The sequence below is a fragment of the Vipera ursinii genome (genome assembly GCF_947247035.1).
Source record: "Vipera ursinii genome assembly, chromosome: Z".
Classification (NCBI taxonomy): domain Eukaryota; kingdom Metazoa; phylum Chordata; class Lepidosauria; order Squamata; family Viperidae; genus Vipera; species Vipera ursinii.
In genome coordinates, this window is record NC_139517.1 from 28,128,806 (window position 1) to 28,272,984 (window position 144,179).

Here is a 144,179-nt window from a genome sequence, read left to right on the forward strand (position 1 = left end):
TGGATAGGCTTCAGCTCATGTTACAGATTCTCTTGCTTGAGCAGGGGGCTGGACTAGGTTAGAAGACCTCCAAAGTCCTTTCCAGCTCTATTCTGTTCTGTTCTGTTCTGTTCCGTTCCGTTCCATTCCATTCCATTCATAAAAAGTGGAGAATTCTAGGAATTGAGGTCCATACAGCATAAAATTGTCAAGCTTGAGATGACTGCAGTAATACAAAGGTAGTCATGCTCAGACACCCCTCATTTAAGTTACATTATTTGGAGCACCCAGGACTACTTTTTCACTGTGCCTGCCCTCTTACACAGCACTCTTCCCAAAATTCAGGTGGCCCTGAGACCTGGCTTTTCAAAGGCCTGAGACCTGGCTTTTCCGTAGACACTGGGTATGGAGGTTTTCTCCCAGTTGACCATTTCTGGATTTATTTTGGTTGATAAAGTTAATTTTATTGTATTTTAATGTTGTAGGGTTTATTACTTGTTCTCTATTGGTGTAAACTACTCTGGTTCATATTTCAACTGGAAAGCTATTAAATTGATTTAATCAGTCGGTCGATCATGCTAAGCCATAATATGGCAAGTTTGGTTTTATCTTAGCTTTTGTCACCCTTGGGGATTACAAAGCATAAGTTATATCAAGTTCAGCACCTCATCTGCTTTGCCCAAAACATCACAGAATGTCACAATTTAAAGGCAGAATATTAAATTTCTATGTTTTTGAGTAAAAAACAGCAAATATGATGGGAATGGAAGTCTTAGCCCAGAAGATGAAATACATTTATATTTTTAACAATTTCTTCTGTCAGAAAACCTCTCTAGAACATCCCTTCTTGGATAAGCAAGTCATTGGAAGAGTTCCTGCAGCCCACCAGCAGGCTGGAATTTAAACAGTAATCCAGGCCTACCTTTGATTTATGGCTTAACATGTGTGAATATAGCCAGTGCAAATAGTCATCATTAATGATATATCACTCATATTTATGAATGCTTGCAGATGATTTCCTGAGATTTTCTTTTTGCAGATTTCTGGCATTTACTTCTGGTTTCTGGTAAAATGCCCATTGAGTAAAATTGGTTCACTTAACAACTGTGGTGTTTGCTTAAGAATTGTGGTGTTCGCTTAATAGCCTCCACAAAAAATGTTGCAAAATCAGGTGCCGTCAGATGGTGACCTGCTTAATGACTGTCATGACTATAATTCCAGGCTCAATTAGTCATACAGTATGTCAAGAATTATGCTTTGTTTAATAAATTATGATTAAGAAAACCATTGTTTAGAGGCTTTACGTCACTGGCCTCCATGAAATCAGGGAAATCAAACTTAACATTGCCTTAATCTACACATCCTTCCTTGGTCTAGCCTTCTGATTTTCATTATCAAGTTGGCATATATTCTTCAATTCTGACCCTGAAGTTTGAACTAGGTACCTGGAACATCTAGCACAAGTAGAAGGAGGCCAATTGAGTGTTTCTATGTTCTTGAGTGTTCCAAGATATTGGGATACATCTTCCAGGAGTGGATTCACCTGCCAGAGCCCATCCAGATCTACACGGAGCTGAGTCAGAGATACTGATGCTCGCTTTGCCCTGGCATGAGAAGAAAAGAAAACGGTGACAGTGTCAACAAGTAGAATGACAAACATTCACAGATTACAAATTCAAAGCCCTATAACAGCTCAGAGAGATGCAAGTTTGCCAGCCAAATAGATCGTAGCTGTAGGGAACAGCAAACAGTGGATTATTCTTGACTCCATCATCTCTTAAATCTGATACTTCTTTCACTGGGATTAAGAGGCCACAACTCAATAGGACTTAGGAGGACTGGAGACAGGAGGAGAGATATGGCCATCCAGCTTCAAGAAAAGGGAGCCTCTTTGCTCAAGAGAGGCACATACGTGGCAGAAACTTCATCCAGTTCCTCCCGCAGCATCCTGAGTGCTTGGCCTTGTTCCACTTGTGTCCTTTCCCGCTGGGGAAGCACTCCCTCCAAGCGTACCCCCAGATGAGCCAATAGCAGCAACACCTCCTTCTGGGCCAGCTCCAGCATCCATTTCCTAAAGTGAGATGTGATAGAAAAAGATCAGGTTGGAGGACATCTTGTTGCCTCTAGCAAAATCAAGGCTCCACCCCTCCAATCTCATCTCAGAGAGATATGAAGAGGAGCAGTGCACTATTGAAGTTCACTCTCCCCCAAAATGGGCAACCTTGGGGATGTTGCCTCCAAGCTACTTATCAAGTACAAAAGTTTAGTTTAGTTTAGTTTAGTTTTATTAAATTTTTATACCGCCCTTCTCCCGAAGGACTCAGGGCGGTGAACAGGGCATATAATAAAAATACAAAAGTACAAAAGTTAAAAAAGAATTAAATTATTGCCCAAAATAAAACAGTAAGAATATACAAATATTAAAACCCTAAGTTAACTCCCCATCAGGCCAGGCCAGCTTGTTCGAATAAATGGGTCTTTAACCCGCGCCGGAAGGCGCGGAGATCCGGTGCCATCCGGAGCTCAACCGGCAGTTGATTCCACAGAGCCGGGGCGCCCACAGAGAAGGCCCTCCCCCTGGGGGCCACCAGCCGGCATTCTCTGACCGGAGGCACCCTGAGGAGGCCCTCTCTGTGGGAACGCACAGGGCGGAGGGGAGTCGACGCCGGCAGCAGGTGGTCCCCGAGGTATTCCGGACCCATGCCATGTAAGGACTTAAAAACCATCACTAAGACCTTGAACCTCACCCGGAAGACAACTGGTAACCAATGCAGCTCGTGGAGCAAAGGTGTAACATGGGAGTACCGGGAAACTCCCAAGACAACTCTTGCGGCCGCATTCTGTACCAGTTGGAGCCTCCGAGTGGTCTTCAAGGGAAGCCCCATGTAGAGAGCATTGCAATAGTCAAGACGAGAGGTCACGAGCGCATGAGTGACCGTACACAGGGCATCCCAGTCTAGATAGGGCCGCAACTGACGCACCAGGCGAACCTGAGCGAAAGCTCCCCTAGTCACGGCTACTATATGAGCTTCTAAGGTAAGCCGTGAATCTAGGAGGACTCCCAAGTTGCAAGCCCTATCCACGGGGGGTAAAGACTCACCCCCCATAGAAAGCGATGGAACATTTTTAATGTCCCAGGATGCCGGAATGTACAGCCACTCAATCTTGTCAGGGTTGAGTTGAAGTCTGTTCCTCCCCATCCAGACCCGAACAGCCTCCAGGCAACGGGACATCACAGCGAGGGCATCACTGGGGTGGTTTGCGGTCGAAATAAAAAGTTGGGTATCATCGGCATATTGATGATACCCAACTCCAAAACCACGAATGATCTCACCCAGCGGTTTCATGTAGATGTTGAACAGGAGAGGCGAGAGAACCGATCCCTGAGGAACTCCACAAACGAGAGACCTAGGGGCCGATCTCTGCCCCCCTGCCAACACCGACTGCGAACGTCCCAGGAGATAGGAGGAGAACCACCGAAGAACCGTGCCTCCCACTCCCAATCCCCTGAGACGCCGCAGCAGGATGTTGTTTGGAGTTGTTTGGAGACCCCAATCGCCATCCCCTGTTCCAGCAATTAACATGAGGTCTTACCAACGAAGGTCTTCTACTTGAACCTGTTGCTGCAAGTTATGCAGTTTCTCCTAAGCAAAGTAGGGGAAGCGACAGGGAAAGAATAAGATTAATTTGGGGGTATTCAGGCTATTTGTGCGCTGTTTTCTTTTCCAATTAGCAATCTGATACAGTAAAACTCTATAGAGTTCAAGTCCACAAAGAAAATAAAATGGAGCACCAGAGGCAACAAAATACCTTTCTCTAACCTAGCATCCTCAAGATGTCATAAACTACAATGGTCTCAATTCCCAACCATATAACTTGGCTAGTTAGGAACTCCAATTGAAGTATTCCAATACACCTGGAAAATGCTAACCTGAGAAAACCTAAAAGTTATCTTTGATGGCAGTTGTGGGCATGTGTGTGTGTCAATTACTTTAATTTCCCTTGGGGTCATGGATCAAATAAGTCAACGTGGCAGCTGTGATCACTTGATTAAATCCTGTCCATTTTGTTATGCGTATTGCAACAAGCTTAAAACTGGGCCAGGACTCCAATTATGTGATTCCAACTATCTTATTTAACAGGCTGGTCTTCAGTGTTCTGTTTCTTCATTTCCTTTCCTTCCTGCCGAATGGGCTGGCTGGAACAATTGGTCACCTTGGCTTGGCTGCAGATGTGGTACACAACTGGGCTAAAGCAAGAGGAGGAACATATTGTTCATCTAAGACATCCTTCACCTCAAAGTGAACCTTTAGAAAATACAACTCAGAAAATCCTCACAAGAATGCGGTTTTGTGTTCCTTTCTTTGTGATGAAATCCAAATTTAATATAAAGGTAAACGAAAGGGACAAACTGCAGAAACACTTACAGCATTTTTAAAAAGGGACAGTCCTCCTCCTCCTCCTCCATTTCCCACTTTTTATTTAGAAGTCTACAGAGGATAGCAACTAACTGAATGTAGCTATCTTGACAGTCAATCATATACTACTCATGATAACCCACTAAGAAGTGCCCAGAAACAAAGGAAAAGTTGTTCCTTTGAATTGCAAATAACCTTGAAGACAGCTGGGAACAAAGGAAGAGCCAGCTATAAGATTAAAAAGTGTTTGAAAGAAAAATAAACAAACACATGGACTGTTGCTTAAACCTAAGAACTGTTTATGGAAAAGAAAAACCTTGGCTTTTTGGCTAATCTTTTAGAGGAGAATTTGCAGGAACGATTTAAAGTGGCTTAATATACTGAATCTGTAATTCTGACTGACTGATAAATTTGACTTTTGAATTAAAATATTGATGAATGATTATTTGAAGGGGGGAGAGAACATGGATATCACATACATATCAAAAAATGACAGGAAGCCACATTCAATATTTTCTCCTGAAAAATCAAGGGGCTCCAGAAGCAATACTTCAAGGTAAGATAAATACTTTCCTGGAGGAAATATATGTAATGTTAGGAGAAATGCAAATGACAATAGATTCAAACCCTGTCGAAATTCAAAACAACTTTGAGGATTTAAATGAGTATATCTCCAATCTACAATTAAAAAATACCCAGGAAATAACGACAAAGGAACAAACAAATCAGACAGCAGATTACAAACTAGAAGTGTATGATCAAATTGATGAAATAACAAAGGAAAAAAATTACAATTTGACACAAACAGGAAAAAATCTACAAGGTTCTGATACAACAAAAAAAATGGAGAACCATTAAAGTTTGGGGGACAGAAAGAATTTATCTTACTTACTTCATCTTTTGTATTCCCAACCTTTGTAAAAATACAGGAACTGTTGGGTAAGTGGATTACATCAATTTGGAAAATTACTTGGCAAAAGAAGAAGATCACAGACAGATACAAGAGATTTGACTCGCCCCACCAGATGGACTATTACATGAATAAACATTTGTTTGAATATGGCTAAAAGGACAGAGAATTTTGAACATAAAGGGGCCTTATAACAAGAATAATAATGAGATTTAAGTAATATAGTATGTTTTATAATATATTAAATGTTAAAATAATAGGTTGATGTAACTTTTATTAATATATAAGTATAATATAAACTGATTAAAAGGGATGGTATATCTAGATACTATAAGTAGATAAAAAGTATAGTATTTTTATAATGCATGACATAAAATATTGGGATGATGTACCTAAATGGGAAAATTTAGACAATGAGATGACTTAATATGAAGAAATTATGACTGATAAGAATTGGATTGAATATCAGGGAATCTAATCGAACAAAAATTATAAAAATAGATGTATGCTGAACTAATGAGATGATGATTATGAGAATAATATAAGCTGAAAAGAATGTTATATAGGGAGATTATTATTATTTGTATAAATATAAAAAATGCCTATACCTAACCATTTATATATTGAAAATATTAAAAATTATATTTTGGCTAAGGTTGAAGAAGGAAAATAAAAATGGGAGAAGGGAAGATCAAAGAAATGTATTATTAATTTATTAATTATGGAATTATCAAAATTAATCATTATTGACTGTTAATTAATTAATAATGTCCTTTTTTCTTGTTAAAATATAAACCAAGACAACATGCTGTACACCAGCATGTTTGCAAGAGAAATTTGCAAGAGAACCTGTTAATCTACTGCAGCGGTGGCTCAGTGGGTTAGGACGCTGAGCTTGTCGATCAGATGGTCGGCAGTTTGGCGGGTCAAATCCCAAGTGCCGCGTAGCAGAGTGAGCGCCTGTTACTCGTCCCAGCTTCTGCCAACCTAGCAGTTCGAAAGCACGTAAAAAATGCAAGTAGAAAAATAGGGACCACTCCGGTGGGAAGGTAACAGCGTTCCGTGCGCCTTTGGCGTCTAGTCATGCCGGCCACATGACCACGGAGACGTCCTCAGACAAGCGCTGGCTCTTCGGCTCTTCGGCTTTGAAACGGAGATGAGCACCGGCCCCTAGAGTCGGAAACGACTAGTACGCATGTGCGGGGGAACCTTTACCTTACCTTTACCTAGCACTAAAGAGACTAGTGTTTTATGCACTTAAACAAATAGCTATCATGGCATACAGTAGCTTATTGGCATAATCACCTTATTATTTAAAGAGCCATAAGAGTTATTTTTGGGGGTAAGGGGAAAAGAAGCATTTTTTACTTGTTTATTATTAGAACAATGCTAATTCAGAACAATATAATGATATAGTAAAGCAGCAACAGGTATGTGGGCTTGTGACTCATTTCCTCACCTGTTGGCTAGAAGCATTGTCTTCATCTTCTGACCAAGCTGGCTTGATGGGAAGCAGAGGATCCCATCTTTCGTCCCCTGCTCCCCACGGCAGGCCCTCATCATCTGTGGACTCATTCTCCGTGGTGGAATCATCACGTTCCCCATCAGTAAGATTCAGGAGAGAAACATTAGTACAAGCAGAAGAACGCTTCAAGTTCAGATTAGGGCTTTCGCTGGTAAAATGGGGCTCAACTCTGGGTTGCGAAAAAGTACATTCATTATCCTTAGATAATAGTAATGGACTACATTTTTCTTACATAATATATTACATAATATATTTATGGTAGTTTTGATAATTTACTACAATAAAGACATTGTGATGCCTCAATGGCTAACATATCTCTTGGCAACCTAAACTTTTGGGGACCAAATACAATCCTTGGCTGGTAGCAATTTTACCATTTTTCTGCCATGTTTTCTAAACTCCCTTGATGAGCAAACAAGTGTCAATACATGGAGATATGAAAAAAAATGACAGACAAAATCCTAGTTCACCTCTCCCAAACATGATGCTTTCTAAGTTTGTGTTTGTTGTTAACACCCCCAATTTATGGGATTACTATATGGAAATTCTGGAATATTGTCCTGGAAATTTTGAGAATTGAAATCCAATGCATTGTTAGAGCATCTGGTTTTATTTATGTATTGCATCATTTATATATTGCAGCCAAGTTAACACATTTTGGGTGACCCACATACTATCTGTTAAATATTGGGTTCAGGAACGCAGGAAGGACGCAGGCAGCAGAGTTCGGCATAGCAGCTCTTTATTGGTGTGAAAATTGAGTTGGTGAATAGGGGTTACCTGTACCCTTTATATACCTGTCCAGGTACACACCCAACCAATCAGTTTAAACCTCCGTTTCCCGCAGAAAGCTTATCCCAGCCACAACAGTTTCGGTATAGCGCCACCTGGTGGTATTGGCTATGCCGCTGCTTAAGGTGCTTCTTTAAACCCATACATAACACTATCGTATCCCTCCACCAATAAATTTAAGCAACAGACTATTCCAAAGAGATAGGGCAACTATAAAAAAGGCTCTCATCTCCATCACTTCTTAAAGTGGTGGGGGGGAGTGGATTCCAAAGAAGCCCCTCCCAGATAGGACCCACAATATCTATGTGAAGAAGATGGTTCCTAAAGTATCATAACCCAACAGGGGGAAGGTTTTATAGAATAAAATAAGGATTTTATATAGGAAAATTTATTAACCAATACATAGTTCCCAGGCCAATGCTACCCTGCTGAAGCAGGTCTCAGCTCACAGCCTATGAGCACCAACTTGAGTTTTAAATAATCTTCAAAGGCAGCCCATGCAAAGTATATTGGAATAAACAATGTTGAGGCAATGAGGATAAGAGTGTCTGTCAATGTCTTCCAGTCCCAAAGGACACAACGGGAACACTAGACAACACTTGGGAAAGGCTTTCTTGGTAATAGAATCCATCTGCTAATGATCCCTATTTTTATTCTAACTCTGTCAAGGAATGCGAACCTGTCTAAAGCCAACACTGGGGCACAAAATAAGACCAATTCTTTCTGAACAAGCAATAACATCCTCATGCTATGATTCAGTTTAATATAGTTTCTTGCCATCCCATCCAATCTCTCACTTCACACCCCACGTGAAGATCACCTCTGCATTTCCTGCTATGTTCAGCCATAAAGTTTGGTGTCGTTATATATAATGTAGTACATACTGTTGAACTCTCCTTTCAAACCAACAAATGACCTTTCCCAGTGGTTTCTTTAAATAACAAAAAGGGGAGAGATAAGAGGAGAGAGAATCAAATCCTAGAGCATTGCACATTCAAGTGCCCTATGGTGTCACTTTTGTTGTCTTCTCTTGACATTACAAATATAACGAAAAAATGGAACCCCTGCAGAATAATGCCACCCACCCACCATCACATCTATCCATCTCTTAGATAGTCCAAAAAACTTTCATGGTCAGTGCTACAAAACAGAGAAGTTTAATTGGACGAGGAATTCAAGCCGCTCGTGGCAAAATTAATGTCACAGAGGACCCTGTCTGCTACCTCAGAGTTCACAAGATCAAACCAGGCGCAAATGACTGTGTAAGATACTGTTTCAGCCACTCTGTAGGATTCTACCCATAAGTTAGCTCAAAGTCTATAGAAAAGGCTACATTTAGAAAAAGTCACCAGGGAAAATAAATCAAGCACATACAAAGCCAGGATTTCTGAGATATCAGTGACAACCATCTTAAGGTGCAATTTCTTATCTAGCTGAGTGAACAAATATCTCACTTAAGAAAGCAGTATTTAACAGCCTTATATATGGAAAACCTGGATTTTCTTCAGAACTATAATTGGGACCAGAAAATGAAGAAAATAATGGGAAGGCTTTTTTTCTCCTGCTTGCCTGGGCAGAAATCAGAAATGAGTTTTTTAAAAGGAGCAATGATTCATATGCTTTGCTAGAAAGGGTAAACTAAAGTGTAAGTTCCTGAGCCTGAATCAGCACCATGTATGAAGAAGGGCTGACTGGCTTTTAAGTTACATGTTATTGGAACCAAAAACCAATTTGATTTAATAGAATCACTTTTAAACACTGATGTCAAACTTGCCACGTCACGTGATGTGTCGTGACGTATCGCGACTCTTTTTGCATTGCTGGCAATGGGGTGGGCACGGGTTCAGTATGATGAAACCAGCCTGCGGGCTGGCAATTTGACACCCCTGCTCTAGAAGATAAAATCAATCCGGAAGATAGGCTTAAGATAATGAAGGATCTTAACAGACTTGAACAAAATGAATTTCAATGGTGAAAAAAGTAAAGTTCTACATTTAGGCAAGAAAAACCAAATGCACAGGTATAGCATAGGTGGTACCTTGCTCAATAGTAGTAATTGTGAGACGGATCTCGGAATCCTAGTGGACAATCACTTAAATATGAGCCAGCAGTGTGCTGCAGCTTCCAAAAAAGCCAACACAATGCTAGGCTGCATTAACAGAGGGATAGAATCAAGACCACACTTGGAATACTGCATCCAGTTTTGGTCACCAAGATGTAAAAAAGATGTTGAGACTCTGGAAAGAGTACAAAGAGCAACAAAGATGATTAGGGGACTGGAGGTTAAAACCAGGGCTTTTTTTGTCATAGAATGCCCACAATGGAGTTCCGGCACCTTTTTTGAATGAACCTTGTAGGGTAGGCAAGGCAGGTTGTATAATGTCAGTTCCAGCACTTTTTTTTTCAAAAAAAGCACTGATTAAAATATTTAAGGAACGGTTGCTGGAATTAGGTATGTCTAGTTCCATGTGCCTTTGGCATCTAGTCATGCCGGCCACATGACCACGGAGACGTTCTCGGACAAGCGCTGGCTCTTCGGCTTTGAAACAGAGATGAGCACCGGCCCCTAGAGTCGGAAACAACTAGCACGCATGTGCGGGGGAACCTTTACCTTTACCTAGTTCAGGGGTCAGCAACCTGAAACAGTGAAAGAGCCACTCGGAACCGGTTCCCTCACAAAAGGAAAAACTGGGAGCCGCAAAAAATGTGTCCGCATGTGCAGAACAGGGTTTGACTGAAGAGTGGAGCCAAGGCAAGATATGCACCTACCCTGCATATTTGAATTGATTGAACTTTTTTAGTCCCATTTTTTTTTTTGGACTGCACATGGCAGAGGACTGGGAGCCGCAGGAGACGGCTGAAAGAGCCACATCCGGAGCCGCAGGTTGCACACCTGTGACCTAGTTTAATGAAGAGAAGGACGAGGGGGAACATAGCAGTGTTCCAATATCTCAGGGGTTGCCACAAAGTAGAGGGAGTCAAGCTATTGTCCAAAGTGCCCGAAGGCAAGAAAAGAAGCAAAGGATGGAAACTAATCAAGGAGAGAAGCAACCTAGAACTAAGGAGAAACTTCCTGACAGTTAGAACAATTAACCAGTGGAACAACCTGCCTCCAGAAGTGGTAAATGCTCCAACACTGAAAGTTTTTAAGAAGAGACTGGACAGCCATTTGTTTGAAATGGTATAGGGTTTCCTGCCTGAGCAGGGGGTTGGACTAGATGACCTCCAAGGTCCCTTCCAACATCATCATCATCATCATCACCACTACCACCACCACTACCATCATCATTATTATTACTATTACTATTATTTAATAATAATAATAGTGACAATATCTATAATACCATCAAACATCCACATCTGCCTATCCCAGGTCCTTGGTAAGGACTCGATAGGTAGACAAAAATGGCAAATCCAGTCTGAACATCTGGCTGACTGTGCAATTAATAATAATAATAATAATAATAATAATAATAATAATAATAATAATAATAATAATAATAATAATAGCAGCAGCAAATTAGTGCTGGTGTGAAATACCTCCCCTGAGGCTTAGATGAATTCTCACAATACCTAGCCAGTATTGTTAGTAATAACTATTGTTATCACACCTGCTCTAGATCAGATGCAATTGATTATCTACTTAGCCTAATGCTGAACTAGAAATTCATTATTCTCAGACTGACCATGAGGCCACAAATTCTGGAAGCTATAGTCCAGCAAAGCTGGGATCTGAGGGCAGCAATTCTCCAAATTCCGGAGAAGATTTTTTTGCATCATCTGCTTTGGTCTTTCAACCTGAAGAACCCTGGGACTGAATCTGAAAACATTTGTAGGCAAATAGATGTGCAACTGGCATACTCACATCCCTGTACAAAATTTGCTGCAACAAATACACTGAACTCCACCTCCATTCTTTCCCTTCCCAGATCACTCACCCATGGAAAGCGATACCTTTCTTCTTTTGGGAGATACTAGCAGTCTTTCCAAACTCCTCCTTGCTGCCCTGAGTCTGACTCTCAATTCCTGTTGGTGTGTCTCCTGCCTCATTTATTTCTTTGAATTGCCAGATGGTTTTCACCATGTTGGCCATTACTGGTTCGGGGGCCAATACCTGGTATGAGCACAAATTTTCTTGCCTGCACCTAGGAACATCTATCACTTATAATCCAGCGTGCCTCCAAGTAGGGCAAGGATCTACCAGCTGCTCCAATGACCTCACAACAGTTGCCATGGAGCTGACAATTATGTGACCCCATTTTTCCATCAACCATTTATTTCACCAACATTCTATGATGTCAGTATAGATGATGTCATTATGGAAAGAAAATTAATCCAAGGCTGTAATGCTGACATCAAAAGTATTGCATAAATATAACTGAATCATGTTGAGCTATGGCTTAGCTATATTTGAATCTCAAAGATTATTAAAAATTTCAAACCAATGTATTTAAATGAAATTGTCTTTTTTTTTGAAACAAGATTCATTGGGCTCTGCCTGCCTGTCTTCCTCTTAGCTACAATCACTTACAGTTTCAGATATCAGAGATAAATACGGCCAGGCCTCGCATCCCATCTTCCTTGGAAATGGCTGGCAGAGTGATGATAGTGGATTGGGACCTCAGAAATGCTCTGTTCCATGCCTGGACCTTGTCTAGTTGGACCAAACTGACCTAAACATATTTGATTGGCCCCTCATTCTATCTGTCACAAAACATTTTTTTATTGAAAAGTTTTACAGTACATTTTGAATACAAAACCCCTCCCCTCCCCCCAATCCTCCCCAACTCTCCCCTCCCCTCCCCGACTTCCCAGAGCTAAATACAGGGTATAAAAATACAAACAAACATAATCTAAAATATGCAAACAACAATAAGATATTAAATTCTATCGCACTTTGACTCTTAATAAAATAACTACAAGCTAATTGTACATCATATAAATCCGTTACTTATACAAATGCTAAGTGAAACTTTTTAGTCCCATATTTATTCTGAATATAATCTATCCATCTCTTCCACTCCACAGTATATCTCTGTTGCGATTGATCTTTCAAATACGCTGAAATCTTTGCCATCTCCGCCAAGTTAGAAACTTTTAAAGTCCATTCTTCTATAGTCGGCAGTTCTTCCTTCTTCCAATATTGTGCTACTAAAAGTCTCGCTGCCGTAATTAAATTCAACATCAATTTAATATCTACAACGGTGGTATCTGTGATAATACCCAATAAAAACAATTGCGGAGAAAACTTTATCATTTTCTTGAATATCTTTTGCATATTCCACCAAATTTTAATCCAAAAAGCTTTAACCTTTTTACAAGTCCACCATATATGAAAATACGTTGCATCCTCACAACCACACCTCCAACATTTGGACTGACAGTTCGGATACATACTTGCTAATTTTTTAGGATCTAAATGCCACCTATAAAACATTTTGTAAAAGTTCTCTCTTAAATTTTGGGCCTGTGTAAATTTTACATTTCTCACCCAAATCTTTTCCCAAGTATCCATTGTAATAACTTCTTGAATTCTGAGCCCACTTTATCATACAATCTTTAACAAGTTCCGTTTCTGAATCAATTTCTATCAATGCAAGATATATCCTTTTTATATGTGCTTGACCTTGATCTCTAATTTGCTTTACCAAATTTTCATCAATCATTGAAAAACCAGTTTTCTGGTCCTCTTTCCACCTAGCCTGTAATTGCCCATACTGAAACCAGGTTTGTACAATCTTTTCTTCTTTTAAAATGTTATATGACTTTAATTGCCATACATTCCTTTCCAAACTTAAAATTTCCTTATATGTAGTCACATCATGTTTAAATCCCACATTTATATTTTCTATTGCGTGTTTAGGTATTGCCCAAATAGGTATCTTATAATTTAACTTATGTCTGTACTTTTTCCAAACTCACAACAGAGCAAACCTTAAAATATGTATCTTAAACACATTATCCACCTTCTTATCATACAATAAATATGCATGCCATCTAAATAACAAATCATGACCCTCAAGATTTAATAATCTCGCTTGTGTTAAATTAAACCAGTCACTTATCGCTGACAAAGCAGCAGCTTCATAATATAATTTGAAATTAGGCATTTTAAGACCACCTCTTTCACGCGTATCTTGCATTATCTTAAATTTAACTCGTGGCTTTTCCCTGCCCAAACAAATTTATTAACTCCTTTTTGCCATTCCTCCAAATTTGAATCCTTTTTAAGTATAGGTATCATTTGAAATAAAAATAAAAATTTTGGCAAAACATTCATTTTCACTGCTGCAATTCTTCCCAATAAGGATAATTGTAATTTTTTCCAACTATCTAATTCTTTTTGTACTTTTCCACATAACTTTTCATAATTATTTTTATATAACTTTACATTTGAGGGTGACAAATATATCCCCAAATATTTAACCCTTTTAACTATTTCAAATCCTGTTAGCTCTTCTAAAACAGCCTTTTGTGATACTATCATGTTTTTAGACAACATTTTAGTTTTTTGTATATTGATCTTAAATCCAGAAACTTTCCCATATTGCGTTATTATCTCCATCAATTCTACAACTGAATAATCAGGCTGAGTCACTGTAACAACCAGATCATCTGCAAACGCCCTCAATCTATAATCCTGGTCTTTAATTTGAATTCCCTTGATTTTATCCGAATCACGTATTTTAATCAGTAATATTTCCAATGTTAAAACAAATAATAGAGGTGACAACGGGCACCCCTGCCTTGTGCCTTTTTCAATATTACATAATTCAGTCAGACTATTATTAACTATTATGCGGGCTGTTTGCTTTTAATTTAATTTAATATTTGCATTTGTATACCGCCCTTTCCCTGAGGACTCAGGGCGGTTTACAGGGAATTAAAATCGAAACATACAAAAGTTAAAACCAATTAAAAAAGCATTAAATTCACCCTGTAGATTAAAACCCCAGTTAAAATTTTCTCCTCAGCCTGGGCCCGAGAGCTCAAAGAGCCAGGTCTTCAGGCCCCGGCGGAATGATCGGAGGTCGGGAGCAGTCCTCAGCTCTACCGGCAGCTGGTTCCAGAGGGCAGGCGCTCCCACCGAGAAGGCCCTATCCCTGGGTGTCACCCGCCGGCAATCTCTCACCGGCGGAACCCTGAGCAGACCCTCCCTGTGGGAGCGCACTGGGCGAAGGGCTTTTGATATATTGCCCTGATTGGTTGTAAAAATTTACCCCCAAATTCCATTTTCTCTAATACTTTCATCAGAAATTGCCAATCCAATTGATCAAAGACTTTTTCAGCATCCAAAAAGATCAGCGCTGCAAGGATCTGATTGTTTCTTTCCAAAAATTCCAACAAATCCACAATATGTCTCACATTGTTCTTCATTTGTCTACCACTTATAAACCCAGTTTGATCACCATGAATTACTTGTTGTATTACCCTCATTAATCTGTTAGCTAAAACTTTGGCAAATATCTTGTAGTACGTATTCAAAAGTGATATTGGCCTATAATTTTTTGCTTGGGTGACATCCTGATCTTCCTTCGGGATCAAGGAAATAAAAGCAGTCTTCCAAGACGGAGGTACCCCTCTTCCCATTTGAATTGTCTGGAACAGTTCCCTTAGAGCAGGGGTCGGCAACCTAAAAAAGAAAAAGAGCCACTGGGAACCGGTTCCATCACAAATTAAAAAAAGAGGGAGCCGCGTGCGTGTGTCCATGCACGCGCATGCGCAAAAAGGTTTTTTGCGCATGCGCGGGCGCACGCGGCTGCCATTTTTTAAAAAATGAGATGGAACCGGTTCCCGGTTGCCCAACGGCGACGGCCCGTCTGCAAAGCTGCCGCTTTCGGCAGCTTTGCAGACGGGCCGTGGCAGCTTCCTCAAAGAGCGGCGCCCCTGCCCATTCCGAGAGGTGCGCGCGCACCTCTCCGAACGACCGGAGGTGCGCGCGTACCTCCGCGCGAATGGGCAGCGGTGCCGCTCTTTGAGGAAGCTGCTGCGGCCCGTCTGCGAAGCTGCCGCTTTCGGCAGCTTCGCAGACGGGCCGTGGCAGCTTCCTCAAAAAGAGAGGTGCCCCTGCCCATTCCGAGAGGTGCGCGCGCACCTCTCCGAACGACCGGAGTTGCGCGCGCACCTCCCCAAACCTTTGGGGAGGTGCGTGCGTACCTCCGTGCGAAGGGGCAAAAAAGTAAAGTTCCTCCGTGCGAAGGGGCAAAAAAGTAAAGCGGCAGCTTCGCAGACGGGCCGCAGCAGCTTCCTCAAAGAGCGGCACCGCTGCCCATTCGCGCGGAGGTATGCGCGCACCTCTCCAAAGGTTTGGGGAGGTGCACGCGCACCTCCGCCCATTCGGGGAGGTTCGCGTGCACCTCTCCAAACGGGCGGTGCCACTCTCCATTTGGAGAGGTGCGCGCGCACCACTGCCCGTTGGAAGAGGTGCGCGCGCACCGGGCGGCTGGGAGCCGCAAGAGACGGCTCAAAGAGCCGCATGCGGCTCCGGAGCCGCAGGTTGTCGACCTGTGCCTTAGAGGCTTCACCATTTCTAACTGCAAATTTTTATAATACACAGCAGTCAATCCGTCAGTACCCGGCACTTTACCCACTTTTAATTGTTTGATTGCTAAAAAAATTTCTTCATCAGTTATCAATTGATTCATCCCTTCCTTTTGTTCTTGCGTAAGAACAGGAATATTAGCTTTTGCCAAATAAACATCTATATCTTCATCTCTAATCTTATCTCTAGCATACAGCTTAGAATAAAAATCAACAAAAGTCTTTTTAATAAGACTCTGCTGGTACACTACTTTACCCTTATGTTCTATTCTATCTATATTAGAAGCCCTTTGCTTCTTCCTTAACAAATAAGCTAACCATCTACCTGGTTTATTACCATTACAAAAAGTATTATGTCTAGCATATCGTAAATTAGTTGCCACTTGATCTGCCATTAACTGTCACAAAACATTTTCACACCCTATTGAGCAGAGGTGCTGCTTTTCAAACCTGCGGTGCTTTCTATTGACAGAAATAAGTCACCCTTCCCTAGCTTGTTTATTTATTTATTTATTTATAGAGCTGATGCAAGCACTACCCAATGTGAATTAGTGGAGAACCTAGACCTGAAACAGAACAGCAGAGAAGCTTGAAAACTCCTGAAAAATCTAGGTGGAGATAGAACTCAACCACAATAAAATCATATCGACATAACAGCAGACCAAGTAGCTGAAGAATGGAAGAATGAGATAAAGTGTGGAAACAAGCCATCTGAACAAGAGTTTAAATACCCCTTTTGTGGTATTTGAAGGAAGTCATAAAGACTATGAAAATGAATAAAGCAGCAGGTTTGATGTCATAAGAACAAAACGTATAAAACAGCTTGGTCCCCATACTCTGGAGTGGCTCCTGCAATTGATGAACAACTGTATAGCCATATTTAAGGTCCTGAAATTGTGAAGGCAGGCTAGAATTGCTGCCTTACTGAAACCTGAAAAAGACTCAGACGATCCAAAAAATTGCCAACCTGTATCACTCCTCTGCCACCTCTACAAGGCACTCAAAATTCATTGATGCAAAGATCATAAGGGAACAAGCAGGGTTTAGGCCAAGGAGGTCACGTTGTGGCCAAATTATAAACCTTATGCAGCATATTGAGGATGGTTTGAAACAAAGCTAATAACTGGAGTGGCTTTCCGGTAACATTACTAGAGATAATAAGCTTACAAGGATCATTGGCAGCTCCCTCCAAAATCGGAGATTTTATGTGATTGAATGGTAAAACAGTAGAGGGAGGATACAGAAGAATGGGCTGCCATAAGGAAGTGTATTATCTCCAACACTGTATAATATATATACAAAGAAATAACCAGTCCCCAACAACACACATCTATTCTTCTATACGGACAATATAGCAGTGGCTGCACAAGGATCAATTTTTGATCATGTAGCTGGGAAACGTATGGTAGCGTTAGGCAGTTATGACACCAACTACTCAAAGCCCATCCCCAAGAAGACTCAAGTGTGTTTTTTCCTTCTCCATGTCCTCCAAAACTGAGATACAAGGGAAGAGTTGGATATTATGTGACAAGGGAACCAACTATAGCACTGTTAAACACCAAAGTATCTCAGTGTAACACTCGACACTTGCCTGACCACTAAGCCAAGGTCAGCTTGAGGAACAATATCAGGAAACTGATAAACTACACATGGGGAGCGCAACCATCTACACTGTGTACATCAGCTTTTGCCTTGAGCATTTCTGCAGCGGAGTACAGTATGCTGTTCCAGTAAGGGGTGCATCTGCACACATGAAGCAAGTTGATATTGTCATCCGTATGCTTACTTACAGGTTGTCTCACCCCTATACCAATTGAGAAAATATATCCTCTTGCTGGCCTTGCCCCGTCTAAGATCAGGAGAGAAGTAGCAGAGAATCCTCGAACATCCTCTGAAGGGACATATGCCCCAGGCCCGCTGAGACGAAGGAACAGCTTTATGGTAAGAAAAAGCATTCTTGAAGGTACAAAGAACAAAATCGAATTAAAAACGCTAAAAATAGAGGAAGGAGACCATTAAGCAAGGAATAACATTAAAGGAGGATAAAGCTGAAGTATCTGACCTCTCTTATACTACTTGGAGGAACCTGAATAAGTTGAGAGTGTATGTGTAAAAGTGGAGGTTCTTGAATGACAACAACACAGAGAGCTTTGTCCATTGGCTGGCATGTTAGCTACTACCAGAAACAAATACCAAGAATGATGTAGTTTTAGACAACAAAGCCAAGAAGGCGGCTTCACTCTGGCAGTTTAAAGTTTGATCTAGACACAAAAGAAGGGGGAGGGGAAGGAACAGCAGCAGCTGCCAGCCTTCTTCTGGTAAATAGGTTTAGATCCCGCCTGCTCTTCTCCCTATTGGATCTGGTGAACCTTAATGTCAAGTAAGTCCCCTCTACAGCTCTGCATTTTCCATCGGGGATAGGTTCACAAGAAGCCCGCCTGAGCATGCCTCCCCCTGCGCCCCTTCGCTTTGAATCTCTTGATAGATTTTAAGAAATGTCATTCAAAGGCCGCCCCGCCCATTTCCTCCTCGACTTGAGGGATGCTTCTTGCGAAATCAGCAAGCGGAACCTCCGCTCGGGGCTGGGCGGGGGACAGTTCTTGGGAGCTCTTATTGGGCAAGAAATCCACGTCCCCCAAGCCCATCCGTGGCTCATTGGCTGAAAAGGCTGACGGCGGAACGGCGGCAAAAGAAAGGCTGTGGAGAAGAGGCTTGGAGACCGAGCTGCCTTCCTGGGAAAGAGCGACGGGCACCGTCAACAAATTCCAGCCAATTGGCTTTGAGGCACAACGAGCAAGGGCGTGTGGGGGTTCTCTCTTCTTGTCAACGTTGCCGGTTGGGCGATCAACTTTAGTTTTTCGGGTTACTCTGGGGCTATTTTGGGTGCTTTTATGGCCTTTAGACATGGGATGATATAGCAAACTGGCATGAAAAATTGCAAAATGTATCTCAGGGGCATAGATGATGCCCGCACACCGAATCGGTCAACTGGCCTCCTTCTCTCTCCCTGCATCACCTCAATCTCCAAATCCAGCGTATTCTTTCTCTTTCCCCACTTTACACCTCCTCTCCCAATGACTCTTTTGCAAAACTAGAGCGGGGTTCACACTTGCAACCTCCAACATCCCTCCCCTTAATATTCGGACTCCTCAAACTTTCCTGAATTCCTGGCATCCGGATGCCAAAGTTTCCATCCCCCCCCCTTTTTTTCCCCCTTCTTCCCTCCCCCACCTTTGTGGGCAGGTTTGCTGCCACTGCTGTTTATCCGGCTCAGCTCAGTCCCATATCTCCTCCTGAGACGGTGCCTACCCCTGCATGCAATAAACCAGTCACGGAGCAGCAAAGAAAATCCCGACGCTGCTGATGGGCACGAACCAGCTCCCATTTCAGGTTATCGTTCGCATGCCTTCCCTTGGTACGTTGGAGGGTGGAGGTCAGTTGAGGGAAATTTTTGGCCTTTGTGGGTTGGGTCATTTTAAGGTTTTTAGTCTGCAAAAAATTTGGGCATTTGGCAATGCTGCTTCCAGTTCTTCAAAGGACCTACAGTATTTGACTATTGTTTCATGAGAACTAAAAAGCATATGTGTATTCCTTTTTTTTAAGGATCGGGCACAATGCTATATATTCCCCAGTGTTTTAGAATTCTAAAAATCCGACTTGGGGGTGTCTTTCCCCCATTCATTTCATTTTTTTCCTGGGCACAATGCTATATATTCCCCAGTGTTTTAGAATTCTAAAAATCCGACTTGGGGGTGTCTTTCCCCCATTCATTTCATATTTTTCCTGGGCACAATGCTATATATTCCCCAGTGTTTTAGAATTCTAAAAATCCGACTTTCCCTCATTCATTTCATTTTTTTCCTGGTGGAGGATGTTTTTTCAGCAATATGTTTAATAAATCATTAATCCTGCCTTTCCATGTAAGTAGTAATGTAGAGACTAAGGAAACTGAAGGCATGAGTATTGTTTTTATAGTTTTATTTCGTTTGGATCCTGCCTTTTTATTATTTTTATAGACAACTGAAGGCAGACATATATTCCTTCCTCCTATTTTCCCCACAACAACCACCTTGTGAAATGAGTTGGACTGAGAGAGTGACTGGCCCAAGGTCACCTAGCTCAGGGGTCCCCACCCCCTGGTCCATGGACCAGCACTGGTCCATGGCATTCCAGAAACCGGGCCGCGCAAATAAGCAAAGCCCCATCCCCTGGATGCAGACAGCACATAATGTTGTGATTCAGGGTCAGCCTGTGGGTTTGGCAGTTGGGTCGGACGACTCAGAGGAGGAGGAGGGGGGTGTTGAAGAGCTTGCTGATGATGGCCTTGAGGCTCCGCAGAGCCCTCAGCCAGGCCCCTCCCACCTGGTCACAACGGAGACCCAGCTGTGAGCCTGACAGCGTGGATGAAGATGACCCACAGCTGGCCCTGTTCAAGGACGCCTGACGCAGGAGGCAGTCAATCAGGAGTAAACAGAGGAAGGCAATGGGGCACCTCGGAAGGAGGCAGAGAGAAGCCACGCCCTGAACTGTATAAAAGGGGAATGCGTGGGAGGGCTGGTTTGCTGAAGGCAACCGCTTGAAAAGCTCCTGTTTCTTGGTTCCTGTCTTGTTCTGTTTGTTTTTGTATTCATAAATTTGGCAGGCTTAATTCCAGCCTCTTGCCTTCTTGTAAAAGGGGTTGTCCCTGCCTTTTCCGCAGGGCCGGTAGCAGGCTGGTACAGAATACATAAAACCACGCCCCCTCCAGTCCACAGCAAAACCTCTCTCCACAGAACTGGTCCCTGGTGTGCAAAAAGTTGGGGGCCACTGACCTAGCTGATTTTCATGGCTAAAGCAGGACTAAAACTCAGGGTCTTCTGATTTCTAGCCTGGTAGTTAAACAATACACCAAACTGGATCTTATCTGTTCTCTTATGATAGCACTTTGCTTATTTATTTACCTACAGCTTTGCTCATTTATTTAAATATATTCATCTCCCTATATAGATCTAAATTGCTTGAATACAGTTTCAAAAAGTGAAGCAGTCTGATTTTGCATAATTCTAATGGGAAAGTTTAAAGCTTTGTTTAATTCATAATGGCTTGGTATGCATTTATGTTAAGGTATAGCCAGATTTTTATTTACTCAGATAAAACCAACATATTAGTGTATGGTTTAGTCTTATTGGAAACTAACTAATGGATATAGTTATTGCATTCATATCCTGACTTTTCTTTGGGAATTCAAGTTGACATGTATGGAGCTGTTTTCTCAAGTTATATCCAACACAACAATCCTGTCAAGTAGGTTGAGCTGAGAAAGGGCAACTTGATAAAATCAGGTCCAAATATATTGTGAAATATGTATCAATTCAGCTGTGGTTGACTCAGCAACCAATACTTAAGCATAGCATATCAGCTCAATTGTTGTGGTTAGTTGACACCTCATGTTGATCAAAAATAAATACAAAATTATGAATGTTTCCTTTGATTTACTATAGACAATACTAGCCTTTGGTTTAGCATTGCATTTGAACCAGTCCATTGCCAAAGCAATCATCTAAATGTTTTGGATAGTTTGCGAGTTATGTGTTTTGCTTAACAATAGCAATAGCACGTAGACCTATATACCGCTTCACAGTGCTTCACAGCCCTCTCTAAGCGATTTACAGTCAGCATATTGCCCCTAACAATCTGGGTCCTCTTTTTACCAACCTCGGAAAAACAGAAGGCTGAGTCAACCTTCAGCCGGTGAGAATTGAACTGCCAGCAGCTGGCAGTCAGCAGAAGTTAGCATGCAGTACTGCATTCTAATCACTACACCACCACAGCTCATAATAAATAGCTAGATATTTCAGAGAATGTTTTGGCTAATACCTTTTGATAGCATCCAATACTGTGATTTCATTTTTAGCCCAACCTAGAATCTCTGCTGTGACTTTTAAGCTCATGATTCTTTACTGACAAATGCTGACACCAGCTGGATGCAAAAAAAAAGGGAGGATAAGGATAAGGAGGAGATTATAATGTTTATTGTATTCCAGCTGTAAGTAATGAGATCATGTATAATCTTAAACGTTTATTTCCCAAATTCCCTTTGAGATTACCTATAAGTTTATGGCCAGAAGATTGAGAGATAAAATCAAGTAGACATGGAAAATATACAGCAAGTGAATACTTTATCTTTGTAGATTTGTATAGATGTTATTTCCTTGAAGCTTGTGGAAGAGATAGTGAGCAGCAAACAGCACAAAAGTCATATAGACAGATTATTTGTAAAGCATAAAAAGACAATTTCATTTAAATACATTGATTTGGAATTTTATATAATATTTCAGTCTACATATAGCTAACCATAATCTATATTTGGTTTAGTTTCATTGTGCAGTGTGAACCTCACTTTATGTGATATGTAAGTCTCACTGATTACTTAACTGTGATTCATAGAACACTTGCAAACTATACAGCCTAGTCAGTGTAGCGGTTGAATCTAGACATTGCCTTCCTGGACAAGGTATAAAAGAGCAGTTAATTGTACAGTATTTGTTCAATTCAATCAATGTAATTTCTTCAGTGTCAGCATTACATCTTTGGATTAGTTTTCTTTCAGTTGAAGGCTATACTGATGCCATAGAATGTTGATGGTGCAAATTGTGGATGGAAGAGTGGGGTTACATGATTGGCAGCCCCGTGGCAACCATTGTGAGGTCATGAGAGCAGCTAGAAGATCCTTGCCCTGCCTGGAGAGCCAGTTGGCTTATAGATAGTAGATATTTCCTGGTGTGGTACAGGCAAGAAAATCTGTGCTCATACCAGATATCGAACCCCAACCTATAATGGCCAACATTGTGGTGAAGACTATCTGGCAATCCAAGGAAATAAATGAGGCTGGAGACACACCAACAAGCATTGAGAGTCGAGTCCAGAGCAACAAGGATCAGCTTGGAAAGACTACTAGCATCAAGGGCTTTCCCAAAAAAAAGAAAGCTGTCTCTTTCCATGGGTGAGTGACCAGGGGAGGGAAAGAGTAGAAATGAAATTCAGTGCACTACTTATAGCAAGGGACGCGGTGGCTCAGTGGGTTCGGAAACTGAGCTTGTCGATCAGATGGTCAGCAGTTTGGCAGGTCGAATCCCGAGTGCCGCGTAACAGTGAGCACCTGTTACTTGTCCCAGCTTCTGCCAACCTAGCAGTTCGAAAGCACGTAAAAATGCAAGTAGAAAAATAGGGACCACTCCAGTGGGAAGGTAACAGCGTTTGTTCCGTGCGCCTTTGGCATCTAGTCATGCTGGCCACATGACCATGGAGACGTCCTCGAACAAGCGCTGGCTCTTCGGCTTTGAAACGGAGATGAGCACCGGCCCCTAGAGTCGGAAATGACTAGCACGCATGTGCAGGGGAACCTTTACCTTTACTTATAGCAAGTAAGAATCTACAGGAAAGGGGATGCAGAGTGGCATTTCTGCTTTGCTTATAAATGGTTTTAGATTCAGTTCCATGCATCTGGAAAGGCCTCTGAGAAGAGATTATGCAAAACACCTTTTTCTCCTTCAGTTCATCAGATCCCAGCTTTGTTGAACTTGTAGTCTGCATAAAACTGGCCAAAAATAATGAATGTTTGTAGTCCAACACTGAGCTAAGTGGATAATGAATCTTCATCTGATCTAAGCAGGTACTACAACAGTGGTTATTGCTGACAACTTTGGCTAGGCATTGTGAGAAACCATTTAGATATCTTTTGGACTATCGGTGAGATGGGTCTCTGTGTGAGTGGATGGATGGGTAGCACTAATCTGCAGTCTTCACTTATTCATTAAGTGAGTGATTTTAGTTGGTAGTGCCAAAAGAAGAAATGAAAACTTTGGGCACTTTTATGTGCAGTGCCCCAGGACTTCATTCTCTTCCCTATCCTATTTAATATTTAAATGAAAACATTGAAAAAGGTCATTTCTTGGTTTGGAGTTCAATAATATCTTCCTGATATCTAGCTTTGAACTGAGCAGGAGATGCATTTTCTTCCAGTGTGTGAGGGATTGAATGGAATGGAATGAAACAATGTAAAATTGATTCAAAGCAAGAGGATGTTTACTGCTTGTTCAGAAATAACTGGGCTTCTTTTGTGGTCCTGTATTGGCTTTAGAGAGGATCACATTCCTTGATGGAGCTAGTGTGAAAATGGATATCCTGCTATTTGATTAGCAGGTAGAATCTTTTACTAGAGAAAACTTTGCACAATGTTGTCTAGTGTTTCTTTTACATTTCTTGTGGAATGGGAGACCTTGGCAATAGTCCCTCTTATCCTCGTAACATTGATTGTTCCAATATGTTCTGAGTTGGGCTGCCTTTGAAGATGTCTTAAAACTGTAGTTGGTATTCATTGGTGCTCATTGGCTGGGAGCACAATGCGTTTCAATAGGATAACATTGGGCTGTGGTTCTTCCTTGATTAACAATTAATTTTCTTGTATAAAATGCTGATTTTGATAATGAAGCCTTTATGTTGCTTTACTGAACCATCTTCTTCAAATAGGTACAGTGCATCCTATTTGGGAGGAGCTTCTTTGGATTTCAAGAAATGATGGGGATGAGAGCCTTTTTGATAGTTACCCTATCTTTTTGGAACAGTCTGCCCCTCTCTCATTCTGTTTGAACTTATTGGATAAATAAATATGACCTCATTGAGTCACCCAAAGAGTGTTGACTTGGCAGGCTCTAAGTGATGGAATAAATAAGACTGGATACCCTATCAATGTGTTGGATTTCAATTCTCAAAATTTCCAGAAGAATATTCCAGGATTTCAATATAGGAATCCCTTAAATCGCAGATGTTGAAGGCCAACACATACATACAAACATCATATTTGAGACAGGTGAGCTAGGATTTCATATTGTTTTCATATCTTCATATATTGATATTTGTTTTCTCATAAAAGGAGTTTAGAAAGCAGTAGAAGTTAATAAAACTGATACCAGCCAAGGGTTGCTCTTAGTTTTCAAAAGCTTAGGTATCAAGCTTTGCGAGCCACTGAGGCATCAAAAGGCTCTTTCTATAGATTGCTATATGCTATAGATTGCTATATGCAATCTCTCTGCAGTATATTTTGTAGGTAAGAAAGCAGTCAACAGCTGGATCTAAGGATAATGTATGCCCTTTTTTCCAAAGCAGAGTTGAGCCCCATTTTACCAGTGAAAGCCCTAATCTGAATTTGAAGCGTTCTTCTGCTTGCACTAATGTTTCTCTCCTGAATCTAACTGATGGGGAACGTGATGATTCCACCACGGAGAATGAATCCACAGATGATGGAGGCCTACCAGGAGGAGCAGGAGGCGAAAGACGGGATCCTCTGTTTCCCATCAAGCCAGCATGGTCAGAAGATGAAGATGAAAGTTTTAGCCAGCAAGTGAGGAAATGAATCACATACCTGTTGCTGCTTTCCTAGATAATTAATTTGCCCTGAGTTAGTATTGTTCTAATAATAGAGAAGAAGAAAACATTTATGCCACTCCCATAAAAAAGTGTCCTATTGCACTTTAAACAATATATTGATTAGCTCACTGGTTACCTGATACCATGATACAGTTATATATTTTTAAGATGCCATAAGATTCTTGACTCTTTAGTGCTATAATAGACTTACAGATTCTCCTTCTGCAAGTTTTAAAAAAAAAAGTTTATACGCTTGATGCGTTTTAGGTCTGTTTTCAGTCCATATTCCACTTTGAGGATGCTGCTTCCAAGTCTTCCACATTTCCTTGGTGATTGGAAAGGATGAATACTGTTTGAACTTCTATTTTTTTAATTAGTTTATAATATATAAAAATACAAAAGCAAATAATGGGAAAAACAGGGAAAAGGGAAGGGGAAAGCATAGAAAAGAAGGGAAAAAGAAAGAAAAGGCATTGACTTCCGATTCCCTTTAGTGCTGTTAAATAATAACATCAAACTTCAACTTTTTTACTTTATAAACTAGATATTTCTATAACAACAAATCTATCTAATCGGTAAAATGCAAAATCAAAGTTTAGTCTTTTTCCCACATCAAGCACAAAGTCCACAAGCAGTTTCCAAGTATAAACAAGAGTAATTCTTTTTTTTTTAAATCAAAGCAGTCAATTTAGCCATCTCTAACTCCACCAACTTTTACAGCCATTTGTCCAAGACAATTTTTCCCTCCCCCCCCTCAATTACCCTGAATTTTAGTGTTGTAATTTGGATATTATGATTACTGAATGCACCATTTCTATTTTCCATGGTTAAAAATAGGCAGTCAATCTACTTTGCAAATTCCACCAATTAAGTCTTTTAAAAGAAAGCATTTCCGCACAAGTCTGAGACAGTTGCTTGCATCAATTACAATTTTATGATGCACTTTTGTAGAAAAATTAATATTTTAAAAATTCTCATTATCCGTGTTAGACTTTCTTAGTTCATCCCTTGTCAAACTTTTCATCCCTTTATCCCTTGTCAAGCTTTTTTGCAAAGTATTTTTTAAAAGTAAAATATTTAAATCTTTTATGAATTTGTAATCCAAAAATGTGCTTTTCTGTGGTAAAACAAAACCTCTGAGGCTGTAAAATAAATTTTAAATGTGGTTCAAAAATAGGGTGGCAGTCAGTGGTTCAAAGGGTGGCAGTCAGAATTAAACAATGTATTTCCCGTGGTAGAATCATTTAGAGTAAAGAAAATCTAAATGAAACACATGATTTAAAAATAAAATTCTGAGTTTATTTTTAATTCACTCTTTTCTGTATCTAATGATATTGCAGGAGGCAAAAATTAAAGAGAATCAAGTTTTATTTTATAGAAAGGAGTATTTTCGCCATTGTTTGTTACAAGAAAACTATTCCTTAAAAAAATATTCATATGACCTGGTTGTTTAGACAGTAGACTAGGAAAGAATTTGCCAATATAAAATCTCTTCAAACATAGCCCACAAGATTAGCTTTTCTAGAAGATTTCACTCTCTTGAGATCCTCCTTCTACAGTGATCTATTTCTGTCATTCTTCCTTCCACATTTGTTTTCTGCGCTTAGGCATGGCCTTTTATATTGTTCCAAATATTTCTTTGTTCCCTGTCCATGACCCTCAGCTGCAAAAGATACATTGTAACAAGCAAGTTTCTACTTTATGGCCTCCTGAGTCACTTAAAAATGTCACTAATTTATTCTGTTACTTTCAGTAACAAATTTCTTAGGTCCCTAAGAAGACCTTTCAGCTGACATTGAGCTTGAAATAAATGATTGGGAAGTGTGAAGAAGTCAGGAGTAAGTGGATTATGATTTGCTTGATCTGGTCCCTTCTTATGCTCTCTCCCAGCAGGAAGTCAGCAACAGTGGCCTTTTGCGAGCCAAGGACTCCATTACCAGTCTCAAGGAGAGGACATCTAAGGTCAACCACCATCTTCAGAATCTGCAGGTCTGGGGTTTTTGTGTGTGTGTGTACAGACTACATAGCTGAAGAGTTAGATTTCCACACTGACCATGTCTGTTTCTGCTTTTATAGCCAGGAATGTAGAATGAATTTGTCTTTTTTTTTTGAAGGCTACCAATGCAAGAGTTCTTCAGTCTGACTCACTGGGCCATTTTGAGAAAGGAGAGGCTGAATTCTGTCCATCTTGCTGTATAATCAGATCTGACTTTGCCTTCATTTTGATTGGCTTTATTGCTATTGTTTAATTTTTTAAAAACAATACTGTTGGCAAAAAATAGTTAAAAATTAAAAAGCAAGAGTAAATATGTTGATCTTTAAGAAAATAAATTCATAATTAGGCAATATTTTGCCTAGAACCACTTAAAATTGACATAACCCTTAATCAGAGAAAATCATACCAAGAAAAAGCAGAACAAAGGGTGTTGGTGGGGAAAGGTAGGATTGGAATGAGGGAAAATGTTTAAAAGTAGACTATGCACATTATCCATAAGATTAACATTTTTAATTTCCTTATAGCCCTAGTAGTTAAGATTAGGCAGAAGTACAGGATAACAAAATAGCAGAGTTGGAAGGAACTTGAAGGTTTTCTAGTCCAGCTCATGCTCAAGAAAGAGACTCTATATAATTTTCAGACAAATGGCTGTCCAGTCTCTTCTTAAAATACTCCAGTCATGGAGCACTCACAAGGCAAGCTTAAGGCAAACTGTTCCAGTAGTTTATTGTTCTTACTGTCATGAATTTTCTCCTTAGTTCTAGGTTGATTTTCTCCTTGATTAGTTTCCATCCATTGCTTCTTGTCTTGCCTTCTGGTGCTTTGGTAAAATCTTCTTTGTGACAATCCCTCAAATATTGGAACACTGCTATCATGTCCTTCCTTTCACTAGATTACATATACCCAATTCCTACAACTGTTCTTCATATGTTTTAGTCTCCAGCCCCCCTAATCATCTTTGTTGCTCTTCTCTGTACTCTTTCCAGAATCTCAACATCTTTTTTATATTGTGGTGACCAAAACTGGATGCAGTGTTCCAAGTGCAGTCTTACCAAGGCCATATAAAGTGGTACTGACTCTTCATGTGATCTTGATTCTATCCCTCTGTTAATGCAGTGTAGGATTGCATTGGCTCTTTTGGCAGCTGCCGCACACAGTTGGCTCATATTTAAGTGATTGTACAACAGGACTCCCCAGATCCCTGGAGTTAATTCCAGGTCTAGGCAGAGAGATAACAGAATTGTTTGAAAACATCCAGTATTATTGCATACAAAATACATGAGCCTCTGCTTGTTTGGTTAGCATCAGTTTGTCTCTTTTCTCAACGTTTTCTAGAATGAAGTAATTGTGCTTTCCCATTTTTGAAATTCAATATATTTTTTCCATAAGCAAAGTATACTGGTTCCTATTTAGAAAATCAATTTTCCTGCTATATTGTCAATTGCCAGCAGGAACTATATTTATTTTTATGTGAAAGGAAAGAGATTGAATTACTTCCTAGGAGAAGCAAGTCTCTTTTCTTACTTGGCCAAGGAAAGTGAGGCTTTGAGAGCCAAATTAATTCAGTAGCGAATTTTGTCAAGATGAAGAATATGGCTCACTGATAAGTAGATCACAACCTACTACTTGATAAAATAGAAAAATGTGGGTTAGACGGCATCACCACCAGATGGATTCGTAGCTGGCTGACCGGCTATACTCAGCATGTGGTCCTCGATGGAACTGCATCTACATGGAGGGAAGTGTGTAGTGGGATGCCCCGGGGCTCTGTTCTGGGCCCAGTGCTCTTCAAAATCTTCATCAATGATCTGGATGAGGGGATAGATGGGGAACTCATCAAATTTGCAGACGACACCAACCTGGCAGGAATAGCCAAGACTCCAGTAGATAGGCTTAAGATACAGAAGGATCTTGACAGACTTGAACACTGGGTGCTATCTAACAAAATGAAATTCAATGGTGAAAAAAGTAAGATTTTACATTTAGGCAAGAAAAACCAAATGCACAGATATAGCATAGGTGGTACCTTGCTCAATAGTAGTAATTGTGAACGGGATCTTTGTGTCCTAGTGCATAATCACTTAAATATGGGCCAGCAGTGTGCTGCAGCTGCCAAAAAAGCCAACATAGTGTTGGCTGCATTAACAGAGGAACAGAATCAAGATCACACTTTACAATGCCTTGGTAAGGTCACACTTGGAATACTGCATCCCGTTTTGGTCACCATGATGTAAAAAAGATGTTGAGATTCTAGAAAGAGTACAGAGAAGAGCCACAAAGATGATGAGGGGGCTGAAGGTTAAAAAAATATAAGGAACGGTTGCTGGAATTGGGTATGTCTAGTTTAATGAAGAGAAGGACGAGGGGTGACATGATAGCAGTGTTCCAATATCTCAGGGGCTGCCACAAAGAAGAGGGAGTCAAGCTATTCTCAAAAGCACCTGAAGGCAGGACAAGAAGCAACGGATGGAAACTGACCAAAGAGAGAAGCAACCTAGAACTAAGGAGAAATTTCCTGACAGTTAGAACAACTAACCAGTGGAACAACCTGCCTCCAGAAGCTATGAATGCTCCAACACTGGAAGTTTTTAACAAGATTGGACGGCCATTTGTCTGAAATGGTATAGGATTTCCTGCCTGAGCAGGGGTTGGATTAGATGACCTCCAAGGTCCCTTCCAACATTATTATTATTATTGTTATTATAATGCCTTTCATGTAGTAGCTTGGCATGAAGCAAGGAGCTGATAGGACCACAAGAGCTACCTATTTTCTGCTACACCTTTTCTTTCTTTTCATCATTTTCTCTTTTTCAAGCATCAGGTAGCAAAGATGGGACAGATAATTCTTACCAGTCAGTTGTTGAGAGTTTTGAAGAAGGCTGAGGGCCACATGCTGTCAAGTCTGACATACTTGAGGAGATGTGGGTTTCCAATTCTTTCTCATTCTTGAAGTTTATAATTCCTTCTCACTTCTTGAGGTTTATTTATCTGAAGGGTGGCCCCAAATATTTTTATATCTGTGAGGAAGATCAAATGGCCCTTCTCCTGCCCCTCTGTAAACATAAAAATGATACCACTTATTAATGCCCTAGTTATAACAAAACTAGGTTCATGCTTTGTAATAAACCATGTTTGTTTGACCTTGGTTTATTGAATAACCCACAGTGTGAACTGCTGTCAGAATTTCTTACAGGTGTTCTTATGCAAGATAGCTACTAGCTTATCCAGTCAGAATGGAAGCAAATATTACCAGAAATCTAGCTTGTTGAGGCTCTTGGAAAAGCAACATGCTGCTGGCATAGCATAAGCCACAGCTCTTTTTTTTGTGCAACAGGACATCCATGGAAGGGATGAGACTTATGGCTCAATGGTATAATTCTGTTTACTCTGTTTTGATAACTAAAAACTAAAATGAGAATTGATGAGCAATTTTCATAAGCAAGAACTTATGGGTCTTGTGCTTAATAAAAGTATGACTCCAGAGATGTGTCATTGAACTTTGAACATATACAGTGTCTCCAAAATGAGATGTTTGTGCATGGCATTCTTATATAATTATGCCTATAAACCAGTGAGCTTCAGCCAGATTATGTACAATTCCCATTTTAGTTTTTAGTGACACTGCTATCACTTAGGCTTGCTGGTTGGGGATTTTATATGCATCTCTCTGCCCAAATAGTGTGACAGTGCATGTAGTTGTCGGAAATGAGGCAGAGCATTATCTAGAATCATCCAACCAGCTCATATAACAGAAATGAACATAGGGTCTATGTAACTTAGTGGCGCTGGACAATGCTGTGAAAATGCTAGATGAATGGGGCAGAGCTTTTCTAAGCAGATTGGAAAAGAAAGCTAACAGTTTTCATTTGCTGTATCTGATCCATGCCAAAGACAATGATGCAGCAGCGTGCAAGTGAGATGCTTCTGTATCAAAACAGCCCCTACAGGTATGGAAGGGCACTCGGCCATCTTGACTCAGCCGTTTTTATTTGGCTGAACCTTCCTTATAAAGGAGGGGAAAGAAGAGCCTTGTTGATTGTTTTGAACCTGCTAGAGAAGTAACAGAAGAGGCATGTAGATCAAGGGTGAAAGCCAGCTGGTGTAGTTGTTAAGGCATCAGGCTAGAAACCAGGATAGTGGATTCTAATCCTGACCTATGCATTAAGAGAGCTGGGTGACTTGAGCCAGTCACTTTCTCTCAGCCTTAGGAATTAGGCAAACCACATCATCATTGTAGTTAAAATCAGCTTTAAAGTATCAAGCTTTTTTTTTTAAAAAAAGAAGAAGATATTTTTCCTTCCTCCCAGCTTCCACTTCTTGAAAAGACTTCTAAAGAAAAGAAACACAATGTTAATTGCAAATCCATATTAGTTCATTCCACTTGTTTGCTTACTTGGCCTTTTAAGTTTTTTCCTATTCCCTAAAATTTCGTATAGGAAAGCTGTCGAAAGGTGACAAAATCTCTAGAGGATGCTGAAATTAAGACCAGTGTGCTGGAAGAAAATTCAGCCCTCCTGGAGGTGAGACAGAAGATTTAAGACTTGCAGAAATATGGGGTGGTATCAACAGTACAAGTAATTCACAGCATGTGGAAAGGTAACGAAGCTGCTACAGAGCTATTAGTTGATGGAGAACAGCTGCCAAAAAGTAAGATTATAAAATTTGTGATCTGTGATTGCACTTAAGGAACCAAGACTAGTTTCCTCTAGCATAAACAGAGGCTGCAATTAAGGTTTCTAGATCTTTTGGAAGAAAAACAGAAACAAAAGCAATTTTCTGTGGAGCTTTTCAAAATCAGGAGTATTGGGCTGGGTTGGTCATCTGACCAGCTCTCTGTCACTTATCACAAGATGTCCATTTTTGCCTCTCCATCTGTCTCTTTTAAATCTTTCTCTTATCATCTTTGTCAAGGGATTCTTTTCAGATATTAAAAAACCCCAAAAACCAAAATATGGACCTTTTTAGCAAAAGACAGCTACTGTCACATAGGGATTAAGGAGAGATTGTAGTTCAGGTCCACTGGCAACTATAAGATTGCCAGCTTATTTTTGTCACACACAGTTCTTTCTCCAGGTTTCCCAAAAACAATTACCTTATGTTGTAAGCTGGCCTACAGCACAGTATAATTGGTTTGGGGAAAATTTGGAGAAAGAGCTGTGTATGACAGAAATAAGCACCTTCAATCATGATTCCTTGTGGCATAATGTTTTTGGAACAATGTGAAAGTGTTTTGTTGTCAACTTTTCTGGCATTTTTTTTTAAAATTCTCAGTCTCACCAGCATTGCATAATGGTTAAGCTTTAGATTGGCATTGAAGGGAAAGGCACAAATCCCACTCCACTGTCACCTGTAGAAGCTCATTTTGTCAGTTCCTCCCTCTCAGCCCACGCTAATTCCCAGGGGTGTTGCCAGAAATCAGGATTAGTGCTAAATTTGCTACTTTGAGCTTCTGAATAAAAGTTGGAGTGGAAATTTAATAAATGGTATCATTATTTATTGTCATAAGACTCCCTGATGGGCTGAGTACTACAGGTCTGACTCTCTGTATCTGTCAGAATTAGCCAAGTTGCTACGCTCCGTAGATGAAAGGTGCAGTGATGATAGAACAATATTGAAAACTCAATATTGTCTCCTTGCTAGGTTTCTGGTATAGGATAATTATTTTTAAATGCTGCAACTGATTCAGCTGTTCGCCCCTTTTATTCACCATCTTATTAAATTGAAAAGGATGGAATCACTCCCAAAGAAAATCACACCAAACTGTTTTCTTCTGTGGATGCCCTGTTTTTTTTCCTCCAAATCTTTTGGATTACAACAACTAAAGTTTCTAGCTAACCCAGCTAGACTGATTGGGAACTATGAGCACTGTAATAATTACACTCCGCCCCAAATTAATGTTTCCCTGTCATTTCCCCCACTCTGTTTAGGAGAAGCTATGTAACTTGCAGCAAGTTCAAGTAGAAGACTTCCTTTGGTAAGAACTCATCGCACTGGCTGGAACAGGGGTGGCAAGTGGGGTCTCCAAACAACTTTTGGACTTACTAGGCAGAATGGTAGCAACACTCTCAAATTCAGCCATCTATGAAGAGAGTAATGCTGTACAGTCATCAGCAGCCTATGAGGTGTGCTGGAAGCTAGGCAGTTGCGAAGTCTTGGGGATGAGGAGGGCATAGATGAAAAGCCAAGCATGGCTTGCACCTTTGGCTTGCTTTCCTCTGCTGGGAGAGATCAGGTACTGTGAAGTGGGAGTGGAAGAGCCTTGGTTTTGCTAGAGGCACCAACTCATCAACCTGGTCTCTTTCCATCACTCCTCGTTTTAGGAAATGCATGCTGGAGCTGGCCCAGAAGGAGGAGGCATTGAGGCTGCTGGCCCAGCTAGGGGTGCGCTTGGAGGGGGTTCTTCCCCAGCGGGAAAGGACACAGGTGGAACAAGGCCAGGAGCTCCGGGTGCTGCGGGAGGAACTGGATGAAGTCTCTACCACGTATGTGCCTCTCGTGAGCAAACAGGCATCCATTTCTCTCCTCCAAAGAGCCCTCTTTTTCCCAGCAAAGACAAGACCAGATTTCAGAGATGAAGTCAAGCACAACCCATTATTTACTGTATCCTAGAGCTAAAATACAACCAGAAATCTAGTTAGCTAGCTTTTGCTATTGTTCCTAGTTGGGGGTTTGTTCCCCACCTACTTATAGTAGAACCTTTTCCTCCTAGAGATTTGGTTTTAGAAAAGTTGACTGCAACTTCTATGATCATCACTTTGTATTAAGAGTTATAATTATTTGTAGCTCTAATCCTGTAGGGATGGTTAGTATGTTGCTTGTTATAGTTTTGTTGACTTGGAATCAAGAAATCCTGATCACTGTAATTTTTCTTTTAAAAAGTGAAGTTTTTTTTTAGCATTTATGAGAATTCCAAGAGCAGGCTTCATGAATCTGCCTATGGTCTCTTGGCCTTTTTTCTTCAGTAGGTTTTCTTCCACATTAATGTAACCTAATTCTACCAAATTCTTCTCTTTGCTTAAAAAGTACCAGGTGGTGCAAAAGTTCAGACATCAGATTCAGAATAAAAGAGGGTGGGTCCTATAATGTATTTTTAATAAAGATCTACAATTGTAGATGAAACTCGATATTGAGCCCTCCACATCTCATAGTAACGAAGAGTAAGGGAGAATAAAATGTAGCAGGACAGAGAGTCTGCAGCATCTCCTGAAACACAAATGCCCCAAACCAGAAAGTCACTATTCTTCTGCCAACTTTTCATGTGAAAGGGCTGTAAAATGAGGTTGTTCCAATCTCAAGACCAGCTCCAGAGATAAGAAGGTCTATCCGTCTACGTGGTAGGCAAATTTACATCTCTCTGAGCTGTTACAGGGCTGTGAATTTGGAAATTGTGGAAGTTTGCCCTTTTACTTACAACTGCTTTCTTCTCTGGTAGGGCAAAACGGACTTCAGTGTCTCTCACTCAGCTTCGGGCAGACCTGGATGGGCTCCTGGAAGACCTATCCCGACATCTTGCAACACTGAAGACTATGGAAGCATCTGACCGGCCTCCTTCTAATTGTGCTAGATGTTCCAGGTACCTAGTTAAACCTCTGGGTCAGAACTGAAGAATACAGGCCAACCTGATAGCGAGAATCAGAAAGCTGGACTAAGGAAGGATGTGGAGATCAGGGCAAAGTTAGGTTTGATTCCCCTGATTTCACACAGATCAGTATCAGAAAGCCTCTAAGTAATGTTTTGCTTAATCACAATTTATTAAACAAAGCATTACAAATAGCCCTTAACTTATGACCATAACTTAATCTGGAATTATGGTTGCAAGTCATGGTGGTTGTTAAATTGATTATTGTGTGACTGCACCCAATTTTATCTTTTTTTGCAGAGGTCCTTAAGGAAATGTTTTTTTTAGTTTTTTTTATTTTAATCCCATTTATATCCCGCCCTTCTCTGAAGACTCAGGGCGGCTTACAATTTAAAGCACAATGTGCTTAGCAATAGCCTTCATTCTACGTATATACCTGCTTATTAGGGCTTTCGCCCCCCCCCCCCCCAGTGGCATTTTTACAAAGTCAGCTTATTGCCCCCAACAATCTGGGTCCTCATTTTACCTACCTCAGAAGGATGGAAGGCTGAGTCAACCTTGAGCCTGGTGGGATGCGAACCTGCACTAATTGCAGGCAGCTGGTGTTACTTAAGGAGGCATTAGCCCACTGCTCCACCAAGGCTCTTGGTGCCATGTTAATTAAGCAAAAGCATAGTCATTAAGTGAACCCATTTTACTCAGTAGGTTTTTTGCTAGTAACCAGATACAAACACTAGAAATCAGAAAAAAAAACACCTTGAAAAAGTTAGAGCAAACATCTCTAAATGTGAGTGATGCAGTTATTAAGTGAAGACTCCCTATATTAGCTACATTCGCACATTAAACCATAAATCATAGTTGAGCCTGGACTGCTGCTTGAATTCCCAGCCTGCTGGGAGACTGTTGGAGGTCTTCCAATGACTTTCTTATCCAAAAAGGGATATGTCAGAAAGATTGTTGCTGACAGAAGAAATTATTAAAAAGTAGAAATATATTTTATCTCTAGGACTCAAGCTCCAATGTTATTTGGCTTTTTTTTGACTCAAAAATATACAGTACATACTGGATTGTTTTTAGCATGTGGGATTTGGCATAACCTATGGTTTGTAATTTCAAGGCCCACAAAAGCTAAGATAAAACCAAATGTAGCATATTATGGCTTAGCATGGTTGACTGATTAAATCAATTTAATAGCTTCCCAATTAACACATGAATCAGGGCAGTATACATCAATAGAAAACAATATGTAATAAATCCCCAACATTAAAATAGGGTAAAATATATTCCTAAAGTAACTTCATCTAACTAAAACTAATCCACAAAGAGTCCAATGGCACAAAATCTCCCACCCCGTGTTTTGGGGAAAAGGCTAAATCTTGGCAACTTTTAAGCTGTATGGATTTCAGAATCCTGAGCCAATTCCTGATTCTCAAGCCTAGCACGAGCTGAAATCCACCCAGCTTAAAGTCGCCAAGGTTGAGAAATGCTTTCTTACTGGATGGCCATGATGTATCAGAATAGCTACAAATTCTAAAGTTTCTTTATCAAGGACTATCCAAATTTTTTTTGCTCAAGCAGTCCATGAACAGTATGTCACCTAGAAATACTGACTTGAAGTTATAGATTTTCTTTCATAGACCAGCAGGTAATTGCAGTTTTCCAGAGAAGGTTCAATATTACAGAAACAAGTAAATTGACTTCCCATATGAACAATTAATTTGCTGCTGAAAAATGCAGTTTTCTACAAAATCCAGTATCTGGCATTGGCTTTAGATTCCTGAGAACATCTGTTTTCATTTATTTAAAAAAAGTTCAAGTTGCTACAACTCATGTTATTGGCATGCATGTTTAGAAGAATCAAGGAGAGCTGGCTGCTTTTTAAAACACTTTCTAGCTTAGATGTTTCATACCTATTGCCTACCTCCTCTCTTTCTTCTAATGATATTTTGAGACACCACCACCCTCTTCGCCAGTTCTGGAAAAAGGGGAAATTGTCCTAAACCAGTATTAAGTTTGACAGTGCTTCTTTGTTCTTTATGTTAAATAAGCTCACTTCCAGAGAGATCTTATATTATTTTCAATGCAGTAAATTGCACTTTTCTGGCATTGCACGGAGGCAGTTTCCTTGACATTGTACTTGGCTGTTTCTCTCTCTTTCAAGTCTTTAAACAGTCATTTTTTCTACATTTACTGACTGTGTAAATGACATTCCTTTTCCTTTTTATTTCACCTCCTGATTCCCACCTACAGCTACAGCATTGTGAATACAGAGGTGCTGCGAAAGATGTTTGAGCATGCGATGGCACCCATTTTGGAGGAGCTGAAGCAGCGGGCCCAATCAGAAGGCATATGCCCCAGCTGCCAGCGTTTGCAGAAGACGATGACACAGTGAGGCACAGAGTAGACTAAGCCCAGACCCTCCTGCCCCTAATAAAATGTTTCCAGAGTGAAGCCTTTCTGGAGCATTTTTATGACCCTAAGTGAATGCAGGCCAGATTGAGACGGCCTTGTACTGGGAAGTCTGGAGGCAGATTCACCTTGGCTATGGAAGTACCATCTGCAAAGCTGCCTCATCCTGAATCTTGTTCCCATTCTACTCTGACATCAGTTCACCAAAACCTCTTGCAGAAGTTTGTCTAAACACTACTAAAATAGTTTGAGAGATTGGAAGATGAACCTGTGATCTTCAGCGGGCAAGGCACAATTGCTTTGTCACTTAAGCTTTTCTTCCTCTCACCTTGGCTCATACAGGGAATTCAGTCCATAGTCCAAGAGTTAAATGCAGCCTCTGAAAATCCTGCATGTGCTTTCTTGAGCAATTCTGTTAGTGCTGAATGGTAGATTAAATGTGACTGAAAGTCATTACATTGACAGGGAACAATCAGTGATATTACCGTAATTGTAATGATAAATGGAAATTAAATTGTTTTGTCCTGGCCCTGTTGATTTTGACGAGTGCAGCCTCCATGTACTTTTCCAAGTCCAAATGTGACTCAAGGGTGAATAATGCTACAAATTGCTCAGCTATAGTTCTGCACTACCTTCTGGTTGAATGATCTTCCTATCTACCTCCATGTTGCTCTTTTTCTCATTTGCATCTATTTTCCTATAAACAACTCTTTGTACTTTCTAGGAAGGATAATAGCACTGAGATTGGTGTAGGACATGAAATAACTTTGGGGAGTCAAACCACCTTTCTATATCCAGTTGAATAAATCTATAGGCATTCACAAAAAAATAGTGTATTGGTGATATAACATATTGCCTGTTCAAGCTTCAGGTTTTGGGATATGTGAGCTCAGAAGCACAGTCGTGGTTTTTTTCAATAATAAGCAAATTAGCATATGTCTGTTTCAAGTTTTCTCTTCTTGCAAAGTTCACTGAAAGTTTAGAGTGTCAGTTTTGTTCTATTTTATTTATAAACACATCTTTTGCATATATAGAAATCCATCACTTTTGCATTGTTATTTATTCCCCGGACATAGTCTCTTGGTGGTTATATGAAAGACAATTTCCAGCTAGTATCCTAATTTTAAAAATACTCTGTAATTGATCTGTCACTTCCCAGGTATTCCTGTAAGGGGAAATAAGGCGGGGAGCCTGAGAAACAATAGGGTGGAAGAGAAGGAAAAAGAATCACTAAGGAGTTTCTAAATAAAATTGTGTGCAAAGATAAATTTAGTTTTGCTCTTTCTTTCCCTTCCAGCTTTTTTGTGTCATGGAGCTGAAATTGTCAAGAGAACACCAGCATTTGGCTGGGGCAGGCATTATTTGTTTAATCATTTTATATCCTTGTGCAGCCTTGTAACTAAGCTAGCAGTCTTCAGCAAATTGTTCTTCTATCTTGAAAAAGTTTTACTGGGTAAAAAGCTGAGCATAAAGCTATTGCAAATCAAACTGAGCTATAATGAGTCTCTTGATAGCCCACAAGTTAAGACCAGTAAAGCAAAGACACCAAAATGGTGGTTCCAGGTATTTCCCTTCCTGAGAGATAAATATGTACTAGGAATGTTACTTGTTGATGTTGACTATAATTAACTGCCAAATGTCAGAAATATGTAAGTTACAGGTACTTGGGTTCATTCAGCTACCATTCAGTTATGATAGTGCTAAAAAAAAGTGATTTACTATCATCTTTGCACTTACAACCATTGTGCGTCCCTGTGGTTGTGTGATCAAAACTGGGTGCTTTGCAAACAGCATGTATTTAGGACAGTTGCAGTATCCTGGAGAATGGAAATCATGTGAAGGCATAAAATATAATATCAGGTGCACCTCACTTAATGACTGCCTCACTTTGTGATGGACAGTCCAGTCCCAATTGTGGCTGTCAGCTGAGGTCTACCTGTATCTGCTGTTCTGGGGACAGAGAGTGAAGCTAAAAGGTGTGAGTCATTTTAAAAATAAACTCAGTTCTCACACCCTATTTGATATCCACTGCCATTTCTCTGTCTATGGTAGCTCATAAATCATCCAAAATATAAATTAAAAGTGCATCTTTCTCAATCTTTCATCTGCTTAATAGTTGCTCAACCGTGCACTAAGTTCTAAACTGTACTAGAGTGTTTTTTTTTAAAACTTACTTTCTTGTAGTTGATTATATTGTAAATGAAAGCTTCCTGCTCTTAGTTTCTATGTAATTCACAGTATAACCTTCAAATTTCCAGAAACACAGCAACTGGGCTTTACACATATGCACAATCAACGTTGCTTTAGGTTCTCATTGGCAAATGGTTATCTTTTTTTTTTACACAGCATCTACTGGGATAGTGGGGTGGGAGAAGACCTGATGTTTTTGCTATCTATTATTAGCCAGCCCTTGTAAGGACTGTCAGATCTATAGGATCCAATGACTCTCAGCTTCAAGCGTTATCGCTAATTAGATCTGAGCCATCAGATCCAAATCTATCCTTTAGTATTTTTTCTATGACTTTGCTTGCTACATCACTTGCTACAGTCACAGGCGATAGCTAGACCGTGTCTTGTGACCCAGTGCACTCAAGCCATCAGGGGACGATAGAATCCCACAGAGGAAACCCCAGGAGAATGCAGGATGCTTTTCTCTGTGGTACTTTGTTCTCTTAGGACAAACTGCTGACCTTGTTTGCTTTGTGACCCACAGCATCATGATGACAAGTATTGCACATATTATTTCCTTTTCTCTCTTTTCCCCAATGTCCAATTGCTCTGATCAATGGAAACAAGATCTGGAACAGCATTGGAGGCTCATGCACAAAGAGAAACACTGCTGTAAGATTACCCACCTTAAACAAGTATGCCCTGCAGCATGCCATCCAAATTCCAAGCACTGCCCCAATCTAAACATTTTGCATTCCACACACCAAAGATCTGAAAAACTCCATCTTGCTACGAGCTTTCAGAAGATTGAAGTGCAAAAGCTATTTTTTGGAAGTTGCATGAAATAGTGAGTCTGAATACGTGGGCCTAACACCATCTACTTTTCTAACTGCAGTAGGGCAGTGCCCCATTTTTTCCACACACTTTCCCTAATATTTTTTCTTGAATGTTCCATAATTAAGCCATTATATTTACAAAAAATAGCCTTTAGTTAAGATTCCAAATGACGGTTGCAGAAATTATACAAAAGGAAGCCAAAACTGCTTGCTAAATGTCTGATAAAAGGATATTTAAAAGAGGCAGTATTAAATACTCTTGCAGCTGAGGGCTCCCTTGAAAACCTCTTGGTTTTCAGACATGCTCCTTGTCACTTTCCAACCTTTCAGTTAACCAAAAGCAAACATTTTTGGTAAGAACTCTATAGAGCTTTATTAGCATTTATAATGCTAAGAAATAGTAAGATTCCTTTCCCCTACATTGAATTTATTTGATTTTCTATTACCTTAGGCATTAAAGGGTGGGAATGAGGAACTCAGTTCTCAAAAATATTACCCATCATCCTATCTGAAGCATTTTATAAGGACAGAATAATCCATCACAGCCACAGGGACTGAGTCCTTCATATGTGAAGCATGGAATTGGCAGGCAACTAACCACTGAAATGGCTGGAGCACAGGGAGAAGCTGACTGAGGAGGCACAGCTTCAGACTATCCATGTGGGAGCTTGAAACAGAAACCTCAATCAGCTAACCTTTCCACTTTTCCGTTCTAATCCAGCAAAAATTCTTCATCCACAAACAAGTCTTGGTTAGCAATCTTCCCCATCAGATCTTTAGGAAATAAGAAATGTGGGCAGGGTGAATAAGAACTCTTATTTGCCTAGAGATCTGTGGTATTTCATACTCTATAGAATCTAGGCTTTCCAAATCCAAAGGCGAACTCCATTGTGCTTGCAGGGATCTTCAGGACTGGCCCCTGGGCAGGATTTAGGACCTTCAGGCATGGATCATTGGCCACGCCTCCTTCTCCTCCCACCTCCCGCCTCAGCCCATTTCCCTCCAGCGTTCCTCCTCAGATGGCCCTCCCCCACCCATTCTCCTGGGCCAATGAGCCGCTTGCCCTCTACCCCATGCCCTTCAGCCTGGCCCTTTCCCCAAGGCCCCCTCTGTCCCAGGCCTTTGGCTGCACGGGACAGATAGCCACCAGCCAATCAGGTGACAGGCAGGAAGCCATGATGCTGCAAGGGCAGCTTGCGATGGGCGATGATTTTAAAAAGTACTGTCAGGTTTTGGAGCCTGGCAGCTTTGTCACCAGGACTGGAGGGAGGGGAGGTGGCAGTGGGAGTAACAGCCACCACTGGACCACTTGGGGGGGGGCAGATAGGTGAGGGTGGGGGAGAACCAGGAAGGAAGGAGGGGAGCCTCAAGTGGGCTTCACAAAGATAGCTTGGTTGGCAACTCAAATGAAGGAGGGGAGGAGGAACTAGGCCAGCACTCTTCGGGGGGGGGAAGAGCAGATGAATGAATGGCAGGGCCTGCACAGCTCTTCGGGGGGGGGGAGGGAGGCAAACAGCAGGGTGGAGCAAGCAAATGACCTCTCCTGCCTGTTGTTGCCCTGTGCCTGGACTCTGGCCTGGCTCTCTGCTCAGCCCTGCCGTTCACCTGATTTCCCCCAGAAGGAGCTGCGCAGGCCCTGCCGTTCGCCTCCCCCCCCACCCCACAATGGGCCAGGCTGAAGGGCACAGGGCGGAGGGCAAGGGGCTCATTGGCCTGGGAGAATGGGCGGGGAGAGCCATCTGAGGAGGAACACTGGAGGGAAATGGGCTGAGGTGGGAGGAGGAGGAGGCGTGGCCAACGGTCCGTGCCTGAAGGTTCCATTCTGTCTGAGCATCTCCTCCCCCCTCCCCCATTTCCAAAAATCCCTGCTGATTAGTGAACAGGAAAAAAAAACTCAACATGTGTCATTGATAACTAACTGTACAATCTTGCTGGCTTTTATTCAGTCACTGGCCAGCTGTGGCCTGAGCCAGTTTGTTCACTTGGAAAAGGATCAAGATGTCATTCATGGCTTTCCGGATATTAAACCCAAAACGGTGTGCATCCTGTAGGAAAGAGGAAAGATAAAAAAATTTAGCTAAGGAAATAGAATAGATATACCCATGAAATTTCAAAGCATAGACTTAGCATTACATAGATAAAATAACCAAGCAAGATTCAAATTGTATCATCTAAATAGGGGATGAGCATTAGAAGGAAGACAAACACCTTTATATTTTGTGGCAAGGGTTTCCCCAGACAAACTGACTGGGAATTCTGGAGAGCAGACAGCTAATCCCTAACTATACACCCTAATTGTATGGGTTCCTAATATCTACCAAAACAAGTAGTTGCTTGTGTTTTTGTATTACATATGAACTCACCCCAGTTTGGTTTATTCAACAAATCATGGTTCATCCAAAAGTGAAAGAACCTAGCAGTTTATTTCCAACTTCTTGCTGTCATAAGAAAAGAACACCTATATACTTCAACACCTGTGTGGGAATATAATTTGGATTGCATTCCAGAGGGCCAAGAGACAGCAAAGTTTAGATAGTTTGATTGGGAGAAAGAGAGTTAAGAGGGCTCCTCCCTTCCAATTCTCAGAGTATATTCTTAATGATGCAAGCAGTTGCTTTAGTTTGGCAAAATTTCTTGCTGTAGGTGAGGAACAATAAAGGAAACTGCTCAGAAGAAATCCTGTGTTGTTCTTGAGGCCTGAGGGCACATGACATTTAACATGCATCATTACAGCCCTTTTAGAAAACTCAGGCAACAATGGGAAAACAGCTCATGAAATAATTGATTCTGGGGGGGAAACAAGTCATGAACTCAGCAAGAGAATAGTAGTTGATTAGGTAGCAACAAGCAAGCTCCGCACCTATAATGACCATGATAAATCTGGCATTTGCTACTGCATATTTATCTCTCAACATTTATAGTTGAGACAGATAATTGCATATCTACAACATTACAGTCTTTTAAATCTTTTGTCTAAAACTAAACTGCATTTTCCCTTGGCACTCAACTGGCAGAGGGCTGGGGGCATGAGACTATAACCATTATCTACATACACCATTGATGCCATACTCAATATCTTATTCCCCAATACATCATCCTATTCCCCAATACATCATCATCTCCCCTGCTAGGAAAACCATTAGTCCAGACTCACTGTCCCTTGGCCGGAGAATTTGCATGACACGTGGAAATTGATGAGATCTTCACCGACAATGATGTAAGATACTCCATATCCATTATCATCAACCTTTCCATTGGCACAGAAGAAAAAGCAACATGAGGTAGGACTTTTGCTTCCAAAGCCCCACTATTTTCCATAGCAAACAAGCATTCTTAGTGAATCCAGGATTCCTGGGTTTCATAAATAGGCATCCCCTCCAACTTTAAATTAACCATGTTCCATTTTCCCTCAAGAAAATCCAGGAATTTTGGTACTGCTTACCGGTCCAAATCCACCACCACAAGAAATATAGTCAGGATTATTCTGAAGGTCAAACAGTTCTATCTGCTGAATGGGAGTCTGACTAGTAGAGAGTCTCCATGGTTCAGATAATACCTGACAAAAGAGGAAAGAAACCAGGGAATAAGCAGGGAGCTCTACTATCATTGACTTTTAATCTGTACTCCATAGCTCATTTATCCAGTATAGAGTTTCAAAGAAATTATAGAGATTAGAAATTAAAGACAGAGAAAACATGTTTTAGAAACATGTTCAGCCCCAAATTCGCTATAAAAATCAACATTCATCCAAAGATGAAGTTTTGTCCATACTGAATTATTGTGAATATATAATCAAAAGATAACATTTTGAAATAAGGTAGAATGGGTTCTAACTTAATATAAGAGAACTTGACAGATTTGGACATTCTAAGCTGAAAAAGGATGTTTAGATACTTATAGTTAAAATAGTTCCCAGATTGTAGTGGATTTAAGAAAATATACATAGATCAAACCAGTCATCCAGGTAGATTAGGAAATCTTCAAATTGATGGTTGTCTCTTTTAAAGGGAAATTAACACTTTTCTAGCAATAAATATCATTAACTCTACATGTTTCAAAAACACAGAAACACAGTACTAAAAACAAATAAAATCAGCTGAAATCCTTCATTCTCACTGCTGAAAAAATATACGGCAGTTATATTTTAATATAGAAATTTAAAGCTCCAAACAAGCAACTAGAATGCGATATTTGATTAATTAATCATGACTAGATGAATAACAATCCAGCAGAGCTGCTTTACATTTTTAAAAATCCAGCAGATAAAATATTTTGACACATGGCATTCACAATGAGTCAAATGAACCTTGAGCTTTAAAACAAAACCTTCATACTTCTGGCTGAATTCACTTCCTTTAGTGACAAAAATACAAATACCTATTTTAAGGGGGAAACAACCTTGACCATACTTATAGGAAGTTCTATCTCCAGAAATAGAAATGTGTTTTTTGTTTTTGTTTAAACAGCTAATAGATCTATTTCAACATATATATAAGATGAATATAAAATCTGAAGAGAATTGATTATTGCGATATCATCTTATGTATCCTTTTTATCAATTTAGCTTCAGATGAACTGAATCCTTCTATTTTTGCCTCATTGGACAAAAACCTGCAAGATTCAAGATATAACCTGGGAGAAAAAAATGACTTATTTTTCCAATTTTTCACCTCACTTTCAGAGAATAATTGATTTGGGGAACTATGCCAGCAGAGTTTACCTCACGCAGGAAAGGAGAATCCAGGCCAAGGTATTTTGAGACAACATAGAGGCAGAAAAGATGCCTATCGATGCCAGAACCTATCATGGCTTCCCGATAAAGATTCTGGTGTTTCTCAGCTGCTACTCGGAAGAGGCGTAATCTTGAACTATCCTGGAAAGAGAAATTGATTTGGCATGATTTAACAGGTTTTACTGTAGATCTTCATATTCTACACCCCCTTGAATATTCCTGCAAATCTGTCTAGGAGGATCAGACTCCACATATCTGCTACCTAAACTTTTAGATTTTTCTTCACCTTATCAGGTGGTCCAGTGGATGGCAATTAAGGACAAGGAATTTTCAGTGGTGGTACTGCATTTCTGGAATGGCTTCCCTATCAAGGATCTACTTTCTTGTTCTATTTGTCCTCCCCCCCATTGCTAAAATAAAGGCTTTTACCTCTTGACTTTTTAAGACAGTGTTTCTTAAACCTATGCTGTATTAAGTTTTATTATATAGTTATTGTTTTTTAAAAAATGTACTTAATTTTCAAGATATAAATGAGACTTTCAGGGAGGGTATGATAAACTTCTATTCACTTAGGGAAATTGCCTATCCATCATCGCAATGTATTATAGACCTTCAGAATGACAAGATTGCAAAGTGTTCATTGGGTGAGTTTATCTACAGCTCTGAACAAAAGAAAAAATAATTGTAAGGTATGCTGTTTAAATAAACAGCAAAAAGTGATATAAGCTTGTTCTATGAGAAATATAAGTAGATTAGCTATTCTGAATATTGCAAATAAAAAGATAAGTAATGATTTTAGAACCTGGAACTAGAAGGGACTATAAATTTTAAACAACAGAAAAAAAAATATAAGCCTGTACTTGATGTCAGTTAAGACTGGGACTTACAAGACAGCAGGAAATTTTATAACATTGGAAATATTATGGGAAGTCTTTGAAGAATTAAACCAGAAGTTAGGAACCATAATATCAACAGTTCCAGCAATGATGTCTCTTTCTTTGGATAGATTATATCTAAAATATGTTAATGAGGAAACGTCAGCTGTCAAATTTTATCTGACAAGACAGAGAAAGTATTGAAAATGGAACTACAAATGACAGCTCAGGAAAATAATGTGGAAAAGGACTGAAGAAAGAAAAAAGAAAATGGCTGAAGTTTTAAAAATAAAAAGGAAAATAGAAATGTTGAATCAAGAAAATGATCTAGAAAATTTTTTATAGCATCCACAAGAGACTTGTTAAAGCCTTGAAGAAATCTATGCAATGAGATAAAAAAGTATTGAAGAGAAATCAAATCCTATGACAATACTTAATTGAGTCAAAAATTAAGATTGTTAAAGTAAAAGGAAGGAATATCAAGTTAGTTTTTCAGATCTAAGTTAAAATAAGGCATTTTTATTTGCCAGAACATTTTTTAAGGATGTCATCCAAGTCATGATTGTCGCAAAGATGCTTTTCAAAAGGAAAATGGACTTTCTTGTTCTTTTTTTCCTTGAAAACATTTCACTTCTCATCTAAGAAGCGAAATGTTTTCAAGGAAAAAACCCAAAAAAGCCCATTTGCCTTTTGAAAAGTGCCCCTGGGACATTCTTATGGAGTTTTTGTTGATACCAGAATGGAAATATTGATGTTTTATGGATTTGCTTATAGATCAGGGATGATATATGGGATGAAGAGATGCATGTTTTTCTTATAAGAGGTGAAGACTTATTAAAATGTGTTATACTTATAATGAAGATTTGAAGTCCTTCTTTATATATTTATTTTCTTTTTCCTTATTATGATTTTTCTTTTTTTCTTGCAATTTCTCTTCTTTTTTTCTATTCTTTTCGTTCTCCACATTTAGTTTGTATTAGTTTTTAATTGAATTTTTCAATAAAGTATACATGTGTGTATGTATGTGTGCATTTATAAAAATTCCCTTCGCACCCCTAGGGGCGATATGTGTCTTCCTCAGTCTTGGGTCTTCTACCACTACTAGGACAACTTTGGTTTCATTTTCCAGATCCACCCTAGTTCCTCCATCAGGTCCTGCTGCCTCTCCAGCTTGTCATACTCCTTTCTAATGTTATAAATGAGCCTTGGTGGAGCAGTGGGCTAATGCCTCCTTAAGTAACACCAGCTGCCTGCAATTAGTGCAGGTTCGCATCCCACCAGGCTCAAGGTTGACTCAGCCTTCCATCCTTCCGAGGTAGGTAAAATGAGGACCCAGATTGTTGGGGGTAATTAAGCTGACTTTGTAATAATGCCGCTTGGGTGTGTGTGTGTGAAAGCCCTAATAAGCAGGCATATACATAGAATGAAGCCTACTGCTAAGCTTGTAAGCCGCCCTGAGTCTTCAGAGAAGGGCGGGATATAAATGGAATAAAAATAAAAATAAATAAATAAATAAATGGCATGGGTCCGGATTATTTATGGGAGTACCTTTTGCCGTCATTAACTTCCCATCGTCCTGTGCGCTCCCACAGAGAGGGCCTCCTCAGGGTGCCGTCGGTCAGGGAATGTCGACTGGCGACCCCCAGGGGGAGAGCATTCTCTGTGGGCGCGCCTGCCCTGTTGAGCTCCGGATGGCTCCCGACCTTCGCTCTTTCCGCCGCAACCTGAAGACTTGGCTATTTGAACTTGCCGGCCTGGACTGAGGGACTGGGATTTTAGATTTTAAATTTTACATTTTAGAACGTGTTTTATTGTTTAGGGCTACTTGCTTTAATTTATTTTAATTTTTGTATATTATGTGTTGTATATAGTGTTTTAATTGCCCTGTACACCGCCCCGAGTCCTTCAGGAGAGGGGTGGTATATAAATCCAAATAATAAATAAATAAATAAATAATGACTTGGCACTGCTACATCTATCACTCTGTCTTCTAACCCTTTTCTACTATCACAATTGATAGCAGACCAGGACCATTTGATTGATTGATCAATACCTGCCTGTCCATCTGCATCTGGATCTTAGCCCTGTCATTCTCTATGAACTCTGTAATGGAGGGGATGGCAGTGGCATTCCAGCTTCAAGTGTTACTTACACAATTGTTCTTTGGGACCTTCTTGAGTGTGGATGTAATGTGTGTTGGTCCATATGAAGTTATGAGAACAGCTTCCTCTTCACTATGTTGAAGGATTGGGTGATTAGCTGTTTCTCAGTGTGGAGATTTTACTTCATCGATAGTTTCCCTATATATTTATATATCTGCTCTCATTAGGTCTACTGTATTATGTCTAGTATTACATTAATTATAGGTTCTCTTGTCTTGTTCATGTCTGATTTATTCCAGTAGCCCACTTATTGTCAGATTGCCCTGATTCCCCAACATCAACATGAACCTTGTTAATCCAGGCTGTCATGACTCTTTTAGTTCTTGTCATTCTCATATCCAAGATAGGCAGATGAAACATTAGGTGGTTTTTGCCCGAGGACCCCTACTGACAAGGTAAGTACCAGCCAATATTTGAACCCTAGTTCCCCATATCAAAGTGCAGAGCCAAAACCATTAGACAATCTAGCTGTCAAACTGATTTGCGCTTTCACCTATATTACGCTTTGCTCACAGCTCGATAAAGAAAAGGGAGGAGGTGGGATGGAATGCAAGGTTGCGGGGAATTGCATCTGAGCATCATTAGTTCCCGTCAGACAGTGATCCAACTCAAAGACACATTGAGCAGGCGGACTAGCGTGGCTCTCTGGTTCCCGTAACAAAATAAACAGAAGTGATTGGTGGACGTCATGGATTGTGGGTGGCCCATAGGAAAAGGGGTGGATTAACTATGTTAGCTTTTGCATGGGAAACCCAGAGCTGGTTTCACTTCATCTGTGCCAATATGGTTTATTCAGTAAAGTTTACACTCTTGGTAAAATAATGTCCCAGGAGTTTCTTTTTCTGGATCCACCAACCTGCCCTTAGCCATTTTTATTCATATGAAAACCTCATTCATGGCATAAGCCTTGAAACAGAATCCTTTTTGAACTGTGAATTTGCAATGGAAAAGTGTTCCCTTGTCAAGGAGTATATTTTGGGGTGGGGGTGGGGCAGAATAGCATTGCCAAGGTTGAGACAACAATGGGCAGGATGCCATCAATACATTAATTGCATGCTTGTACTCTCACACATCTCTCTCCCTCTCTCTCCTTCCCTCCCTCCTACCTCCTTTCCCTGTAGGAAAGATCAAGGAATGGGAAGAGGTGATATAAACAGATACTCAGCAAGGGAGTGAAGAAAAGATGTGTGCTGTATTTAGAAGACCTCAAAGATATACGGTCTCAAGTCTGTCCTCAATGGAGCAGCCCTAAAGCTATATTTCTTCCTCTTCCCTCATTGTTCTTCTTTTTCTTCATAATCCCCTTGCCATTAGATTATTATGCAATCTCCATTGACGTCATTGAGTGAATTTCTCCAGTTGTTACCAGAGGATCCAAGACATTTCTCCCAACCCTGGCCCTCAGTAAGGGGAGGAACTGCCTCCAACTCTCCCATTTCCCCTCCATCTTTGTCCTTTTGGCTGTAATTGAACAATCACTGAACAATTGGTCATAAATCGAGGGATACCTCTTGCAGCATCAAACGTGACCCTCTCATTTGTAATGTAGTGTTATAAATTATTATATATCTCATTGACTTTCCCAAAAACCATTCTCACTAGCACATCAGAACTCACAGTTTGAGCAGGATCCATCACGGCCTTCACAAAGTTGCAAGATTCAATGGTGCAGGAACGGACTGTTTCTGTTCGGCCTTCCCGGAAAAGACGAGTCATAGATGCTTCATAAGTGAGACAGAACTTGTTCATGTCCTAGAACAGCAAGAGGAGGACGTATAGACTAACAAGAAAGAGTTCTCTATTTGAGTATTGTTCTTGGAAATTAAGCATAGTGAAAAGTTGATGCCATGGAGGTGGAAAAATTCAGCCTCTTGGATCAGAGAAGTCAAAATGTTCTGCTGGAAGCATGAATCGAAGGTATGCTGTTAACAAAATTCAGATTACAAGAACCCTGAACAAGCTTGAAACAGAATAAGTCCAATTCATTTCTTCTGTATAAATGCAATCAAAATTACTACTTATTCTGCTATAAGAAAAAAAGGTTCTTCAATTATTTTCTCCAATAATTCCCTAATTATAATGTTTTGAAATCAGCAAGATAATATTTATGATCTTAACCCAGTTGCACTTAACCAAACTGTTAATCAACACAATTGGTTAATCAAGCATCTTACCCGAAAATGTGCTAGTTGAAGGGCAAGCTGGATGAAGGCATCTGGACTAGTGCGGCACTTCTTGATGTGGCCTTTGCCAAAGTCCTTAAAGGTAAAGACGTGAAAATCAACGTCACTGGCCAAAGCATGGGCCAAAATAAAGGACTGCAAGATCACCTCTTGGCACTGTCAAGAATAAGAAACAGAAATTATTAGCAAAGCATAGAGCAGATGTCATGGGAAACTCAAGTTTTCCCTTATTTCTAATTCCTTTCCAATAGCTCAATTTTGTCTAAAGAGTCTACTATCTTTAGTCTTCAGAAGAGTCTTCAGAAGAGGTAAGTAATCAACCAGCAACAGGCAATGTGCTTATACCCTATATATTGTATTTAATATATTGTGAACTGCGTAGAGTGACTGTAGAGTGAAGCAGCTTCAAATCAATAGTAATAATAATAATAATGTTGTTGTTGTTGATGATGATGATGATGATATGGGCAATCCATAGGCAACATGTATATCCCAGATTTCTTTTTCTCTTTTTTTTGCAATCCTTAAAGTGTCCAAACTCCAGACCATTAAATCTAGCAGTAAACCATCAAATTGCAAAAGCAGATTTACCTCTAATATTATAAAGAAAATACATTGTTTAATATTTTAATAAATTACTTAACTTGGTTACTGAATTAACCCATGTTTTGCGTTAATTGAATCATACATTGATTCATGAGCTAGGTTTACCCACAATTAACCAAGCTTAGCATATTGTGCAAACTTAACTGAAAGGCTTTTAACTAATTTAATAAATTTTCAATTAGCATTGTTGAAGAGAGACAGCAAATAGATGCAACCAAAATAAAGGCCATTCCCAGATATTAAAAAGGGCCCTATAATTCCTCCCATAATACTCATATCTATGCCTATATATATTGACATTTCCTTATTTCATTGAGGGCACTTCCATGAATAAACACTATCCTATTACAACCCAGCTGACATACCATTTTCTCTCTCTCTCTCTGTGTATGCATGTGTGTGTGTACATGGTGTGTGTGAGAGAGACAAACAGAGGAGGAGAGAGAGAGGTGGGGGGAGAGAGACAGAGAGCTTTTATCTTCACCAGAACTTGAGCTTACCTCTGGCGATATTTCCCACTCCAGTTTTTGGGGTGGAGGGACACTGGGGTCCATCTTGCCTTTGCAGTTCCCATCATCATCATATCCTAGCTGGAATGAATCCATGGCAAGGGTGTACTGTGAAAGAAGGGCACCCAAGAGAAAGCTCAATTGCTTTGATTCCCTTGCTGTATCCTTTGCACTGAGCTAGCCCCACTCATTCCCTACACCAAGAGAATCCAAGTGTTCTTCATTTCACCACTCCCTCCCGCCAATCCTATGCTGGAGAACTCAACTGGAACTTTACCTCCCAAAGATGTCCAACAATAGGTGCATCTGCCCAGGAGTGTTCTGCATTGATTCCAGCTTTCCCGTTGCGATAAACAATCAGGTTGAAAGATTTGTCAAACCACCTGTGAGAAAAGAGCGGCATCCTCTTTTCCATAGGCTGCTCCCTATTCTTCTCTTTTTCAAAGATACACACGTAGAGATGCATGCCTCCAAAATTTGTTTCAGGGGCCTGGCATTAGAGCGTACCATGACAATCTCTTGCACTTCAAAAAGTTCCCTTCCTACCACTGATACTGGTGGAATGCTTATTGGCATACAAGGAGCATAATAGGGCTCTGTGAAGGGCATTCACAGCCAGCAGAAAATTATTTGGAAAACAAAACAAGGCCTCATGGAAAAAGCGATTATATTTTTTTAGTATGAAGGAAGTGATATTTCGGCACAACCTCTCTGTTCAACAAATGTGAGGAATATGTGACCCATATGACTTCTGGTGCATAATCTTTGCAGGTTGGTTGCATAGAGGATATACTTACCTGTCACAGCAATGTCCGTGTAGCAAGGATTTTGCATAGACGTCCAACGCCTGACCTGGATTGGGCCCTCGCAGGCCCTGTTCACTTGTGTCAAGAGTGAGAAAGAAAGCAGCTTTCTCAATGATATTCAGGGACTCCTTGTTAATCCCAGACTGGAAGTAGGTGTTGCGGGCCCTGGCCCAGGAATCTCTACAAAGAACATTAAGCCATCAGAGTTAGGAGATGTGGCTTATTATGGATATCCCAATCCGAAAAAGTAACTTCTGACTTTGATGAGAACGGTGATCATTTTCCTAATTCTAACGCAGCCTGTTTCATATTAAAGAAGGACCCACTGCAAGTCTGCATGGACCCATATTAAAGAAGGACCCACTGCATGGACTTGTATCTCTTTTTGCTTCATAAGCAGCAACAGCCAAAAGATACAAAGACAAGACTATTTCAACTCCTAAGACCAGTTCTTATGGCAGGGCTAAGGAAAAGAACAACTGATTCTTTCTAAGTCCAACTTTGGTTTTCCTCCGGAAGGAGGAAAGGTAGGTATGGAGATGGTAGAGATCCCAAAGGGAGCAAGGCTATATAGTTCACTCGCTCTTTTGTACCATCTCTTTGCCATTCCTCTCTCTTGTTCTACCAATGTCCATGAACCACCGTAAGTCTGTGAGTTGCATGCCATCAGAATGAGGATCACAACAGGCTAAAGGACTCCGAGTGACTGTTCTTTATTTTATTCAGAAGGAGGGAAAGATGAAAAAGGATGAGCATGTCTTAAGCGCTAGGGTCTTCACTGTCTCTCAGTGAATGGAGGGTGCCAGAGGCTTCTGAGACGCATGGGAGTTGCCCTCCTGAAATGGGCAGGGCTACCTAGGACAGAGGACAGTGCAAACCAGATGAGCAAGGTACTCCTTAAATAAAAAAGTTAAAAGTACACTCAAATATATGGATGTATGTATCCACATAGCAGGGAGCAAAAGTAAAGGACAGCATAAAGAAGTGGCAGAGCACAGCAGGGCACGAAGGGACAGGGAAGCAAGGCAGTGACAGGCAGTATAGCATGATGGTACAACAGGATAGCTAACTGCAGAGTGGAGAAGCAGGGTGACTAATGGGAGGCTACACCACACAACTCCCACTGCACATCAACATCAGGGATTGCCGGCTGGCGGCCCCCAGGGGGAGAGCATTCTCTGTGGACGCGCCAGCCCTTTGGAATCAACTGCCTGTTGAGCTCCGGACAGCTCCCGACCTTCGCTCTTTCTGCCGTGACCTGAACACTTGGTTGTTTGAACAAGCCGGTCTGGACTAAGGGTTTGAGATTATTTTAACTATTTATTGTTAGGGCCAATTAATTTAATTTTCTTTTTAACTTTTTTATGTTGCATTTTATTGCCCTGTACACCACCCTGAATCCTTTGGGAGAAGGGCGGTATAGAAATTTAATAAAATAAATAAATAAATAAACACCAACCTCCTGGGACACACTTGAATTTCGGTCTGAACTTATTTTCTTCAACCCCATGGAATGAAAAGGAGCTTAGTGCAAATCAGCCCATCTGTCAGCTGCAACAGGTCCAACTTACTGAAAGGCTGGATTAAGGACAGGTCAGCCTCTCACCTTTCACCTGCAGTCATTGAAGGCAATTTCTCCTCCCCAGGCAGAGGGGGTGTGGGGTCACAAAGGATAGCTTCAAACTGTGCCTGAAGTTCACAGGGCTCCAGCAGCTTCCCCTTGTAATACAACGCTACTCGAAATAAGCGTCCCGCATGGTATACTGCAATGTGATCACTGTCTTGCAGATGTTGGATCTTATCTGGGTAGCAAGGACATAAACAAAATAAAAACTCTGCTGGATCTCAGTCAATGCATAGGCAGCCTACTCTCTTGCCTCCTCCCACAGGAGCTCCCCAAGGAAAAGGGGGAATCATAACTCAGTGAAAGGTTGTGTCCTGTACCATAATTCAAATTTATCTCTTACCCCAGACCAATATTTCTGATTTTAATAAAGTAGTACCAGGTCAAGCACCTTATATTCAAGCAATTACAGCAAACTTGCACTTTCTCTGATGTCAAATTCTCACAAAGTGAAATGTTGGGATATCCAAAATTTCCAGCCAGCAAAATATGAGTGGAAATTCTTGTACATCTAAAGTGCATCAACAATGGAAAGCTGCAGTAGTCAAAAGATTAATAAAAGAAGGCTGCACACAATCAGCGTGAGCTGAAACAAAATGGCCATTTTTCTCTTCGCAGCTCTGTGTACAAGACCTGTGTACATGCCCTCAATCTTTTAATATTGTTCTAGGGGGGATTTTTTTGCAATACTTAGAGCCTCTTTACAACCATAGTTGCTGGAAATTGTTGGCATTTTTTTCCCCATATTGGACATTGCCATACAATTTTCTCAGGCATCTTCACTACCCTAGTCAGAAGATTCTGAGCAGTTTACTATTGATGCAATAGTCAGATTAAAACAATACACAAATCTAACAACAGTTGGATTTCAGTGCTTAAACTAAGTAACCTTAATTTAAAAATCTTAGAAGCCCACAAATAAATAATCAAAATTCAAAAGGAAAAAAGAAAGGAAAATACTAGAGCCATTGACTTTGCACCATTGTGTTCTGCCTACTTCAGCTTTTCTCTTATCAATTTAGGGGGGCTACCAAGTGACTAACAGATTGCCCACTCCTAATTAAGGATGCACTAAAAACCTGGTTGAGGGCCCGGGTTTTGAACACCAAAAAGAAGCTATTAAGAATCCTCCCCTGGTATGCTAACCAAGATTGGTTCTCTACAAGTCTTATCAAACAGACCTTTGAGAGGTTTAGACCCATCCTTCTCTTTATAAGTTCCATTCTTTACATCTAGACAAGCATAGGTTCCTAAAATAAAACATGGCTGCAGGACAAGGCATGTAGAAAAGAAGTCCATTCACCCCTGCAATTCACATGACAGTGTGCAGGTATTTGTTGGGAAAGGAGGGCAAGGCGTGCAAAAGCATCCTACCTCCCTGCAGGCTGGGCACACGGGTTGTATTAAACATGCGTTCATACTGAGCTGAGCACGTTGGCAGGCAACCCTGGATCAGCATCTGAGAAGCAAAGGGAAGCAAGAAAAAAGGAAGAAACAGAGAGACCGAAGGAATAATCAAGAAGATTTGCCTGCCACGAAGCTTTGAAAGAAGTAAAAAAGAACCCAAGGAGATTTTTTTTTCCTCCTAGCAACTTTAATATTCCTGCCAAGAAAAGAACCCAATGGGTAGGCCAAGCTCCAAAGGTGACTCCAGTTCTGATTTCATGAATATGTGGGAGTTATCCATGTTGACAAGAGCAAGAAGGGATACCAGATTTTTTTTAAAGACAGCAACTGATTGCCAACTTGGTACCTTAGAATGACTTCTATCATCCAATAGGAGGTAGACTGCAATAGCTACCATCATTCCTGGCCAAATAAGACTGTGCTACTGGAGATGATGAAAGTTGTTGACACAACACTCACAGAAGGCACCAAGTTGTCAAAGGATGGTTAAGACGGAGGGATTTAGAGAATTATGGGTAAGTCCTGAAATCATAGAATGCAACATTGAAGATATGGACCAGAAAACCCAGCAAAAGACCCCATAGAGGAGATTCATCTTGCAAAAGTCTCCCATAGCCAGATGTGAGAAGGAGATTGTTTCTCAGGGTCTTCTAGTTCACTTACCCTGCCCCATTCCAGGCAACCGGGTGCTGTTGAAGAGGCGCTGCCACTGGGCCGAACAGAGGGGGATGAAGGAATTAGGGAGCATGCTCTGATATCAGGTGACAAGGAACCCCAAGATTAGATGGGGGAGAAGAAAGCCAAACAGGGAAGAGATTTATTGTTGTTATCTTTAATATACTCTGTGAGCCTAGAACATTTAAAGAACTTTTAAAATCAAGGCATAAATAAATGCAGTAAGCAAAAAGCCCAATGATCAAACTTGTAGAAAGATCATTGAGAAAAAGAAGCATGACATCACCTGGACTTTACAATGTAGCTGGCAATGCTGTTTTGCATTTAATAAACAAGGCAAAGCTACCTGTACACTTAAACTGGTATAATACTCGGCCGACAGATATTAGGGTAGGCCCATTTTCATTCCCTTTTAGCTTTTCTGCTCTTTTCTTTGCTGCAGACTTTCAAAGAACCAATTAGGTATTTGAACCCTGAGTTGCACTTAAGACAAACTCAAATCAGTAGCGATGCGGTGAATACAGGATCTGATCTCCCGCTTTGGTTTCCCATATTTTGTTTTGTTTATACTTCAAATGAACTGCAGAAATATCAGTGCAGAGTAGCTCCTGCCCCCACAGAAGGAGAAAATACTAATTCATATAGAATTATTCTGCATGTATTGCTTGCCCTGGAGCAATAACAAAGCAGTTTAGATCTAGAAAAAGAACTACTGTCCTCATCAGAACTGGAATATCATACAATCGTTTTGACATTAAAAAAAACATTAAAAATAAGTAGCATAAACACGTATTATCATTTTACCCCTTGGATCAGGAAGGCTAAGAGTCAAATTGATGTTTATCCATGAATTTCACTGAGATCCTTTGCAAATAATTGGCCTGATTAGCATGTGAAATTAAACCATAGTCTTAGTGATTATTTAGTGATTACAATATGCAAATGTGGCTATTCTTTTTCCAGGGCACCAACATACTCCAGAAGTTCCTTAATATGAGTTCTAGAAGAAAATGTGGGATTTGTTGTGACTATTGCTTGCACCACGGTGCTGGTTCTTTCTCTACCTCCACTTCCCCTTTGTCTACTCTAAGCCAATGAAAAAATTTCAGTGATGTACTACATAAATGACATGGTTAGTATGTCATTACCATTAGTTTATAAGTTCTTCCATTTTGAAAGCATAGCAGCAAGCTAGACTGATCATAAGGACAAAACTTATCAAACAGTAGGAGAAACACGCCCATATTTTTAAAAGATAAAACTGAAATACCTTTCAGAAAAAGCAGCTTTTTCTAACCTAGCATGTGGTTGAGACTATAATTTCCAAAACTTAACAAGTATCGATTATGAGCGTTGTAGTTCAATTCATCTGGAGATTCCCAGTTTGGGAAAGGCTGCTTTACAAAGTGAAATGGGCAAGCTTGGAATACATTAAGAAATTGCCATGCTTTTTTACTCCTTTTTCCTTTCTGCAAGTGGAAAGCAAACACACATAAACCCTTGACTTATGACCATTCATTTAGCAACCATTCAAAGTTATGCCCATGCTAAAAATAGTTTGGTTCTCATGCTTATGACTGGTCCTCACAAACGTATGACCACTGCAGTGTCCCCATGGTGACGTGAGCAAAATTCAGATGCTTGGTAACAGGCCTGCATTTATGAGAGTTGTGGCACTCTGGGTTCATGTGATCGCCATTTGTGTCCTTCTCAGCTGGCTTCCAACTAGTACATACATAGAATGAAGGCTACTGCTAAGCTTGTAAGCCGCCCTGAGTCTTCGGAGAAGGGCGGGATATAAATGGAATTAAAATAAAATAAAATAAAATAGTACAGGCAGTGGGGAAACCTGAAATTGCTTAACAATTGCACGATTGACAACCATTTAACAAGCACAGCAAGAAAGGTTGTAAAATTGGGTGTGACTCATTTAACAGCCATCTTGCTTAGCAGTAGAAGTTCTAGTGGTTGTAAGATCAAGATTATTCTCAATCTGACTCACATTAACTAGTTCAGGCAGAGGGAGCTTTCATTCTCTTAACAGGCATATTTCCTATCCTTCCTATATTTTGATCTCACTCACAGGTTTGATTTCCTCTCGGATGAGTTTGCGTCGGTACTGCAGCATGGCATAAACAAGATTCCCAGCACGAGCAGCTTGGATTGGAGTAGGTGTAACATAAAGGAAATCCTGGAAAAACGAGTGCAGAAGAAATGAAAACATGGAGAGGTCAGAAGAGCTGGAAAAAAAACATCCTGTTGAAGATAATTCTTCCCTAGTTTTGATAACTCACCATGCCATAATAGTTGCTATTTACCATCAGGGGGCTCCTCCCACGGAGATACACATACTCTTCCCACCAATCACTTACCTGGCAAGAGATAGAAGGAGGGTGGAAAAGGAGAAATTATAAAGACAGCATCACGTACATATTCTCAGTGTACTACACTGTTCTTCCCAAGGAGCCCCTCCCCTTTAAAAGGCCCACTCACGTAGTTGGGTGCCCACCAAGATTTCAGTGTGAGATACCACTGCAGATGTGGTCCAAGAGTCCGTTCAAAGTCACGGACAAGACCTGACATTCGATAGAATTCTGCATCAGTTGTCAGAGGTCGTATGGATTCCAGATACTAAGGGAGAAAGAAAAATGTGGAGTTAGATCTTGGCAAGTGCAGAATTCATTCTTTTACCCCAAAGCCTTCCTCGTCCCAAACTCAAGAGATGACGCTTGTCCCCATTCATTCTCCTACAAGAGCACTTGAAACCAGAGGCCTTGTAAGACATGGAAGTATGCATCTTTACAGATGCATGAAAAAGAAGCGCAATAGCCTCAGAAAAGTTGTAGATGAGTTATCAGTTCAAACTTCACTAGTTTTCTTTATCTTTCTGCTATTATCTAGTGATTGACTAGATTTCAGACAGTTTCAGCCATAGGGATGCAAATCAAGCATTCTAAGATAATAAAAGAAGAAAAAAAAGTTTCCTAATGTGAAAGAATGAATCCTAAATGAATATTTTCACATCTATAAAGATTTTTTGCAGTGGAGAAAAACAGCACGGAGGAGAGGGGGAATTAATAGCAGCAACAGAAAACAGCTGTGATGCTTGGTCATTGCATCTTGGAGATGCTATGATTTTGTATTCCCCCAAATTTGGAGAGGCTCAGCTAGAAAAAGCTATCAATGAACAGCCTGTCAGAACATGAAACATTCAAGGCATTCTTCCCAGCTCATCAGCAGCTGAGGTCACCTGGTATGATATGTTTTTGATGAAATTGCATGGTAAACTCAAGATGCCCTGCATGTAAAACTCTCATTTAATTACCATAGGTAGAGTATGCAACAAAAGATCCAAAATACTTTTTTTTAAGATTTCAACTTTGCCTTTCCCAAGGATATTCCATTCCTTGTGTTTTCCTTATTTCTTCCTTCCTTCCTTCCTTCCTTCCTTCCTTCCTTCCTTCCTTCCTTCCTTCCTTCCTTCCTTCCTTCCTTTATTTATTTATAGTATGGCATTCTTTCTTCCCTTTGCCCATTTCTACCCTACAAACAGTTTTCTGTCACTCCTTGAGCTGTTTTTGGAGTTATTGACAGTAAAGTTTTTTTAAAAAAAAGATTACCATTTTATCTTCATGCAAATTTTAGGGCTTCAGATACTAATTTCTATCTCTCATGATTATGACATGGCTAACCCTTCCATGTCAAAAGATAATGGAAAATGCTTTCTCTTCCTAAAACAGTGAAAGACCACTGTTAGGTGCATTTGATAATGTTAGATTATAAATTTCCTCATTCCATAGAAAGAAGAATTCTACGTTAAAGCTTTTGCTATGGTAATTCATGAAATCTATCTACAGAAGTTTACTGCAACTTTATGCATAAATGCTATCCAATTAATTCAATGAATGAATAACTCAAATGTGTTATCTTAGTGAGTGTAAGTGAATCATTCCCACTGCAAATGGCAATAACCTGATTCTTAAACTAGGCCTCTTTTTATACCACTTTGATTGTCACTAGTCAGAACTTGTTTCTTTCCAATAATCAGGAAAGAGTCCCACATTAGGAACTTATAATCAGAGCTAGGCAATGGACACCATCTGAAATGGTTACAGAAAAAGAGCTAAGAGGGTATGCCAAATGTCAGGACCAAAAATTAGTATCAGAAACGTCAGGCATGCTAAAGTAATGAAATCCTACTGTGATGCAAAGCTTTTGATTTTCCTCCCTTTCCATAAAGACCCAATGACCAGCATGAGGAGGTGGAATCCATCAGAATGGAAGATTCTTTGCTTGGGTCCTGCTGCACAGGCAATAGTTTCTAACCCAAAGGTGCTTTTTTCACAAGGCAACTGAACTTTCTTGTTAGATATTTCACTTCTAATCCAAGAAGCTTCTTCAGCTCTGACTGGATGGTGGGGAATGGAAGGATTTATGTTCCTTGCAGACGGGTGTTCATTTGCATTCTTTTAGAAGTTGTTAAAGCTACTTGGAGGCTTATCTGTGTCTTCAGGGTCACTTGAGTAGTACAAATGGCTGTGGACCCTTCTTGGAACTGTTGAAAGGACTGTACTGTAGACTGGAGATAGATGATGTTGTATCCCTCCCCTTCTATTGAGAGAAGGCTGTTCAATTTTGACATAGATGGCCTCTTTGAACCCTCTTTCAAACCAGTGGTTGAGAATGTGAACTTTGTTGTCTTCGAAAGAATGGTCTATGTCAGGGGTAGGCAACCTCTGCTCTTTCCTGACTCATGGACTTCAACTCCCAGAATTCCTGAGCCAGCTTGGCTGGCTCAGGAATTCTTGAAGTTGAGGTCCACGAGTCATAAAAGAGCCGAGGTTGCCTACCCCTGGTCTATGTCCTTTCAACTACTTGCATACATGCACTACTCAGGTGATCCTGATGACACAGATAAGCCTCTAGTGTCTTGCAAATGACCAGCTGTCTGCAAGGAACAGAAATCCTTCCATTCCCCACCACCAGTCAGAGCTGAAGAAGCTACTTGGATGAGAAGTGAAACGCCTTCAAAGAAAAACAAAAAAAGTTCAGTTGCAAAAAAGCACCTTTGGGACAACCATGATCTGATTGACTGAGAATCTCCATAGGCTTTCTAGCACTTGTGGAGAGGAAAGGGAGTTACAGGTGGTTCTTGATATATGACCATAACAGAGCCTGTACATTACAAACATATATTGTGATGGTCATAAAACTGGTTAGTCACATGGCTGAATTGATTTTATGATTTTTTTTTGCAATGGTCGTTAAAATCGCTGCAATCACTAAGTAAACCAATGATTGCTATGGATGCAGTTTTGCAGAAAACCGGAAGTCAAGGACTATCTGTATTAGTGATCATTAGGATCAGCAGCTAGGGATGGGGAGAAAGTGTGATCTTTTTCCTTCCCTGCTTTAGTTCAAAGGAAAATCTGTCTACTGAAGCTGGAATTTGCTTTGAAGAGACAACTCCATTTGTGCACTAGAGCCTTGGACGTGAAAAACTAGCATCTAGCATCACAGGGACAAAATTTTAATGCAGCCTTCACTGTGGCTAGTTTGCGCTAATAGTTATTTCTATCAAATAGCAGACTTTCACATCAGCAGCCAATGCCAGATGGAGTTAAAATCAACTTAACTATAACATCACAATCTATGGTTGGAATACAAGGGGATGGAGATTGCAAATGTAGGCCTCTATCTTTCCTGTTTTGACTCCTCCTCTGAACACCACTACTACAAAGATGCATTCCTTCACCTTAAGTCCCAAGTATCCCAAGTAAATACTAGAATCTTTGAATACCCTTTTCTAAGTAAGAAGAATATGGATAAAAGCTGCAGACTCACCCTCCGCATTGTATCCTTAATAGGTGGAACAGGCAACCGAGGCAGCGAGGCCTGATAGCTATACAACATGGGTTTACGACCAGAGAAGATTTTCACCAAAGCCTATGAGGGTGAGGGGATAAAGGGAAAAGTGAGCTAGACTCCACATTTCAACATGTTCACTTTTCCCTCCAGCATTTTTCTTTGGCCTAATTCACAGTAAAGTGGCCTGTTTTATAATAGAATAGGACATGGTGAATCCTGCTACTGTGTAAGACAGAGTTATATATTTTCTTCAGGTAGCAGATACTAGTAAAACTAGTGCAGGACCGAGATATCTATACTTAGTAGCCTGTCCTACATCTTCCTAAACCAGGGGTGTCAAACTCAATTTCATTGAGGGCCGCATTAGCATTGCGGTTGCCCTCAGGGGGCCGGGTGGGTATGGCCAGGGTGGGTGTGGCCTACTGGGTGGGCGTGGCTAGAGTGCATATGGCCTACTGGGTGGGCGTGGCCAACTCTACATTGTTCGCATCAAGGGTGCCTATGGGGCCTGGGCAGGAGTGGGACAGATCTGAGGGTCTCTGGCAGAAGGAGGGTCTCTGGGCCAGGGCCAAGGCAGTGGGGGCCGTTCCCTCACTGTTTCCAGGATGGCTTCGCGGGCCACATGAAACCACTTCGTGGGCCGGATCCGGCCCCCGGGCCTTGTGTTTGACATGTCTGTCCTAAACCCTTCAGTACATTATGCTGAAGCAAGATTCAGCTGCCAGTCCAATCATTTTTAATAGGAAAAAAAGGGAAACCAGAAAGTCATCTTGTCTTTTGTATTAGAATACAAATGACTAAAGTTGCCCTGAGACTGGATTACTACAAACTGCAGCCACTGGGGTTCACATAAGTTTAGTCTAAAGCAGTGCTTTTTTTGTAAAAGAAAAAGGTGCCGGAACTCACACGTCATACAACCCACCTTGCCTACCCTACAAGGTTCCATCCAAAAAAGGTGCCGGAACTCCGTTCTGAGCGTTCTATGAGAAAAAAAGCCCTGGTCTAAAGTAGGAGTCCCCAACCCCCAGGCCGTGGCATGCCAGAAACCAGGCTGCACAAACAAGCAAAGCCCCATCTGCGGGATGCAGGCAGTACATGAAACCACACCCCCTCCTGTCTGTGGAAAAACCTCTCTCCACGGAACTGGTCCCTGGTACCCAAAAGGTTGGAGGCCTCTGGTCTAAAGGTTATAACAAGAGTTGTGCAACTTTTGGGATCCAAAGTGGAAAATATTCCTCAGTGGGAATATGACTATACCTGCCACATTTCACCTCCTTTTCTGGACTCGTGTGGTAGGTCAGTGACCTCCCCTCCCCAGGAAAGATGCCAACTGAGTGTAGTGAGACCATTGTATCCTGGAGAGAACTTCTCTCTTTTCTGACATGTATACCAAATATCCGGAAGAGGTTTTTATGTTTGTTTGCAGAAGCACTCAGTCGTATGAGAACTACGCCCCAAGAGTATTTATGTTTCCACATCTTCTCCAAATCCTTATCTGATATGCTTATTGCTCCTTCTTCTACATGCCATTGTGGGAATTACAGACACACCTGCTGCTCTTTCTTAATATGTATCTGTACCCTTCACCTTGGCTCCTTCCCAACTGATATGTCTTCAATATTTCATGTCATTTTTTTCTCTAGCAGCCTTTCCAAGTGTGTATTTCTTAGATGTGCTGAATAGAAATCTCATCCTCCCATATAGCCAGACCATGAGAATTATGATTCTACAACATGTATAGAAGACATCGGATTGGGAAAAGCTGCTCCATGGTGGGGTTTTCTTTTACCATAAACCATCATTAACTTTTTAACTAAACCTATTACTCTGATCCTGAACATAGCTATTGTAATTAGCTCTAAGACGTACCTATCTGTAGGTGAGTTGTATTCTGTTAGATGGTATAGCACTGAGAAATTTAGGGAGAACCTACTCATTAGATGAATTTGAGTCCCCTCTCCTTCTTTCTCTCTTATCCTATTTATGAAATAACACTGAAGAAGTATTCCCCTAACATCCTGGAGGAGTATTCTGGAACAGTATTTTTTAGTTTTGTTGATGGCAATGTTTCTTTTCTTCAGGCATGTGGTAGCAACATCTGATTAAATGTGTCTGAGCTCAAAACCTAAGGTTAGTATTTGGATGAGAAACTTCCAGGGAATAGTAAGTTTGTAAGTTAGACTGGGAAGGTAAAAAAACATCCCAGAAGAAATTAGTGGCACTGTGTAAGTTTGCCAATAACACTGCATGAATATACAAAGTTACCTAGAATCAAGCTTGCCTTTCATAATACGATATGTGTCTAACTTTTAAAGCCAGTCTGAAATCTTTGCTCTCATAACTGTTTAATTAAATGAATAAATATGGTAACCTATGCTACAGAGAAAAGGGAAAATATAATTGCAATAAGTGCATTCAACATTTATAGTCTCCTCTGTTAGCCTTGTCTCATATGGTGCTCAGCAGGTATGCTGAAAACTCCCAGATTTTTATTGCTCTGTGCTATAAGCCTGCTTCAGCCCCATCCAGGGTTATAGTAGCCAAACTCTGGGGCAATTGTGTATGCCACCCTTTGATTCCAGCAACTGTGGCCCTGTGTCCAACTTGCAATCTAAGAGTACACTTGTCTTGTAAATACATACCAACCAGATCTTTGTGGTGTTGGATATCCGACCATGCTCCTCATACATCCATCCATGGTAGCATAGCAGCATCTTAAGAATGCTACGCATGGTCATAATGAGAGCCAGCCACAATCCTGTGGAAAAGGCCAGGACACTGAGGACATTCAGACCCTGATCTGACAGATAATTGCTGGAGAAAAACAGGAAGATGGCAGATAAAGTCAATCTTTCAAGAAAACTAACCTGTATTTGTAGATTACGAGTAAACTTAAGGACTGTTAAGGATTCGGGGGAGGGGAGGGAAATGAATGATCTGATGCTTAGCTCACATTTATTACATCCAAAATATCCCAGAGTTAGTCATTTCCCTTCAGGTTTCTGAAATACCTCTGCCCAAACTATGGAGAAATGCAAATGGTCAGTGGTTGTGTTCACACAATACATTTAACCAAGGTAGTTAAAAATCAAGTGCCTTTGTATAATTATTAGTTTTAACTTCTTTTTGTAACTTTAGTATGTTATAATCCAGCTGTTTGGTTTACATTTAAATTAAATGTACAATCTCAGAAAAAGTTTTAATTTAGTAAGCATGGCACTGTACAGACAACACTAGGCTATATTTATCTCATTCAATATAAGAGCTTTCTATGTCAGGATGGACATTTTGGTTGCCGGAGAGTGACTTTTTTTCTTTTGCTTACTTAACAGACAATATTGTCTTGGCAATAGGGAAAAAATCCCTAGGGTAATGAAACACAATATTATTCTAATAATGCAGGATAGTAAAGGATTAATGTGGACAGGAATCAGGAAATGTTGGATTTCTGCATTCCTCACAATGCTAATTGTTTACCCAGTTATAAACTGTGTGCTGCTAAGAGCCAAAGTTAAGACACTATGACAGTTAGTACCTGGCTGGGTTAAGGGTGCTATCTGAACTCAACCATTAGGTCTGACGGAGTATTAGCTTCTTCCATTCTGACAAAATTAACAGCTACTAGTTCATTATGAAGACTTGTCTCTTTTTCTCCCCTAATTACCTGACCGGCAGATGTTCCTTTATTTTGTCAATCATGCCCATGGAAGGGTCAAGACGAGACAACTGGGTTACTAGGATGGCTGTAACCATGAAAAACCAACTGGAGGGGCTGGCGGGATACACACCTGTCACAAAACCATTCTGTTTGGAGACAATACAAGGAAATAGAAGTGAGAGGTAGAAAAACAAAGAACTTGAGAGTTTTAATTTTCTGCTACAATGGCACTCTAACCTGTTTCTGAAGAAATAAAATCCTTTTCTTGGAACTATGACTCACAGGTTGAACTGTTGCCTACATTAGTCAATTATTCTCTGACTTCCTCTCCTCTAGGTGAAACTGACCTTATTTTTTTGCAGGAGCAGCATGAACTTCTAAAAATTAACTGTGATGCATTATTTCATTATATTTCAACAAATTTAAATAATTCCAGCATTAAAAACCAATGTACTGGCACTTAATATTTTTTTCAAGGATAAAAATTCTTTATTAAGTGTTAATGATCTTTGTTGAGAGCCAGTCTGTGTAGCGGTAATGGTGTTGCACTAGCAGTAAGAAACCCAGGCTCTTGTTTTACCTCAGCCAAGAAAGCCAATGCTTTCTTTCAGGGAGGCCCATGACCTCCTCTCAGCCCTAATCAGCATCAGGCTCTGAACAATCCAGCTGAAAAATGAAAATCCTTGTCACATCATGCACTGATAGCTTTGCTATGTCAACTGAAGCAAATGCAATACAGGTAGTCCTCAACTTACAACTATTTGTAACTATTAGAAGTTACAACCTTTCCAAAATCCCTGAGGTCTTGTGATCAAAATTTGGGCCCTGGACAACCAGCATGAATTTACAATGGTTATAGTATCCTGGGATTACATGATCAGAATTTGTGACCTTCCTGCCTGGTTTCCAAGAAGCAAAGTCAATGGGGAATGCTGGATTCCTTAATGACCGCTTGATTCACTTAATAGCCACAGCAAAAAAGATCATAAAATTTAACGCAACTCACTTAATGACTGCCTTGCTTAGCGGCAGATGTTGTATTTTTAATAGATTACGACTGCCCCTGCATTACCCGTATTTGGTTGAATTTCTTCTTCCAGGAACGCAGGCCTGAAAGGTAAATCTCCTTGATAGCTGCATGGCTCAGCTGTAGGTCAATACCCTCTGGAGAGACAGTGAATTGAAATGCCACAGCCTGGTGAGCTTCTGCCATTGTGGGAGGATGCTAATTTGTTGGCTAAACAGATAAAAGAAACAGAGAGCAAACAGATGACATAATTAGCCCTCACTATCTGATTACTTCCAAGTGTGATAAAAATGCAACATCTGCTATTGCTCAATCACTGGTAGGTTATCAAATCTACAAAAAATTTAGGGAACCATTGGATGGTGGCAAAGATTATTTTATGTGTCTCTTCATTGACATCTAGCGGTCAACAAGATTTTTTTCAGATTAAATCAAGCAACTCTGAACAAGGCTGATATAAACCCACACCTAACATTCCCCCACATTTGTTTCCAAAGGTATATTAATTCGCACGATTTATAACTCAGCTTTCACCATTAGCCTATAACAATAACGCAATACAAGGAAGGCATGCAAGTACTTTCCAACAAAAATGAAACTAGCAGTTAAAATTGATTTTCAACAGATTATAAATTATAGTGGATGAACGAGAAAAAAAGAAAAACCACTGAAAAACAACGTTTAAAAGCTGGGAAAGAAAGGAGATAAATAAAAACAGAGGGTTGTTTCCATTTTATCTGATAAAACAGCCGTTAGACTTTCAGTTAAACACACAAAGACCCTCTTTCCACCAAAATTAATTCACTAATAAACAAGAACAATAGTTCTGCTTACTCGGTTCCCAAAATTTTGTCTCCTAATCTCATTCCTACTTTTTCCCCAGGCATTAACTAATTTATGGTATCTCATTTGCTTATTTATAGCAGTTTAAGGACTGGACTGAATAGAAAATGTTGTGAGCTTGCAACTAATGACACAATAAGACACGCTCAGCCATTATAGTAGGTGTATAATAATAGGAATGTGCTACCATTCAGAGGACCTGGGGCTGTGCCCGTGACACCTCTCAGCATCCCCTTAAATAAACTGCTTATGGAAGTATTTAAATATGAAAAATAAAATAATATTAATCTTCGCTATCTCAAAAACTGTCAGGAAAAGGTTCCATATCTACAAAATGGATCTACTATGTTACAGCATTAGAGGTAATCCCTAAATATCTGGATGTTTCCAACAGATGCTAGTTTTCATTGAAAGAGTAAAAATTCCAAAGAGAACCCGGCTCTTCTACACACTATTTCTCACCTACATCCTGTCTGGCTGCTATGGCAACATTTTTCTGTGCCAACCAATTAAAAGGGAACAGCAAGAAAAAATAGGGGTAATAATTCAAATGGTATAATAATTCAAAGATACAATTAGTTTGAATAGTTTTAACTTGCTTCTTGCTTTCAGCTTCAGTAATTCTGTTAATGAAAAAACACCATTCAGTTCTAACTAAGCCCAGTTCTACAACTAGACAATACAGAAATGGAGTCAATAAATAAAATATAAAATCTTGGTTACCACCTGCCATTCAACCTCATTATCTTCTACAAAGTAAATCTAGGAACGTCAGTTCTCAAAGCTACTTTTAGTACTATTATCAGAAATTCTCTGGAGATAAATTGAAGTCATAAGATAGATGCCACCCAGCTTACTTCACCAGCTGTATGTAGTCTGTTACCCTACCCCCTGAAAGGTGTCATTTTGTTTACCTAATACAGCTGAGAGTGCCCAGGATGTCAGCACTATGCCAATATGAGGTCACAATATAATGCCTGGGAAGTTTAAATGAAGGGATGGAAAGGATCAAATAGGTTACTTATTAGACACAATTCATGACAAGTGAAAATTTAGAAGAAACTCCCAACCAATATCAATCTCATGCCCATAATACAACTTGGACTACAACTGCCATCCTCCCTAGCCAGCCCACTCTTTCAATAAGTTGCAGATTAAAAATGGCAGGAGATTTCATTCAATGTATCAAGCAAATACTGTGGAATGCTGTCAGCATCTTGGAGCCCCATTCAACCATCATTCAAATCACACAGTTGCCACATACCGTAGCTCTGGATATAGACTAGAATGAGAACTGATTATAGTGTTGTTAACTGAACAGTATTGTTAAGGGACAGTAGTTCAAGGGAAAGGTTATGACACCCATCACAGAAGCTTAATGCTCTGTTGTTTATTAGATGCGTTTTCTATTATAATAGGCAAAACATTAATTTAGATTTAATTTTTGCTTTCAGTTTAAAGTTAAGCGAAATGGACAAAACATTTCCCAATTTTCCACCCCTTTTTCTTCATTGTTATTCACCATTTTGCTTCGTGACATTCCTGAGATGGCATTAAAAGAAACCTTAAAGATCCTTGAATTCTGAGTGAAAGCTATTGGGATGCGCTGGAGGGATTTCATCTGCAAAGGTGCCTTGCCTCAGATAAAGAATTATGAGGCAAATCCTGAAGAATTATCCCATTTAATTAAAGATATTCACACCCCAACTACCACTATGCACCCCTCGCAATTCAGAGAATTGTACCATTTTTGCTGCTAGCTTTTGTGGCTGCTTTCAGACCCCCTAGATAATGAATATAATTTTGTATGATAGGCCAGAATTGTTATTCCCATTCTGCAGACAAGATAAGTAAAGGATAGTTGAGAATTAGTGGGTTGCCTAAAGCCACTAAAACACGTTTATCAAGAACTGAGATTTAAATCAAGGACTTCTTAATGGTGAAACGTATTTGATGATCAAAGAATGTGCACTGACATTTCAACTGAACTTCTTACTTCACAGCTTGGAGTCAAACAACTACAGCCACTGTATCTGCTTGTAGTGCTATTTTTGGAGGTAGTTTTAATTCTTTGCTTCATCAATTTCCAGCTTTGGGTTTCTCTATAAACCCACTAGGGACGTGGTGGCTCAGTGGTTTAGGATGCTGAGCTTGTCGATCAGAAGGTCGGCAGTTTGGTGGGTCGAATCCCAAGTGCCACGTAACAGAGTGAGCGCCTGTTACTCGTCCCAGCTTCTGCAAACCTAGCACTTCGAAAGCACGTAAAAATGCAAGTAGAAAAATAGGGACCACTACGGTGGGAAGGTAACAGCGCTCCGTGCGCCTTTCGCGTCTAGTCATGCTGGCCACATGACCACGGAGATGTCCTCGGACAAGCGCTGGCTCTTCAGCTTTGAAACGGAGATGAGCACCAGCCCCTAGAGTTGGAAACGACTAGCACGCATGTGTGGGGAAACCTTTACCTTTACCTTTATAAACCCACTACATGTCATTAAAAAAATACAGAACACTCTCATTCTTGGTGGTTATCTAGTGATTATCCAGATTTCTTAGAGCACAAGTATGGTAGCCCAATATATAAGATAATTTATTCTCTGCTTAAAAATAATGGCAAGCTAGCAAAAATTCTTGAAGTGTACAAAGCAAATCATTTCAATCATTCTGGAAGGACTTTCATTTCAATGCTAATATAACAGTAGTAAGAAGGAATTAAAACTCCATGTGAAAAAACTATTCAGAGGTAAATGATTTTAGTACATTGAACCGAGCATCAGGAACCTTAGTTTCCAATTCCTACCTATTCTTTTTCTATTTTACTCTGTTCGGAACTTGAGTTGGAATCCAGTATTTCTAGATGCTTTCTACCACCAAACCTGAGGTTAAACATGAGGTTTTTCTAGTTTGTGTCCTGAAAAGAAAAACAGTTATGATATTATTGCTAGTCACATAATTCACTAAACTCTAAATCTGGCTTATAAAATAGGACTGTGTAGGGTTCACATAACACACTACATCCAAACAACTAATATTATGATGTAATATATGATATATATTGTTTCATTAAGATGATGTTCAGATTCCCATAAAACTCAAAGTACTCAATCCCATTTTAATTTAGTAGACTGAATGAACCAGTGATAATGTGGCTGAGAGGAAATTATCAGAATCTGAGCAAAAGTTAAGAAAGATATATAAATTTCACAGTAGCAGTTGAATTCCAGTGGAGTGCATTAATTTGGGTATAAAAAAATTTAAATCCTCCCCATTTGTTGGATTGCAAAACAGATTATGAAAGTCATGAGATATAAAATAAGCCTTGGGGAAAATGCCTGGAGAAATCAGGATCACATTATCTACAAGAAATACTGATATGAAACAACTGTCAACATTATCTGCCTTCTCTGGGAATAGGGTTTGGGGTGGCTCAGGAATTCATGGCTACCATGAGAGCCGTGGGCTTATCCCAAGTCATCCAGAGCCCGAAATTGGGGAGGGGTCACACACTGGGTTAGATCTTCCTATTAAAGCAATGACTATGTGAAATTGGGAGAGCTTTTTTTGTGCGCCTTGTCTTGGTCAGATCATGCCCTCCTTACCATGGGATTCCCTGGCACCATCTACTGCAGGAGATCAGACCCTTTAGGTCAGTCCATCCTGATGATTGATGGATCTGAATGGATTTCAGAGGGAGCTGGGGCTCCTGCTGTTGTGCAGCATGATGATGATGATGATGATGATGATGATGATTAATTATTATTATCCATAGGAAGGCCTGAACCTTTAGGTCAAATCACATATATGCAACTTCTCCCCTCTCTGGCACTCCTTTTGGTTCATGGAGGAATTAAGGGAACTGAAATTAGAGAAGAGACATCTAGAACTTGGCTGGCACTCTACAGGGGACAAATTTAATCAGATTTGGGTTAGAGCTGCTATTAAAGCCTAATTTGTGGCGGTAAGGGTGCCAAAGCGTCAGAACTTCCCCACCATTATTGAGTCTGCAGATCATGGCTTGAGGTGAGCTGTCCTGTGAATCATTTGTAACTGTGGTATATTCAAGTGATATATATATTTGTTCTATTACCTCTTAAGGGGCCTTAGTTCACCTCCTCCTCAAGGAGCCATCACTCAACCCTATTATAATGAACAATTTTTTCCCCTATTTGGGAAAGTTGGTTAAGTAGATGGTTGTGAAAGAGTTTTCAGTAAACCCTAGATGAAAAAGATCTGGAGACACAGCTATGGAGTGGAAATGGCATGGGTCACATTTTTGGATGATATCTGGTGGTTGGTAAGATGGCGATTGTGCATACATTACAGATCTTTTGGCAGCTTTCAATGCCCTCAACCTTGGAATCCTTCTGGATCAGTTCAGAGGATTGGGGGTGGGGAACATGGGGCTATGCTGGTTCACCTCCTTTCTCCAGAGTCAGTTCTAATTAGTGGTGATGGGGAGGGAAGATCCTGCCCTGGGTCCCTAATATACAGGGATCAGTGCTTCTCTGTTCCTTTTCAATGTCTATATAAGGCCACTAGGTGAGTTCATTTGTCACCCAAGGGGTAAAATAGCTGATGATATTCAATTTTTTATGTATTTATCTCAGTGCCTGCATGCTGCGGGGGTCTGGACAGGAAACAATAGATTTCAACTGACTAGCTTTGGGCTTGGGATCCACCAGTTCTAGGACTGTATCATCTTTGGTGCTGATTCTTTGCATAGTCTGGGGTTTTTCCTGAACTGAGAACTCTTTCTTTAGGAGCAGGTAGCAGTTGTATCTAGGAGAACCTTTGCTCAACTTTGTATTGTTCCTAAATCGAGGGTTGTGCTCACGTCATTTATGTCCTTGGATTGTTGTAATAGACTCAACATGGGGCTGCCCGTAAAGAGTATTTGGAAGCTTCAGCTGGTGCAGAATGCAGCAACAGGGAGACTTAAATGTATTTCTAAAAGAACGAGTGTCATCTCTTCTCTGTGAGCTGCATTGGTTACCAGTCTTTTTCTGAATCTAATCCCAGGTGCTGATTTTGGCTTTAAAGCCCTATATGGCATGGGGCTAGACTATTTGAGGGGCTGCTTCTCCCTGATTACATCTGTAAATTTCTCCAGATCCAGCGCTGAGGGTATGTTGCAGGTACTGTTGGTTAGGGAGTTTCATTTGAGTCTCAGGCAATGGGCCTTTTCTGCTGAGCTCCTGCTTTATGGAACATTTTTCTTCCCGTCAAAGTGAAGCTGACTTCATCTCTTTTAACTTTCCAGAAGACCGTCAAAATTTGCTTGTATCATCAGCCTGGGGACCCCACGGGACTGATGGAACATTCAGATAGCTCCAGTGTAAATAACAGCTGCTCTTTGCCCAGTATTTTTTAGTTTTGTGCTTTTTATAATTTTAAAGTTTTAATAACGATATTACTTGTTTGCTAGTATTGTTTTGCCTTTGTGGTATGCCTCTCAGAGTAGCTTGTTTGTGAAATGTGCAGCCATATAATTATGATGAATGAATGAATGAATAAATAAATAAACCATTTCTTTCTTAAGCAACAGGGTGTGGATCAAACTGTCCTGGCTAAAGTCCAAGTAGGCAAAACTTTATGCTCTCTGCCCTAGATTTGTTATCTGATGAAAAGAGCCTTGTACAGCTTTGTCATGCTCAAATGCTTAACTTCACAAGTTATAACTGCATTCCCATTCTTGGGATTTCAAAAGGTAGGGCTAAGCACATTGTGCTTTAGATTGTAAGCCGCCCTGAGTCTTCGGAGAAGGGCGGGATATAAATGGGATTTAAAAAAATAAAAATAAAATAAAAATAAATAAAGAGCTCTGCATGCCCTCTTCCCACATGCCTATAGTAGAGAGCCCATGGAAGATCAGTCTTTCCTTTTTTTTCTCATAAATTGCTCCAGATAGTTGAAGAAGAAGCAAGCTTAGATTATTCATTCTGCAAAGCCATGATTTTCTTAACTAAGGCACAATGGGTTGGATTCTCAAACTTGCTAAGTCCAAACCAAATAAGCTGTATTCTGATTTAGGGGGGAAAAAAGTCTTTCTTTGATTTAAGAACTAGCCATGGTGTAATATGACAACCTGAAACTGACCTTTCGAATCTCCCCTTAACCAAGAACCACACAGGTTTCCTTCTCTATTCTATTTCCTATGCAGAATAGCAGCACAAGCTACTTGACAAGATTGTTGAAATGGGCTTTAAGTACTACATAGCTGATTAAAATAACTTAGCACATCTTTAGATCCAATATAATGTTTCCTTGCACAAACTGATAGCTTTCTCTCCCAAAGCAGCAGCATCTCAGCAGTTATGAAAATTTTCAGTACTTTAGAATGGGGCTGTTAATTGGTTAACTTCTACTGTGCACAGCTTGCCAAGAGCCGGATGCAGCTGGGTTGATATATAAAGAAAGAAACTGATTTCTTTTTTTTCCATCCAGAATAAGCAAATATTGTTGCCTTGGACTTGGCCTGCAGCACCAGCAGATTTAAAAATAACTGCTGCAGGGTCTGGAGTCTAGCAGGGTGGAAAAGATGTGTAGAAAATACATTTGCTTCATGGAAATTGTCTATCTTCTTCATCACTTGCAGGATACTTCAGGATATTAATCCAAGAGTCATACCACAGTCTTAGCTGAATTCACTTCCCACTGAAATCAGTATAATTTGACATACAAAGTTGACTTTCTTATGTGAATTATTAAAGCAGCAATCCAAATCCTACACCTGCTTTTCTGTACTTTCTCCCTTTAATTTTCTGGTCACTAAAGATCCACTTTTATGATTAAAAAAGAAATTCTATGTCTGGGATATATGGGATACACACACACACACACATATATATATGTATGTATATGTATATATATGTGTGTGTGTGTGTGTGTGTGTGTGTGTGTATTCCTGGTTATTGGCTTGCAAAAGTTTAATTATCCAACTAGGTATCCAGTCAGGTAATGAAATGTCTGCAAGCACACAGCTGAACTCAGAGAGACCAAGGACTCCATAAATATATTAATGTTTTTATACTGCTAGCTTTTTAGAATTCAAAACCTCCTTTGGTGTCAGTGAAATGTTTGATTCTGTAAGGAGGGAACAGACTAAATCAGATCTGGTTCTACTAGAACCCCAAAATCCATTAAGTAAAGTCTAGGAAAAAAATTGTATATTTTGAATTTAAAGCTATTAAATTTGTTTTCAGTAAAAGAAATAAGAAAAACTATTGTCATTGTAAGAAGAAGTTACAAGTTTTGCAGACATTTTTCACTTCAGTTTAAAACAGAGGATGAAGAGAATGTCAGTTTTTCAACAACCTTAGCGGATTTACTACAAATCATTTAGAGAACTACTAATAAACTAACTTGTTCCTTTCCCCCAGACTTGTTGTATTTATGGAAAGAATGCTGGTAGAAGAGAATTTTCCATGCACACAAACAGCACTTTCAACTGTCATTCTAATTAGCACCATGACAGCAAAACTGAAATTGAAGGCTATAGAGGAACCCGTCATTGTTTCTTTTGCAAAATTTTCTGATCCAAACTAAACTATTTCCTTTAATATGTGGCTTGTGGAAACAAAAATAGCATTCTGATTTACAACAATTATTCAGGAAAACTGAAACTGGAGTTCAATAGCAACTGAAATGCCACATGGTGCCCATCACTATCTTAAAGGATTTTATCCTTAGCAATAACTTTTGTCTCAGGATAAGGGGTCCAGAGATCTAAAACATATTTCATCACACAAAGCAATTATTTTATTAATATAATGTAAAGATTCCCAAATGATCTCAGGTCACAGTACCCTTATTATAGTCTCAGTAATCTTTTTCACAGCACTCTAGGCTAGTAGCTCATGCAATGTCCATAGATGATGAGTATTGCTGTATTTCCTTGAAAAATTAAAAGAAAATAACCCATGAATCTCCTATGGATTTGCTGCAGTACCCAGGGTTGCTGCAGCACATAGATATAGAGGTTTTATGGTATCTTAGTAAGAAACAAGCTTACTATGAGAATATTCCATCATTCCAGATCTGAATAAGTATTAGACACTACTCTTTGTTGGGCACAGTCAACTCTTAATAACTTATATAAAAATTAGAGAAATTTATCAATGAACAGATCTGGGGGAAAATAAATATACTTTTAACTGAAAAATGTCATAACTTTAAACCATGCTGTTGGTATGCAAACACAATCACCCAGTTTGAAGATGTATAAATTTAGGGCAGGGTCACATTGAATGATTAGAAGCAACATCTCAGTCAGCTCAATCTAAATCTTTCCATAGTTCCTTTAAAAAAACACTGTCTTGCTTCCTCTATGTCCAAGCGGAACTTCCTTTAATTTTGACATCATCAGTATAACTATATATGTTCCCCCAGTAGAAAGTAGCAAATAGTTTCATACAGTATTTTATTTCGGGTGCTGTCCACAAATAACTAGTGCTGAATTGCCCCAAGCAATTTTTGTTGTTTTCTTTTTGAACTGGATTGATGGAATGATGGAGACACCTGAATCTGAGTTTTTGTCTTTAAATGTGTGTTCATATTACTTTACTAGTCTGGGTTACGCAGTAAAAAAAATGGACAACAATTTGTAAAGAGGAGAAAAGAAAACTGACCCATTATTTACCAACTTTAGTAGTCAGTAATACAGCAGTCAAATAAATAAAAATCCCCTTTTACTTTGTTCTTTAGAAGAATGTACATAGGCCTGATTCTTTTTTATTTCTGATTTCCAGTTGTTTTTCTCTGTATCTTAAGCAGACTTTACTCTGCTTTCAAAATGCAATGTCAATAGTCATCATTTATAGCAGAAGAGGTGTCCCACAAAAGAAAAACACAATCAATTCTTTTCTTAACAATAGATCATAGAAATCAAAATCCCTGGCTGTCTGGATTAGTCAACCCAGGATAAGTTACAACCCACTTACTTCTCCTGGGTTTAGCAGAATTTTCCCACCTGTCACTACTTTCTCCTTATGGGCCAGTCATTTTATACCAATAGTATATATGTATGCTATAATAACAACAACAACAACAACAAAACAACAACAAAACAACAACAACAACAACAACAACAACAACAACAATAATAATAATAATAATAATAATAATAATAATAATAATAATGGTAAAGGTAAAGGTTCCCCCGCACATGCGTGCTAGTCGTTTCCGACTCTAGGGGCCGGTGCTCATCTCCGTTTCAAAGCCGAAGAGCCAGCGCTTGTCTGAGGACGTCTCCGTGGTCATGGGGCCGGCATGACTAGACACCAAAGGCGCACGGAACGCTGTTACCTTCCCACCGTAGTGGTCCCTATTTTTCTACTTGCATTTTTATGTGCTTTCGAACTGCTAGGTTGGCAGAAGCTGGGACGAGTAACAGGCGCTCACTCTGTTACGCGGCACTCGGGATTCGACCCGCCAAACCGCCGACCTTCTGATCGACAAGCTCAGCGTCCTAACCCACTGAGCCACCGCGTCCCTTATTTAATAATAATAATAATAATAATAATAATAATAATAATAATAATAAACCTTTATTGTCAAAGTACAACATGTGTACATTGAGATTAGCTGAGCCTCCCCCCCCCCGTGCTCTCTCCCCCCAACACACAGTGACAACAAATACAAGAAGACACACATTGAATAATTTCCAGGACCACATTATCAAAGGGGATCCTTCAGTAAAAGCATCTTATTGAAGATGGGTACACAATCACATTAAAAAAAAACCTAATTACTTTTTGGTTGTTTCCAGAACTTCCCTTCAGCCATAATTGCTGAAAATTTATGGTTTAGCTTCCCGTCCTTAAATTATGCTTCATATAAACGATCATACTTGCCTGTGGAAGAATGAGCAACACTTCCTGCGTATGTGTATAACTAGTGCCTCAAATGGATTTGTTTATTGGAGCAAACCCCCAAGAAATGTTGAGGACATATACTTGAAATGTCTTACTTGACTTGGCTACTATTTTCATCTGCACTGCTAATGATTCCAAGAGTACCTGGAAGTATGATATGAATGCCTATATACTTTTACAATCACTGTCCAATATTTCTTCTAAATGAAAATAAAACTGGATAAAACTGTTCTGAACTAGCTGTCACTCTTCTGTATTCCCTTATTTAAGCAACCAAACAATACAGAAATAAAGCACTTGACTCATCTCATTGCTTTTCCCAGTCAAGGTAATTTAATGTGAATCACATAAAGGAAGACATAGGCTGTAAAGTTACCTAGAAATTAAACACACACACACACACACACACACACAAACACACACATCCACACATTTGGCTATGAAGCTTTCCAAATAACTAGGTTGATTTTCACTGTTTTGCCCAATACATCCTGTGGCAGCCTCAAACAAGAAACTAAAAATGTGCAATACAGCCTACAAAAAATCCTGCCCCCCCCAACATAGGAATCCGCCTTATACTGAACCACTCTATTATTACACCCAACTCAATACTATCTATATACATTAATTTTCTTTTGTAAATACACCTAATTTGGTTATAGGATGAATCTATTTAGATAACTGCATTTGTACAATACATTGAATCATTAAGATGTGATTCACGTATGATTACTTACAACAACACAAAAAGCAAGTGTACCATGTTGTACAAATACAGTCACCTACATGGTTCACTGACCTGTTTAAATGTATCGTGAAAATTCAGCCACTGTATCAGACTTCAACTCCATACTTCCATAGCCAGCAAACTGTGTATCTTCTTCTATAGCAACAAGAAGGAAAAGAGCTTAAATATAGGTGAAATGTCAAACCACGTGCAAGATTTTACTAGCTCCTGACTCTCTGCCTTGGGGCCTCTACTGTCATCAGCTCCAAGAAGAGAGGAGGGTGTGTTTTGAAAGAGAACAACAACACCGAGAAAACATTTAATAGAGACAGAAGGTAGTAACATCATAGCTCACAGCCCCACCTACTCATAAAAGTTATGCCAAACAAAAACACTTCTTTCTCCAGCTCTAGTGAATTAACTAAACCATTTACACTTTGTATTGTGCTTTTAAGTATTCAAAGTGCTTCACCCATATTCTCTAACAGTATCTAGTCTAATGGGGAAATCCAATATTATCTGTCTTTAAAGGCCCTCACAAATCCAACCTGAGATTCATCCAATATTCTTCCAAATTATGTATCATTTATTTTTCATAACATTAGTGTAGCTCTAAATTGTCAAGGTAGGGGACGCGGTGGCTCAGTGGGTTAGGACCTGAGCTTGTCGATCAGAAGGTCGGCAGTTTGGCAGGTCGACTCTCGAGTACCACGTAGCAGAGTGAGCGCCTGTTACTCGACCCAGCTTCTGCCAACCTAGCAGTTCGAAAGCACGTCAAAATGCAAGTAGAAAAATAGGGACCACTACGGTGGGAAGGTAACAGCGTTCCATGCGCCTTTGGCGTCTAGTCATGCTGGCCACATCACCACGGAGACGTCCTCGTCCTCTTTGACTTTGAAACGGAGATGAGCACCGGCCCCTAGCGTTGGAAACGACTAGCACGCATGTGCGGGGGAACCTTTACCTTTGTGAATTGTCAAGGTAACTTGCAACAACAAATTTGTTGGTTTGGTTTGCACTATCCTACTACTATTTTAAAAAATTGCAAGAGAAGGGAAACAGAACTAAAAAGAATGGAGACAAAGATGGAGACAAAAAACATAGTTCCTCTCTGTAGTCATTAGAAACATTATCTGTGGCCCAACATGATTCATTTTTGTCCTAAAAGAACATTGAATTACAGTACTAGGAAAATTAAATACCAAAAACAAAATATAAATAATCCTATGATCATATTCGGTGCTTGATTTTAGGACAGAAAATATCTGTAGCTCCTCTCCCCTGAAAATCCTAAACAAAAGAATAGACTATTTCTAGGAACTCCTTGAAGTGTAAAAAAGTATGTAAGTATAATGCCCTTCGTATAGTAGGAACGAAACTCCCACCAGCACTCAAAGATCAAATTTAGGACTGTATTATTTAATCCTTGTCCATAAACTAAATCTAACCTCTGCCCTATGTATAATAAATGAAATGTACTAAAAGTAAAAATGTCATTTTTCTGAAAAAAGAAACTATGCTAATTGAATAGAGCAGAAATGTACACCTTTTTCTAAGAAGCACAAAGGACCTTACAGTCCTGTTGGAGACATTATCACTCAAATGACAAGCAAGGTCAGGACAAAAGCTAAATCTGTTTTCATTTCCTTTACATCTACATTTAATGAATAATATAATTATTCTTCTATCATTTAAACATTATAGTATCATAATCATTCTGAAGGTTTCTGGGAGCCACTTGTAACACTTTCAGGCACGGTAAGTAGCACTAGGACCTCAGCTATGCATCTTTATAGGTCAGGGCAAAAGACTATGGAGATGATCTACTCTTTCTCCCACAGGGGGACACAGCACATTGTTATTATTTCTTTGTGTAGTGTGGAATGAATAAACAACTACTGCAAACTTAAAAACCTCCCTGATAATTTCTATTTTATATCAAGAAGCGTACTCCCACTCAAAAAGATTGTATTTTTATTAGCTAGACGATTGAGCACATTTCTAAGAAAAAAAACTAGATCAAGTCAGAAAGGAAATAGGACAATGGCAGGGAAGAGCTGAACTTGCTCACAGGTTCTGAACTGTGGAATCAAACTATCAGCACCTTTTTTAGATTCCATTCTGCATCCAAGAAGTCAAAACCACCTTTATCTCTCCTCCTGTAGCTACCTGTCTCCAATTAATTTCATTTAAGAGACATTACCATCAGCACCGTCAATGTCCTTCTTCAGCAATATCCTTTCTATCCTTCTATTTCCTTTGGTTTAATGTCTTATTCCTACCTCTATGGAAGACTGGATCTCTTCAGCACAGATGAAAAACCCAGTCACCTCCAGGGAATGAGCTTGCAGACTTTTCCGTCAAATATCTTCCCCTTAAAACAAGTTGGACTTGTTCCTTGTGATATGGCTGGTGCATTGGCTAGTACACCTACTCAACACACACACGCCCTACATGTGGAAAGAAAAGAGAAGGAAGGAAGAACAGATATAAAACCCATTGAACATACAGGATAAAAACTGGACTAGATGAAGGCAACAATCTGAACTTCAAAATATAGGAATGCCGCATACCTAAATATTCCCCATCAACTCCAAAATATACAGTACTGTTTAACTTTGCCTTAGTCTATTTATATTCCTTTAATTCAAATACTCAACGCTATCTTTTTATATTAGATGATCAATCTGGAATATTCACTGCTTTTAGACCCTTGCTCACGGTTACTAATACATTCTCTATAGTCACCCAGTTAAAATTCTTGAGTTGTAATATTTACACTTGTTACAAATCTCTATAATAAGAAAGTTTGGGACAAGACAGCATCTGCATTATTTTTGATACAATATTTTCAGTGTTTGAGTCAATGATATTGCAAAAATGAGGTCAATTTTTCTGTTCTTTTTATATTTAGAGGGAAGTATTTTTCAACTATTTCTTAAGTTCATTGTTTTAGGTACCCCAGATCTATCAGAAAGATTGAAGTGCCTCATTTCTTTAGTTTCCTGATATTACTGTTCCTGAAGTTCAGTGTCAATGTTAGAGAGTTTGGTCTAGTAGTTAGGCCCCAGCATAGAAACCAGGAGACTGTGAGTTCTAATCCCACCTTAGATATGAAAGCCGACTGGGTGACTTTGAGCCAGTTGTCTCTTTCAGTCCATTATGTCATGCTCAGGCAACAAGTTGGTTGGCCAATTTCTGTTGGAACCAATGGATTAGCATTTGATTGGTTTAAAAAAAAAGTGGACCTTCTACTTCAGACATGTCAAACACAAGGCCTGGGGGCCGGATCCGGCCCATGAAGTGGTTTCATGTGGCCCGCGAAGCCATCCTGCCTTGGCCCTGGCCCAGAGACCCTCCTTGTGCCAGAGACCCTCAGATCTGTCCTACTCCTGCCCAGACCCCATAGGCACCCTTGATGCGAACGATGTAGAGCTGGCCACACCCACCCAATAGGCCATTCGCACTCTAGCCACGCCCACGCAGTAGGCCACGCCCACCCTGGCCATACCCACCTGGCCCCCTGAGGGCAACCACAATGCTGATGCGGCCCTCAATGAAATTGAGTTTGATACCCCTGTTCTACTTGCAGGAAAGTGCTAAAAAGAAAAAAAAAGTCAAGTTCTGTTAATTTGGTACCTAATTTCCATAATGTAATTCCACAGATCTTTTGCAGATAATTTCTTGCCCATTCTAATTACTGGTCTGTTCTAATCAATAACAACAACAACAACCCCCAGTGAGGCACTACCTTGACGTGGTTGTGGGGCTTGTGTACTCGGAGGAAGATGAGAACTATGCCAGAGGTTCAACCATACTGGACAGGTCTCATCAGAGGAGTCAGACAAAGAGTGTCTCTCCCATAAAAAATATGGTGAGACGTAAATTTCAGAAAGCCATACCGGCTCGGATGTCACCCGGGTTAACAAGGTCTGCGCTAGATGTTGGAGCTCCTGGATGTCTGGTGAAAAATAGGTTACAGGACCCAGGACTATTGGCTGAGCAACCAGGGCCAGCAGCTGCAGAACTACTGGAAGAAAAGGTGTTTACCCGTCGCAGATACACAGTGATTGAAAACCAAGAAATAATGATCTGTTATTACAGATCAAGCCCAACAAGAAGAGGATATCTAAAATGAATGCACCAGTTCTGGAAAGAACAACATCCAGAATCAGAAATAACAGAACAGAGACTAGCAGATCAACGTCGACTTATAACATGAAATAAAGTATTCACAGAAACAGAATTGGACGAACCGCAAAGGTTTACCCAGGGCAAAGAAATCAAAGCCTGCCCAGAAGTAATTCAGAATGTAGAGGCAAGCCAGGAGGAGTTGGCAGTGAAGGAATCCAGCAGAGATATACAACTGTTCTCATTTGGAAACCAGGCACCTCTTCCTCAGGAAGAACAAAGCCCTCTAACTAAAGAAATAAAAGAATTGAAACAAAGAATAACTGAGCATCTAGAACAGCACAAAAACAACAGAATAAGGCTGCCTGCATTGAAGCTTGCTCCAAAGAAAGAGCTAGCACAAGCATTAAAAGATGCAAGTACTGCAATATCAAGTATAAGCACCAATTCACTGCAAGAAACAAACCAACTAATGTACAGCACAGCTGCAGTTATAACTGAATACCTGGGATGCAAAACCAACGAAGAAGAAAAACAAACAGTGCACCACAAAAATGGAAGGTTAGACTAGAAAACAAGATCAGCAAGTTAAGATCACATGCAAGCAAGCTAGAACAGATGAAAGAAAAGAAGCTGAAGAACAAGAAGACCAAAGAATACCTAATCAAGAAATACCACTTAGAAACAAGGAAGATCAAGGAAGCACTGGAAATAATAAAGCAGCAAGTAACAGCTATAGCCAGGAAAATCAATAGATACAAAGCTCGAGTTGCAAATTATAGGTAGAACCTCCAATTTCAATCCAATCAGAAACATTTCTACCAATCCCTCAATGGAGAAACTGCAATGAATCAGTCAGTGCCTGACAAGGAAGAAACAGTGAAGTTCTGGAAGCAGATATGGGATAACCCAAAGAAACACAACAAGGATGAGGCTTGGTTAAAAGAGGTGGATGCAAATAAAACAGAAGTTGAAATGGTAGAAAAAAGAGCAAGGAAGATCAAAAATTGGTCAGCACCAGATGAAGATGAATTGCATGGGTTTTGGTTGAAACATCTAACTGTTATATACCCACTCATTGCCAAGCAGTTCAACAATATACTACAAGGAAGAGAAATTGAAAAGTGGCTAACAACTGGGAAAACCTACCTAATAATGAAAAATCCAGCAAAAGGGGCAATACCAGGCAACTACAGCCAATTACCTGCTTACCAACAACTTTCAAATTGCTAACTGGTGTGGTAGCTGATGCAATACAACAGCATCTAGTTTAAAACAATCTCTTTCCACCTTAGCAGAAAGGAAACCACCCCAATAGCAGAGGAACAAAAGATCAACTCCTAATAGACAAAATGATCTTGGAAAACTGCAAGAAAAGGAAGACCAACCTGAATGTGGCATGGATTGACTACAAAAAGGGATTTGACTCTCTGCCACATGACTGGATAATCAAGTGCCTAGAAATAACAGGAGTCAGTAGAAACATCAGAAAATCTGTGCAAAGATTGATGGCACAATGGAAGACACAGTTGCAGGTCAATGGTGAAAGACTGGGAGAAGTTAATATCAAGAGAGGAATATTTCAAGGAGATTCATTATCACCACTACTATTTGTTATTGCACTGTTTCCTCTGTCAACAATACTGAATAACTCAGGACATGGCTATCAAACATCAAAAACATCTGCCAGACTATCCCACCTCATTTACATGGATGATCTGAAGCCATATGGGAAAACATCATCTGAAATAGAATCGCGAGCAGCAGCCAGACGAAAAGCGCAAGAACAGCAGAAACAGCAAGATCAAATTAAAACTCAAGAAGTTACTAAAACAGAAGCAGTGGGAGGGGCAAAACCAAAGCAACAGGTTCATATGAATCTGCAGGAATTGTTCCAAAAGCTTCTAGTCGCGAAAGATGGCGACCAAGTTTCTAACTTGGAATGTTAATGGCTTAAATTCACCACAAAAGAGGAAAAAAATATTTCATTATTTGAAACAATATAAAAATTTATTTATTTATTTATTTTATTTAGATTTATATACCGCCCTTTCCCGAAGGACTCAGGGCGGTTTACAGGGCATTTATAAAACAGTCAATACAAACGTTAAAACAAATTAAAAGTGATTAAATAGGGAACTTCCGGTGGCTCCGCGGCGACGGAGGGAGCCTTCCCGGGCTGCCCGCGGCTCAGCTGGTGTTTTTTCGCCTGAAACAGCGCCGATCAGCTGTTCGGGCGAATCTGAAGCCCCCTCCTCGGGAGAAGAGGAGGGGGTGAGCCCCCAGGTGGGGGTTGAGTTCTCCGGGGCCGCCTGAGCTTGGAGCTTGGGCGGCTGAAGGATTGAACTCCCCCGTAGCCTGGGCTGCTCCCAGCTGGCTAGCGTCTCTGCTCCGGACTTCATGGAGCAGAGCCAGGCGTCTGCGACCATCCCTGCTTGAAGGAGAGACTATGAAAGGGAAAGAGCAGGCAGAGCAGTACAAGAGGGAAAGATGAAGAGATGAAGAAGATTTTATTTTACTCTCAAGCTTGATGGACTTTGCTTAAAACTTAAAGTGAAAGTGCGTCACAATTGTAAGTAAAAGATGGCGGCTAAACCTCCCCCTAGAACTTTTCGGAGTGCTGGAAATTCTCCGGTGCAACAACAATCATTGCTGCAGGCGTTGCATTCTCCTGATGTATTGACATCGAAGGATCTTGAAAAACATACCCAGTTAATTTTGGAGTCAATGGGTGTTAAATTTCTACAGATGGAGGAGAAATTGGAGAAATTGGAGCAGAGAATGGAAAAAAGGATGGAACAGAAACTTAGAGAAATGAAGGTAGACATTTTGTCCTCAGTGCAAAAAGTTGCTAAATGTGTGGAGGTGCTGGATGATCAAGTGCAAGATTTGATTCAAAAGAATGCATTATTAGAAGCAAAAGTATTGGAAATTGAAGATCTAAATGACAAAATCGACAGTGAACAGAGCTTGGCCCAATTTTACCAGATGCAGTTTGCTGTGAGAATTAGAGGCCTAAAAGAGAATATTAAGGAAGATTTAAAGCAGCTGGTTTCTGAGGCTTTTGAGGGAGTATTGAACCATCCAGCATCTGAATTAAAACAAGGTATGGACAAAGTGTTTCGTGTGAATTCGTGGATTGCTAAACAGAGAAAGTTGCCTAGAGATGTGGTGGTTTATTTTGTAAAAAGGGAAATTAGAGATGAAGTTATACAAGCTGCCTACGATACTAAAGTTGTGATTGCTGGTCAACAAGTTTTGGTTCTAAAAGAAATTCCTCCAAAGATTTTAAAGAGAAGGAAGGATTTTATATTTCTTGTGCAAGAGCTCAAGCAAAGAGATATAAGGTTCAGATGGGAGATCCCAGCTGGGTTGAGCTTCATGTATGATGGCAAAAGGTACTGTTTGAGTAATGTGAAGCAAGCGCATGATTTTTATAATAATGTCTTGAAAGTAACCCCATCAACACTTCTGGAAGCTGCAGAGGGATCTGGAGAAGGAGAACATCAAGAGGATGAAGATGCACAGATAGGCGAGAAGGGTACAGGAGGAGTTCAAGCTGCAACTCTTTTGGATGATCTTAGAGAACAGAGAGTGACGCGTGCTGCCTTAAAACGCTCAAAAAAGGAAAAAAAATAAGACCAGTAGAAATCTATGGAACTTCCACAAAATATTTATAGTTAAGTGGTAGTTGTGTTTTTAAAAAAAAAAAAAAAAAAAAAGTTTTGGGATGCTATGTATGGTAATAGATTTTTTTTTTTTTAATTTGGAATTAATGGACAACTTACTACAGAGGAAGAGGAAGAAAGTTTTGTGGGTTAATGTGGGTTAATTTGTGTAAGAACTATCTATGAGAATATGTTAAGGTAATAGTGAATTGTGGAAGAACATAGATGGGAATGATGCTAGTTTTCTTTTATTTTAGTTTTTTTATATATATTTAGTATTATTAAGGATTGGTTTACTATATACAAGCTAGAGAGTGATGGATTTTAGAGTTTATAATTGTTAGTATATGATTGTTTATGATTGCCTTTTAGATATATACCTTGTATTTTGCTCTGGGAAGTCGGGGGGGGGGGAGGGGGGAGGAGGGGAAGTGGAGGGGGGGAGGTAGGGGAGGGAGGAGGGGGAGGGGGAGGGGGGGAGATAGGGGGGAGGTAGGGAGGGGAGGAGGGAGGGGGAAGGGGGTTTTTTTTAAAGGAAAATTGTATTTTATAAAACTTTTCAATAAAAAAAAAAAAAAAGTGATTAAATAGAACCCTGAAAAAAATTAAACCCAGTTAAAATTAAAATTAAAAATATTCTCAGCCTGGGCCAGAGAGCTCGAAGAGCCAGGTCTTCAAGTCCCGGCGGAAAGAACGGAGGGTGGGGGCAGTCCTAAGCTCCGCAGGCAGCTGGTTCCACAGGGCAGGCGCACCCACTGAGAAGGCCCTACCCCTGGGTGTTACCCGCCGGCAGTCTTTAACCGGCGGCACCCTGAGGAGGCCCTCCCTGTGGGAGCGCACTGGACGAAGGGAACTTGATGCTGGCAGCAGGTGTTCCCTCAAATATCCCGGGCCCTCGCCATTTAGGGCTTTATAGGTCATCACCAGCACCTTGAATCTCATATGATGTTATTTGTTTGCAAGAGACACATATTAGAGTAGTAGACCAAAAGTATTTGACAAACTCCAGATTGGGAATACATTTTGTTGCATCTGCCCCGGATAAGAAGAATGGAGTAGTTATATACTTAAAGAAAGATCTAACTGCTAAATTAATTGAGGCACATACACAAGGACGATATATTGCAATTGAACTTATAATAGAAGGAAAGATCATACTTTTGGTTGGAATATTGCTAAACACATTGATTTGTGCTTAGATTGTAAGCCGCCCTGAGTCTATATATATATGTACACACACCAAATCAACATCAAGAAAATTTTTATAAACTTTTACATGACAGAATAACCCAATGGGATTATAAATCTTGTATTTTAATGGGAGATTGGAATGGAGTTCTGGACACAGGAAAAGACAAAAGAAGGTCTTCTAATGGAATATCAAACCGTGCGAATCTGCCTAGATCTTTTTTTGAGCTTATGGATGACCTGGAATTGAGAGACATTTGGAGAGAGCGAAATATGGAAGGGAGGGATTTTACATTTTTTTCAGATAGGCACCAATCTTTTTCAATGATTGATTTTATACTAATTACCAGGGCTTTTTTTCTCATTGAACGCTCAGAACGGAGTTCCGGCACCTTTTTTGGATGGAACCTTGTAGAGTAGGCAAGGCGGGTTGTATAACATGTGTGAGTTCCAGCACCTTTTTCTTTTACAAAAAAAGCACTGCTAATTACCAATGATTTTTTTTCTAGGGTGAAGAAAATTAAGATATGCCCAAGAACATTAACAGATCACAGTCCAGTGTGGATGGAACTGGTTCAAGAGAAAAGGGATAGAAGATCCTGGAGATTAAATGAAAATGTGTTTAGATATGAGGAAATTGTGAATGAGTGTAGAAAACAAATGAGAGAATTTTTTGTAATGAATATGCATAAGGGCACCTCGATTGAAATGGTTTGGGATGCAAGTAAAGCTTATATGAGAGGAGTCCTAATACATTTGAATAACAAGTATAGACGTAAAAAAGAACAAAAGCGAAAGGAGTTAGAAGAGGAAATAAAGATGAAGGAGAGGTTACTTATCTTGAACCCAGCTGATAAGAAAGTGAAAGAAACAATTAACTTATTGAAAGGGCAGTTTAATATGTTGATAGCAGACCAGGTGGCAACCAACATAGGATACACTAAACATAAAACTTTTTATAACACTAATAAGCCAGACAGATGGTTAGCTTACTTGTTAAGGAAAAAAGAAAAGTCTCGGACGATAGAGAAAATAGAATATAAAGGTAAAAAGGTTTAACAACAAGATATTATTAGAAAGGTATTTTCAGAATTTTATTCTAAATTATATGCAAGTGATACAATTCATAGTATAGATATAGATAAATATTTACAAGAGGTGAATATTCCTAAGGTTACTCAAGAGCAGCGGGATGGAATGAATCAGTTAATAATTTCTGAAGAGATTGTTTTAGCAATTAAACAGTTGAAATTGGGTAAATCACCAGGGACAGATGGATTGACAGCTAGTTATTATAAAAATTTGCAGTCAGAAATGGTGGAGCCTTTGAAGGACTTATTTAGAACAATTCAACTTGGGGGAGTAGTGCCCCCATCATGGAGAACAGCTTTCATAACATTGATTCCAAAGGAGGATCAAGATCTTAGTCAACCAAAGAATTATAGACCAATATTGCTAAAGTATTGGCAAATAGAATAATGAATATAATGCAACAAGTGATACATAATGATCAGTCGGGGTTTATAACTGGTAAATGAAGTACAATGTAAGACAAATTGTTAATTTATTGGAATATTTGGAAAGAAACAACCAAGTCTCTGCTGCATTGATATTTTTAGATGCAGAGAAGGTTTTTGGTCAATTGAATTGGCAATTTTTATTGAAAGTAATAGAAAAGATGGAATTTGGGGATTATTTTTACAGGCTATTAAAGCAATATATCAAAAGCAAATGGCACAAATAATTGTTGATGGTAATTTAACAGAAATTTGTAAAATTGAAAAAGGAACAAGGCAGGGATGCCCTTTATCACCATTGTTGTTTGTTCTAACACTGGAAATATTATTGATTAAAATACGTGAATCAAATAAGATAAAGGGAATTAAAATTAGTCATCAAGATTATAGATTGAAAGCGTTTGCAGATGACTTGGTTGTACTTTAACTCAACCTACTCAATCGGTTTTAGAAATATTGGATGTGATAATACAATATGGACAAGTTTCTGGATTTAAAGTTAATAAGCAAAAAACTAAAATATTAACAAAAAATATGACTATAAAACAAAGAGAAGCGTTAGAAAAATCAACAGGATTTGAAATAGTAAAAAAGGTTAAATACTTGGGTGTATATATCACAGCATTGAATGTGAAATTATATAAAAACAATTATGAATTTTTATGGCAAAAAGTACAAAAGGAGATTGATAGTTGGAAAAAATTACAATTGTCTTGGTTGGGGAGAATAGCAGCCGTGAAGATGAATGTCTTACCAAAATTTTTATTTTTGTTCCAAATGATACAAATACTTAAGAAAGATGCAAATTTAAATGAGTGGCAAAAAGGTATTAATAAATTTAACTGGGCAGAGAAAAGACTGAGAGTAAAGCTTAAAATAATGCAAGATGCACGTGAGAGAGGGGGTTTGAAGATGCCCAATTTGAGATTATATTATGATGCAGTTGTGTTATCAACAATTAGTGATTGGTTCAATTTAACGGATGAAAGAATATTGAATATTGAGGGGTATGATTTATTGTATGGATGGCATGTATATTTATTTTATGACAAAAAGGTAGATAATATTTTTAAGACTCATATCTTAAGGAACGCTTTGTTCCGAGTTTGGAAAATGTACCAATATATATTAAATAACAAAATACCTATATGGGCAATACCTAGACATGCAATAGGAAATATAAATGTGGAGCAGAAACAAGATGTGATTACGGTACTTATAAAGAACTTCTTAGGATGGAAGGGAATATTTTGAAACTGAAACCTTTAAATGTTTTAAAGGAAGAAAAGATAGTACAGACTTGGTTTCAGTTCACACAATTACAAGCTAGATGGAAAGAAGATCAGAAAATTGGTATAACAAGAGTTGATAAACATTTGATAAAACAAATTAGAGATCAAAGTCAATCGCATATAAAAAGGCTATATAACACATTGATAGAGATTGATTCAGAAACGGAGTTAGTTAAAGATTGTATGATAAAATGGGCTCAGAATATTCAAGAGCCTATAATGATGGATACTTGGGGAAAAATTTGGGTTAGAAATGTAAAATTTACACAAGCACAAAACTTAAGAGAGAATTTTTACAAGATGTTTTATAGATGGCATTTAGATCCTAAAAAGTTAGCATGTATGTATCCAAATCAACCGCCTAAGTGTTCGAGATGTGGTAGTGAAGAGGCAACTTATTATCATATATGGTGGACATGTAAAAATGTTAAAGCCTTTTGGATAAAAATATGGTGGATTTTTCAGAAAGTTTTTAAGAAAAAAATAAGATTTACTCCACAGCTATTCTTATTGGGGCTTATTTCAGATTGTACTGTTATAGAAACTAAATTAATGTTACACTTAATAACGGCAGCCAGACTGTTGGTGGCGCAACATTGGAAGAAAGAAGATTTACCTACAATAGAACAATGGATACTTAAAGTAATGGACGTAGCTGAAATGGCAAAAGTTTCAGCATATTTGAAAAAAACAGTCACAAGTAAAATATATTTTGGAATGGAAAAGATGGATTGATTTTATTCAGAACAAATATGGGACTAAAAAGTTTCAAATAGCATATGAATAATTCTTAACAATTATAGAAGTATTATTATAATTACTTTAGTTTTGTTATAAGGGAGTTAAAGGGTGGAAGGTTTGTTAATGTTGTAATAGATATTTAGCATATGTTTGCATATGATTGCTATATGTAATACCCTGTATTCTGCTTTGGGAAGTCCGGGGGGGGAGGGAAGGGGAGAGGGTTGATGGGGAGGGGGTGTTATTATTAAAATTTTGTAAAATTTTTCAATAAAAGTAAAAAAGAACAACTGAGTTTCAAGGGAACTATAAGAGCCTTGGTGGAGCAGTGGGCTAATGCCTCAAGTAACACCAGCTGCCTGCAATTAGTACAGGTTCGCATCCCACCAGGCTCAAGGTTGACTCAGCCTTCCATCCTTCCGAGGTAGGTAAAATGAGGACCCAGATTGTTGGGGGCAATTAAACTGACTTTGTAATAATGCCGCTTGGGTGTGTGTGTGTGAAAGCCCTAATAAGCAGGCATATACATAGAATGAAGGCTACTGCTAAGCTTGTAAGCCGCCCTGAGTCTTCGGAGAAGGGCGGGATATAAATGGAATTAAAATAAAATAAAAATAAAAAATAAAAAAACTTGGAGGTCTTCAAGTCCAACTCCCTTATACCACTTCAGGCAGGAAACCCTATACCATTTCAGACAAATGGTTGTCCAGTCTCTTCTTAAAAACTTTCAGTTTTGGAGAATTTACAACTTCTGGAGGCAGGTTGTTCCACTGATTAATTGTTCCTGTCATAAAATTTCTTCTTAGTTCTAGGTTGCTTCTCTCTTTTATTAGTTTCCATCCATTGCTTCTTGTCCTGCCTTCAGGTGCTTTGGAGAATAGCTTGATTCCCTCTTCTTTGTGGCAACCCCTGAGATACTGGAAGACTACTATCATGTCACCTTTAGTCCTTCTTTTCACTAAACTAGACATACCCAGTTCCAGCAACCATTCCTTTTATGTTTTAGCCTCCAGTCCCCTAAATCTGTCATGTACTGCTGTAATCAGTTCAGAAGGATTTAAGAAGTACAAGCCTATCCCTCTTAATTAGGGTTTTGTTAGCACTATATTTGTTAGAACTAGAATTATGACTTTTAGGGAAAAGATATGCAGCAACCAAGATATATAGCATGTAACAGGCAACAGAAAGCATGTTTTAGATTTATTCTTTCAGAAGAGATGGCTTAAATTATCCTCTTGGGCCATTTTTTTCCATATTTTTCCCTATGAGTGCAAAATAAATTGAGCTGCTTGATTTTAATTACATAAAAGGTTCATGAACGAAGAGTTAAACACCACTCTCTCATAAATTGTGTACTCTTCTACAATTTTAGGGAGTTTCACTTGCATTTCAATGTACGGTAACTTTGTTATGGTTCTTATTTCTTATTTGCAAGAGTTATTAGATTTATATTCCATCGTTTTTCCAGAAGTTCAAAGCAACATATATAATATTCCTATTTCTTATTATTGTCCACAACAATCCTATGAAGCAGATTCAGCTAAGAGATAGCAAGTAACTTCTGTGGCTGAAGAACAGGAATTGGAATATGTCACCAACATTGTATGCCTATGCACCATTAAACAGAAATATTTATAAACTGCATAAGAAAACTTGGAGTTCGTCTTCTCAGTGGTGTACCAGAAAAACTGAAATTTAAGTTGTTAAAAGCAGATAAGCTAGTCAATATTTTGTGGGCTAGTAACTTTTACTAAGGTACTGTTATTTAATGCAGGACAAAAAGATATAATCCTAGTGTATCCCCAACTTTATTTTCACAAAATCCAAGTAGTAAAAACATGTGTTGTAAGGAGCAGAGATGTAAAAAACCATTTCTGCAGGCCCAGCTTTATTGACAAATGTTAATTATGTATGCATTATATTTTTAACTCTCCCATCTTGGACTTCTCAAACAAATATGGGGTTCTCAACTATGTTTCCAAACTGATGCTGCTTAACTCCATTGCTAAAAGACATTGTATGGCTATTTTTCTTCTGTCTCTCAACATGCAGTTCTGTGTGAAGATATTATTGTTGTTATTTTATCCTGCTTTTTATATACATCTTAGGGCAGCGAATGTACCTAATACTCCTATCTCCTATTTTCCCCACAAAAACCAGCCTGTGAAGTAGGTTGGGAATGAGAGAGACTGACCCAGTCACCTAGCTGACTTTCATGCTTAAGGGAAGCCTAGAACTAGCTTCTAGACCAGCACATTCACTGCTATACCAAACTGGCTCTGACTGCATATGAAAGCAAAGCAGTAATAATATAGTGGGGTGATAACAAAAGATGATGTGTCTGGATTACCCTGTATAAAAATCCTTCAATGAGTCAGGAAGTAAATTTATGACGATCATCTCATCTTGAAATATTCCTAATATTTGCCATCCATTGAACAGACTCAAGTCAATTTAATTTCTGCAAGTGGCTTCATCATGTGCCCCCAGTCATATCAGTTGCTCTAGGGATTTACTGAGAGTAGATATTTAAAGCAGCCAATATTACAGATTTTCTTCTCTTTATTTGAAGTAAACACCACAGAATGAGATATGATTGTGGAGGAGTGGTGTAGGAAACGTTGCCATATTTATTTTCTATTCCCCCCCCATATACTAACAAGATAAACAATAACCTATGAAACATAATACCAAAAATTAACATCTTCTAATAGAATTGCTTAGTCCCCCAGTGTTCCCTGTCTCTCTCTTCCCCCTTCCATCGTTCCTCAGCAGTGACCCAGGCCTGCCCAAAACTTGTACTTAATGTAACTAGGCCTTGAAGAAGCAGTGAGGTGGATCAGCCACTCTGCCCACCAACACACTTGGCATCCCCATAATTTGTCTCTAAACTGAACAAGCAGCTACCACCCGGTATAGTTATGCTCTAAACTGACAGGCTGCTATAGCATTTCCATGCTATAGCCATGCGAATCCTGGACAATAGTCAGAACAGAATGTTATCTTTGGACCACAAGACAAAGCATCTTGCTCTCAGGGCAGCCAGGAGACACATCATCCACCTTCTCTCAATAGGCTCCCTTCTTTTTAAGGAATCCAGAAAGCCAGACTCTCCCCTAATCCATGAGATTTCTCCACCCCACCGCCCAGCATCCTCTCCTCCCTCTTACTGTAGATACAATACATTCGCATCTTCTTGTGGAACGCAACATCCTCGGCTCTTAGCTCAGCCTTTTTTCTCCGGGACCCAGAACGGCTGCACATGCCTTTGTTCTCGGATCCTCTAGGCCCAATCGACTAGACCCCTCCCGGGAAGAGCTCAGGCATCCTGGGCAGTTCTCACCTTGTCGATTTGGGGCGACCTCCACTTCAGGGCAACCTGGCTCACTTCTGGATCCAGCCATGCCCAAACCTCGGTACCGCCTCCGTCACCGCCAGCCCGCCCTCTGGGGTCCCTTCTCCTTGATCCTCCTCTTCTCCATCCTCTCTTTCCCGCGCTTCCTTTGCCAGTCTCTGCACCGGTCTCTCCTCTTTCCTTGATTCCCTCTCCACACCCACCCCGTCTATTCCTCTACCCCCCGTTCAGCCTGCGTCTTTCAGCTCGTCGCCCCTCGCTCGGTCTTCGGCCTTCAGCAACATCTTCCGGCTTCCCATTCCGATTCCGGCGGTCCAATAATTCTCCCGAAATCCCTCGCGCCGTTTTATTACTCGCAGGCCGGCCGAGCGGTTCGCCTATAATTACACTGCTGCGTCGGGCTTTGGAGATCGCCCGCAGCAGATTCGATGGCGCTCGGAAATGGACAGCTGGATTCCCGGATTTCTTCAGGGACGAGGCGTGATGTCCAATTTTGCATTGCTCTCCGTTAAAGCCAGTCCCTGGATTTCCAGCTTTCTGTATGCATGAAGTGGTCATTGATCGATTGACTTCTTGTGTGCCATCAAGTCGGTCTCGATGCCTAGCAACAACATTGAATTATTTTCCTCATGACGGCCTATCGCTAGCCTGTATTTTGAAGTTTTTCAACGATGCTGTAACTGGGTTACCCTCTTCTGTTTCCTTCCATTTTTCTCTGTATTAGATCCTTCTCCAGAAAATAAGATCTTTACATAAAGTGTCTGAAGTTGAATAATTTGAGTCTGGTCATTTGTGCCTTGACTGAGACTTCTGGGTTGATAGGTTTGTTTATTGGCTGTCCAAATTTTCTTAGGAATCCTCCCCAACATCAAAGTTTAAACATGTTAATATTCTTCCTATCTTGCTTCTTCAAAATCCAACTTTCACTCCCAATAATATGCCACAGAGAATATGATAGAATACCATGGCTTGTACAATTCTGATCTTTGTAGGTATAGACACATCATGCATTTGAATAGCTTGTTCAGGCCTGCACAGTTGCTGTGTGTATGTGTGTGTGTGGGACAACTTGAAGTTGCTTCTCCCTGTTTATTAGAACATTTTTTGGATTCAATAGACATAATTTCATGTGGGGGCTTTAAATTCATTGTTACAGTGAGTTAGTGGGAAAACTGAAGCTACTTTCTGTAGTTCACTTGCTTCTTTATACTTAAAGTAGTTACGTTGGGGGGTGGGGATGAATGTCTTGTAATTCTGGGACAGCTTTTCCCAACCTGCTGTGGTCTGTCATACCTCCCCAGTTTAACAACTGGCAAGGAAGTCTGTCCATATTTCATGAGTCTGCACAAACTCTAAGGCATTTTTCAGGCTCTGTTATTTTGTACCTTGCTGAATTATATTTTGAATAATCATTCAAATTAAAGCATTTTGCATATATAGGCTTCTTTTATTTTTGCACATTTGTATGAATTAGAGACACTGGACCAGTGGGGAAAAAGTAATTGTAGGATATGCTGTCAAATTTATTGGGACATGCTCATAGATTTTTAAGCACTGAATTATTCAAAGTTGTTTTCTTGTCCCATAGAACATAGAATTTCAGATTTAGAAGACACCTTGAAGGTCTTCTATTCCAGGTGTCCCCAACCCCTGGTCCATAGACCAGTACCCGGCTGCAGCATGCCAGCAACCAGTTTGCACAAACAAGGAAAGCCGCATCCACAGGATGCAGGCAGCATACAAAACCAAGCCACCTCCAGTCTGTGGAAAAGCCTCTCTCCTGTAACCAGTCCCTGGTGCCCAAAAGGTTGGGGACCTCTGTTCTAGTCCAACCCCCTGCTCAAGCAGGAGACTCTATATCATTTCAGACAAGTAGCTGTCCAATCTCTTCTTAAAAGCTTCCAATGAGAACCCACAACTTCTGAAGGCAAGCTGTTCCACTAATTAATTGTTCTCACTGTCAGGAAATTTCTCCTTAGTTCTAAGCTGCTTCTCTCCTTGGTTAGTTTCCATCCATTTCTTCTTGTCTTGCCTCTGGTGCTTTGGAAAATAAGTTGAATGCTTCTTTTTTTGTGGTAGCTCCTCAAATATGGGAACACTGCTATCATGTCACCCCCTGGTCCTTCTTTTTACTAAATTACACAGATGAAACACAAAAGAGGATGCATTCTCAACCACTCTTTTCAGCTATACAGTGTGGAGATAGGCACAAAAACACCATTTACAACTCCAAATTGATCAGTCTGTTTACTTACAAACTCCTCTCAAAACAAATACATTATGCACCGATGAAACACAGAATCCAACAAGTCAGAAATGCCTCAGGGGAACTCTTTGATTAAAACCTCCTCCCACCAGGTCCACAGTGCTAAGGTGGTAATATCAATTTCTCTTTTGCATCCCACAAATCAAGCTGTTTTATTATCTATCTGGAAATTCCAAACCCATTTTCTATCTGCCTCTGTGGCTTATTAGAGCATATGCATGTGCATTCTGTACCCCAATGGATAGCAGGCTCTTGGTGCAAATGTAATTCCCACTCTATTAGAACAGCTCAAGCCAGAGCAAAAACAAGCAGCCTCTCTGAAGACTGCATGCTTTTGAAATTTCAGGAAGACACAAAGGACCTAATCTACACTGAGATGGAGGTAAAAGACAGAAGAAAATCGCCATCCTACATCTCAGATAATGGCCATATTCACCCAGAATGTCCACTGCTGTTTCATAGCATAGCCTCTGAGCGCTAGGATCATCCAGCCTGTTTCTCTGATCTTTACAGGTGTCCAGAACCTGATTCATGTGGGTGCCCATCTTACTCTCATCTGCAGAACAACTTTTAAGTGGGACTGGATACTCCATGGCCAGCTGCCCTGCGTTTCCTACGCCCATAGCCCATGGGATCATTTATTCCCTTGTTGTTCTTGTGGGATTCTTCTTTTTGGTTATTACCCCCATAGCGGTAAAGTAGATTGGCCAGGTTCTGGATCTGGCAAGTGCCAAGGTGGCATCCACGTGCAGGAGGTGAAGCTAACAGCTGTCGGGGCACACGGTGTCCAGGAACAGAGCTGCTGGAAGAAAGAGAATGGGAAAATGCTGGAGTCTCATGGAGGGTGCTAGGTTGAACCCAGAGCCCCACACTATGAATGCCTTTAAAATGGGAAGACGCAAGAACTAATGACTTATATTCTCAAATTTGGGATTGGGTGTGATTAGGGTTTGAAATCACATTATTATAAAGCTAGGACCAGCTTTTTATCTCAATCTATGCATCTCAGATCCCATTCTAGGGGTGGTGGTGGAATTGCCTAGAAATTAGGAAGCCAAGAAGACTTAGATGGTTTGCTAACTCAGGGCACTCCAAACTTCAGCCTCCAACCTTCTAAACAAGCATGGCTATAGTTCTCTTTATATTTTAGCATATTCATAGAGTTTCAGTTTGGGAAACATCTCATCCATCTTCTAGTAGCTAAAGCAAGTGGTTAAGTTACTGCAACCATAAGAAGAACCTTATCCAGATTCCAACAATCAATTCATGTAGCTTGTTGTTTTCTATTGTAGGCTTGCTTGCAGTTTGGGATGAGGATCCTTGTCCCTAGCAGGTGCGTGAAAAGTTATTAAGAGTCCCTAATTATTTACACACACTGTCCAATAAATTTCACCAATAATGTATTTGCCTACTGAAGGAGGAATTAAAACCTCACTAACAGGGGAGGGGAACATAGAAAGCCACTCTGCAGAAAGCATTTTGCTTCTTTTTTTCTGACACAAAATACTATTAGATTATATGTGGTATATAATGTTAGCTAGGGTTTAATAATCTTTCATTATGAGTGCCAAGTGGGTAACATTTGAAGGGGCAGAAAATATAATTGGGCTTTCCAGCCTTCCCAAGGCCACATCTGATGATGCTATGGTACTGAAAGTGATGGGGATGAATGGGGCGGGATGTGGGCTTAGGATGGGAACAAGAGAAGGAGGTTTCTATAAGGCTTTGTTATCTTTCCCATCCTAAATAAATTTCCCCAAATTAGCCTAAAATCATGCTGCCCAAATGCAATCATTTTTGTTGAATGTTAGCAATGCTGATTGAAGACATGGAGGAGATAGGGCGCGGGAAGAAATGGACAACTTCTGGGGAAGTCTCCAGAAGTCAGCTTCAAACCATGTTATATGTATCAACACTTTTTGACAATACCAAGTTCTCTGACTCTATTTTTTAAAATGATATTTATATAAAAAATAAGAGAGTTATCACACAATGTCTAATAGCAGGCAAGTTCTAATTTTATCTTCTTCTGTACTGATTCCATATATTATCCCAATATGTAAACCAAGGTAATTTTATAAAACAAAATTTGTATTAATTCATCAATTTGCTACAGACTATGCACCATGGTCAGCTTAGTCATGGGTAATCCTGTTGTGAAAACACAGTTCATTACACCTACCTCCTAAGCAAGTTCAGTTGATCTCTTTCTTGGACCAATCGTGCCCATGTGGAGGGTCTTTCCTCTATTTCCAGATCAGATTCCCGAGTGGCTCTACCATTTACTCTTCCACCAATCTTCAGGAATTGTTCCAGAAAGGAAACAGCAGGAGGGGGTGGCTGCCTGCAAGAAAAAGTAGGAAAACTTCTTTACAGTTTCAGTCTTATAAAGTTGATGCAGGAGAATCTTTTCTCTTGTAGGTCTCTTCTTTAATCACATCCAATAGTGATTTTGCTCCTTACCTGTCTGTCATTCCTGATGTCCTCCAGAACTGACATGAAGATGTCAACCAGATGAGCATCAGAAGAACCCTTCTTGAATCCATAATTCTGATCTGGAAAGAAGAGAACAAAGATGAGCCATAGAGCATCCTGGCTTAAACTTTGTTCAATATATAACATCAGGAGAAACAATAAAAGTGCCTCTGAAAATGTAACAATAGCCTTTCCTTCCTTTTTGACAACTATGACCCTCCATCTTCAATTACGGTACAATTTTCAAATGAGCTTTCACACTATCACAGAGGCATTCCTTCCTTCAGGGTTAGGTGGCTTATTGCCTTGCAGATATTGTGAATGGCATCTCCCCCTGCTCCTTGCCATTGACTTTACCCTTAGGAACTGATGAGAATAAATACTCAAGCTATTTAGAGGGCATCAGGTTACCCATCTCTTCTCTGTTATCCTTTTAGAAGTGAAATCCTGAGCAGTTTCAATATTCATAACTTGGTTTATTAAAAATACCAGCACTTTTACCCCATAGCTACAAAAGCCAAACTCAGGGTGGCTCACTAAACCTTTATGTAAATCCATATGCCATCTGAAACAAACAAACAAACAAACATGAGTCTCAGAGCAAAAAGAAATCCCAGAGGGATGGAGATACCCACCTGATATCTCTGGTGAGTCAAGCCCAGTTGGTTGCTTTTCCTTCTTAGAAATCTATTGGGTTTTCTCTAGGAATAGCAGTGTATTTGTGTCAAGCTGGAATGGGAGTATGGCTTATATGCCACTAATCAGGAGGTGGAGCCAATGAAAGAGACAAGAAATTTTGCAACTGGACAGGATAAGGGCAGGTCCTTCTGCTTGTTTGCAAGGCTGGGTCTGCATCCTCTCCCTGTTACCAGTCACGGCTGCTTCCATGCTTCCAGTCAGGCACTGCACTATCACACTGACTCATCAAGAACTAAGGCATCCTGTCTGACACAGCAGGGGTCTCGTTCCCTTTATTCATCTCCTTGATGCCTACTCCTGACTTCCCATAGACCTACCTATATTATACAATTAGTAAATATAGTTCCTGTCTCCTTGATATTCTGCTCTACATCCTGTGCCTCAAGATTTGAATACCCTTAGATTTGGCTCTCTCACATGTAAATCCCACCTAGGGTTGTCTGGAATAGAACAAGGAAAAGCATTCAATTGTTTATTTTACTTCTATACCAATTGCCAGGAAGGCAAATGGGGAGTATTGACTTAGCTTAAACTGGGCCCCACTAATGGGTTAGCTGCAAGTTTGTAAACCCTGTTAAGATGCTCTACATTGCACAACCATAAAACCGTTGTTTTGATTTGGAACTTTTAAAGTGCCTTTCCTTAAATTCATTAGATAATGTTCAAATGTAATCTAATGGACCCACTGTTAATATATATATATATATGTTAAATGTTAAATGTTTGTTAAGCATTCAGAATACACTTGCTTAGGCCCAGACACGACACAAATCTTATTTCCTGTTTCAGCCTAGCCCAAGGCCATCTACAGGCAGTAGCCACAGTAGTGGCAGCTCATATGTGTGTAAATTTTTTGGCTTGCTAACAAATAAAGGTCTCCCTTTATTCTTTGTTAGCAAGCCAAAAAATTTACATACACACACAGAGATTATATATATACATATATACAATATATATATATATATATATACAAATATACAGTATATGTGTATATATATATATATATATATATATATATATATATATATATATATATATATATATATATATATATATATATATATATATATATATGTTTGTATTAAAAGACCTCCCAGGTTTATTCTCACCTTATGATTCTATGACCTCAGAAATCCACAGAGGGCAGAGGAAATGGCTTTGATAGATATGAGAAACTGCCACTATTGAGGAATGATCAGACAAAAGGGGACCTGCATTTGGAGTAAGAAAATAATAATAATAATAATAATAATAATAATAATAATAATAATAATAATAATAATAATAATAATAATAATGAAATGGAAGGCCTAATACTGGTTGCTCAAGAACAAGCACTACAAACTAATGGCATGAAAATGAAGATACAAAAATCTACTGACAATCCAAATTGCCGACCTTGCAATGACAAAGTTGAAACAGTTTCACATTTAATATGTGAGTGCAGCAAAATCGCACAAACTGATTACAAAGCTAGACATGACCAAGTTGCTAAACTAATCCACTCAGTATTGTGTAAAAAAATACGACTTGCCTGTGTCCGAAAAGTTGTGGGAACATAGGGTGGAAAAAGTTGTCGAGAATGAGAGGGTGAAGATCTTGTGGGACTTCCGAATACAGACAGATCGCCATTTGGAACACAACACGCCAGATATCGCAGTCATAGAGAACCGAAGCGCACAGCTGATTGATATTGCTGTACCAGGAGATGCCAGAGTCGAAGAAAAAGAACTGGAAAAAATTATGAAATACCGCGACCTGGCCATCGAAACTGCGCGATTATGGATGAAACATGTTACAGTGATACCCATTGTCATCGGAGCACTGGGAACTATGTCCAAAAACTTTGCAAAATACATCAAGAAATTGCAGCTTCCTGCAATAACTTGAGCAAAGCTACAAAAAACTGCACTACTCGGAACATCTTACATTTTAAGGAGATACTTGGTTGATACCTAGGATGCTGGCAGCAACCCATGTCAACCATTAATGCCAGTCAGTTTGAGTGTTCAGTTGACTGAGTTTCATGTTTTATGAATAAAAGTTTTATATAATAATAATAATAATAATAATAATAATGATGATGATGATGATGATGATGATGATGAAGAAGAAGTTGGAAGGGACCTTGGAAGTCATCTAGTCCAACCCCCTGCTCAGGCAGGAAACCCTAAACCAGTGATGGCAAACCTTTCAGAGACCGAGTGCCCAAACTGCAACCCAAAATCCACTTATATGTCGTTGAGTGCCAAGTGGGTGTAGCCCATTGGGTGGGTATGGCCATTTGGTGGGTGTGGCCCATTGGGTGGGCTTGGCTGTGGTGGTAACGGCAGACTGGGTGGGACTAAAAAGTTCAATCAATCAATTCCAACTTTGTCAGATTTTTTTTTCCCACAAGAAGTTGAAATTGAATCAATTGAACTTTTTTTTTTGCACACAGCAGTGGAGGCCTAAAGCGAAAAAGTTTTATAAAACCCAGTTGAAGGCCTAGGACTGGGGTGACGGTGCACGTATCCACAAAGAGAGCTTTACGTGCCACCTGTGGCACGTGTGTCATAGGTTTGCCACTAATGCCCTAAACCATTTTGGACAAATGAATGTCCAGTCTCTTCTTAAAAACTTCCATTGTTGGAGCATTCACAGCTTCTGGAGGCAGGTTGTTTCACTGGTTAATTGTTCTAACTGTCAGGAAGTTTCTCCTTAGTTCTAGGTTGCTTCTCTCCTTGATTGGTTTCCATCCATTGCTTCTTGTCCTGCCTTCAGGCACTTTGGACAATAGCTTGACTCCCTCTTCTTTGTGGCAGTCCCTGAGATATTGGAACACTGCTATCATATCCCCACTCATCGTTCTCTTCATTAAACTAGACATACCCAATTCCAGCAACCGTTCCTTATGTGTTTCAGCCTCCAGTCCCCTAATCATCTTTGTTGCTCTTCTCTGTACTCTTTGTAGAGTCTCAACATCTTTTTTACATCATGGTGACCAGAACTGGATGGAGTATTCCAAGTGTGGCCTTACCAAGGCATTGTAAAGTGGTATTAATACTTAATGTGATCTTGATTCTATCCCTCTGTTAATGCAGCCTAGCACTGTGTTGGCTTTTTTGGCAGCTGCAGCACACTGTTGGCTCATATTTAAGTGATTGTCCCCTAGGACTCCAAGATCCCTCTCACAGTTACTACTATTGAGCAAGATACCCCCTATATTATTCCTGTACATTGGGTTTTTCTTGCCTAAATGTAGAACTTTACTTTTTTCACCATTGAATTTCATTTTGTTAGATCACGCCCAGTGTTCAAGTCTGTCCAGATCCTCCTGTATCTTAAGCCTATCTTCCTGAGTGTTAGCTATTCCTGCCAGCTTGGCATCGTCTGCAAATTTGATGAGTTCCCCATCTATCCCCTTGTCCAAATCATTAATGAAGATATTGAAGAGCACTGGGCCCAGAATAGAGCCTTGGGGCATCCCACTACACACTTCCCTCCATGTAGATGTGGTTCCATTGAGGACCACATGCTGAGTACGGCCGGTCAGCCAGCTACGAATCCATCTGGTGGTGATGCTGTCTAACCCACATTTTTCTGTCTTATCAAGTAGTAGGTTGTGATCTACTTTATCAAATGCCTTACTGAAGTCCAAGTAAATTGTATCTATAGCATTCTTCTGGTCCACTAATTTTGTCACTTGGTCAAAGAATGCAATAAGATTTGTCTGGCATGATGTGTTTTTTACAAACCCATGTTGGCTTTTAATAATGACTTTGTTTGCCTCTAGGTGTTCACTGATTCATTGTTTGATTATCTTTTCCAGAATCTTCCCAGGTATTGAGGTCAAGCTGATAGGTCTGTAATTTCCTGGATCCATTTTATCCCCTTTTTGAAGATGGGAACAACATTAGCTCTTTTCCAGTCCTCTGGTAGTTCCCCAGTGCTCCAGGATCTTTGAAAAATATAGTTCAGTGGTTCTGAGAACACATCTGCCAGTTCCTTGAGAACCTTGGGGTGTAATCCATCTGGTCCTCGTGATTTGAACTCATGTAGGCTGGACAGGTGCTCATTTACCATTTTCTTGCCTATCTTAACTTGTGTTTCTATTCTGTTTTTTATAGCACTGGTAGGTTGGACTGTTTTTTTCCCTTTGTGTAAAGACAGATGCAAAAAACGAGTTAAATAGTTCTGCTTTCTCCCTGTTGCTTGTCACCTTCTTGCCACTTTCCCCCACTAATGGACCAATCATTTCTTTCACCTTTTTCTTGGTTTTTACATGTTGAAAGAAGCTTTTTTTTGTTATTTTTGACTTTGGTCGCAAGCCTTAGTTCATTTTGAACCTTAGCTTTCCTCACTTCATCTTTGCAGGCTCAAGTTATTTGCTGATATTCTGCCTTAGTTATGTGCCCCTCTTTCCTCTTTATACTTGTCCTTTTTATCTTTCAATTTATTAGAGAGTTCTTTATGCAGCCATGTTAGTTACTTTTGAGAGCTGTTATTTTTCTTCTTTGTTGGTATTGTGCTAGACTGGGTTTTTATTATCTCACTTTTCAAAATTTTCCAAGCTTTCTGAGTTGTTTTCCCCTTGAGGATTCTCATCCATAGAATCCTTCCCAAGCCCTATTGAAATTAGGTCTCTCAAATCCAAGACTCTAGTTTGACTGTGTTCTATTGCTTGTGCTTGCATAATGTTGAATTCCAATATTGCATGCTCACTCCCCCCTCCAAGGTTCTTGTGGCTTCAATACCTTCTATCATTTCATCTCTGTTACTGAGAATTAGATCCAATATGGCTGATCCCTTAGTTCCCTTCTTTACTTTTTGGGAGACAAAGTTGTCTGCTAGGTTTGTCAGGAATCTGTTTGATCTTCTACTTGGTGCAGTTTGTCTCCCAGTTGATGTTTGGGTAGTTAAAGTCTCCCATTACTATTGTGATGTGCTTCTTACATTCCTTAGTTAGCTGACTAGCAAAAAGTTCATCTATTTCCTCTGTTTGGTTGGGTGGCCTATAGTATACACCTATGGCAATGTCATTTCCCCCCCTTTTATATTGATCCAAATGCATTCAAGACAGTTCCGTAATGGAAACAATATCATATCTGCCCTCATTAACCTGAATTTCTAGTTCACCCTGTTTGCTGTTCATACTCTGTGCATTGGTGTATAGACATTTGAGTCCTTTATGACTGACCCTGTGTTTACTTTCTACATAACCTGATGATCATGATCCCTAGTTCACACAAAAATAAAAGGAGGGAGGGGAGAGTGCATATAGACTTTATTATGCTATACTATAATTGTTACTGGGATGCAGTGGCTCAGTGGGTTAGGACACTGAGCCTGTCAATCAGAAGGTCGGCAGTTTGGCGGGTCGAATCCCGAGTGCCGCGTAGCAGAGTGAGCGCCTGTTACTCATCCCAGCTTCTGCCAACCTATTTAGCTTTTTATCTATTATGGTATTTCAGCAAATGACATCAATACCCCATTCTAAATAAGGTCAGAGAGTTGCACCACTGTTTCCCATAGCTACTATACATTTGCACCTCCAGTTTCCAGAACCAATAGTTTAATAGGTAGACTTTTCTGCCTGACTGCAGAAGAAACAGAAAGCACAAGAAATCCATCCCAGAATCCTTTGTCATCCTTTCGATCGGGTTTTTGGCAGATATTTTGTAACATTTCTTTCTATTTTATTTATTTGTAAAAGCTTCCTTCCTTCCTTCCTTCCTTCCTTCCTTCCTTCCTTCCTTCCTTCCTTCCTTTCTTTCTTTCTTTCTTTTTAATATTTCTAGTGATGTTACTAAAATTTATCCAAATATCTAGCTTTTCTCTGTCCCAGCTTTTTTGACCAAAGCCCACTGAATTAGACCCAGACTGTTTTGATTTCTTTCAGATCTAGAGTGAGAGAGGCAGAGTGTACAAATAAAGAGAGGGGGAAAAATAAAGATGAAAAGATGTCAGGGTCTTGTCAGTTTATCTGCCTTCTTTCCTGCTAGAGAGTTCATGGGGTGGGAGGAGAAAAGTCAAGGTGGCAGCTATGGAAAGATAATGAAAATTCTACCTATTTTTAATGTTCAAAACTTTGTTTACTTCTTCATAGCCTTCCTTCCTTCCTTCCTTCCTTCCTTCCTTCCTTCCTTCCTTCCTTCCTTCCTTCTTTCCTCTCAGCTTTACAAAGTTTTCCTAGATGTTCTCAGAAGTAAAATATAATTGCTGTAACTTCACTAGTAGTTTTGGAGTTTTCCCCTATGCCATTCAAATGGTATTTTCTGTTCAAGGAAACAACAGGGATAACTTGGCTCAAAATAGCAAGCCTTTGGTCACAACTTCATTTGATTGCTAAGCAACTGACTCTTAACTGGAACCAGTGCTTTTTTTGTAAAAGAAAAAGGTGCCGGAACTCACACATATCATACAACCCTCCTTGCCTACCCTACAAGGTTCCATCCAAAAAAGGCGCCGGAACTCCGTTCTGAGCGTTCTATGAGGGAAAAAAGCCCTGACTGGAACTGTCCCTTCCAAGTAACAGTGTTTCTCAACCTTGGCAGTTTTAAGATGTGCGGACTTCCAACTCCCAGAGCTAGCCAGCCAGCATGATGAGAAACAGTGACCTATGTCATCATAATACTGTATGCCAGGTTGCCCTGAGGGAGTGAATTTTGAGGGGAGGAGACAAATTCTGAAAAGCTACAAACATTGCTTGCCCCTTCCTAAAAGGTGCTGGAAGATACGTCTATTTTTTTTATTCGGTAGTAATGTTTGTAAGAATGTAGCAGCAGTTCTGACAGGAATGCAAAAAACTAGGATCTGTAGATTTCATAGAAAAATGCTATCACAGTGCCACAATCAAGTCAGACTTCTTTCATCAAAATGATCTAATAGGTTCTGGACACAAGAATGTGGTTCTACATGACTGCCTGTAATCTGCCTTTTTTTTTTTTTTTTACTATGGGGACGTGCAAGTTGTGCCGAACTGTTTAGCCAGCAGCTCCTGGAAGAGGAATGACTCACATCTATGTATGTCTGTTAAAAGTAGAGTCATAGACCGTATCTCTGAAATTGGAGCAGAGAAAAATCAGAAGCCATAATTATTATAAGAAGAGAGGGAAGAGGCCATGATGAGTAAAAATGATGGCAGCTGAGATCTACCCCAAACAGGATTACCAGAGATCCAGCAAAATGAGGACTTGTCCTCCTTTTCATCCTCATGTCCTCAGCCTAAGAGGCATAGCCATAAAATAAAATATTGCCCACTTTTTTAATAGCTTGTTTTTTTTTTAAATTTTAGATTATTTTCACAACAGTAGCCATTTAAAAATTTGTGTATTGTGACCTTGTAAATTCTCTGCATTTTTCTTTCTCTCTTCCATTGACAGACTTGACTTGATTTACGTTATTTATTTCTAGATTCCAGCTATTAGCTTCCATCCAGCCCCTTCAAGATTATAATCACGCAACTCAACATATACTTCCATGGTGAAATTTGAGAAGGGCATATTCATTTATTTATTTATTAAATTTATATGCCACCCATCTCACTGATAAGACGACTCTTTTTGCAGATTGTAATCATTGTTGATTCTATATTATTGCTAGAACATGTTCTTGAAAATAAATATTTGTTGGAAAAATGCTCTCCTATGCCTACTTAGAGATCTGATAACTCTAATTCCAAATCAGGGAAGCAAGTAAAAACAGCACTGCTTCAGTGTTTTTAAAATGAGGGAAGGATGTACTACTCTTGATCTCCTTATGATCCACTTGGGACCTTTCTGACAAGCCTGCCAAAAACAGCCCTGAGGTTTCACAGAAAAGTGACATCAGATTAACCTTACACATATGATGCAAATGACATGATTTATATGTAATTTCCTCATTAACATCATGATATAGTTATTGTGGCTTGAACCTGAGCAGAAATAATGTAGTTTTTTTTAAAAAAAAAAGTCTCCCAGGGTTATTTCAAAAACTTATCTTAGGGAAAAAAATCATACAGGTAACAATGTAATAATATGCAATTAACAATGTTTTCTATCTCTCTCCCTCTGCATATGTGTATCTCAAAGCACACATTTCTCATATAGCTATTATATGCCTCCTACTTAATCAAACGATATGGTTTTATATCTCACAATAAACATTCTTTTTCTTGCTAGAGGAAAAATATGGTCTGAATTACTAACTGGAAAGCCACAATGTAACAATTGGATAATTAGGACAAAAAGTTTTAAATTAAACTTTTAATATACCACTTGTAGCAAGGGAAATAGTAAACTCTAGCATACATACAATAAATTAAACTGAACATATTTGTAAACATTTCATACCTATTAACCCAGGTTTGTACAATGTTATTAAACATCTGTTCCAATTTCGGGTGGAGGTGAGCAAGTGGCAGCCTTGCATCTGGCATAGGCTATAATTTTATCCATTTCTAGACAATCCATGCTCTGCTGGGTCATTGTTTCAGAGATATTTCCTTAGCTAAACAGAGAAACAGAATTACCAAGGGAGGGAAAAAAAACTATTAGGAGCAGGACTGACTATTAAAGTTCCTGCCAGTTTTCCCACTGAATTTTCTTGTGGGAATCTGACAGGGAGCATCAGATATGTCCCCTCCCTCAAAGGTAGGTAAATGGCTGTTTATTGGTGGAAGAGGGAGGGAGGGATTGTCTGGGATACTGCCCTGGAATGTTGAAAATGAAAATCATGTGATCACAACAGCAGCACAGTAGCAGCCAGTAGCATGGAACCAGCCACAACTTTCCTGATTTTCATTCCATGGGTCCTAGATTTTGGACACATTCTGTAAGTCAGGGCTTTTCAACCAGTGGTACAGGTACCACCTGTGGTACATTGGCACCTGGCAGGTGGTATGCGACCATCCTAGAAAACTAGTAGTGGGGGAGAGGAATGAGCTGAACCAGTGGCAGCACTGCACAAGCCTGACTGAGAGACATCTGGAGCTGCAGGGCTGTCAGGGCTCAGTGGAAGTGTCAGGATCAGCACTTCTTCGGGGGTGTCAGGGCTCAGCGGAAGTGCCAGGATCAGCGCCAGGCTCCAGCTGGAGCTCAGCGCTGATCCTGGTGCTTCTGCTGAGCCCAGAAGAAGCACCGATCAGCTGGAATGTTGCAGCATCTCCAGGGTCTTGTGAGTTACATTCAGATGCTTGGCAACTGATTCATATTTATGATTGTCACAGTGTCCCAGGGTCATTGAAGTGACCAAAACCTGCTGCAAACACCCAGCAGAGGGGGGATAAAAACCAAACACCCCCCACCCCACCCCCACTGCCAATCCTCAAAAGAAATGCTCACAACTATGAAAACCTCAGACAGGAGGAAGAGCGCTGCTGGGCAGGCAGACAGGTGTCTTGCTTGGCTGTGGCTTGGGGGGCACTTTTTCAGTGGCATTGTAACTTCAAACAGTCACTAAACGAACTGTTGTAAGCTGAGGACTACCTGCACTTCATCACTTTTTTTCCTTTTTTTTGGTCATCAAGTTTTTGACACCTTGGTAGGTGACTTTTGGTACTCAGATGTTGCCATATCCTAAAAGTGGTACAATGGTTGAAAAGATTGAAAAGCCCTGCTGTAAGTTAACCAATGTAGTATTTTGGTTCAAAAATTGTTGCTTATGATGTCCCATTTTACCCAGTTAAAAGTGATGACAAGAGTTTTAATACTATGTAGATAAAATTAAGCTAATATGAGATTCCAACAGTTCCCTGGAAAAGTGCCAACCACAAATCTTCTGAAAAAAGTGGAGTCATAAAATCCAGGAATATCAGAAAAATAATTGCTGAATAGTTTCTCATTTTCATTTTCCTATTTTCCACAATTTGTGCTATGTATCACTAAGTGCCCCCTCCCCCAGTACTGAGGGTTCTAAATTATATTCTCAACACCTAGAAAAATCCAATATACAGTAGTCATCATCACTTAAAGAATTAAGAATGTTGTAGACTACATCTATCTAGCCCCATATTGTTGTTAGCTGCAAAGTTGTGTCCGACCCATCGTGACCCTATGGACAAGGTTCCTCCAGGCCTTCCTGTCCTCTACCATCTTCTGGAGTCCCTTTAAGCTCACGCCTATTGCTTCAGTGACTCCATCCAGCCACCTCATTCTCTGTCGTCCCTTTCTTCTATTGCCCTCAATCTTTCCCAGCATTAGGCTCTTCTCCAGTGAGTCCTTCCTTCTCATTAGGTGGCCAAAGTATTTGAGTTTCAACTTCAGGATCTGGCCTCCTCTTCTAGGACTGACCGGTTTGATCGCCTTGCAGTCCAAGGGACTCGCAGGAGTCTTCTCCAACACCACAGTTCAAAGGCCTCAGTTCTTTGGCACTCAGCCTTTTTTATAGTCCAATTTTCACTGCCATACATTGCAACTGGGAAGACCATAGCCTTGACTATACGCACTTTTGTTGACAGCGTGATATCTCTGCTTTTTACTGTGCTGTCTAGATTTGCCATGGCTTTCCTCCTAAGGAGCAAGCATCTTTTAATTTCTTGGCTACAGTCCCCATCTGCAATGATCTTGAAGCCCAGGAAAATAAAATCTGTCACTACCTCCATTTCTTCTCCATCTATTTGCCAGGAATTGAGAGGGCCAGATGCCATGATCTTGGTTTTCTTAATGTTAAGTTTCAAGTTTTAGTTGAAACTAGCCCCATATTACTTGTGGTTAAACCTGCTTCCAAAATATCATCAATACTTATCCTGTATCCTTAGCTTATATACAAACATGGGCATTATTTTCTACTGGCCTAGTGCTATTAATACAGAGTGGCAATATTTTTTTCAGAATTTTGAGCAAGAAATTTTTCAGCTCTGCATCAAGAAGTTAGGGATTGAGATTTTTGCATTGGAGCTGTGGAATCTGGGTTGCAAAAATCCAGAGGATAGCAAAGAGTATTAAAAAATGGTTACCTTTTTGCTGCCATCCAGCAGTTATCTGAACATTTGCACCTGAAATTTACTAGCTGCACTCTGCACGCAAACCATATTAATTTTGCTGTTATCTAGACCACAGGTCTGCAACCCGCAGCTCCAGAGCCGCATGCGGCTCTTTCAGCCGTCTCCTGTGGCTCCCGGTCCTCTGCCATGTGCAGTCCAAAAAAAAAAGTGGGACTAAAAAGGTTCAACCAATCAATTCAAATATGCAGGGTAGGTGCATATCTCACCTTGGCTCCACTCTTCAGTCAAACCCTGTTCTGCGCATGCACGCATGTGCGCATGCGCACATATTTTTGCGGCTCCCAGTTTTTCCTTTTGTGAGAGAACCGGTTCCGAGTGGCTCTTTCACTGTTTCAGGTTGCTGACCCCTGATCTAGACCAATAAAAAATGGCTCTGTTACCTAGAATCATTTATTTAATTGAAATGGTATAGGATTTCCTGCCTGAGCAGGGGATTGGATTAGAAGATCTCAAAGGTCACTTCCAACTCTGTTATTCTATTATTCTGATTTTAATGGTCCTACCTTTATTCTGGTCAACTCAAGATAACCTACATTTAGTGGTGTGCTAGAGTCTTCTACTCACGATAGTGCATAAGAGTGCATTATTAAATTTTCTAGAATTTGCAAACCAGTAGAGAGCAGGTTTGAATCTCTACATCTAGTGCACTGATCAGTGGTGTAACCCGCACACCACTGCACACATACCTAATGTTCCCCCTTCCTATTTTCCTCACCAAAAACCTTTGAGATGGGTTGAGAAAAGGTGACTTTAGACTGTGTGTCGTACTTAGGGAAGAATGAGAACTCATGTTCTCTTTTAGCCACTATATCAAACAGATTCTCATTTAGATTCAAACAGATTCTCATTTAGTTGATTTTAGGTTTATATTAATTTTGGCTCAATCTGTGATTCCAAAAACATTCACAGAGCAATTTACAAATGACAGAAATCAGATTATTTCAATCAGTTTTACAATTTAAAAAAGACAATACCTGGAAAAATGGGGTCATATACAAGAGGCAAACTCATCCATCAGCTCTTACTGTTACAGTTGGTTTGATTATCTATTCTCCACCTTTACAGCAATAGTAATATCACTTAGACTTATATACTGCTCCATAGTGCTTTATAGCATTCTCTGAGTAGTTTAAAATGTCAGCATATTTGCCCCCAAACAATCTGGGTCCTCATTTTACCAACCTCAGAAGGATGGAAGGGTGGGTCAGCCTTGAGCCAGTCAGGATCAAACTCCTGGCTATGGGCAGAATTAGCTTGCAATGTGGCATTCTAACCCCTGCACTACCACAGCTCTACCAAAGGGGTGAACATAATCAACACTACTTCCTCCTATTTTCCCCACAATAACAAAGGTGGCTGAAAGGGAGTGACTGGCCCAGTACCTGTTCTTAAGACTCTTAAGAAGATGAGTCATAGTAATTATGAAAATACAAGCATGGGCTATAATGTCAGTAGTGTGGAGAGTCTACAGTCAGAAACTGCTGAAGAAATACATCCACAAAGACCCGTAGTAAAGTTAGAACATTAAAGAAAAAGGAAGCTAAAGTATTTTTGTTTATATCTCCTAGAGTTTGAATTAGTTAAAATATGGAGCTTCAAATCTTATTAAGAACAATATAAAAATATTTACAATTTAAAAAATTAAAATTACTAGCTTCTCTTATCAATATTTGTGTTCAACAATTTATATCAACTCCATCTTGCAAAACTGGAGAATTAAGATAAATCTCTGAATGTTGTACAATAACATTCTGTTTCTAGATTCTTAGCAATGAAAAAAATCTGAGACATAATGTTGCTTCATTGTTGAATTTTCTAAAGGAAAATTGTTCTGCTATAATATTTTGTATTGTTTGCACGAATGAGAAGTATCCGGTCAGCAATGTTACCTGCCAAAGTATACATTAAATATATCCATGAGTAATCTTAGTTTAATTATGCAATATTGAAAGATATTGGTTCTGTAATTTCATCTCTAGTTGTCATTTGTAGGCATATTAGTAAACAGAAAGGCTGGGACAACAGATAGTTTGGAAATGTCACTCTTTTTGTGGACACATTATTCCTAATCACCAATGTGGTTATTCAGAATAAGAAAATATGCCCTAATAACGCCTTTAGATCAATGTTTTTCAAATTTGACAACTTTAAAATGTGCAGACTTCAGCTCTCAGAAATCCCAAGCCAGTAATTCTGAAAGGTGCCAGGTTTGGGGGAAAAAACTGCTTTAAAGTTTGCAAATGACCAGCTGTTTGATCCATCTGTATAAACTAACTCCACAATTTTATTTAACGTTTTTTTCCCCTTTGCAACAGTAAATTCAATAATACTGTTTTAGTATTCAGAAATATCAATCTTTTGGTTTTAGTAAAAGGTACATGTTTTTGTTTTTAATATTAATATGTGTTCTAACCTGAGGTTTCCAAAAATTATTGCAGGTGATGGGGAAACAAATAATTTAACTCTGTTCATCTTTTATATATTATATTCAATATTATTTTCCAATCTAATTTGCTTCACAAACATCCTTATTTAATATAGTATTATCTGAATTTTAAAACGGGGACTTTTGTATGAGTGTAATACAGAAACAGTTGTATTTTTAATAGTCCTTGTTATATAAATTGGATCCTTGACAGTCACAAGATATGTTAAAATATTTTCAGTGGCATGAGCATTACAAAAGCTTTCAGTTACAATGCAATAATTTACATGGCTGGCTGGCAAATTCTGGGAATGAAGTCAACATATCTTAAGTAGTCAAGGCTGAGAAACACCGTATTACATTCAACAGAAATGAACAATATATAGATTGCTGCTCGTTATGCAAGTAGTTATTCACCCATGATATTCAAGGGGTGTACACAGTATATATTTGCAATGCAAAGAGTGCTGAACTGTATATTTATTCAAGTACTCACTTATAAACTGCACAGGAATTTCTAGAAGACAATTCAGCATCATTTTGCCTACTGAATAGTATTTTTTCATACTTAAAAATATGTGATATAATATTGTAATCCAAACATTACATATTCGGTTTTTTTAAAAAAAAATAACAATCAGTAGAAATGAGGAATACATAGATTTTGAGAATATTGGTTACTTCTTGTAAATAACTCAAGCAGTTACTCATATAAGTATTGCAGTTACTAAATGTAGGTATTCTGGGGATTGTGAGTTACATTTTCTGTTCTATCTATAACAAAACCATGTAAGTAGTCTAGCTGTAGGTCCCAGGAAGCCTGTCTCTCAAGATTCAAAAACAGCTACTTAGTTTTATAATTATACAGGTGTATGAACCAGTGATGGACCCTAAAAAAGTGGTTGATGAATTCAACATCACAATAAGTAATAGAACAACACCAATGAAGAATGTTCTAATAACTATTGGCAATTTTAATGCAGAAACTGAAGAGGAGCTTACATCAAAAGGAGTTTGAAAATTTGGCCTAGGAACTCATAGTGCTGTAGGGAAATGACAGATATACTTCTGTGTAGAAATGGAGTATGTAACACAATAATTTGACAACATAAAAATAGCTCTCCACCTACACATCTTCAGAAGCTAAGCTTGTAAGCCGCCCTGAGTCTTTGGAGAAGGGCGGGATATAAATGGAATTAAAAAAAAAAAGATGCACAACAGCACAATGAAATAGATTGCATTTAATTAAGCAACATATGGAACATTTATGTAGCAACTTATGGAAAAGCTATATGCTGAATTGCAAAACATTGTTGATTAATACATTCTGTGTATTAATCACAGAAATACATATTAGACTAAAAAAATTCAATTGTAAGAAACAAGCAGAGAAAGAAATTAATGATGAAATGTAATTTAAAAGAAGGTAAAAGAAATATATTGAAAAGCTGTATAAGAAGGTAAAAATGGACAACATCATATTTACAAAAGAAGAATATCAAGAGGAAACAGTGGTGCTTGAGGAGGAAGTCAGATGGGCAGAACACAAATAGGAAAGCCCAAGAGTTATTAAAGGGAGGGTGGCATGGGAACAAACAAGAACATGAGAATCCTCTGCCAACAAACATGGGAAAAAGCAGCATGGCCAAAAAACAGGAAAAGGTCTATCTATATCCCAATCCCTAAGAAGGGAGATTTAGAGGAATGTTCTAATTACGACCTAACAGCCCTAATACTACATGCCAGTAAGACACTGTTGATAAATCTCTAAAAGAGTTAGGGAGAAGTTGAACAAGCAAGCTTCAGAAAGATAAAGGAAACACAAGACCATACAACTGATATTAAATGGATGGATAGAGGAAGTGAGTATCAAAAAGAGTCCTGTTTTACGGCCTATGCCATTTTTAAAATAATGTTAATCACTGGAATTCATTCAAAACAATTGTTATACCCTATAATCTGATTTTTCTGAAAGAAAACTCTACATAGCCAAAAAGCCACTGTGAAGGCAGAATTGGCTAACACCAAATAATTTATCAGTGGAAAATTCTCCTCAATTTATAAACCAAATATGGGTCACAGGTTTGGAAGAATTAAGGTTGGAGTCAATCAATGGAAGGAATGTCAATAATGTAACATATCTGAATAATACAACTTTGGTTGCAGATAGAGAATAAGATCTAAGAACAATCATTCTAAAAGTGAAATAAGGAGACCAAAGAGATGGAGCTTTCCTGAAAAAATGGAATGGCTGGGAATTGAGGAATTTCAATCAAGCTGACAGGTGTAATACAACCTATATGAATACAAGGTCTGCACAAGTCTAATTTCTTAAACATCTTTTAGATGTAATTAATTTATAGTTAAAAGAGAAGAGCTTCATTTTACTCTTTCCCTTGCAATTGAAATACTTTCATTTTTTGATTACAGTATTGCAAGTAAAAAAAAATAAAAGCAGAGAAGAGGAGAAGATCACTAGAGCAACTTCCAGAAAAGCAATTACGGTACTTCATATTTGTTCCAGAAAATGTTTGAGTAATTAGACAATAAATTAGCTGAATCATTTAATACTGAATTGGCCGCTTTGGAAAAAAAAAGAATGGATCAAGGACTTTTAAAGATAAAAGAGGAGATGAAAAAAGTTAGGAAGATGGAAGCTCTGTAGAATAAGTATCTGGAGATGTAAAACAGATTAATGGCACATAGAAATTCTGGAGAGTAAGACAGAAGTTATAGATAGGGTTGGAAAGAGAACTAAATAATATGGCCCTACTGGAATTAAAAATGAAGGAATTTTGTTTGAGATTTAGAGCAATCCCAGAGGAAAAAGTAGACACATGCTACTTTGGATGAGATAATGAGAAAAGAAGAATTAAATACATGTTCAAGAGAAGATAAGTATTTCTCAATAAATTACGGTATGTTTGTACAGATAGTCTTCGACCTATGACCACATTTGGGCCCAAAATTTTGATTGCTAAGCAAAACAATTGTTAAGCGAATTTTGCTCCATTTTATGACCTTTCTTGCCACAGTTGTTAAGTGAACCACTATGATTGTTACGTGAGTCTGGCTTCCCCATTGACTTTGCTTGTCAGAGGATCACAAAAGGTGATCACATGACCCCTGGGATGCTGCGACCTGTCATAAATACATGCCAGCTGCCAAGCATCCTAATTCTGATCACATGACGATGGAGATGCTGCATAATAGTCAAAAATGTGAAAAATGGGCTCATAAGGTAGTTTTTCAGTGCCGCTATAACTTTGAACAGTACTAAACAAATGGCTGGAAGTCAAGGACTATCTGAACAACAAAAGTTATCTATGTTAAAAGTAAGAAAAATGGGGGCGGGGGAGGGAAATGAAGCAGAAAACTAAAACAAAAAAACCCCTGAGTTTGCAAACAAAACCAGGGAAAGTGTTTGGCCTATAAATTATTAAATAAAAATAAAAGAAAATGATATTGAATTTGCAGAGAAAGGTACTATGTTAATGGGTAGAGTCGCTATACAAAAAGCTTTTTATTAATATTACTTCAACATGTATAAAGGAAGTGACATTTCTCTGAAGACAATAAAGGAATATTTAAAAACACAAAATTTATTAAGGATTACAGAGAAACAGAAACAGGTTATGAATGGTCACTTGCAGGTAATATGGCTATTGAATTGTAAATAAATAACATAACAATATAACATAATGTAACATAACATAAAAATACCACAACATAATATAACATATCATATGAATCTGTAACAATAAGAGCAATTTCTAATGCTACAAAAGATTAAACTAGGAAAGATGCGTATGGATGGATTACCAGGTTCTTATATATTTTGAGGACGAGCTTTTAAAACCTTTACAGAACATGACGAATTCTATTCTAGAAGTAGGAAAGAAGCCAGAGTTGGAAAGACGCCAACATAGAACTAATACCAAAAAGGGACAAGGTTTGATTTTAACAAGCAACTATAGGCTGATACAAATAGTGAATAAGACTACAACTTAGTCTTAGCTAAGTTGATTCTAGCTGATAGACTGAAAATAATTTTGTAACAATTTAATCATGAAGATCAATGCATGTTTTTGCCTAAAAGGCAGTTAAATGCAATTTTAGAGATTTTGACGTATTTGAAGCAATATAATGAAAAACAAGCTGCATTTATTTTCTTAGATGCAGAGAAGTCCCTTGACAATTTAAACTTGGTTTTCTTGTAAAAAATTGTTTTGAAAAACATGAACTTTAAAGAAAACTTTATAAAATGGTAAGATCAGTTTACAATTCACAGAATACATACCTAACTGTTTTTGGAGATCTATCAAAACCTTGAGATTTTTAAGATTGAGAATAAAGTAGATATTTGGATATCACTAGGACAAATGTGAATTGTATGTTATTTCAAAATAACTATCTGGTGACATGGAATGAAATTAAAAAAGATAAGTTAAGAAAATACAATTGACATTGCTAAAAATGAATATGTTGCCTAGAATGTTTTTGTTTCAGACAATGCTTGTTTTAAGAACTGATATAGAAGTGACAGAAAGATCCATTCAAATTTGTGTGATGGGAAAAAGCCATGAGTTCCATATGAAGGGCCACAAAATGCAAAGAAGAGAATTGAGTCTACCTCAGTGGTTCTCAACCTGTGGTCCGTGGACCCCTGGGGGCTAGAAATGTTATCACAGAGGGTCGATGAAGGTTTGAAGAAATGTTTTGATTTAAATGTTGAATTAAGTCTTGGGGTTCTGTGGCCATGGTCTGTGGTCACAAAAGGTATTTAAAGGGGATCCTTGCTGAAGAAAAGGTTGCAAACCATTGGTCTAACTCAGGGCTTTTCAACCGGTGGTACGGGTACCACCTGTGGTACATTGGCACCTGGCAGGTGGTATGCAACCATCCTAGAAAAGTGGTAGCAGGGGAGGGGAATGAGCTGAACTGGTGGCAGCACCGTACAAGCCTGAGCGAGAGACGGCTGGAGCTGCAGGGCTGTCAGGGCTCAGTGGAAGGCCAGGATCAGTGCCAGGCTCCAGCTGGAGCTCGGTGCTGATCCTGGTGCTTCTGAGCCCAGAAGAAGCGCTGAACAGATGCTTGGCAACTGATTCATATTTATGACGGTCACAGTGTCCCAGAGTCATGTGAAGTGACCCAAACCTGCTGCAACCACCCAGCAGATGGGGGGGGAATAAAAACCAAACACCCCCCCAACACACACACCTGCTGCCAATCCTCAACAGAAATACTCACAACAATAAAAACCTCGGACAGGAGGAAGAGCTCCACTGGGCGGGCAGGCAGGTATCTTGCTCGGCTGTGGCTTGGGGAGCACTTTTTCAGTGCCATTGTAACTTTGAACAGACACTAAGTGAACTGTTGTAAGTCGAGGACTACCTGTACTTCATCACTTTTTTCCTTTTTTTTTGGTCATCAAGTTTTTGACACCTTGCTAGGCGACTGGTGGTACTCGTATGTTGCCATATCCTAAAAGTGGTACAATGGGTGAAAAGGTTGAAAAGCCCGGGTCTAACTTATCTGAAATTTTATTTTGCAGCTTGCTGTTTGGTTTGGATGAAAGAGTGGGTGCTACCAAGGAATAGAAAGCTCTTGGAGTCAGAAGAACACAATCTAACATTTGGGAGGTATGGATATTTGTGATATGATAAGACAAGGATAATGTGGAGATCGGAAGATCCGGGTCACTGTGAGAGGGTGACCATGTTTCGGGAGTCACTGTCCAGCTCTGTGGACTTATTATTAATATGCATTTCATCCCAGCCGACTCGTTCCTTTTGCTTTTATCTTTTGATGGCTTATACTGTAAGTGAGCTGCTTGCCCTGAGAAATTCCCCCCTCTCTCAGATGTGGCCATCCAATCTGTGCCACCGTTTCCTTAATGACGGGTCTTGGGACCCAGAGAGGTGGCCTGGCACAAAAAGGAGGCTTTTGGGTTTTCTTTTAAAAAGTTTTGATGGGTTAGGGAGGGGGGAGGGTTATCAGGCCCAACAGAATGAGGGGGGGTTGCCAGACCTATTTCAGTCTAGGCTGGCTGATGGTCGTGGCGATAAGGGGACCGGGGAGATTCCCGGGGCCCGGGGGGGATGGAGTGGGGATAGCGATCCCCACGGTGATTGGGAATGGCGGCAGATGGATGAACAGAGGGCCATATCATAATCTGGGATCACTCCCCCACTATTTTCGAGCTGTGGCACGCTCCGACCTTCTGGCTCTCACCTGCTTTCCCGGGGAAGGGGGAGGGCAGATACCTGAGCTCAGGCTGATCTATTTGAATGCCAGGTCTGTTGTGAATAAAGCTCCCCTCATCCGTGATTTGATCAAGGAGGAAGACGCAGACCTGGCATGCATCACGGAAACTTGGTTGGGCTCAGAGGGAGGGGTCCCTCTGATTGATTTATGCCCTCCAGGTTTCCGTGTGCTGCATCAGCCTCGGGCTCAGGGTAGGGGCGGTGGGGTGGCAGTCATTATTAGGGAGGCCCTTTGTCCGCAGGAGGCCACTGCCCCTCAGATAGGTGGATGTGAGTCGCTCCTCTTAAGGTGGGGCCCTGGTGGTCAGTTGGGCCTGTTGCTCACATACCTCTCTCCCAGCTGCGTGAAAATGGCTCTGTCCGGGCTACTCGATGCTCTCTCGGGATAGGCGATTGAGTTTCCCAGACTCTTGGTTCTGGGAGATTTTAACCTGCCTTCCCTGGGCAGTGCATCAGGGGTGGCCCGAGAGTTCATGGCTTCCATGATGGCCATGGACCTGACCCAGATTATTCAGGGTCCGCCTCACGAGGGGGGAAACACGCCCAACCTTATTTTCATCTCTGGGCAGTGGCTTAATGGTCTGGGTGGGGTTACTCCAACATCTCAACCCCTTTCATGGCAGACCATTATCTCCTGCGGTTGGGCCTCCGTCATGCCACCCCCTGCTGCTGGGAGGCGGAACCGACCAGGTGGTTCTGCCCCAGGCGCCTGATGGACCAGATAGTTCCAGACGGTGCTTGGATTGATTCCTACTTCCTTTTCCCACAGCCCGGTCGAGACCTTAGTTGACGCCTGGCAACGGGCTGCTTTGGAGGCTCTCGACCACATTGTACCTTTGCTGCCTCTGACCCGGCGCAGATCCCGGCTCACTCCTTGGTTCTCCATGGACCTGCGGGAAATGAAGCGCCAGAGAAGGGGCCTAGAGAGCATTTGGAGATTCAGTCGGTCCGAGTTTGACCGAACACAGTTAAGATCCTTTTCTAGATCTTATCTTGTGGCAATGGAGGGGGCGAAGCATGCTTACTTTGCCACCCTCATTGCATCCACAGATGGTTGTTTAGGGTGACCCACTCCCTTTTAAATCAGGGGACAGGAGAGGACCCCTTGCGGGGATGGGCCAAGGAATTTAGTGAGTATCTGGTGGATAAAATTGCTCAGATTCGGGCTGGTCTGGACTCCGACTGGGCAGTATCTGATGAGGGGGAAGCGATGGGTTTGGCCGATATTATTTGGGAAGAGTTTGATCCTGTGACTCCAGATGAAGTGGACAGGATCATGGGGAAATTAAGGGCCGCCACGTGTTTATTGGACCCGTGTCCCTCCTGGCTGGTTTATGCGGCTCGGGAGGTTACACGAGGCTGGCTCCTGGCAGTTATTAATGCTTCCTTGAGTGAGGGGTGCTTCCCTGCCACCTTGAAAGAGGCGGTGGTAAGGCCCCTCCTCAAGAAACCTGCCCTGGATCCAGCTATTTTAAATAACTTTCATCCTGTCTCCAACCTTCGCTTTCTTGCGAAGGTTGTTGAGAGCGTGGTGGCATGGCAGCTCCCTTTGGTCCTGGAGGAAACTGATTATCTGGACCCGTACCAATCGGGTTTCAGGCCCAGGTACAGCATGGAGATGGCATTGGTCGTGCTGGTGGATGATCTCTGGTGGGCCCGAGATAGGGGTTATTCCTCTGTCCTGGTCCTATTAGACCTCTCAGCGGCTTTTGATACCATCGACCATGGTATCTTGCTGTGACATCTTGAGGGGTTGGGAGTGGGAGGCACTGTTTTACGGTGGTTCTCCTCCTACCTCTTGGGCCGTTCGCAGCCGGTGTTGGCAGGAGGGCAGAGATCAACCCCTAGGCCCCTTAGTTGTGGGGTGCCTCAGGGGTCGGTACTCTCGCCCCTCCTGTTCAACATCTATATGAAGCCACTGGGTGAGATCATCCGGGGTTTCGGGGTGAGGTATCATCAATATGCTGATGATACCCAGCTTTTCATTTCCACCCCGAACCAACCCAGCGATGCCCTCGATGTGATGTCCCGTTGCCTGGAAGCGGTACAGATTTGGATGGGGAAGAACAGGCTCTAGCTCAACCCGGCCAAGACTGAGTGGCATCTCGACTTGTCCAAGAGGTTCCATCTTTGGTTATGGGAGGAGAGGTGTTACCTCCCATTGATAGGGCACGCAATTTAGGTGTCCCCTGGATTCATGACTCAGTTTTGAAGATCATATAGGAGTTGTGGCCAGGGGGGTATTTGCCCAGGTTCGCCTGGTGCACCAGTTGTGCCCCTATCTGGACCGAGATGCCCTACGTACAGTCACTCACACACTCGTTATCTCCCGTATAGATTACTGCAATGCTCTCTACATGGGGCTGCCCTTGAAGACCAACTGGAGGCTCCAGCTGGTGCAGAATGCGGCCGCGCGGGTAGTGATGGGAGCATCCAGATACTCCCATATTACACCCCTCCTGCGTGAGCTGCATTGGTTACCGGTTGTCCTCCAGATGAGATTTAAGGTGCTGGTACTTACCTTTAAAGCCCTACATGGCCTAGGCCCGGGATATTTGCAGGACCATCTGCTGCCAGGAACGTCTTCCCATCGCCCAGTGCGCTCACACAGAGAGGGCCTCCTCAGGGTGCCGTCGGCTAGACAATGTCGGCTGGCGACCCCCAGGGGGAGGGCCTTCTCTGTGGGAGCGCCAGCCCTGTGGAACCAACTCCCCCTTGAGCTCCGGATGGCCCCGGATCTCCGGTCCTTTCACCGCGGCCTTAAAACATTCCTTTTTCATCAGGCTGACCTGGACTGACGACAGGGATTTTTAAAATGTTTTTTAATTTTTAATTTATTAATTTTATTTTATTGGGGCTGTTATTTAATTCTTTTTAACTTTTGTATTGCTGTATTTTATTGTTGTTAGCCGCCCTGAGTCCTTCGGGAGATAGGGCGGCACATAAGTCCCAAAAATAAATAAATAAATAAATAAACATCATTATGTTATCATTATGTTAGACATGCCATATTGAGAAAATGGGATAGATACAAATCCAAGTCATGCCCAAAACACTTTTGTGGATCTCAGTCCAAGAAGAACTTTATAAGTGAGGAAAAAAATAGGCAAACATAAATGGTTAATCTATTATGAGATAATAGAATTTTGTCAAGAGGAATACAAAATAAAATCAAGAGAAGTATAGAGGCAAAGGAATACACCTGGCAGTGGTTTTCTTATTTACAATTGTAAGAAAATTTTAAAGTACACAAAAGTGTACACTTTGGAATATTGTAAGACTGAGCTTGAAATAGAATTGTATTCAAATGATGAACATGGAATTGCAAAAATATATAAACTTTTGAGGGACACCATAGCTCAGTGGTTAAAGATGCTAAGCTTATCAGCTGACTGCCTGGGTTCAAGACCCAAGACCCATGCAATGGGGTAAGGTCCCATTCCTGTTCCAGGTCCTACCCATCTAGCAGTTCAAAAGCATGTGAATGCAAGTAGATTAATAGGTACCACTTTGGTGGAAAGGAACAATGTTCTGTGCATTTTTGGCATATAGCCCTGCTGGCCACATGATATCAAAAAATGTCTTCGGATCATGCCCTAAAGTCGGACATGAGTGGACAGGGAAACCTTTACCTTTACGTTAATAAACTTTTACTGACATTTTAAACAAGAACACATGAAAGTGGATGTTTTTCATAAAACAAAAAAAGATGAACATAGTTTATTTTGATTATAGAAAGAAGATATTCATATTGTTACCTTAGAGCAGACATGTCAAACACAAGGCCCGGGGGCTGGATCCGGCCCATGAAGTGGTTTCATGCGGCCCACGAAGCCATCCTGGAAACAGTGAGGGAACGGCCCCCACTGCCTTGGCCCTGGCCCAGAGACCCTCCTCCTGCCAGAGACCCTCAGATCTGTCCCACTCCTGCCCAGGCCCCCATAGGCACCCTTGATGAGCTGGCCACGCCCACCCATTAGGCCATAGTAATACACACTCTAGCCACGCCCACCCAGTAGGCCACGCCCACCCTGGCCATACCCACCCGGCCCCTTGAGGGCAACCACAATGCTGATGCGGCCCTCAATGAAATTGAGTTTGACACCCCTGCCTTAGAGTAAGAAGAATGTTTATATTGTATTTATAATTCTTTAAAGAAAATCAAAACTAATTTCTTTGTATTTTTTACTTTTCTATTTTTTTTCTTTTTCTTTCTTTCTGGCACTTTTAGCTTTCTTTCTGACTTCCTTCTTTTTCTTACTCTTCTTACTTGATATTGCATTAGTTTTTATCTTCCTTTTAAAAACTTCTAATACATATACATATGTACATATGCATGTGTGTGTATGTGTGTATATTTACACACAAGAAGCATGAAACAAAACCTATCAAACTTTGTACACTTCACGAGGGTTGATGCATCTGTGGGAAATATAATACATGACAAGATGGACAGAAAGAGGAGAAGTGGTCGATAAGATATAAATTGATAGATGAACTACTGGAAGCTACATGAATCTCAGGTAAGAACTGTGTAATTGCGGCAAGAGACAGGAGCTTTTATCCGCAGAATAATTAAGAGTTGGCTTCCAGCAGAATTCTGGCAGTTGACATCCACACCTCTTAAAGCTGTGAAGGTTGAGAAACACTAGCTTAGAGAGAGTAGTCAGAGAAGGAGTATAGAGAGAAGGCTTATACCTCCCCACCCCCACACTTATGTCTATTCATTCAATCCCAGTTTAATACAATTTGCCAAATTATTCCTGGTTCATTGTCATCTTTTTTATTTATAGTAATTAAAGGGGCTAATCTCCTTTTCCTTCAAAATTTCTGAGTGTCAAATGCTGAAATTCTTATTGCCTCTTAGCAGAGCCCTATCATGCTCCAGCCCCCACATTCTGTCTTGATTGCATAACACTGCCTCCAATTTATTCCCCGTACACAAGGTAGATTGCCTTAAGCCGTCATCAGCTGTACTGGCATAAAAATAGTGTTTCCCTTAACCCAGCAACTATGCAAAAATAGTTTAGCATGCTTTTTAAAATGTTGTGTTTTACTTCCCATTTCTTTGGAAACAAATATGGATTACCTGTGTGGGAAATATAACTGGAGTTGTATTTTCAGAGTATTGGGCAACACATGCCAATCTTGGTAGCTTTAAGATGTGTGGGCTTCAGCTCCCAGAATTCTCCAGCCATCATGAAGCCCACACATCTTAGGGTTGAGAAATATAAAATATTGGGAGTTGAGTACACACCTTCTCTGCTCTGATCACCACCCTATTCGCACTTCAACCATTTCTTTTTCAGCCTTTGCCTTTTCCATTAGCATGTTGTGTCCTGAAATCCTTTTATACTGTCCCTCACCATCCTGTCTATTTTAACACCACTTTCTCTCTCTAGACTGCAAGCAAAACAGAGAAAGCAAATACAACTCCCATCATTTTCATTAGGGAAAAAGAGGGGTATATTTGTAACTATTTGTCAGTTTCCCTGTATTTGTCATTTGTCATTTCTTCTTTCAAAGCAAGAGAGGTTTTGCTTAATATCTATGCAGTTTCAGTTCTCTCACTCTATATATACTGCAACTGCCTAATTGTACAATCGTTGGGCCTATTTCTCCCCTGCTATCTTCCTTGTTTCTTTACTTTGTGTTATTTTAACTTGGAAAATGCTCAGCGGTTTTGGAAGAAGAGACAGATAAATTAGCCTTGAAAAGCAGAACTCTCCTGTTGGAGTGCCATGACTGAGTGCAGTTTCCCCCCATTAGTTGGTGACATACTAAAATAAGACACTAGCAAAGCCAGAGAGAAAAACAAACTATTTTGCCTATAGTAAGTGATACAATTACAAATCAGAACACATGATTTGTAAACAGATGGAACAAAATCATTGGCAATAGAGACAATTCTGTGATAATTACCAGGCAACATTCATAAGAAAAGGCTGTGAGAAAGTTTTTCTGGAAAGGCTATGAAATAACAAATGGATTAATCATTAGAGAAGCAGACTGGGAGCAAATATGACTGGTTGGCTAGCTCATACACAAAACAGCATCACTCCACAATGCAATATTTACTTTTTTTGCCATTAACAGTATAAATGATGTTGTTATTTAAATACACTGAATATATTTTTCCAATAAAATCAGTGTCACTTCTTTGTTTTCTTGTCCATCATCTGTAGTACATTAGACTGAACATTTCTGGAAGCTTCATGGCAAAACAAAGATTTGAACTAAGTCTTCTTTGTAACTCTGTCATGTCCCATTTTCCTTGAGTTGCAAGAAACTAACCTAATTAGGTTAGTTTCTCTAACCTAACTAACATAATTCTCAGCTAATGACTGAGAACCTCCATGACATCTAACCTAATTAAATTCCTTTAAAAACATTTATGTGCCACACCTTATGTTTAATTGACACAGATTCCAGGAATATTAACTTTGCTCATATAACTCAGTAGTTCTATTACTTTTTCCAATGGATCTGAAGATTAAACAGTTCTGGTCTCTCAAGAAGACCCTTCATGTTACAATTTACAATGCATATTCCATTTTAAAACATTTTAAAAGATAATATATAACTTTAAACATGTATCATGAATATGTTCAGAGGCTAGATTAAGTATTAAGAGGATGGATTAAGTGGAAAAGTTCTTACAAAGCCATGGATCTAGTGATAAACATTTATAATTTATTACTGGAAGCCATCTCCCAAAGTATATTTTATGAGACCAGCATCTTCTTCCTGGAGGTGCACAAGAATTTGTTTTTCATGCTGTCCTTGTTTATAATTTTCTTCAGCAGCTGGAAAGAGCCGGAAAAAATACACATGACGATTATGTGTCCGTGAGGAAGGAACAATGGGGGGCCAGAAAAAAGTGGGAAGAGGAAACAGCTGGCACTCAGAGAGGGTGAAGAAGCAAGTGTGGATGAAATACCAAAATAAAAAAAATTAGGTGGGGAAGATTGAAATAAACCCTCAGATTGGACCTTCATGTTGAGATTTCAGACTGCAGTACACTTTTGATCAAGTGAGTAAATTTGGAAAGGAAGTGAAGATGGCATGTGGAAAATCACTGTTTGGCTGCCTGAGGAATTCTGGGAATTGAAGTGCACTCGTCTTAAAGATGCTAAGGTTGAAAAACATTGAAGTAGATTCTTGGAGGCTAGTTAACTAAAATGATAGCGGTCAGAGAGGTCATGGCAACTCTCTTCTTTAATGTCATGGATATATCTCAGGTTTCCTGCTCTGCATAAGAAACCAAAAATCCATCGGTAAGTTCAAGCAAAAATTCTTATTCAAAACTCTTTATAGAGAAGAGAGAAACTCTTGAGAAACAAATCAGCTTGTTCTATTTAAAAATAAATAGATCAATGTGGAAATGATTTACTCTTTGTAGAAAACTTCAAGGGATTTAAGAATTTTGGGAAAGGAACTTTCATACAGTATGTCAATATCAAATTTATTTAGCCCAGCCTCCTTTACACTGACCAGCAATTGCTCTCTAGTTCAGGGCTTTTCAACCTTTTCACCCACTGTACCACTTTTAGGATATGGCAACATCCGAGTACCACCAGTCGCCTAGCAAGGTGTCAAAAACTTGATGACCCCTCCCCCCCAAAAAGGAAAAAAGTGATGAAGTACAAGTAGTCCACAACTTACAACAGTTCGCTTAGTGACTGTTTGAAGTTACAATGGCACTGAAAAAAGTCCCCCCCCAAGCCACAGCCAAGCAAGACATCTGCCCACCCGTCCGGCGGAGCTCTTCCTCCTGTTTGAGGTTTTCATTGTTGTGAGCATTTATGTTGAGGATTGGCAGCGGGGGTGAGGTGGGGTGGGGTGTGTGTGTGGTTTGTATTTCCCCTCCTCTCTGCTGGGTGGTTGCAGCAGGTTTTGGTCACTTCACATGATCCTGGGACACTGTGACCGTCATAAATATGAATCAGTTGCCAAGCATCTGAATGTAACTCACAAGACCCTGGAGATGCTGCAACATTCCAGCTGAACGGCGCTTCTTCTGGGCTCAGCAGAAGCGCCGGGATCAGCGCCCAACTCCAGCTGGAGCCTGGCGCTGATCCTGGCGCTTTGCTGAGCCCTGACAGCCCTGCAGCTCCAGCCGTTTCTCGCTCAGGCTTGTACGGTGCTGCCACCAGTTCAGCTCATTCCCCTCCCCCGCTACCACTTTTCTAGGATGGTCGCGTACCACCTGCCAGGTGCCAATGTACTACAGGTGGTACCCGTACCACTGGTTGAAAAGCCCTGCTCTAGTTTTCCAGAAAAGTTATCTTTTTCAGCTCACCCTCTGGAAATGTCAGACCTGGATCTTGATTCTTCCAGTCATGCCCTCCTACACTTTTTTGTGCTCCTTTTCCCTTGCATATTATTATCTTATTCTTTTAGAGCCACAGAAGAAAAGGAGATCATGACCAATCATATTCTTCCTCACAAATTTATAACACTTTCAGGGAAGAGAAACCTACTACTGTCTTCTAATGCTAATCAGTTCCCTCTTAGCAGAGGAAGTTTATGGGGTGATCTGGGACCAATTGTTCTCTCTTAGTCCAACCTCTCTTACAGGACAGTTGTTGTGAGGAAAATAGGAACAATTGTTGCCTCCAGCTCCCAAAGGAAAGGGGATATCAATCTATCAAATAAACAAATGGACATGGTGTGAACTTTAATGAATGCCTAATTTAGAAGTCCTATTGAAAATGACAACTCTATGATTGCCAAAAGAGAAGTTATGATTTACTCAAGGAAAAAAAAGAGGAGCGGATCTTCAAAGAACTACCAATATGTCTTACTCCATAGAAAGAGGGGAAAAAAACCATTTTCTTAAGGCACCCCTCATTTGGAAGCATTTAGTCCAAGACATAAAACCACAAGGAAGGTCAGAATGTGTCCATTAACTTGTGTCACAAACCAATCAAGTATAACAGTAGTCTGATCGCAGACTTTCTTGTTATGGACAAATGCATAACAGTTGTTTGTAACTATTCCACAATAAATATACATATGCACATTCAATGGCGTAAGTGGACATGCCAAGAAGAAGTCTACCATTCAGAGACACTGATGTTGAGGAATTTAGTCAGTGGTGGGATTCAGCTGGTTCTCACCACTTCGGCAGAACCAGTAGCTATTTTTTTTGTTGCCCAGGCCCAGAATGGACTTGCAGAAGCGGCATCCACACAGAGAACTGGTTGTTCACATATTTGAATCCCACCACTGAATTTATTATATGTTACCTCTGAGATATGGCTTTACATTTTTTTCTACTGTATTTTCTTCAGGAGCCTGAAGATAATCATTGAATTTGCTTCACCAATGAACATTCTAAAAGCAATATATTAAAATATGTACAATCAGGTGGCTGCAACAAAATAAAGTATTTCAGTTTTTTAAAGGTGTTCCTTCTCTTCAGGATATCACAAGATACCATGTATTTTTAATCCTAACAGACTACTTTGAGGAATAAACTAGATGAGATAGTTACTATGAAATTTGGAATTACATAGACTTCCTTAAATTATAGAACTGTCACATTCCAACAGGCTAAACTGTGTCTGGTGGTAGAAGAGTTATGCTCTGATCTTTAAATGGTTGCTCACTTCTTTGGCAAATGGCCAGCATGCAATAAGAGAGCCTAATAAGCCTAATAAAAAGAGCCCAATAGAAACTTGAAAGTTCAATGGATTAAAATTATGTCTCCAGATTTGTTTATAATTCAGTTCCCTTTGCCCACCAGTGACTAGTTCACGTCTTTAAAATCTTCAAAACACTTTTTAAATACTCTTAGAATTTGGCTTTAATAGCCTTCCAGGGATTCCTTTAGTAGTATTAGTATACACTCACAACAAAATGTACTATATTTTCAATTCAGGGCCTTCCCTTGTGTTCATTCTTCTGAATCTGAGCCTTAAGTACCTTCCCTGATGGTTCCACTGGCTTGGCTATGCAAAGCCAATAGTGTGAGAAAGATCATAACTATTTAGTTTCCCCTTGAAGTTTAATTCCATAAACAAACACGCCAAATATATACATATACAGATGACCGTGCACCACATGTTTGAATATCATTTGAAGTAATGCAAAAAGAAAGAAAAATGGTGCCAGATCAGTATATCTGAAATTCCAGTTTGCAGAGATTTGGGGTGTTGTTCAGACTGAGAAATGTCTGATACAGACATAAATTTAACCTTTTCCTCAGAAATCTGTTCTCCCTGTAGCACTGCACTTTATTCCTAGTTTATGTGCTGCAGAGAGATACCACATTCGGCAACAGACAGGAAGTTACGTGTCCTTGTCATATCCCCATTTGAAAAGCACCTGCATGTTTTGTCCTCCTTAATATTGTGGTGGCTATTTCCAGAACCTGGAACTTTTGTCTGTATTGATGTTGGTTCCGTATGTGTGTCCCTTGAACTTTAAAAATGTGTGTTTGAAGGGACAAAGGAGCGGAAACGGATGAGGAAACTAAAGGAATGCGTCAAGGAAGGGCCAACTGCTCAGAGCAACTTCTCATAAGTGGGGGATTCTTCACATAAGATATTCCAGAAATGCAATGAACAAAATGTTAAATTCAACAAAGTGTTAATTTCAGCAGAGTTTTCATAAAACTATCTCCTTTCTTTCTTTAAATGAGATAGGTGGGCCTGTGTATGTTCCAAGAGTTGAATCAAAAACATCCGCATATTCCTCGCACACTGACGCGAGGTCTGCAGTTTGTGTCCCATTTATGCCAGTAATCTGAATACCTAAGGCATCAAACTAATCGAGTCCAATAAGACTCGTTCTCTGGCTCCCTACTACTATTACATCCAGGTGCCCCCAAAACCCTTTAAACTTAACCAACAAGGTGGCTTCTCCCTTAACGTGAGCATTTTGAAAATCTGTTAGGATTATATCTGAGGGTCTTAGTTTGGCCCAATTGTTACTGCACCTACACACGAAGTTAAAAGTGTCTTGAGAAATGATTGAGACTGCAGAGCCAGAGTCCAATTCCATCTTACATGGAACTCCTTGTAGCTCTACCAAGAGCTTAAGTTTGGGTTTGAGGGGGCGTCGAGCCCCGGTGTGGCATACACTTCTATGGCTTCTGAAAAATCCCACACTAACTGGACCCTGGGCCCTAGTACCTCTCCTAGTCTGTTCTTCTGACTGGTGTTTGGGTGGCTGGTCTCTCTGGTGGGCTCTGCAAACCACCGTGATATGGCTGGTCCTTCCTCAAGCTCTACATGTGGCGGAACGAAATCTGCAATTGACGGGCTGTACAGTTTGAACGGCGCCCCCGGCAGCTTCATCAGCCATCACCTCATCTTGTGCTTCAGAAAACGTTAAATTTGGCCTAGCAAATAGTCTCTGCTGAAGCGTTCTGTTTGAAGGCCGCAGATGAGCTGGTCTCATAGTAGCTCTTCTAAATTTGAAAATTTGCATAGGTGTGCAAATTAGGCCCGCTATGAACTCCAACGCTGACTCCAACGCTGACTCCCCAGGAAGCTGCACTCGTTGGTCGAATTTGAACCACCAAGCCATTTCAGACAACTTGGGATGGAAGTGCCCGGTTAGCTTCTTTTTGAGATCTGCGTAGGAGACCGCTTCGATTGGTGTCGGCGCGAAAAGGTGCTCTGCTAAATCAAAGGTAGCTGGGCCGCACATGCAGAGTAGCGTTGTGGCCTTCAGTCCTTCCGTGATCTGATTGGCTCTGAGGTAGTTTTCTACTTGTGATAGATATGATGGCCATTCCTCCAGGTGTTTCACATCGAATTCTCTCAGTTTGCCAACCTTCGGCATTCTTTCTTGCTGGTTCCTGTGTTCTTCCGGATCCTGCTTCAGGCTCAGGGAATGAGTCCAATGAGCACGAGATCGCTATCGTAGTTGCTAGCCGACCTTGAGAGGGGGGGGGAAAATGCCTCTTCCCTCCAGTGTGTGCTGCCTTTCCCTCAAAGACTTCAGCTCTTTATTCAGTGAAGCAGGATCCCACCCTTGTCGCCACTGTTAAATAGCGGGTTCTTTGGTGCAGGAATGAAGACGCGGAACAGAGTACAGGATAACTCATTGTTTATTTTGTGCTGGAACTGTACTGGAGAAATGTCTGTGACTAGCCGCAATATATAGTCTAGCCCCAAGACGGTAGCCAATAGGTTTGAATCAACCATTGCCGCCTGGAAATAGCCAATTGCAGCACAGGAGGCTTGTAGTCTGGGTTGCTGGAGAGCCGTTAGCTGCTCCAGCAACCCACGTGGTGTTTCACAAAAGCCTAGTACATAACAGTTCCCATCAATGAAGAGCCCAGAGCTGCTTCAAAATTTCTAAACTTTGTGATTATTCTTAAGCAATAGCCAACAAGAAGTGAATTGATTTGACTTCCTAAAGATTTTAACATGGGATCAAAGAAAGACAATACCACTCCTGTAACATGAAAGGCCTTTTTGAGTTTCTTCCCTAGAATTCCACTTTGTGCTAGAAAGAAAAGAATTTAAGTGACCTGGAAAACAAGTCACCTTGGTGGCTAGACTGGCCTTCCTAACACCACTACAAGCTGTGAAGTAACATATTGTGGGTAGCTATGCACAGTGCTTCAGATAGATGGTGATGATAAGAACAGAAATGCTAAGCCACTTCCTGAACACACAAGCTGACCTTATTATCAGGCTAGTAGGGCAGCTGCTAGCTGACTGGCAGTTATATCAAACAAAGGGAGCAAATGGTTTGTTCTTTGTAATTATTTATCTTTAAGATGAGTCCTTTGTAAGGTTTCTTATTTGGCTTGGGGACATAGTGCAGTTTGATTTCTGGTGGCAGTGGGGGATACTTTTTGCAATTCTGCCTCAAAAGCCACATAATTTGAATCATCTGTTTATCTTTAAATATCGTCTTTTAGACTTTAGAGCCTAGTTCCTACCTGGCATTTAAATACCACCTCCCAAATCTGCTGGAATCAGTAGGCAAATATTTACTTTAGATATAGCATTCAGGGTTTTTTAAAAAAATTAGGTTTGTGCCATCAGGTCAACATCAACTCTTAAAGTCTATATAGATTTTCTTCAGGATAATCTGTATACTGTCATGCCTCTGTGTTACATAACATTTGAAATTTGGCACAATTTGAGATCAAGAAGGATGTTCCCAAGCTTTGTAAACCACAAAAATTACATGTTACATGTTGCAAGGATTGTACTAAATCTTAGGAAACTTATTGATTTTTTCTCATATTAAGGGACACATTTCTACAACCAAAGTTGGAAAGCTTTCTCCCAAGACGTCATTGTTTTATAGTTCTCCGTAAAAACTTTAGCTTGGATTTAAACTAATTAAATCATCTGTAGATCATCTGCATGAACTGAACTAGTTATCCATTTGTAAGCAATTGATATCACATTGGTTTTAACAGAACTACTGTGTAATCATGATCAAATCTTTACCTCTACAATGATTTAATTTTCCTTATTGCTTTATTTGGTTCTCACAGTATTTGGACATATGGTGGTATCACAGGTAGTCCTCAACTTACAACCACAGTAGAGACTGGAATTTCCATTGCTAAGCAAGGCAATTGTTAAGTGAGCTATGCATGATTTTATGACCATTTTGTCATGGTTGGGAAAATGCAGTCGTTAAACAAATCTGGCTTTATCCATTGACTTTCTTTTATTTTTATTTTATTTATTTTATTTTTATTACATTTATATCCCGCCCTTCTCCGAAGACTCAGGGCGGCTTACAAGCTTAGCAGTAGCCTTCATTCTCTGTATATGCCTGCTTGTTAGGGCTTAAGTTTGTCAGAAGCAGTTGGGAAGATTGCAAATGGCAGTCACATGACCGCTGTAAATCCATGCTGGTTGATCACGTATCTAAGGAGAAGTTGCAACAGTCATAAGTGATGATCAGTTGTAAGTTACTTTTTTCAGTACCATTGTAATTTTGAATGGTCACTAAATGAATGGTTGTAAGTCAAGATCTACTTGTATCTTTTTTCAGTGTCTCTCCATGATATTTCCTTTAACAAACTCTCATCTATATATGAGACTTAAGTTGTCCTTCCCTCTGCTAATTTTACAAGTATAACCCCCCCCCCCCGCCATACACAGACAGACATTATTCCAACATTTGTTCCAAGCGTTCCTGGCTGAGGAATTCTGGGAGTTGAAGTCCACAAGTCATAGAAGGGCCAAGTTTGAAAACCCCTGGTATAAAGTCTGTTAGGTTTTGTCACATTACCTGGACAAAAAGGAAGGTGTTAAAGAGACATGGAACAGAAGCTGACTCAAGGACAGATGACTGCATTAACATGGCAGTGGGGAAGGCTCCTAGAAGAAAAGATCTAGAACATTGTTTCTCAGTCTTGGTAACTTTAAGATGTATGGAATTCAACTCCCAGAATTCCTTGCTGGGGAATTCTGGGTGTTGAAGGCCACACATCTTAAAGTTCTCAAGACTGAAAAACACTGATCTAGAAGAACACTATGAACCAGGAATGAATTGTTGATGTTCCTTAATGAGAAATGAATATGTCTTGATAATGCTAATATTAGACTGTGTTTCTGATACTGAGATCTGAATGGTATGTTCAGAATAAAGAAATTATCATAAACCTTCCCTGAAACTATTTCACTATTCTTTCCTGATGTATTAAACAAAACCTGACAGGAAAAGAGAGATCTGCATTTAGTCCACTGCTGAAGCAGAAACAGAAAATTCTTGGAGATTTATTTTATTTTTATTTTTTTTATTTTAATCCCATTTATATCCTGCCCTTCTCCGAAGACTCAGGGCGGCTTACAAGCTTAGCAGTAACCTTCATTCTATGTATATGCCTGCTTATTAGGGCTTTTGGGGGCCCCCAAGCGGCATTATTACAAAGCTTATTGCCCCCAACAATCTGGGTCCTCATTTTACCTACCTCGGAAGGATGGAAGGCTGAGTCAACCTTGAGCCTGGTGGGATGCGAACCTGCACTAATTGCAGGCAGCTGGTGTTACTTAAGGAGGCATTAGCCCACTGCTCCACCAAGGCTCCTTGATAAAATAGTTTAATGCAGACATGTCAAACACAAGGCCCAGGGGCCGGATCCGGCCTGCGAAGTGGTTTCATGTGGCCCGCGAAGCCATCCTGGAAACAGTGAGGGAATGGCCCCCACTACCTTGGCCCTGGCCCAGAGACCCTCCTTCTGCCAGAGACCCTCAGATCTGTCCTTCTGCCCAGGCCCCCATAGGCACCCTTGATGCGAACGATGTAGAGCTGGCCATGCCCACCCAGTAGGCCATATGCACTCTAGCCACGCCCACCCAGTAGGCCACGCCCACCCAGACCATACCCACCCAGCCCCTTGAGGGCAACCACAATGCTGATGCGGCCCTCAATGAAATTGAGTTTGACACCCCTGGTTTAATGTATAAAGTAGGTATTTTAAATCTCTTAGAATGTAAGATTCAAGAGTTTCATCTATACTATTTCTCCAGTTTATGAAATCTCCATACAATAAATTTACAAAGAGAGAGAAAAAATAAGGAAGCTATAAGCTGAAAAACGCATGCCTCCACCGAAATATAAACAGAGAATTTCCTTTTTTAATAGGTCTGTTCTGTCTATATCCCTACACATTTTAAAAAATAAAAATAAATAGGCTTAGGTAAATAAGCATAAATATTACAAAAAGTGGGTAACTTCCAGTTAATTCTCATCTAAAGGAAACCAAACCTGGGTTAAACACTTCCTGTAGAACTTTTTACCCCTTGGAAGTAATGGAGGACAAATAACATACATGGGCCAGGAATACCCATTGTGTTAAATACTTGTTTGAATGTGTAGAATAAATCATAGGATCTGAGTTCAAAGAACATGCCAACCTATAAATAATGGTCAACATAACATAGGAGCTGGGTTCAGTGAAAAAAACTAGGCTTGGCAGAAATCACATTAGAAATCATATTAGAGCTTAATGCAATGTGTGAATTACGTTAAGCACTAAGGACAACAGCTGTTGAAGCAAGTTCAATCTTTTGAATTTAACAGTGTTGGAATCATGAAATCATTGGCTTGATTTAATACGTGCAGATTTCACCTGGGTGATGTTACCACTTTTCATAGTTATACGTGCAGGTTTGCATTTAATCTGATAAGAGATGTCTTTCCCAATCCATAAAGATAAATATGGAAGACATGAGCTGAAAACAGTGAGATTAGGGTGGGGAGCGTGATTGTATTTTATAAGCATTTGTTAAAGAAGTGCCCCAGTAAATAATGGACCAGTGTTTATGTCACCCTAGTGTTTGATTTATAATTATCTCATGCTGGTGCTTTGGAATTTGAAAATTGTCAGCCTAGGCAACTTTAACCTGGCTACCTGGATATTTAAGATATCTCACACTGATTTGAATGTATTGGATTGTTTGCATGTTAGGAAATGCAGTCTTAGCTAATAGTTAAGCCCTTGGATAGTAGAACAAGACAGTCTCTTCCAAGTCCTACAGCCAAAGGTCAATCTGTTTACCAAGTTCATTTAGGGAAATAAACATACCTGGATTATGCCAGGAAATATTTAACTTTTTGCCCTTGGCCTATTTGTGACTGGAGAGGAAGGATATCCAGTCCCATTTTCCCCCCCACTTCAGTCCCCCTTTGCTTCGCCTGGAAAGCCCCATGGTTATAGGACTCGCCTTTGAAGGAATTGTTCTCAGTTCCGAGAAAGGCCGCTGGAAAATTCTGTTTGTATAACCTCTATATTATTTTATTTATTTAAAATATTTATAACTAACCCTATGTTGATGGATCTTACAATGGAAAATGGTCTGTCAACATATAACAAAAGTACCACATGGGGCCAAATTAAAACTAAAATATGCCCTCAAACAAGCGATTCCATACTCAAGATTATGAAAAAGCCTTAAGTTTTAGGAACATGCAAGGTATTTTGTAAATGACCCTCTACAAGTAATCTCTTAACTTTATTCATATTTTGCTTGATTTTCCTTTCTCTCCCAAACCAGAGAAAGAAAGAAAAAAGGACAGTTTGGTGTAATGGTTAAAGTTGTGAACTAGTGAACTGAAACCATGGGTTCTAGGGATGAAAGCCACCTGATTTTGTGCCAATCATTGACTCCACTCAATCCATCTTGGTGTTGGTGTTGTGTGGAACACAGGTGAGTTATAAATGTAATATTTTTTAAATGCCACTTGATACATTTTTTTAAACAAAGAATTCTATTTGTCATCTAAGTAAGCAGAGGTGTGAGGAAGGAAAGAAGTTGGTAGCAGACTTTTAACTGACTTTGGTGGCTAGCCTTGAAAAATTAGTATGCGAGAGGAGACAAGTAGAAAAATCTCAGGAATGTAGATAGATAGGGAATAAAAAAAAACAATCCTTGAAGAAGACCATGGCAGAACATGGCAGTATGGTGGACAAGAAAACAATATGACTTGTCTGCATAATTACCAGGAGTCAGAACTGAACATTCAGATAGTTTATCCTCAACAAGTATCATTTTGAGATTGCTATGAGAGATATCAGGAAGAACCTTAATTAACTTTAATTAAGTTCTTCAAAATTGTTACCTACTGTACCTATAAATGGCTGCCCTCTAGTGGCCACACACTTATTAAATTACACTCTGGATTTGCACAAAGCACTATGCAGCTATCTTCACACAATCCTCCAAAAACTTGGCCAGGTATTTTGCAGGTTGTTTGAATGAGGCCACTAGGATTATAAATGATCTGCTAAGAATGTTGTGAACACCGCAATTGTGTCTTTAATATAAATCTTTCTGATTCTTATTGAGGATGTTCAAATACTGTTAAACTGCAACTCTCAGTGGCCCTGAGGAATGATGGGAACAGGCAAGCCCAACACTCTTTGAGACCAGAGATCTATGACAAACTGTGCCTTGGTCTTGCAGATCTTCTACTGCAGGGGTGTCAAACTCAATTTCATTGAGGGCCGCATCAGCATTGCGGTTGCCCTCAGGGGGCTGGGTGGGTGTGGCCAGGGTGGGCGTGGCCTACTGGGTGGCCGTGGCTAGAGTGCGTATGGCCTACTGGGTGGCCGTGGCCAGCTCTACATCGTTCTCATCAAGGGTGCCTATGGGGGCCTGGGCAGGAGTGGGACAGATCTGAGGGTCTCTGGCAGAAGGAGAGTCTCTGGGCCAGGGCCAAGGCAGTGGGGGCCGTTCCCGCACTGTTTCCAGGATGGCTTCGCGGGCCATATGAAACCACTTCGCGGGCCAGATCCGGCCCCCGGGCCTTGTGTTTGACATGTCTGTTCTACTGGCACACTCATCACTGACTTCATTCACCTTACTAGAGGCCGTCCTTCTTTATTTCTACCTTTCCTAGAATTAAAGCCTTCTCCAGAGAGCTGGGTCTTCACATAATATATCCAAAGTGGGATAATTTGAACCTGGTTATTTGTGCCTTAAGGAAGAACTCTGGGATGCTTTATTTAATCAATCTATAGATTAATATTATTCATTTTGTTTTGTTCACGCCATATATTAAACTAGGTTAAAGATTTGGTGACTGAGTTTGTTCAAGATACTAAGCTTTGTTGGCATTAAATCTGAATAGATTATTACTATTATTGTTGGCACAAGATGTTGTCGTTTGTGATAGTTTATGAATCCAGAAAAGGGATTAATTTGGTAACCAGCATAAGTGTATTACTGTTAGCTGGGGAATTCTGGTAATTAAAGGTCACATATTTTAAAGCTGCTGTATTTGAGAAACATTGTTCTAGAGCAGAGCTTTTCAACCTGGAACCTGGCAGGTGCTACGCGACCCTGCCCAGCCCAGCCAAATGTAGCAGGGGGAGGAAATGAGCTAAAGCGGCACAGCAAAGGACTTGCCCTGAGAGAGTCCTCAGGAGCCGCAGGGCTGCTGGGGCGAGACAAAGGCCCCAGGATCGGCACTTCCGGCTCACCTGGAAAAGAAAGGAGGAGGAGGGGGTGGAGACAGGAGAGGCTATAAAAGGAGGCAGTTTTGGCAGGAGAGAGAGAGAGAAAAGACACAGCCTTGGAAGGAGGCGGAATCAGCTGGAGCTGTACCAAAGGGAAAAGAAGGAGGGAAGAGAGGAGAGGAGATAAAGCAGGCTGGCCGGGATCTGATCTACAACTTCATGGCAGCCATCAGTGCTGGGCACACACACAGGTGGCAGCGAAAAACAGGCAAGAAACGCAGTGGGGGAGGGGTCGCCCTCTGCGAGGAATGAGGGCGTCCCCTGAAGAAGATCAGCAAATGGCCCTCGCCCACTTCACACACCCAGCTCTGTGGGCTCTGTGGGAGAGGACGCCACAAGCAGAGTGAGTCCATGTTACTTGTGCTATGCTGCTCAGCCCCCCTGCCCAGCCAGCTTCGGCAGGCAGCAGCATGCTCTCCTCACCACGCAGAGAGGCTGGGCTGGACAAGGCAAAGCTGGTGAGAAGCCGAACCTGCCTGGGTGTGGACCACAGGAGGCGACAAGCGCTCGGGGCTTGGCTTCCTGGGTGAAATGGCTCAGAATATGGTCAGCCTGCGGGGCAAAACAGTCACCTGGGACACCAGGCCCCATGCATTCTCCACCTCCTGTGTGCATGCCCAGGGAGATTCAGCTTCTCCCCAGCTTCGCTTCACCCAGCCCAGCTTCTCTGCATGGTGAGAGAGCACGCCGCTGCCTGCCGAAGCTGGGCATGCTGCGAGGGGGGGGGCTGGGTGGCATGGTACAAGTAATGTGGACTCTCACGCCGCACGGCATCCACTCTCCCGGAACTCACACACCCAGGTGTATGAAGTGGGCGAGGGCTGGTCTCCTTCAGGCGATACTACCTTTCTTCATTCCTCACAAAGGGTGCTCCTTCCCCCACTGCATTTCTTGCCTGTTTTTCTCCCTCACTCATCACAAATATCTTCCTGCCACTCTGCTTTTAAGCTGTGTGGCTCTTGTCCATGAATTTACAGTGCCCTTTCAAGCCATGGCAATTGGCAGCACAGTCATCAGCCATGCTGGCAGCCTCTCCCCCTCCCCTTGTCCCTTCCTGGGCATGGAGGGAGGAAGAAAGGAAGGAAGGAAGAAGATGGGAATGAGAAAGGGAGAAGGGAAGGAGGGACGAAATAGGAAGAAAGGAAGGAAGGAGGGAGGGAGGGAGATTTGAACGAGAGGGAGGGAGGCTCTGAGGGAAGTCCCGCCTTAGCACCTGGCCACCAGCAACCCTGCTGCCCTTTCGCTATCCTCTTGCCCCCTCCTCCTGGCCTATCCTGAGGGTATCCCATCCTATCACTAAGGATGGTTTGGTTACAAAGCCAGGTCTCCTCACATGGAGGGGGATTGGGCCTCCCTCTGACCCAAGCAATTTGCCCTCCTGCACCCACCATGAGCAACCTGGCCAAGGAGAGTGGGCACATCAGCAGCAGCAGCCTTGACGAGATAATCACAACCAGGCGTCCCCTCGGGGAAGTGGGGCTGGATTGGATTGGGCTGCAGGGTTCTGGTACCCTGGGAGTTTGAGGGCCGGGCTGGGTGCTTGCCCTCCACTGCCCAGGGCTTTGGGCAGCCCATGCCCCTGACCCATCCATGGCCCAAGAGGGACTGCAAGGCTTCTCCAGTGGACCATGCTCTGGCACCCACCCCAGTCCATCCCCCTCCACCAGACACCCGGATCCCCCCCCAGCTCTGCCCACACTTCCCACAGGTGCCCCGCAAACCTGAGCGACATTGAGCTGGCCACACACACACACAGCCATTGACTTTGCTTGTCAAAAGGTTGCAAAAGGGGATCACATGACCCTGGGACTCTGTGACCGTCATAAATATGAATCAGTTGCCAAGCACCCGAATATAAATCACATGACCCTGGGGATGCTTGCAACAGTCATTTGTGTGAAAAATGGTCATAAGGCAGTTTTTTCAATGCCATTGTAACTTTGAACAGTCACTAAGAGGACTGTTGTAAGTCAAGGATTACCTGTACTTTATCACTTTTTTCCCTTTTTTTTTTGGTCATCAGGTTTTTGACACTTGGTTAGGTGACTGGTGGTACTCGAATATTGCCATATCCTAAAAGTGGTGCAATCTGTGAAAAGGTTGAAAAGCCCTGTTCTAGAGGAGTGGCTGTTTCCTGTTCATTTTCTTTTATGTTTCCGTCATTCTCTAAGGACAATAGGAGGCATGTCCAATGCTGTGGTGAATATATTAGGGACAGCACCAAAATAGAAATTATTTACTGTGGTGCTGGTGCATCCATAGAGGTAGTGTAGCTGGGCTCTCCAAAAACTGCTGTACTTTCCTACAACTCCTTGGGAAAGCTAACATAGCCACTTTTATTTCAGAGAAACATTCAGTGCCCCCAGTTTATCAATGCAGCATCCACCTTTCTGCAGTAACCTGACAAGAGAAGTATATGTTAAAGTCTAGTTCAACGTCAGAAAAATATTAGTTGAAAAGAATAAAAGAATGAAAAGAGAAAGGACACTATCAGCTTAAGGAATGGGTATTCTCATAGTCCTGTGAGAAGTTCACATAAAACAGATCTCAATCCGTTCAATAAAACAGATTCAATACCTCAGCTAACTTCACTGGTCATGCTTGTCCAACTTCACCAGATCCAACCACCAGATCTTGCCAAGGGAGAAACTTCCTTTTGTGACTCACTTGCACAGCAAGCTTGTCTACGTGGGAAAATGGACCACTAGCCATTTGTTGAAGACATGAATGCACAGTCATGTCCTGAGCCTACTCCCAGCCCATTGAATATGGTATCCTCCATTATCTTTTTCTTGCTCTACTTCAAGAGTTGAGTCTTTCATTTTCCGCCAATGGAAACCATGTGGATTGATCAGTCTGCAGCAAATCCTTTGAAGGGGAATTTGGGACAAGAGAAGACCCTGTTATTATTAGTCATGTGAGGCCACTGCAAGCATACTATTCTGATCTCTCGCCACCAATTTTAAAGGCCATTTGTTTTTGGGTGGCAGGGTAGTCAGATGCCCCCCCCCCGTTTTTTTTGGCCAATGATTCAGAATTTTCCAATTGTATGGAATGATCAATTTATGGGATTGGGAGAACTAAACATACCCATTTCCTCCCCATGGCAAGAAAGTGGTGGGGAGAGAAAGAGGGAATAGGTTTTTTTTATCCAGTTTTCCATGGGAAACAGGAGAAGGGGGGGGGGAAGGAAGAGAGAGACACACCCAAAAGCATCTACTTTGGAGCCAGCCCTCCAATCTCAATAATTAACCATTACCTAGAACTGGAGATCAGACAGCAGAAGAACCCACAGATACTGGTATCAACAAAGGCATCGGCCTCACCCCACTTTCCTCCCTTTCCCATTTCTGCTTTGTTGCCAAGATAAGAGTTCTTTACAGTGGCATAATGTTCAGCTGCATCCTGCACTGGGTGGTAGGTACCTTTTAAAAAGCCCATCTTTAACATTTGCCGCTTGAGGAAAACCCTTCTTTCTTCCTAATAACCATAGAGCTGGCTACTTGCTAATACAAAATGGAGGAATTTTGCTAAGCAATCATCAAACAAGCAGAGCCAATGATTATTTAGAGACTAAAGCACCACAATTATTTTCATCAGTCAGTCTGAAGCCAAAATCCAATACAGATTTAAAGTAAACCCTATTTAATTCAATTGTGTTTACTTAGACAATGATAGTGCAATTTCTAGAAAAGGCCTCCAGGTGGCAACATATTACCAGAGAAAAAAATAACCACCCCATGATTTTGGCAATATTGTAATTTATTTGCAACAGGAATACAATGGTCATTTACTTCTTTCTTTCCAAGATATTCAACTTCAGATCTGCTTCCAGGGTCATGTTTAAAGATTGGAAGAGTTAAAAATTTCCCTCCGGATATAGATATATATCTTCACAGCTCTAAAAAAGGTAAAGGTTCCCCCACACAAGTGTGCAAGTCGTTTCCAACTCTAGAGGCCAGTGCTCATCTCCGTTTCAAAGCCAAAGAGACAGCACTTGTCCGAGGATGTCTCTGTGGTCCAGGGTCATGTTTAAAGATTGGAAGTTAAAAATTTCCCTCCGCATATAGAGTATGATCTTCACAGCTCTACTTACCAGCTATTTTGGCATAATTGGACTAAATAGGGCAATGATTTAAATAGGAATGGGAATTGGGTTTATATAAGACTGTATCCTATTATACATATAAAGTTCATTTCGTATTGACTTAGTGCTATGAGTGAATTCAACCAAGGGGAGAAGGAATTAATATGGAAAATCCCACCATTCACTGACGACTAATGTTCCTGAGTAAAGACAACAGTATCAGGCTGAAGATCAAATCTGAAAACTGTCTTGAGGCATGAATGCTTTCACAAGGCTAATTAAATTAGATTTTGGGAGCAATCTGCTTGTTAACACTGCTGTAATTTTTGGTTAAATCTGCACTTTTGGTTTACTAGTGAAGCTTTGGGTTACAGCCATAACAATAGCGCTTACTTATATACCGCTTCATGGTGCTTTACAGTATTCTCCAAGAAGTTTACAGAGTCAGCATATTGCCCCCAACAGTCTGGATCAGGGATCTTCAAACTTGGCCCTTTTATGACTTGTGGACTTCAACTCCCATAATTCCTCAGCCACAAGTCATAAAAGGGCCAAGTTTGAAGACCCCCCCAGTCTGGGTCCTCATTTTACTGACCTCGGAAGGATGGAAGACTGAGTATCTAGAATTTTTATTCTAAATTGTCACAAAATCTTTTAATACTTTGAAACTGGGATTAGAGAATTGTTTTTTTTCTTGAAAAGTGTAATAGAACGTTTTAAATAAACTATGAATGGCTTATTTTCACTCTTCCGAGTCCTTTGGCTAAGATCGATTAGGTTGTCACCCCCATGGTCATGCTGGCTAGGAATTTTGGGATTTGTAATCCTAACTCATCAGATTATGTTGGGGAAAACTATGTGTGATAGCATTTTGGTGCATGCCAATCACCTTGACCTACACTACACTATCTTCAGATCACAAGCAAACCATCCATTTTCACTTGCACGCTTATTGCCACAATCATACAATGTTTTCAAGCTCTGGTTTTCTGTCCTAAAACAAACATTTGTTCTCTTTCTGCTCCAAACTAAACCAAAAGTAAGCAAATCACATTCTAGCTTAATCCGATTTATGATTATTTGCTCTGTGCTGCATAAAAGCTCTATGGAGCTGCGATCCCCTTGATCCCTCATTTCCATCCCATTCTCAAAAACATGTAGCCATTATTGGCAGAGCTCTCATCCATCTGTTATGTGGGTGCAACACCCTAAACTCTTTTGTGTACTCTTCCACTAAACAACAGTAATTTGTTTGGTTCTGGCTTAGCATGCTCTAAGAACCCAGGAATTTATGGTTTATTCCATAAATTATTTTGAAATGTTGAAGGAAAAGTCTTCATCATGGTTCAGTCCAAGCCAGGGATAAACTACATGGCAACTGCTTTAGAAAGAAGGTTGCAGTTTACTGAAAAGGAGAGCCAGACAGAAATATGGCTCTGGGAAAAAAGAAAATGAGCACATGTAGGGAGTGGGTTTTTATACCCTCTGGAGCCTTTTGTTTGGAGTTGTTTCCTGTTCCTGTTTGAGGCTTTGTATTTCCTATCTCATGTATTTTGACCTGTGTCCCTTTGGCATCTGTGGGTTAATCCTATTATGTCCTGTCTTAGACTTTGGGTGGGGCATGTAGATTTTAGGTGTTTTTGTCTTCTTAATCTTCTAGCTTCAACTTTCATGAATGGTTTACATCTGCGTTTCTATAGAGCTGATTTCTGCTTGTGGGAGAGAGACTCAGGGCTAGTAAGAGGCATGCTTTTCTGCCTCTTTAAGATCCTTTGAGGAAATATATTTTTCTGCCCTTTTAACATTTCCTTCTCTGGGGGGCTGACTTCCCACAGAAATAAGTCCAACTCAGTGCTATGGGTACAACTCAGCCTCTCTTATGCTTTCTATTCTTACTCCCACCCAGGGCTTTTTTTGTAAAAGAAAAAGGTGCCGGAACTCACACATGTCATACAACCCAGGTGCCGGAACTCCGTTCTGAGCGTTCTATGAGAAAAAAGCCCTGCTCCTACCCCATG

General features: G+C 40.3%; 4 protein-coding genes across 4 annotated transcripts in view; 1 reads left to right on the forward strand and 3 right to left on the reverse strand.

Moving 5' to 3' along the window:
* Positions 1-11,708, reverse strand: part of LOC310650129 (testis-specific serine kinase substrate-like) — a gene marked incomplete at both ends in the record, with an annotated part of 12,786 nt that extends 1,078 nt beyond the window's left edge. Inside the window, 5 exons of the mRNA XM_083378965.1 lie at positions 1,425-1,583; positions 1,892-2,050; positions 4,195-4,286; positions 6,767-7,001; positions 11,563-11,708. Of these exons, the coding sequence (XP_083235091.1) occupies positions 1,425-1,583; positions 1,892-2,050; positions 4,195-4,286; positions 6,767-7,001; positions 11,563-11,708 (791 nt within the window). The remainder of the gene's footprint in view (positions 1-1,424; positions 1,584-1,891; positions 2,051-4,194; positions 4,287-6,766; positions 7,002-11,562) is intronic.
* Positions 11,709-17,814: 6,106 nt separating this feature from the next.
* On the forward strand, positions 17,815-38,769 carry TSKS (testis specific serine kinase substrate; the record flags this gene model as incomplete). Its single annotated transcript, XM_083378966.1, has 10 exons — positions 17,815-17,895; positions 18,020-18,106; positions 18,726-19,000; positions 25,310-25,544; positions 27,461-27,559; positions 32,003-32,086; positions 33,494-33,540; positions 33,887-34,048; positions 34,999-35,139; positions 37,396-38,769. The coding sequence occupies 10 exons, from the start codon at positions 17,815-17,817 to the stop codon at positions 37,535-37,537; spliced, it is 1,353 nt and encodes a 450-aa protein (XP_083235092.1). The 3' UTR covers positions 37,538-38,769.
* Positions 38,770-42,387: 3,618 nt separating this feature from the next.
* Positions 42,388-78,279, reverse strand: CPT1C (carnitine palmitoyltransferase 1C). The gene is made up of 19 exons (XM_083378175.1): positions 78,203-78,279; positions 66,737-66,901; positions 65,671-65,810; positions 64,649-64,820; positions 61,983-62,084; positions 58,632-58,769; positions 58,433-58,510; positions 58,222-58,329; positions 55,431-55,515; positions 54,039-54,234; positions 52,424-52,612; positions 51,904-52,009; positions 51,618-51,734; positions 50,503-50,667; positions 49,946-50,080; positions 45,280-45,432; positions 44,002-44,115; positions 43,714-43,806; positions 42,388-42,604 (listed from the first exon to the last, which is right to left on the reverse strand). The coding sequence occupies exons 2-19, from the start codon at positions 66,875-66,877 to the stop codon at positions 42,506-42,508; spliced, it is 2,331 nt and encodes a 776-aa protein (XP_083234301.1). The 5' UTR covers positions 66,878-66,901; positions 78,203-78,279; the 3' UTR covers positions 42,388-42,505.
* A 17,761-nt stretch (positions 78,280-96,040) lies between these two features.
* Positions 96,041-98,821, reverse strand: LOC310648581 (uncharacterized protein). The gene is made up of 3 exons (XM_083376485.1): positions 98,752-98,821; positions 98,471-98,632; positions 96,041-97,087 (listed from the first exon to the last, which is right to left on the reverse strand). The coding sequence occupies exons 1-3, from the start codon at positions 98,808-98,810 to the stop codon at positions 96,859-96,861; spliced, it is 450 nt and encodes a 149-aa protein (XP_083232611.1). The 5' UTR covers positions 98,811-98,821; the 3' UTR covers positions 96,041-96,858.
* Between the last annotated feature and the right edge of the window lie 45,358 nt (positions 98,822-144,179).

Bases quoted from the DNA above. Each gene is read 5' to 3' on its own strand.
- LOC310648581 (XM_083376485.1), bottom strand. From the start codon at position 98,810: ATGCTCATCTGGTTGACATCTTCATGTCAGTTCTGGAGGACATCAGGA. The intron at 98,633-98,751 runs GTAAGGAGCAAA...TTTTTCTTGCAG, and splicing joins ACATCAGGAATGACAGACAG to GCAGCCACCCCCTCCTGCTG. The intron at 97,088-98,470 runs GTAGGTGTAATG...TTCTTCCAGCAG, and splicing joins CAACTGAACTTGCTTAGGAG to CTCTGTTCCTGGACACCGTG.
- CPT1C (XM_083378175.1), bottom strand. From the start codon at position 66,877: ATGGCAGAAGCTCACCAGGCTGTGGCATTTCAATTCACTGTCTCTCCA. The intron at 65,811-66,736 runs GTAATGCAGGGG...GTCTCCAAACAG, and splicing joins AGAAATTCAACCAAATACGG to AATGGTTTTGTGACAGGTGT. The intron at 45,433-49,945 runs GTGAGTTCTGAT...TTCTCTTTCCAG, and splicing joins TGATGGATCCTGCTCAAACT to GATAGTTCAAGATTACGCCT.